Below are 143,790 nucleotides of genomic sequence, written 5' to 3'. Positions count from 1 at the left end.
ACAGCCTCCTGTGCTTAGGAATGCTAGACAGCATTTCAGCACTACACCTGGGGGACATTTAAAATGGTGAAATCACAAATAAAAAGCACAAAAATGAAGAAAGCATGTCACCAAATACAACATGCTAAAGAGACTTGTTTACAGTAGGAGAGCTCAAACAAGAAGGCAGAGTGTTGCCTTGTTCAACCTCAGCTGGGAACATGTAGTTTGGACAGCTCAATTTTTTTGCCACACTGCATATATCTGCAAATGTTCTAGAAAGTGCCACGAGTATTGATTTTCGGGTTACAAATAAATTTTAGCAGGTAGGTACATTTGCAAGTATGGAATCTGCTAATAATGAGAATCGACTGTCCCAGGTTGTCAGTTGTTGCATTGACAGGTTGGCTGCACCCTGGCAGAGAGGGAGGGCTGTACTCTGTTTAACACTGTAGAGGGGGCAGGGTTGATGGAGAGCCAGTCTCATCAGTGCTCTCTCATCTTCATCCTGCATGAGGGTCAGTGGGAAAGGTTGCCTGGACCACAACAGATCCAGTGGTAGAGCCTAACAGAAGTCTACTTTGCCTGCTTCTAAGCCACTGTCCCCAGCCCATTTCCTTGAAGATGCTGGTAGCTTTTGAGCATAGCAACACTGTGTTAATTGGGCCTGGAAGGAAAGCATGGAGTAGAGTGCAAGGGACTTGGGTTCTTGTCCCAGCTCTGCCATTGAGACAGTGTTCCCTTGGATAAGTCACTGTGCTAGGTTTGAATCTGTTATGTACCCAATAAAAGACCATGTTCTTTTAATACAATCCTGTGGGGACAGACCTATTGTGGAGGGGAACTTTTGATTAGATTTTTTCCATGGAGATGTGACCCTGCCCTTTCAAGGTGGGTCTTAATTAGTTTACTGGAGTCCTTAAGAGAGTTCAGAACCAACACAGACCCAGACGCTTGAAGATGCAGACAGAAGGATGTTTGGAGGTGCTAAGCTAAGGAGATGAAGCCCAGAGTTTGCCCTGGAGAAGCTAAGTAAGAACCCACAGATGCTTAGAGAGAAAGCCACTGGAATCAGAAGCTGAGAGCAATGCAACCCAGGAGCAAAGGACCAGCAGATGCCAGCCACATGTCTTCCCTGCTGACAGAGGTGTTCCAGATGCCATCGGCCTTTCTTCAGTGAAGGTATCATCCTGTTGATGCCTTAATTGGGACATTTTCATGGCTTTAGAACTGTAACTTTGTGAACTAATAACCCCCCATTGTAAAAGCTAATCCATTTCTGGTACATTGCATTTCGGCAGCTTTAGTCAACCGGACTAATCACTTTGTTGCCATGTCTCTGGGCCTTAGTTTCCTAAGCTGTCAAATAGGGATACTAATACCTGTCTTTCCTCATGGATTGCAAGGGTAAACGAAAAAATTTATTTGAAGTACTTTGAAGTATGAAGGGCTGCAAGACATTGGAAGCAAGGGTAGATCCCTGCCTCGCGGTGGGGGTGGGGGGCAGGTGGAGGGGGTAAGGAAAGCTTATTCTCCAAGCCTTGCATCTTGGAAGCATCATTACAGAATTGAAGGAAATTAGGATTTTGTCTTGTTACCTGGGGAGTAAACAACAGCCCCATGGGGCTGTCCTAAACCCACCTAGTAGATTCATGGCACCACAGAAAACACCCACAAACCCTCCAAGTTCCACCCGCAAACCACTAGCTGGTCACTGGTCCAGCCGTTCGTTCAGACTGGTCTGACATACCTTGCTTATTGTTTTTGTTTGCTACTCATGAAACAACTAAGACTGTAATAATAACTCTGCCCTTTATATTTTTATTTCAGTCCAACTGAGGTTCAATATACACTTAACCTAAGGCATCCATGGACAGTGATAAACAGCAGAGTAAGCAAGACATATTGAGTTCTTTTTCTTTCCTTTCCTTCTCTTACCATGCCAGCTTCCCAATAAAATGAATTGTTTATTTACCCCAGCTTCTCTGTTAATAATCAGTGATATCAGTATATCTTCTACCGTGGTGGTTCTCCATCCCTCAGGAACACCCTGGCCAGAAGTCTAAAAGCAGGCACCGCAGTCTGTGGAATTCTTACTCCGCTGTTAAGTGTGGACCTCTCGGAAGCAGTGTGCTCGGAGGGCTGACAGTGTCGGAATGGGAACCACCTGCTTCAGAAGGGGCCAGCCAAGCAATCTAGTTTGGGTTTATTGCTGCCACATCCAAGAATCAGGTGCTTGGAAAAAAATATGCTGACAGGCTCAGACTGGGGAAGCTGTGATGCCATCTGGGGTCAGGAAAAGGTTTTTGTCCAACTGCCAACTGTGGGGGCTGAGGCAGTGTGGTGCTCCCCTGCCGTGGAGTCTGAAATAACCCAGGTGGTACCAGGGAGAGTAAGGAGGGAAGCTGCCCAGAATGCCACCAGGAGAGAATCGGGGACTTTGGTGAGGGTAGAAGGACATGCTGAGACTTGAATCTTCTGCGCTGGGCATTTTAGAAAATGTTTTGATTTGGAAATTTTTAAACATATCCAAAAGTAGAGATTGGTAGTATAATGAATCCCCATGTACCCATCATTCAACTTCAACAATTATCAACTCAAAGCCAATTTTGTTTTATCCATGCCCCTGTTCATTTCTCATTGGGTTATATTGAAGCAAATCCCAGTCATCATATCTCTGCATCCATAAATCTTTCTGTAGGTATCTCTAAAATAAGACCTCTTTCAAAAACTTAACCATGGTACCATTATCATACCTAAAAATTCAAAATTGATCTATAATACCAATAAATAAAGAGTATTCAAATTTCTCTAATTCTGTGGCAATAGCACTGGATATTTTGATCAAGAAGTGATGGAACTAAAGGAAAATAAAAAGGGCAGATGGGAGAAAGAAGAAAAAAATAATAAGGGAAAGAAAGAGGAAAAATTAACCAACAAATTTATTGAATGTCTATGATATGCCATATGCCCTGTGCTGGGCTTTAGGGCACTGTGACCTCATTCTAGGAAATGAGAAACAAAAGGTCAGAGAAGTTAAGTCACCCTCCAAGCCAGTCCTCTAGTAAGACTTGAAGCAGTAATTTCAATTCAGGGCTGTGTGGTTTCAAAGCCTGTCTGTTTCTTCTATACCATGTTGCACCTTAAGTAACTAAATTATTCTACCTGGGACCTTTGGAAAGAAGGAAGAGAGAAGAGGTGGAAGGGAATAAAATTCTACTGTCATCAAAAAGCAGTAAAGCTTAATTGCTCTGGAGCCAGGCATTTCTGGGTTTGAATCTCAGCTCAGCAGTTATGTGACTAAGGAAGTTTTTAATTTCCCTGAATCTTGGTTTCTTCATCAGTAAAATGGGATGTGATGAGGAGTAAAAGAAATAATTGCAGCACTTAATAGTTACTATAGTTATTATTGTGATATGTGAGAAATGGGGTTGGGGAAAGAGTAGGCTAGAGGTGGTAATTACTTACTCCACTTGGTCTGGTTTTGCTAAAGCTGCTGTTATGCAAAATACCAGAAATGGACTGGCTGTTATAAAGGAGGTTTATCTGGTTACAGATTTACAGTTTGAAGGCCATGAAAATGTCCAAATTAAGACATCAACACTAGGGGACCATCACTAAAGGATGGCCAATGGCATCTGGAAAACCTCTGTTAGCTGGGAAGGCAAGTGACTGACGTCCAGGTTGTGTTCCAGCTCCACTCTCAGCTCCTGTGAGTTCTTGGTTCTTTTTCCCAGGATGTTTCTCTCTAAGGGACTGGAGGTCCTGTCTTAGCATATCCTGGGGCAAACTCTGGGCTTCATCTCTCTTAACTTCTCTGGAGCAAACTCTAGGCTAGCAAACATCTGCTTCCAACGGCTGTCTCCAAAATGTGTCTCTCAGCTGCTCTTAGGTCCTTCTGTTTTTGAGCTCTTTTATAGGACTCCAGTGATTAAATCAAGACCCTCCTTGAATGGGTGGGGTCCATATATCCACGGAAATAATTTAATCAAACATTTCACCAACAGTTGATTGAGTTACGCCTCAAATAATCAAAAGATTCCAACCTAATCAACACTAATACTCTGACCCCACAAGATTGCATTAAAGAACATGGCGTTTTGGGGGACGTAATACATCCAAACTGGCACACCACTCTTCCGCAGATCAGAGTGATAATTAAGACTCAGAGAGGGCAATTCTGGTAGAGCTGATGAAGACAACAACAGGGGTGAGTGTAGGAGGTAGAGCACGGAGGTGGGGAGTCTGAGAGGAAGGGGGGAGGAAGGAAGTGCTGGATCTGTGCCTTTGCCTATCTAAACACAGGAGCAAAGTGGGAGTGAGAGAGTGGGGAGGCCAATCTGAGGAGAGTGACTGGTGGAAGACTGTGCAGCAGAAGTGGGGAGTAAGGTTGGATGGGCAGAACCTCAAAAAGTTGGAGATGACTGAGAGTTACTCTTAAGCAAGAAAAAGATTTGCTCAGAACTTCTTTAGGGGCATTAATCTGACTATGGCATGCAGGACAGATTGGCTAAGGGAGAGAGTGGTGACCGGGGCACCTATGTGGTAGATGTTACAAATCCTAAAGAAGGTCTCAAGGTCTTAGAATGAACATGGATTTTACAGGTTTGTGCAAAGTTTCTCAAACCCAAAGATTTTTGAAGGCTATGCTTAACATTGAGGTTCTAATGTGCTGGTAGTAAAGTTTTCTGGTTTCCAGAGAAATATGTTCCAGATGTCCAGATGTCTGAAAACACCTGACTAATCACAGTCCTTTTGCCAGAAAGAACCCATTGATCAACACCCAAACTCCTTCCACAAGCAACTGAAGACCCAACAGTGATGGATGAAGAAGATGTTGCCAAAAGGAAATGACTGCAAAAACATGCAAAAAGGAAACAATAATGTATTATAATAAATACAGAGGCCCAGAACACCCAGAGAATCTCAGAATTAAGCTGATTTTGGCTACTTGTTCAAATAGGCATTTATTTTCGGACTCTTAAAATGCCATTTTGGAGAGCAGCAGCCTTAGTGACAATGAATTTGAGCTGACGACAATTATCAGAGGTTTCCCCCGCCTATTAAAACACCCGTAGCCTCTTAGGGTGATTCCTTTTGACCCAAATTGAAGTTCAGCCATTGATTTCCGAAGAGTTAGACTACTAAAGTCACCAGGTTAGAAGGAAGCTCCAGGGGCATCTGACCCATTCCCATTTTTCCTACAGGAACACACTGATTTTTTTTTTTTTTCCTGCATATAGAATCATGGAATCATGGAATAGTTTAAATACTGTCTTGAAGAAGAGTCACCAAATGTTTTTGTTTCCTGGTTTAACAATATTCATTTCCAGGAAATTCTTCTATCTTGCTTGCAATCCACTGATGTAATTTAAGTCAATATTCTAGATTTGCAAGCCTATTTAATAAACATTCCATAAGCACTTTACCAACATTTAGTCAGAGTACCAGAAAAGAATTGTGATGTGATATGGTCCATTTACTGAGACATGGAGATTCACATTCAGCACTAAATGATGGCTTAAGGCCACTGGTAACTTTTGTTTTCTTATTTGCAATCTCTAGCGGATTCTAAGTGGGAGATGAATGCATTTCATTTTACCTATTTTCCATCCGTCCTTCTTTCCTTCTTTCTTTCCTCTTTATCCTTCCATTGATACCTATTAAACATGAAGATGAAAAAGACAGACTCAAACCAGAGACTTTCTAATGTCTTCTATCCCTTTGCCTTAATTCCTCTTTTGAGAGAGATCTTCTTTACAGAACTGATTTCCAGAAGCAATAACTTTGCTCAAGGGACATCTAAGAATGCATTTATTCCATTCTTTGGGCAGTTGTGGGAAAAGAGGGTGATGGTCCAATTCCTAAGGCTAGCTAGGTTATTCAAACCAACTCTTCATGAGTAAAATTTAAAAATTTGGATACAATATGTTTTAAAATCATCTTTAGAAGGTAGAGGTTGTGCTGACGGGATAGTAATAAACTCCAGGGAAAATCTAAGGGAATCAGAATCAGTGAGATAAGCAGAGTTCCAGTATCACTTTGAGAGCATTCTGGATCTTAGCACACCTGGGCTTGGTGTTGGCAGACTCGAAGGGGAGTAAGTAAAGGGAAAAGAAGTCAAGGACTCAGTCTCTCCCTAGGTTGGGAAATGTAAAAGAAAAACCTCCTTCCATTAAGCTGGGACCAAAGAGATACATGATTAGAGTAAGAAGAACCAGAAGTAAACTTAACCCCCTGTAGGAGGCAGAGGGAGAAAGGAAAGAAAAACAAACATTTCTGAGATGTTGTGGATGCAAGCTATCAGGAGTTTGCAACTATCATGAGTTTTTGGCTGGTGTCCAGGGAGCCTGCAGCAGTGAACTGGTTGAGAAGTTGTCCTAAAATGAGAGTTTTCTTGAGCCTGGAAAAGCAAACAAACAAAACTTCTTTCTGGATGAATAGACCCTTTATCCTATGTCTCAAAGAATCCCCACAAATATCTTTTCCAAAGACAGTGAACAATACACAGGAGAAATTTAGAAGACAATTTAAGACACTCTTTTTCCTTGACTTGTGTAGGAAAGGATTTCTCAAACAATTCAGAAGAAATGCAAACTGTAAAGGAAAACAATCATTAAATTGAGTATTTTAAATAAGAACTTCTGTTTCAAAAAATACAGTATAAAGAAAGTGAACTCAAGACACAAGCTGTGAGAAGAAATTTATAGCAATAGAACTGGTAAAGGATTAATATCTGGCATATATGAAAACTCTACAGATTAGTATGTAAAAGACAACTCAAAAATGGGCAAAGACTTGAAAATAATAACTAAGAGATAGTGAATATGAAAAGATACTTGTGCCAGTTTGTATACATTATGTCCCCCAGAAAAAGCCATGTTCTTTGATGCAGTCTTGTGGGGGCAGGCATATTAGTGTTGATTGAGTTGGAATCATTGGATTAAGTCATTTCCATGGAGATGTGACCCACCCAACTGTAGGTGATAACTCTGATTAGATAATTTCCAAGGAGGTATGGCCCCGCCCATTCAGTGTGGGCTTTGATTAGTCTACTAGAGCACTATATAAGAGCTCAGACAGAAGGAGCCTACTGCTGTAGCTGAGACAGACATTTTGAAAACAGCCGTTGAAGCTGACACTGACATTTTGGAGAATGCCATTTTGAAATGCGACTCGGGAGTAAGCAGACGCCAGCCACGTGCCTTCCCAGCTGGCAGGTTTTCCAGATGTCAATGGCCATTCTCCAGTGAAGGTACCCTTTGTTGATGCCTTACCTTGGACGTGTTATGGTCTTAAGACTGTAACTTTGTAACCAAATAAAACCCCTTTATGAAAGCCGATCCATTTCTGGTGTTTTGCATAATGGCAGCATTAGCAAACTGGAACAATACTCAACTTCATTAATAATCAGGAGAAATGAACATTAAAATACAATGAAATGTCATTTCATATCCATCAGAGTGGCAGAAATTTAAAAGTTTGGACAATAGCAAATGGTGACAGGTATGTGGAACAACCATAAATCTTATAAACTGCATGTGGGAGAATAAATTTATGCAACATCAAGAAAATAACTTGGCATTATGAAACTGAAGATCTGTACACCTGATGATCCAGCTTTTCCATTCCTAGGCACAGTACTTAAAGAAACTCTTGTACATGTACACTAGGACATACCAGCACTGTTAGAATGGAAAAACAAACAAGCTAAAAATAACCTACATATGCTTCAACAGTGGAATGAAAACATAAATTGTATATATTCATAAAATGAACTACTACACAGCAAGAAGACATGGTTGAATTCCAGGAATATTCTGTTGACTAAGAAACAAAGCAAGTGACAAAGCAATACAAATGCTGTGGGGTGATTCTGTTGTATAAATTCAAAAGCCCATAAAAGTACACAATATACTGTATAAGAACAAAACGAATATAGCAAGGCTCTACCGAAAAGCATTGGAATTAAATAATAAACTCAAAGTTCTGCAGAGCATTTTCCTCTGGGCAGGGGTCAGGGAAGGAGCTGAGATTGAGAGAAGCCCCCAGGGTTTTCAAAGGTAGTAGCAAAGTTTTATTTGGTAAACCTGGCTGTGGGTACATGGCTGTTTACTGAAAATTTTTTATTCCTTAAGCTCATTTCATAAATATTAATTTGTATCTTTTCAATATTTAATAAAAAAATAAATATTTTACTAATAAAATATTTAATAAACTTTGGGCAGTTTTTCTCAGCAGCAGCCCACAGTTGTAGTGGGAGGTATATGAGGAGGTAACCATGGACAAATGCCTGTGTACATAACCCACAGCTGTGTATGCATTTGTATAAATATAGAGACCTCTTCTTTCTTTGCCGAGGCTGGCATTTCTACAAAAGGGATTGAGGGAAAACCTTCCGGAAGGATCCATTTAAGAGGGGATTTGAAATACAAGGGAGGGAAGGCGTAATCCATGGTGAAGTTTCCTGAGAAAGTGAGGGAGCAGAGGATCCAAAGCCCAGATGGAGGGATTGGCTGGAGATAAGAGAGAGGGAGGAGAGGAGGGGCAGAAGTGCAGCTGGGTGCAGCAGTTTGCCAGACATCAGTAGGGTGCAGGGATTTCCCCTCCCATGGACCCTCTTTTTCTCTGTAAAGTAGAAGGCCAGGGTGACTTCGGAGCATGAGGGATTGGATATGAGGCCATGTCAGAAATGATTAAAAATTCGGACGCAAGGAAATGGTAATTGGGCAAGAATGGGGAGAGGGAGAGTCTGGGAAGGAAAGAAAACAGGAATCATGGCTTGAGGGTTTGAGGTCAAGGTTGTCAGACTGAACTCCTTGGCAGTTCCTGGTCTCTGAGACACTTCCGACATCCGAGATCTGAAAGTCCCATGGGTCAAAGTCTGCAGCGAGGGCTGGAAAATGGGCTCCACAGGGGTAAGAGTTGGCCTGGGTCAGAGGGAGAGTGTGGATGCGGTCACCTTTAGAACTGGGTCATAGTGGGTAAAAGAAGCATTGGACAGAGGGCAAAGGCACAAGGAAGGCTCAACAGCTCAGGAGAAACAAACACATACAATTCAATTATTTAATTGCTGAAATAGATGAGTTGTATAATCTATCAGGTTGCCCAGGGAAAAGATTTCTTCCTAAGAACAGTAGGTAAGGCTTCTCTCAAGAGTGCTAAAAAGATGCTAAGATTCTGGAGAAATGCAGTATTATTTGGGAGCCATGATGTGTTCAGCTATTTGCAAAATTATTGTGCCCAATACATAAGAATCTTTGCAGTGGCTTTGAAGATGGAATTCATTTGTCCAAGCAGAAGTATTTAATTCTGTTGTGCTGCAGTCTATAAAATATTTACATTGTTATTCTGCAATATACACATTGCTTACATCCAGTTGCATTTCTCTCTGATGCACTTTAAATAAGAGATTTGGACTCCTGACAAGGTCAGGACAAGAATCACAGCATCACTGCCACTCAGAAAGCCCACAGGATGCCAAACCGTCCACCCTTTTGTCCTCAGGCAGAATGGGACCTGAACCAGCCCAAATAAAAAGGCATGTCTCCTAAACTTGAAAAATCCAGGGAAACAGAATGACCAGTCCTTCTTAATTATTACATATCCCTCAAAATCAGAAAGTTCAGAATAACCCACTTTCCTCCTGCTGTAATTAGTGTGTTTCTTGGGATGTGGTATTGAAAGAAGAAATCCCAGTGTCAGTGACAGTGGACTCAGCTCCACGTGTGTGAAAGTGAAGTCGGAGCAAGGTTAAGGCTGTGTGTAAAGGGAAAATAGTTGGAGTAAGAGCCTGGGTTTGTGTTCTTGGTCCACCGTTGTCTGTGTGATGTTAAATGAGTCAAAAGTACAGGAATCCTTCATATACTTAGCATCCTTATCATTATTAGGATAATAAATGCTTGATACTAAAAAAGCCTGCAAGGTTTTATCTGAGAATAAACCACTCTGCATAAGAAAGAGCTTTGATGAGCATAAAGTATGGCACAAAGATAAAAAAAAACCAAATAATTCATTAACATGTGTTGGGTGCTAATCTATCATGAACCGATCTTCTTTCATGATAACACTGAAAACTGGATGCAAGTTGGCTCTTGTTTTTCCTTCTGAGGCTGAAAGCTGCGGGACACTGATTACGTGCTTCAACTTGGCGGGCCTGGGCCAGGGGACCGGATCCGCCCCTGGGGAGGGTGGTGGGCACGGGCGACAGCGCCCTCCACAGCCCCCCAGGCCTGGGAAAGTGAGGCCGGAGGCAGGCCCCATTTCCTCACCCAAAATACCACCGTTAGGGGAGGCTTGCCGGAGGGAACCGCCTTTTCCCCACCCCCTTATCTTGCCCGGACACTCCCCGTTGCCAGTGCAACTCCCATCACCACCAGTGCACATACATTGTTGCCAGACACCGTTGCCAGAGCAACTCCCGCCCCTTTTCAAACAACCTCTGTGCTCTCTTAGAACCAATCCTAACCTCCGCACCCTTTCAGAACCAATCCTAGCCTTTATCCCCTCAGCATTGACTTGTAACAACCCCCGCCCTCTATGCCAGCCTATATAACCTGTGCTCACCCCTAATAAACTCTCTTGGCTTCTTCACCCTCAAAGAACCGTGTCCTGCCTGTTCCTTCTCGCCGCCCTCCACACCTTGCACGCCTCCGCCGGGGACCGGGCCCAGTCCCCCGCCTCGCCCTCGCCTCCGGGAAAGAGCCCCCGCCGCCGGTACCCTCCGAGCAACGCCGAGAGCCGAGGGTTCAGCAACCGGCCGCCCCCCCCCCAGATAAATCAACTGCGACCGCAGAAAGCAATTGGTATAATATTGAAAATGCCTGGTTGCTCAAGGGTGGATTACTGCGTGTGCAGGGTTTCAAAGTTGCCTCATTGGCCTTCCATCTCTCCCCTGCCTGGCTCTTTCATCTCGTTGCTCATTAGCATCTCCACTTGAGCGTAGTGCCACCAGAATGACCTATTCATTGTCCCCTGAAAGGTCTTAGCATCCCCATGTGTGTGTCTTTGCTCTCACTTTCCCTCCTTCCTCCTCTTCCCCTCTGCAGATCCTTCGAAGATCACTTCTTCTGTAAAGCTGCCTGCCCTGGGCCACCGCAATTGGCACTTCTCTTTCCCTGCCCTAAATGCCTTTGAGAACATATGGGATTGTGCTGCTCACTTGTCTGTCGTTGGGTGTTGTTATTTTACGTTCATATAAGTCTTCTCTCTTTAATGAGGAATAAAACACATGTATTGAGGGTATAACCAGTGCACTTTTTTGCCTTGTGAATACCCAGTTGTAAATATTGTAGGTAGTACTATGAAGAGTTAACTGATATGGGGAATAAAAAAAAGCAAAGTGAAGGACAATAAGAATGGTTATTTTTGAGATGTGAAGAGAAAGAAGGAGTAAAACTTTGCATTCAAATTTTCTGTGTTAGCCCTCTCACTAGTTATACTGCATAGTGAAGCATAGTATTTATTTGTGGCTTAATGTACTGTGTGAGTTAAATGTGTACTGTGTAATTATTGAGAGAGTTGAGAGAAGCATGCTAGAAGGTTCCATGAATGAGAAGTCAGAGCAATAGCATTTTGCTTCTAAATGACTTGAGTTTAAAAAAAAGTGTAGTACTAATTAAACACACACACACACACACACACACACACACACACACTGCAAGCCATTAAAATTGCCGCAATACAGACCTGGACTTTGTGCTGCCTATTATCTGCCAGTAACAGTTAAATGTGGAGAGAACAAGTTTTTGGAAGCCTAAAACATTAATATAGGTTTGAATATTTGTCACATGACACTGACACCTTGATTATGACTAATCTATTATGTACACAAAGAAACGGTTTAGGGTACCACCCTGGGGTGGCTGAGAAGGATATAGAAAGAATGAATTAGAGTATTAAGTTTCTGTGTTTAGGGGATTAAGATTTTACTAATGTTCTAATCCTGAGGACACACACCTGGGTTGTGAAGGAAAGGTAATTGTATGTTTTCAAGTACACATGTATGTATGTAAGGCTGCTATCAATTCATTTACTTACATTTTACTTTGATGTCGGGAAGAATTTAAGACAGCTTACAAAAATACCTGCAACCTCAATGTATAAAATAAATTGTGAACTGGAATGAGGGAAGGAATCACACACATACACACATACACCACACGGAAATGCTTACGATGGGATCCTATTTGCTTGAGGAGGGCTGCAAATGGGGCTCTAGGTGTGCCTGAAGCCAATGAGGCAAATGCAATCAGCTTCAAGAATCACATTAACTGTAAAATGAAAACATTCCAATTACTTAAGGGAACCATAGCTTGCCCTTGTGTCTATAGGCTTCCTGTGACCCTTATAAAAGACACGTAGTGGATGACGTTCTCTACAGAGTTCTGACAATAGTTACCACATGAATTCTTTAGGGTTTTTCTTATAATGCTCCTCATTGCAAGTGGAAGGCATAAAAGCAATTCTCCAAGAGGCCAAAATCATGTTGCCTTTGTATGGACCTCATTGAGGGTCTGGCTTGACCCATAGATAGCATCTCCAAAGCAGCACTGGCCCTTGATGGGAAAGTTCTGTATCTGTATCTGTGCTGTCCAATAGAGTAGCCACTAGCCATATGTGGCTATAGAGCACTTGAAGTGTGGCCAGTGGACAGAGGAAATGCAGTTTAACTTTTATTTTAATTAATTTAAATGCAATAGCCACCTGTGGCTAGTCATTCTGTTGAACAGTGAAGCCCTAGAGAAATGGCTAGATTGTGTGTCTTTCCAGCAATAAATCACAAATATTATTTCTTGCAATGGGGATTTGGTAAGTTACATCGCTGTGGAAATAGTTAAAATGGAGCAAAAATTTACCTCTGAAAACATTTCTGGGTCTTCTGCAACCTGGAGAAAATTAGGCAACAGAGGTTAAGAGCTCATGCTGTAGGGCAGATGGGGCTCTACGTGTGCCTGAAGCCAATGAGGCAAATGCAATCAGCTGCAAGAATCACAGTAACCGTAAGATGAAAACATTCCAATTGCTTAAGGGAACCATAGCTTGCCTTCATGCCTGTAAGCTTCCCGCGACCCTTATAAAAGACACATAGCGGATGATGTTACTACAGAATGTTTTGAGATGCTAACACTCCCAGTACATGTGTTTTTAGTTAGAAATTATGATTTGTGCTCTGGTGCTCTAATCTATTTCGTACCTTATAGGCATACACATCATTTTAACAACTTTTTTTTTTTACCAATACTGCCAACCTCCTTTTCTATTCAAACCATGAGCTGCTGAAACTTTTTGGGAGAAAAATCACACAAACACACACATTGGCACTTCTTCACATTCCTGGTTTCTGATCTTAACTGGGCTTTTGGTACTTTCTTGTGGTCCTTCTATACATGCCTCTTTTCACTTCATTCTTCTCAATCTCACCTCCATGGAGAGGAGGTTTTTCCCCAAACAATACATCTGGGTTTCTGTGAGAGGTAATCAACATTAGCAGGAGAGAAGTTGGCTTTTCTTTAGGGAATGCTTTTTGAAAGCTTCACCATTGCCCACTGGGATAGCTACAAGTATAGGGCTCTCCAGTCTCCCACTCAAGGGAGAAAAAGGTTTCTCCAGTCTGCTGCTGGAGAAAGGGCAGGATGGAGCTGAAACTGTGGGAGGGCAAAGGAGTAGATAAACAAAGAAAGGGGTGACCAAGGGAGAAATGACCTCTGGGTTTCCATCTGAGGTAGAGTCTTGGTGGATTGGAAGATGATCTTATAGGAAACAGTTAAGAAATATATTATCCCAGTCATTGAACTCTGATTGAGGTTTATGGTAATGGACCACACATCGAATCAATGATGAGAACAAAACAGTAGAGCTTCACATGTTTGCCTAATCCACTGTCTTTTCTACTCTCCAAGGCTATCTTTGGCCTTTAACAGTCTTCTTTTCTATCTCCATTGGTAGATAATATTTTCTACTTCACTGAGAAACTAGAAATCTTTGGATGGACTCCCTTGATTTCCTGAATTCCCTTCCTATCACAGACATAAAGCATCCCCATCAGTCTTTGCCTCTTTCTGTTCTGTCACAGTGGAAAAGTTCTTCCTCTTCTTGAAGATTAATTACCTTAACTACACTCTCAATCTCTCCACTTATTATTCCTAGGGAACCTTCTCCATTAATTATCCCATTTCTCCCTTATATCATCAGACTTGCTCTTTCTGTTACTTTTTACTTATCTTTAGCATTTAAGCATGCTCAAATCTCTCCCATATTAAAAAGAAAATGCTCCCTCAACCACATGAGCCCTTTTAGCTACTACCTGATCTTTCTCTTGTCCTCTAGCCCCAAGCTTCTTGAGAGAATGCCTACTTGTCCTAACATCTCTTCCATACTCCATTCATTCCTTGGTTACTGCCATCCAGTATCTGCCCCCACAGCTTCACTGAACCTGCTTTTCTACACTTCATTATATTTCTTAGTCCTCATCTTAATTACACTTCCTGAAATGCTCTCTTCTTTTTGTGCATTTCTCTTCAAGATGCCCAAGCCAGAGACCTAGGAACCACCCATAACTCTCTCCATCACCCCCAGTTCTGAGTATTTGGTGATCACCTCCCTAGCATCCAGTCCTCTGTTATCTTTTTGAACAGTGCTCTGTGATTTCCATCTATGTAGTTTGGATAGATTGACCCCATCCCATCTCCAGGGAAGGGCCCTGATTCCTTCGATCCAATCAGCACATCCCGTCTTCATGGGTATAGTCATTGGCTCAAGTATGGATGAATTACCCAAGCCAGGCCAGTCATGGTCACTGAGAATCTACTGCAAAACTCTTATTTGAGCCATCAGAGAAGTGGACCTGTTTCCTACTAGACATGAGGTGGACAGCTCTAGGAATTACGAATAGCCATCTCAGGAACCCAAAAAAGGAAGCCTGCCTGAAAATAGAGTCAGCACTGAGGAAGAGGAATGAAGAAAAGAAGAAGGGATAAAGAGGTCTTGGTCATAACCTGTGAGTGCTGGATAAAGGCTTTCCAGAAGCCAGGCTCAGTTTTCTTAGCCAACAGGTCCCTTTTTTCGGTATATGCCATTTTAGACCAGGTTTTCTTTTTCTAGAATTAGAAAGAGTACTCACCGACACCAGCTCCTACACTGAAATCATTTCATCTAATACTATCCATCATATTTTGGAAGTCTGCTTAAAATCCTGAATGAGAAATTCTTTAATGAGATTTAATGAGAAAACTCAACCCAAATGGACATAACTAATGAGGAAAGTTATTGAATTTCATAATAGGTAGCTCCATCGTAGGGAGGCTTTTTGGCTGGTTGATTCAGCATCTCAGTGATGTCATCAGGATCCAAGTCGTTTTTCTCTCTGGGCTATGACATCTTCAGAGTTGGCTTCGTCATCTGGGCTGGTAACAGGATGGATGCAGCATTGACTCATCCAGACACAACACCCAGAGGATGAAGATGGTTTTTCTATGGCATTTTCTTATCACTGAGGAAACCTCTTCCTAAAGACTGCCAACAAATGTCCCCTTGCACTTCCTTGGCTAGAACTGGGTCCCAAGCCAATCCCTGAATGAACGGTCCTGGAGAAATCTGCTTCTCTTCAGGCACATGGCCATGTGTGAAGGAATTATGTTAGGGAGAAAGGAGAATGGATGCTCAGGAGGAAACCAGCAGTGTCTACTCTGGTGACTATAAGGTGCTTTATGACTTAGCTATTGCTAACTTCTCTAGCCTCATCTTTTGCTACTTAGCTCCTTGTACTCAACCCTCCAGCTCTAGTCACCTAAGTTCTGTTTCCCTGAATGTGCTATTTACTCACATCACCCTGGGGCTTTAGGGTGTGCTGCTGCCTTGGTTCTAGAAAGCACCCCATGGCCATACCTTTTACTTATCTTTTAGGGTCCATCTTACTTGTTACTTCATGACTTGCCAGGGAGAATTCATCCCTCACCCCCAAGGCTTGGTTTGGGTCACTCCTCTAACCCCGCAAAGCACCTTTGCCTGTTTCCTTACAGCATTGCCATATTGCATTGTAATTACCTATTTACTTCCTTGTCTCCCCAACTGGAATATAGCTTTCTTGAAGTCCAGGATTCTGTCTTGGCCTCTGATGTGTTATACAATGACTGGTGCACAGAAATTACAGTAAATCTTTTTCAGTGAATGACTAAATGCCATGTTTTTCTTCTCCAAACTCTGAATATGCCCAACTAATCCTGGCCATGCAGAATATTCCTCTAGTCCTTCATGCTTCACAGATTCCTCCTCCCTCCAAGGACAACTGTCTTAGTTAGCCAGAGCTGCTGCAATGAAGGACCACCCACTGATTGGCTTAAACAACAGGGATTTACTGCCTCGCAGTTTTGGAGACTAGAAGTCCAAAATGATGGCATTGCAAGGCTGTGCTTTCTCTGAAGTCTGTAGCACTCTGATGGTGGCCTGGCAGCAATCCATAGCTCAGACTCTGCCTCTGTCACACAGCTGTCTCTCTCCCCATCTGTCTCCTCCCACCAAGTCCAAATTTCCTCTGCTTATAAGGACCCCAGTCATCCTGGATTAAGACCCATCCTGATTCTGTTTGCTCTCTCCTCAACTAACAATATTTTCAAAGATCCTGTTTACAAATGGGTTCACATTCATAGAACCGGGAGTTAGGACTTGAATATGTCTCTATTGGGAACATGATTCAATCTATAACAACTCATAATGATTTCTTTAAGAAAGAGTCTAGGCTAAACCCTTAAAAAAATATCTAAAATGTCTAAACTTCTTCTGTTAGTTCAATGTATATCAGTATTGTTTCTTTGACCACAAGTTTTTTTTTAAAAATTAATTTCATTGCAGTATGATTTATATACAGTAAAATGTACCCATTTTAAGTGTGCAGTTCTATGAGTTTTGACTAATTTATACACCCATGTCACCACCACCACAATTAAGATGGGGCATTTCCTATGAAAGACATAAAATTATAAGTCCAAGAAACACCGCATACCCCAAACAGAATTGATCCAAATAGACCTACTCCAAGACATTTACTAATCAGATTGTCAAATGTCAAAGACAAAGAGAAAATTCCAAAAGCACCAAGAGAAATGCAATCCATGACATAAAAGAGAAGCGCGATAAGACTAAGTGCAGATCTCTCAGCAGAAACCATGGAGGCGAGAAGACAGTGGTATGACATATTCAAGATACTGAAAGAGAAAAACTGCCAACCAAGAATCCTATATCTGGCAAAACTGTCCTTAAAAAATGAGGGAGAGTTTTAAATATTTACAGACAAACGGACACTGAGAAAGGTCGTGAACAGGAAATCTTTTCTACAAGAAATACTAAAGGGAATGCTACAGAGAGATGGGAGAAGACGGGAGAGAGAGGTTTGGAAAAGAGTGTAGAAATGAAGATACCAGGAGACAGAAAGTGGGTAGAGATAGGGCATTTGACGCTGAAGGAGTTAGAATGTTCAAGAGGACTAATTGGTATAGATCCAGAAATGGATAGCACAATACTGTGTGATGGTAGCACAATATTGTAAGTACACTGAATAAAGATGACTGTGAGTATGATTGAAATAAGAAGGTTAGAGGTAGGTATGACACCAGAAGGAAAGACAGGATATAAAGACTGGAACTGTATAACTCAGTGAAACCTAGAGTGGTCAATGAGTGTGATTAAATGTACAAATATAAGAATGTTTTTACATGAGGGAGAACAAATGAATGTCAACTTTGCAAGGTGTTGAAAATGGGATGGTATTGGGGAAAAATATAGTCAATGCAAACTAGAGTCTATGGTTAGCAGCAACATTGTAATATGCTTCCATTAATTGTAACAAAGGCAACATACCAAAGCTAAATGTCTGTAAGAGGGAGACATAAGGGAGAGGTATGGGACTCTTGGCATTGGTGGTGCTGTCTGAACTTTTTATTGTATTGCATTTTATTTTTATTTTATTTATTTATTTTTTTAGTCATCATTTTTTTTCCTGTTTTCTCCTCTTCCTCTTTTTTCTCCTCTTCCTCTAGGAATTATGAATAGATGGCTATTCGTAATTCCTAGATATTTATTCTAGTGGTAATGCATAACTGTGATTTTACTGGAAATAGTGTTTTCAAACTTCAACTTCTGTGTGAGACCAAAGGAAGAGATGTTTATTTGGTGCAAAATCTATATGTTCTGTAGCACACTATATAATTAAATGTGTAAGGTCAGTTCATTCAAACACCATAATCACATGGAACTTGGAATAGGTTGTCTTGTATAGGTTAGTGTGAAGCCCCGACACATCCCAGAGTAATTTGGGCAGAGAATAAGAATGAATTTGCAAAACCCCCTTGAGGGACTGTGGGAAAATATGGAAATATTAAACAAACTTCCCCACCTGGAAATTACCAATATTCTCGAGAACAAGCAGTGGGGACTACCAGTTTAGAAGGTCAAGCCCTCGATCTTGGGGCTTGCCCTTATGAAGCTTGTTACTGCAAAGGAGAGGCTAAGCCTACTTATAATTGTGCCTTAGAGTCTCCCCCAGAAATCTCTCAGATGTGACCTCTCTCTCTAAGCCAGCTCTTCAGGTAAACTCACTGCCTTCCCCACTATGTGGACCATGACTCCCAGGGGTGTACATCTCCCTGGCAACGTGGGACATGACTCTCAGGGATGAACCTGGACCCTGCATTGAGGGATTGAGAAAGCCATCTTGACAAAAGGGGGAGGAGAAATGAACCAAAATACAGTTTCATTGACTGAGAGATTTCAATTGGAATCGAGAGGACATTCTGGAGGTTATTCTTATGTGTTATATAGATATCCGTTTTTTAGTTTTTAGTGTATTGGCATAGCTAGAAGGAAATACCTGAAACTGTCTAACTGTAACCCAGTAGCCTTGATTTCTGAAGATGATTGTATAACTATATAGCTTACACTGTGTGACTGTGTGATTGTGAAAACCTTGTGGCTCACTCTCCCTTTATCCAGTGTATGGACAGATGAGTAGGAAAATGCGGACAAAAAGTAAATGAATAATAGGGAGGGATGGTGGGAATGGGATGTTTTAGGTCTTCTTTTTTTTACTTTAATTTTTCTTCTTTTTTTTTTGCAGTAATGAAAATGTTTGAAAACTGATTGTGGTGATGAATGCACAACTACATATAATGGTACTGTGAACAAATGATGTACACTTTGGATGATTGTATGGTATGTGAATATATCTCAACAAAATTGAATTAAAAATGGTATCTGGGGAGACAGTAGAATGTTGGAGTTCTCTGTATGAGGTGTGTATTATTTTTGTAATTGTTTTATAAATTTGAAAGTATTTCAAAATTAAAAAGTTTTTAAAAAGTGAGACAATAAAAAAAAAAAAAGATGGGACATTTCCGTCACCCCCCGCAAGTGCCCGGGTGCCCCTTTGTAGTCCATCTTCTCATCCTTGACACTGGGAAACCACTGATCTGTGTTTGCTTGTTCTCAATTTCATATAAGTGGAATCAGACAGTGGGTTCTCTTTTGTGAAGTGTCTATTCCATTCCTTTCCCTGTTTTCATTGTGTTGTTTGTCTTCTTCTCGAGTTGTAAGAGTTTTGTACTTGTCTGAGCATGAGTCCTCTGTCAGATACATGTGTTGTGAATATCTTCTCCCAGTCTTTAGCATGCACTGCCTTTGCATTTTCTTAACAGTGTTCTTTGAGGATAAACTAAAGAGACAATGACAATTAGAGGCAATACATGATCCTGGCTGAGACCTAACCAGGGAGGAGAGAATGCTGAAAAGACATTATTGGGACAAATGAAAAAAAAGGATTATAGATCGAAAGTTTTTTTATCAATGTTAATTTTCTTGAACTTGATAACTGCACTTAAGGTGGATACGTAAGTGAATATCCTTGGTCTTATGACATGTACATGGAAGTATTATGTGTTCCAGGAGCATGATGTATACAACCCACAGTCCAATGTTCAGAAAGTGGATTGATAAATTGACAGACAGACAGACATATAGATAGATAGGTAGAGAGATAGATGGATTGCTAAAATGATGAATAGTTAGCTAGAATAAGACAAATGTGGCGAAATGTTAAAATTGGTGGGTCTGGGTATCTGGGGGCATAGGAATATGTTGGAGTTCTCTGTATGGAGTTTGTATTATTTTTGTAACAGTTTGAAACTGTTTAAAAATAGAGTTAAACAACAACAATAACAACAACACTGCTTTCCTCTGGCTTCGCAGACCCCATTGTCTCCTGGTTTGCTTAGCCCTTTCTTCATCTCCTTTGCTGGCTCTTCTTTCTTTTACCAGCCTCCTAAGCACTGGAGTATCCCAAGGCACAATCAGGTCATTTCTTCTTCTCTTTCCACCCTTATGTCCAAGTGCTCTCTTCCAGGATTCTGGCTTTAACCACTATCTACCTCAGTGGTTCTCAACTGGGGGTGATTTTGGCTCCCAGGGCACATTTGGCAATATCTGGCAACATTTTTGGTTGTCACAACTGAGGGCAGGTGCTACTTGTATCTAGTGGATAGAGGTGAAAGATGTTGCTGAAAGATCCTCAAATGCAGAGTACTGCTCCCACCGGGAATGGTGCCGTCCAAATTCAACCCTGCTGAGTCTGAGAGACCCAAATCATCTCAGACCTCTTCTCTGAACTCCAGACTCGTCATCCACTCTGGATATTTAACAGATAGAACAGACATATCATGTTGCAACCTAATGTTCTGATCCCCGCTGCATCAGCTCAGGTTAACTAGGAAAGAGCACCTGGGGTAGGATTTATCTGCTAATATTTCAAAGGACGGTGCAATTTGGGGGCAGCCAGAATGTGGGGAAAAAGGAAGTGAGACCGGGAAGGATGGGGCCCGATGGCAAGGTGCAGAGTTCCCTAACTGGCCACTGCTTCATGAGCCACAAAGATACACAGCCCCAAACACAGGACATGTGGGTGCTGGTTCATGAGAGGGACAAAAAGAAATGGAAATTATCTTCCAGTTCCATCCATCTCCTGAACACCTAAGCTCCTAAGCTGGCAGAGCGTCATCTCACAAAGAGCTAATGCCTCCATATTTCCCCGTTGCTCATCTCGATCTTTCTGCAGCCTTGGGGAAGTGAGATTCTACTCATGGCAGCACAACCGACCTCAGGAGGTGAACGGTGCTGCCCACACAGAGTCGGCTGCCCTAGCAGCAGCCAAGGCAAGGGTAATTGATGAGGTGGGGGTGAGGGATTCTGAGGAGAGGCCTAAACTGTCCAGTACAGCAACAGCTGAGACACACAAGGTTCCAGACCACAAAGAGCCCACATTCTGCCCAATCCGTGCCTCCGTGACTACACCGTTCACTTAGTTACTCAGACTACAAAGCTGGGAGACATTCTTGAAACTTGTCTTTCCCTCGCATCCAAAGTTCTGCCATCTGGACCTTCAACATGTAATCCTATTCCAACCACTTCTGACAGCCCCATCACCATCTCACTAGTCTAAGCCATAGTAGCCTATACTACTTAATAGCCTCCAACTTGGTGCCTTGCTGCCAGCAGCCAAAGTCACCTTCAAAAAATGCAGCCCATTTTATATTACTACATTGATCTCAGTTCTCCAGTGTCTTTCCCTCATACTCAGAATAAAAAAGCAACATTCTGACCATGGCCTAAGAGGGCTTCAGAATCTGTTTCCTGCGAACCTTTCTGAGCTCACCTTTTGCAACACTCTCCTTGGTCATACCTTTCCAGCCGTTCTGACCCTCTTTGGTTTCCTGAATTTGCTGAGCTTGTCTTTGTACCTGCTTTTACCTCTGTCCTTCTGATCAACACATTCCTTGCTCTCTCCACTCAAAGGTGGAGGCTCTCTGCTCAGATGTTTCCTTTGCACAGAAGCCCTTCCTACCCAGGCAAATCTGTACTTGCTACTCTCTATCTCCTTTTCTTAATTTCGTTTAAGCTAATGTTGTAACACTCAGTTTATTTGTTTATTGCTGGTCTCTGCCACAGGCATGTGTGTGTTGTTATTACTGCATCTCCTGTGCTAGAACAATGTCTGGTGCATGGCTGGGGCTGAGCAAAAATTTGTTGGATGAACAAATATCTTCAGTCCCTCAACAATGTGGACTTGCATCAAAAATGCTGGATTCCTAGCTCAACAACCTTTTTTCTAATCCTTGGAGGTCCAGTTTTGCTCTAAACACGTTTGTCAGGGATGTTAAAACCCCTGATCTTATTAAGCCTCCTAATAAAACCCTGAATTTAGGAACCTGGGATCCCATGTAGTCTGTGAGACTCTTCTAGTAAGGTAATCGTCAAATGCTGAATCAGGGCAAGTACATCTGCACCGAGGCCAGGAAGATGGCAGTCCGACCCGCGTTTAAGGCAAGGAAGGTGGCTGCAGGCAGCGGCAGGTAGAGCAGGGCAGGGAAAGCTAACAGGGAAACCCAGTGTTGTTAGGACGCAGTGGGAAAACATTTCTCACGCCTACCAGGGGTACCTCCAATAGGGTTCTAACTGCAGCAGCAGCAGCAGCAACAAACAACACTTTAGGGACTTGACAGTATTTCCGCATGGAGCTTCCGGTTTTATTCCTTTGTATTTGGCAATAAAGCAGCAGTGCAGAAAGGTAGGGAAACGTGGAGTCATCGGAATAGAGGGATTTGTGAGTGTTAGGAGGGGAAAAGGCAGTGTCAAATATGAGAGCTCACTGTTCATAAAAGAAAAGCTGCGGTATGGAAACGGAGGAGGGTAGGGAACAAATACTTTTATTTTTCTGAAAGGAATGCTGGGGTATGCATCTGCAGGAGGAACTTCACTAGTTCCCTGCCCGGGGTTGTTGCACTGCCTGAGCACCCCCGCAGAGGCCCCTGCCTTCCACTAGCCACAATGCAGCGGGAAGAATGCAATCTTTGGCTTTGATTAAAGAAGTGGGTGGTGTAGGCGCGAGGCAACGCGAACCTTGGTTGTGCGAAGGGGCGGTCCCAATGCAGAGGGGGAACCAATCACTTGCGGCCCCGGGTTCTTACCCTGCGTGGCGATTCCGCAGCAGCTAAAGATCCGGAGCCGCTGGCTGCCTTCTTTCGCGCTGCAGGCGCGGAGGCGCAATGCTTCTGGGGGCGGACGCCCCCGGCTCGTGCTGCTCTGCGCCTTTGTGCGAATCCTGTCTTGAAGAAGAAGTTGCAAGCCTTGCGGGTGGTTCTCGGAGACATTAGGCCGGGGAAAGAGGATGGGAGAGGAGGCACGCGGGATGGGAGGTGGACTGGAGGCATGCTTCTCAGTATTCGTTCCAATTAGCACCAAGTTGGCAGACAACCCCACAGACCCATGGAGCCTTCGGTTCACCACAAAGCACATTCTCTGCATTTCAGAATAATCTGATCGTAAGAAAACTTTTAATTCCGGTCGGGAATTAAAAGTTTTAATTTTTCCGCCTCCCGGGAATACTACACAGCACATACCCAGGTGATTCTCAACTGCAGGACTCTACCAAACTCTGCATCTCTTTCAGTCCCCCGGGGAGCCGCTAGCTCCGCCCTGCCGAGAGCCCCTGCGGGAGGGGCGGGATGACGCGCAGAGCGTTGCGATCGAAGCGGATTATTGTGGGGCTGTATGAACGCAAACCCATCAAAGGAGTTTTGTCAGGAACACCACCGCCTATATTGCGTCGGACCTGACCATTTCCAATGTGAAATCCCCGGGCCAGGGGACCGGGCGTGTGCGGGGCTGTACACCGCGAGGGAAGTAGAGCTGGTGGTCGGCTTCTTTGATAGGAGAAGGAAAAAGCTGTGTTGGCAAGGGTGGGAACTGAATGACAACCCCCCTCTGCCAAACCACCCCCTCATATTTTCCATCTACCTCCTCGCTTCTGCCCTCCCCCGCCCTCCCCAACCCACGCCCGGGTGGGCCAATCGCTGCTCCGCAAGAAAAGCGCTTTCTCAGGTTTCTGCTGATCTTGCAGCGCCCAGAAATGGACCGAGCCGACCCGCCGCGGCACGCACCCGGCTCCACTCTGAGCTCCTAAAGACCCTGGGCGCGCCGCGTAGCCGCCGCGAGGTTCATGCTGGGGTGCGGGGAGTGGAACGGCCCGGACAGCCATGTAGATCCATGCTGTCGCCCGCCCGCCCGCTGCCTGCCTCCTTCGGGATCGAATCTAGGGCTCCCACAGCGTTAGGAGGGGGCGAAAGCGCTGTTTATCGTCATTTGCTTCAGAGCTTCGGGAGAAGGTGGCAGTTTGCTTTTCCGCCCCGCATCCTCCGGGACCCCCTGCATCCGAGAGAGGACGGCGTCTCCAGATTGCTGACAACGGGTGAGAATGGGGGCACATTTCCGCCACGGCGGCTCAGTAAAGCGATTGTCCTACTGAGAGGGGCGTAGGAAGAGGGGCGAGGGCAGCGAGCGTGCCCCCGCGCCTCTCCGATGCTGCTGCTGCGGCGGCCGCTGCTCCCTCCCGGGTACTGCAAAGGCGACCTACCGCATTCCGACTCGGGCTCTCCGCCGACTCAGCACCGCCCCTGCGCCAAGCCGGCCGGCCAGGTAGGGGGTTCCCCAGTTCGGGACTGCAGAAGCGGGGATTGGGGCGCCGGGGTGGGGGAAAGCTGGGGTGGGGGGGATGCTGCCCGGAATCCGGAGCTCCCTCACCGTCTCTCCGCGCGTTTCCGATCTCTAATTGAACGAAGTTGTCAAGAGATCGGCTGCGGGGCGTTGGGGAAAGTGGGATAAAGCGCCCCAAACTCGGATTTCCGGGTGTCTGCGTGTGTGTCCGTTTGTGTGCATGCGACGACCCTAGCAAAAGTCCAGTGCTGTGTAAAAAAGCTAGAGGTCTGTGCTCTTCGGTGTCTGTAGGTTCGTCCCATCTGAATGCTTCTGATTTTCTGCCCCCGTATCACTTTCTATTTCTCTGCAGCGTCCATCGATCGCCCTGGTGGGAGCTTAGAAGGCGGCAGGAGAAGAGGGGTTGGCGGGGGGAGAGCCGAGGAGAAGCAGAGGGGGTGGCAGGCGTGGGGAATCTGCTGAGCTGGCACTGCACCCGGTCCTAGGAGGGCTCTCGGAGGGAGGGTCTGCCAGGGTGATCCCCGAAAAGATGGCCCGGTCCGCTAGAACAGCGCTGCGTTAAGGCGCCTCGGAGAAGGAAAAAATAAAAAACATAAAACCAAAAAAACAAACAAAAAACAACCCCTGGCAAAGAACTGCACCCCGGGCCGCAAGCGAGGGGGATTCCAAATTGAGTGAAAGGCGGGGTGGAGGGCCAGCGGCAGCTAAGACCCCGATCTCTTAACCCCCTCGCTTTGGAGTCCTTCCCCCCGGCTGAGCGTGGGGGAGACACGCACTCCGGTGGGGGGGGCGCCTCGGTCCCCCCCACCCCTCTTCCCTGGCGCTTTCCCACCCCGAGACGTCTCCTGGCCTCCCACCTCTTCACCCGGCTTCAACCATGACGGTGGTGTCCGGGGAGAACGTGGACGAGGCTTCGGCCGCTCCGGGCCACCCCCAAGATGGCAACTACCCCCGGCCGGCAGACCACGACGACCACGAATGCTGCGAACGCGTGGTGATCAACATCTCCGGGCTGCGCTTCGAAACGCAGCTCAAAACCCTGGCTCAGTTCCCCAACACGCTGCTGGGGAACCCCAAGAAACGCATGCGCTACTTCGACCCCCTGAGGAACGAGTACTTCTTCGACCGCAACCGGCCCAGCTTCGACGCCATCCTCTACTACTACCAGTCGGGGGGCCGGCTGCGGAGGCCCGTCAACGTGCCGCTGGACATGTTCTCGGAGGAGATCAAATTTTACGAGTTGGGTGAGGAGGCCATGGAGAAGTTCCGGGAGGACGAGGGCTTCATTAAGGAGGAGGAGCGCCCCCTGCCCGAGAAGGAATACCAGCGCCAGGTGTGGCTGCTCTTTGAGTACCCCGAGAGCTCGGGGCCCGCGCGGGTCATCGCCATCGTTTCCGTCATGGTCATCCTCATCTCCATCGTCATCTTTTGCCTGGAGACTCTCCCCGAGCTGAAGGATGACAAGGACTTCACGGGCACCATCCACGGCCTCGACAACACCACGGTCATCTACGCCTCCAACATCTTCACGGACCCCTTCTTCATAGTGGAGACCCTGTGCATCATCTGGTTCTCCTTTGAGCTGGTGGTGCGCTTCTTCGCCTGCCCCAGCAAGACGGACTTCTTCAAAAACATCATGAACTTCATTGACATTGTGGCCATCATCCCTTATTTCATCACGCTGGGCACCGAGATAGCGGAGCAGGAGGGAAACCAGAAGGGCGAGCAGGCCACCTCGTTGGCCATCCTCCGGGTCATCCGGTTGGTAAGGGTTTTTAGAATCTTCAAACTCTCCCGCCACTCTAAGGGCCTCCAGATCCTGGGCCAGACCCTCAAGGCTAGTATGAGAGAGCTAGGGCTGCTCATCTTTTTCCTCTTCATCGGGGTCATACTGTTTTCTAGCGCAGTGTACTTTGCCGAGGCGGAAGAAGCTGAGTCTCACTTCTCCAGCATCCCCGATGCTTTCTGGTGGGCGGTGGTGTCCATGACCACTGTGGGATACGGTGACATGTACCCTGTGACAATTGGAGGCAAGATCGTGGGCTCCTTGTGTGCCATAGCTGGTGTGCTGACAATTGCCCTGCCCGTACCTGTCATTGTGTCCAATTTCAACTATTTCTACCACCGAGAAACTGAGGGGGAAGAGCAGGCTCAGCTGCTCCATGTTAGCTCCCCTAATTTAGCCTCTGACAGCGACCTCAGTCGCCGCAGTTCCTCTACTATCAGCAAGTCTGAGTACATGGAGATCGAAGAGGACATGAATAATAGCATAACCCATTACAGACAGGCCAATATCAGAACTGGCAATTGCACTACAGCTAACCAAAACTGCGTTAATAAGAGCAAACTGCTGACGGATGTTTAAAATGCAAGCGAGCAGACAAAAAAGCCCCTCTTAGCAGCTTGAAGGACTTAAAAAACAGAATAAAAACCGAAGTGACGCATGTCACACTTTGTAGATACTTTACTAGTCTTTGAATGCTTTGTTTAACTGTCAATGCATTGTTGCATTGTGAATTTTGGGCGTGGTGAAATGGAAGCTTTCAAGATCCATGAAAAAAGAAACTCTTTTTATTTAAAAAAAAAAAGAGGGAAAAGAAAGAGTATTTTCTAAAACTGGTTAAAATAATTCAGACCATGAACTAGTCTAGGTAAAATAGGATTCATGTGCTTCCCCATATTGAAACATTTTTAATCCTTTGGCTTCTTTAACTTATTGTTGTTTTTAGCCTAAAAAACCAGGTGATCACTTATAAATATACAACTAAAATTTGCATGAGACTCCAATATAAAATATTTGCAAACTGCGCAGTGCATCAGATGTATTATATGTAACATGATATACCAGCCAAAATGGGCGATGAACAAATGATTTTGTTTTGGTCGGTGGAACTGCATATTACAAGGTAAAAATAACTGAAATTACTTAAGACTGGTTCACAAAACACCTTATAATTCTGATACTGGTCCTGATCCACAGGGCTTTGCCCTCTGCCCTGCTCCCTTCCTAGTCCAAACTATTCTCTTAAGAAAAAGGAAAAATGAATTAATTGATTCATCTGCAGTGCTGCTAAGTTTTCTCAACTGCAGTTGACCCAAACACAGGTCTTTTCTCACCAGTCCTGCACCCCAACCCTGCCTCCAGAACTGGACATAGAACCTTAGCCTTCTTATTGCAAGAGAGCACAAATGGAGTTAAATGTAAGCATGTTTGAATCTGATAATATTTATTTTTAAATCGCATGCTGAGAACGTCAACTCAGACAATAGGGGATAAGCTTACGTTGGAATTGACTCTTTGAAAAATAGATCATTTTTCATTTGCATTCACCAAAAGTGCACTCCTTCATTTATTGACTATTTTATTAGTAAATAAGGTACTGTATTTAAGTGCATATGTTAGTCAGATGGGAACAATAACTTTTTGGAGCTCAAAGCATGTTCTCTTATTCAGCATTATGGCCTATTTGACTAAGGTGTACCTTGAATTAATGCATGATTTCAGTAAAAAAAATAAAAATAAATTAAAAAATCACAAGTTTGTGGGATGGTGGGCCCCAAAGAAATAATGGGGGGTGGGGGTGGGGGTTACTCAGTCAACTTTCCTGCCTTTGCTCAGGGATTAGGTTTCTGTGCAGGTGTAGGCAGAGAGAGAACCAATATGCCCATCCCTTAAAGGGAGACTCCACGGACAAAATAAATAAGTCACCAAGGTATGTATAGCAACACCTAAGAACAAGTATTCTTTCTAGCGGAAGATAAACACAAGCGAAACAAACGAAAAAAGGGTGCAATACTGCATGTTTTCTTGGTGCATTCTTAGGATGTAAATGAAAATGTTTATCTGTTACATGCATCCAGAGCAGAGCTGATTTCTTTTTGCAGTCTTGATCTGAAGTCTGTAGAGACTTCGGCCCTCCCGTTGAGGCTCCCTGAAGAAACTCAACCAATTGATTTAATAGTTGCTTAGTGCCTTTATCCTGTACCCACAATGAACTGCAGAAAGTGCCTCCATTAACATAGCTGAGAAGTTAAGGAACAAAAGGGGGAAGGGTTAGGGCACAGATATTTTTGCTTTTGCTTTTTCCATCCTTGCTTTCTCACTTCACCGCTGTGAGAAGACCACGCCATCCTAAACCCCTGGAGAGGAAAGAGAGATCCAGAAAGGTGCTGTCTCTCTGACCATCTAACGGACTTGGTCCCTTTGGCGGGCTGATGCTGAACGCGACGGGGGGCCGGAGACCCTGCTTCGAACCGGATGTGAACCGTGAAGTTTTGTTTGATCCTCTTCTCCACCAGAAGCCAAAAGTAAACTTTTTGGGAATCTGTTTCCTGCGGAGGGCCACAAAGGACGTGCAGAGCTTCCTGAGGCCCAGTGTCGTGTTCTTTGCACATGTGCTTATTCCTCTCCCGTTGGCACTCTGCCTCCTCTCCACTCTCAAAACCCTGAATCTCTGGAAGTCGGGTCTTTCCAGGACTCACCGGGGCTGTGGGAACACTCAGTTCATCAGTAACTTTTCCCAGGCCTCCCTCCTGGTCCACCACCTTCAGATATTTCACACGATGCTGTTCCCATCTTCCCACCTGGCAGTCACCTCCCAGGCTGACCTTCTGCTGCCCCGGTCACCCACCCAAAGAATGGCGGGTACCCCATGCCTGGCTGAAAGCGAGCCTTTGCGACACAGGCTTCCGGAGCCCAGCAGCTGCCCACCCGTGGGGAGGCACTCACGGCCCTTTGAAGGACACCAAGGTGGGGCATCTTCCTTCTCCACTTAGCATGTGGCCGCCCACTACTGACCCCTGACACCCCTGCCCTGCTTCTTCTGGAACTCTTCCCTCTTACGTCCATCCCTTTGCCCCACTTTTTATCCTCGACTTAGCAGTGAGGCAATAAACCAAGCAACCTGAGTCACACCCAGGCTGGCTGACTGTTGAAAGAAAGAATGTGGATATTTTGTTTTCCTGTGCGCCTTCTGTGGATCTGTCAGACGAACATAATGTACGCATCAGGGAACAAGAGGGGCCAAGAACTGCACAGCCTCCGATTACAGGGCATTATCCCCTCCCCCTGTGGGATGTTTCCTTCTTATCTGAACCTTAACTCTTCCTGCCTGTGCCTCTCCTACCTGCTTAGAAGTCCCCAGTTGGGAAAAAAAAAATGCCAATTTCCCCCAAATCTCCGAGGATGTCTTGATCTTTCAGTTCTTCTTTGAGGTCTAGGACACAGAACTTGAAACACTGCACTCTGTCAACAGCAATAATCCTCTCAGTCCTGTGGGATGGATGGGTCAGAGGATGAGATAATGGGACCAAGACTGATGAGACTGACTTTGGCCACTTGGTACCTCTCAGAGTTTAATCCCAGGACTGGTTGATTCTTCTGTTTGTGTTACATGAAAAAGTGCTGCATGCAGGGAACGGGTCGGCCTGGGATTGGGAATGTACTGTTGTGAAGTTTGGGGTGGTATGGGGAAAACGGTTGCTGCTTATCCATCTGTAGCTCACTGTAATGAAGTCAGTAAGAACCGAATGAAGTACAGGGATTATTGGTGTAGTATAGGCATGCGAAGTTTGACAAAGCTCTTATCCCTTGCACTGTAATGTGCTGAAATGTCTTTGTAGACCTGAAGGTGCACTTAACAAAACTGCCTATTAAGGAATCACTGTCTTTTGGTTTACTTACTTATATTTATTTTACTGGGCTTTTTGTTCCCTTCCTGGGTAGTGAGCCTTAATGGCTCACTGAATACTTGTTTTCTCCAGAAGGAGGAGACTTCTTATGTGCCGATAGCCATAGCTCAGCTCTTCCGGGGCATTGGGATCCTAATTCAATATGGCGGCTGTGGAAGAGGTGAACCTTACCAAGGCCGTTGGCAATCCCGGGATCTCTGGAGTGGTTAACTCACCTCAAGTGATCTGAATTAGAGAGACCAAAGACATTAATTTCCTCTGTCTTCAGATTTATAGAAGACAGACTGAAGCCAGGAAAGGTTTTTGTTTTTGCATTCCCTCTTTCCCATCTGTGCACAAGTATCCCCTCCATTCTCCCCCCCCACCCCCGAGAGTTGAGTTCTGAGTATCAATTAAGTCAGTACATTGGGAGTGCCGTAGTGGGTTAGCCCAGCAAAATCCAGTAGCAAATTTTTCTGGAATTATGGAATTATGACTTATGGATAGTCATTTCTCTAAAATGGAATTGTAGGGTAGGTTTAGATTCCACTCTGTTGGAGCCAAAGCACAGGGACAGCACCATCTTGACTTGCTTGAGAATGAAAGAGAAACATGTCAACAATGAGGAAGGGATAGATTTCTTTAAGTGGAAATTTGGTTTAGCTTATGAAGGGCCTTCTTCATGTTGCATATAGTTAAAGTTTTTTCAAATTGTTAACATCTGAAGAAGTCAGTAAAAATACTTTCCTAACCCTCCCATTTAGTATAGGAGACCTCAAAACATATGCTTTTAGAACACTTTAAATTTTAATTCTTTGTTTGGTAGATTGGAAAAAACAGAAAGGAGAAAGAGAACATCAGCAGAAGGCAATTCCCCATTTTCTTCCAGGAATGGCTTATTCCTGGGAGTGGTGAGAATTGGTGGGTGGTAACCATCCATAGAATAAAATTGTTAGAAAGAATATAAACTGCTGAGCAACCGTTTTATCTTGTCACTTTTTCAAGCAACGATGAAGTCTTTCGATGTTTGTGCTTGTTCAAATAAACTAAACATTTAAAACCAGATACAACCCAAGCTGAATTCTTATCTCAGGAGGGGCCTCTTATTTACCCTGCGGGGTGTCAGTACTTGTATTTATCTCATGGATTTCAGGGTATATGCTAACAAGTCCAGTATGACTCAGGTAAACCTTCCGAGAATGTACATTACTTATCATTTTTGTCAAGAAGCAAACAGGAACTGAGTTATTAACCAAACTGGTTCCATTGCCTTGGGTGACTGTGTGAACTCATTCAGGGAAGAGATGTCAGGTTGAGAAGCCTTGGAATCAAGTGCTGTGTCTCTTTGCTCAGGCAAAATGACCAGGGGCTTTTTGGGGAAGGCCAGTGTGCATGGAAGTGATGAGGCCTCAGGACTTGCAGCTTTAAGGAGACGAGCCCTAGTTACGGTGATTTTCATTTGGGAGCTAACTAGGTGTTTACTTTTTATGACACGAGACTTTGAAGAATATAGAAAAGTTCCATACCGCAAGCCAGAGAAGAAATGGTGTCAGGACAGAAAAGAAAACCAAAACACAAAATCCCTTGCAAAAGATTCCAGGCCAAATGTATCTCCTTTCCAGATCTCGTAGAAGTACCTTTCTTCTCTTCAGTGCACTTTTTGGGACTGTTTATGCAGCAGCTATAAGACGATGACTTGGACTTGATACAATATACCTCTAATACCAAGTGTTACCAAGATTAAAATAAAAATTGAGTAGTATTCATTTAAAGTGCACCATCAGGACAACAAACCATTTTAGCTGACAAAGCACTGTTTTCTTTCCTGAATCTGCCAGTTGCTTACATCTTGAGCTAGGGGTGTGTCTCATCTTCACCTCCTGTGCATTTCTGCACCCTAACTGTTTAATATGTCAGGTAGAGGACGTTGAATGTTATGCTTTGAGAACCTAACTGAAGCGCATAGTTTTCATCTATGCAATTTTACTTGCTTCTGTCACTTTATGATCTGTTCATATTTGGCATCGATTAAAGATAATTTTTAAGGATCCTATTGAGGAATATCTTGACTGGTTATTTGTTTTGTGTCCAGATGATCTTTGGGGAACCCTTTCATCACACCCCATGCTGGAGAGTCTTGTTAAATAACAAGATGTATCCAAGATAAAATCATGAAGCAGCCTTTTTTTCATTGAAACTCTTGGACTCTTTCTGCCGTACAAGGAAATACATTGGAGTTGAATTTTGACAATAATTTCACAATTTGGTCTCAGTAGCTTCCCGGTTAGAGGCTGTTGGAATTTGGCCTGGGGAAGCAGTGGGAAATTAAGCTTTGAAAAGAAAAAAAGAAAGGAGGTCCATGGGATTAAAGTAATTGGTTATAGTCACATACATTGTTTTTGATTTTAAACTGTACTTTTCATTCACAGTCTAAGCAGTTTTTCAGGAAGGATAATTGTGTGTGTGTGTGTGTGTGTGTGTATGTGAGTTAGTGTGTGTAACAGTGCTGTGGTCTGGCATCAGATAACTTGATATTTAGAATATGATGTTGGAGGTAATTTTGATGTGGAAAACAAAGTGGTTCCTACCTGTTTTTTTACACAGACTTTTTCTGTATCTTTCTAAGTAGTTCTACGTGTGGTTAACATTTCTCTTTTACTATATTTATTTTTGGGGTGGGGGTGGGGGGATGACTCCTTGGTTCCATTTCTTTTGATTCTTCTGAGATTTAGATATTCTCTTTTCTTCCTTGTGAATATCTTTATTGTATATAAACTCTTTTATGTCAGAACAAAGAGAGTTAGGTGCTTTTTGACAAGTGTCTGTTATATCCAACTGCTTTGGGTGCCTGCTGCATAATCATAGAATCGTATGCAATGTGGTAGGTTCAAATCACAAGATTCTGAGATGAATCTTGATTTTGCTGTAGAAGTTGCTACTGAAAGTAGATCATGAGGCTGGGCAAGCTGCCCGTAGTTCTTCTTTTGTGGTTGGAAAACACTCCTGGCTGGGCTGTGATGGGGAAGGGTAAGAGAGAGCTAGAACCACGCCATAGCAATGTGCCATGGGACCAGGACTTTCACTCTCCCTGAGCGTGTGTGTTTCTCAAAGTTCAGGTGCAGGTTGGTCTTGAAGCAGAGGCGGACAGAACCAGGTAGCTTTCAAGGTAAGCCTACGACTAGAAGCTTGGTTGTCTACAGAGCTTTTTAATGAAGTCAAACCCGTTGCAAGGAAGGCCAACCCAAGGAGTCAAGAACAGAGAGTGGATGCTATCTTCTCTTGGGGAGGTGCCTGCTGCCTCCTGCAGTTCTGCCATACTTCTAGAACCTAACCAGGATGAGTGTGGGGCAAGGCCCACCCCAAGGCTGGGCAGAGTGTGTGCCGTTGTAAAGTCAATGCAGATAAGACCCAGCACGGACAGGCTGCACAACTGGAAAGCAACCCTGTAAACTGTCTTGAAAATAGATAATTGAAAATACCCTGTTTAATTAACTGAATCTGCAATACTATCAATTGTAAGGTGAACCATTATTTCACATATCTGTAAGAAAGAATATTGATAATTATAACCCACCATTGCATTAACTCATCCCAACTTTAGAGACTTTTTTTTTAAAGAAAAAGAATCTTAGAGCTGATGAACTACAGCGGTTCTAATGTGTTTTCTTGAGCGTATTGGTGTGATGATAGGTATGAATTCTAAACTCATCAAATGGGGCAGTGTGTCTCAGACCTGAAGGAAACCTTGGCTGGAACCTCGAGGTCTTCTGACAACAGTCCTTTATCCTATGGTGATTTTTCTCAGCTCTGCCTCTTAACTCACAAGTACTTCCTCCCAGACTGTCTTCGTTATGTAGATATTTATTAAGCATGTCCTCTATGGCAGCCGTGGTGGTTGGATCCTGAGATCCTTCATTAGACTTACGATGTGTGGGATAAGGCTTGGCCTTGCTGTCCTTCCATCCTTTTCCCCTTAATAACACTCCCTTTGCCATCAGACACCCAGAATCCCAGGCAGCCCTTTGCTTTTGCCAAGTTAAAAGGCAATCTGACACTCTCGTTCCCAGTAAGGTGCCAATAGCACCAGCTTCAGTTTGTATAGCTCCCTTTGCAGTTTTCAAATCACTTCCACCTTAATTATATTGCTTAATTCTACTTGGTGAACTAAACAGAGCCGATACTGGTGTCTTTGTTTTATACGTGATAGAGAGCTGCCCAAAAGTTGCTGTATGAAGGGACTGGGTTTGGGTTTACTTATGTTTTCATGGCTTGGTGTCTGGTGCAGGCTAGGGACTCTGTGAATGTTTACTGAGCTGAACAAATGCCACAAGGTGTAAAGGCAGGTGTTAAAGAAAGAACAGGGGACTCTGCATAGGCACTTAGCCTCTTTGAGCCTCTACATTGCTCATTTACAAAATGGACATATTTTGTACCTTACAGGGCTGTGTGGACAAGATGAGATAATATACATCAACATGTTTAGTAAATTCTAAAGTATTGTATAAATGTGAGATATTAATAGATAGATTATTGATTCTAATAATGAAGGAGAGGAGGCCGCTGGGTTAGTCCTCCCCAGAGGAGGAGCTGCACTTTAAAGGAAGACTCCAGGGAGATCAGATGCTTAATCCAAAGGATTGACTTTATAATGGTGGAATTTGAAGGCCTGGGGGCAGAGATGCAGGAGCCCCACGGAATGCTGGGCCATATTTTTCATCTTCAGACCCCAAATATCAAGGTCAAACTCTGATGTGCAATACCCTGAGGAACGAGAAGATGTCTTTAATAATCAACATCACTTCTGATTGCCTCATTTCCCCTATATGCAAAATATTTGGGATTCGATTTTTTCCCTCCACCTGTGACTATTGAGAAATAAAGCAAGCTGTTGTTTGCAAAGTTTTCTCAGATGCCTGTCTGCGAGACATTTTATAAATATAAAACACTATTATTAATCTTCTTTGCTAAAAATAACATCACAAGCATATATAAGTAAACCTAGTCTTTCCTTGAGTAGCGCACATTAACAAGGAAGCATATAAAAATTAAAAAATTTATAAGTTATAATATCTCTACAGTGCTCCAGCCCTTTCTTAAAACCAATTGGATAAAATAACTGTGTAAACCAGTTTTTCTAAAGGTTGCCATTCAGGGTCTAGTTTGAGTTCTCCGACCCATTGGTGATTTTTTAAAATACATTTTATGTGATAGGCTTATGCTTGCATAGTAGATAACTTGTTCATATATCAGTGTTGTTTCAAGTGCTGACATTAAATGCATTTTTAGGAACATTTCCAGAGAAACTATGTATGTTAAAATTTGGTTTTTAAGAATTGAAATCAGAGGATGTTCAATGAGGAGGGGCTTAACCTTAGGATAATTATGTTGTAAATTCAGGGCCAAATCCGACTCTTACTAAAAATTCTTGTTTTTCAATATGTTCTCTTAAGAGTGTTGGAAACCTCAGATACTTTAATTATCTCTTCAGTTATCCTCATATTTTTTTTCCCTCCACACATTACTGTTATTTCATTGTTTCAAGAAGGAAATAACTTGTGTGTTTGTGTGTGTGTGTGTATGAATTTCAAAGGGAATCTCGCAGAGACTTAAAATTCCCATCACAGTATTTTCTCCCTTCATTAAAGGGCAAACCATTGAATCTTAGAAAACTTGTGCCTATGCCAGCTCTAAAAAAATGGGACCCCAAACTCAGCTTTTGGAAAGATGGCAGGATTTTAGCTTATTGTTAATGGACATTTCTAGTTGACATACAATGGCTTTCCTTTAAGTTCCCAGAGGATGAAGAGCACTGTTGTTGGCATTTTAAAAAGAATACTTACCCTTAATGGATAAAGATGGTTACTCTAAACATCAGTTAATCATGATGTTGGTAATTCAAAAAACAAAATAAGTTAACTTTAGAACATACACAATGATTAGCGTATCTTTAATGTTGGAAGAAAAATGTTTGTCTACTGCAAGAATTTCCAAGTAGTGTGTTAGAGCAGTGTTTAAAGCCAGCCACATCTATTGGTTATATAAACCAGGGTGAAAATACATTGTTTAACATGAAAGAGTCAAATATTTGACTTTAATTATAATTCTCAATAGTTTGCAGCAAGATTATGATTAGCAAAATGAAGACGATAATGCGTTACCTTCTTGAAGGGAGAAAATTTGGCCAGGACAGCTGTCAAATCTCAAGTTTTAAGATGGATGATTACAAAATGGGTTGACATTGCTGAGAGCTTGGAGACCACGATTCCAAAATAGCTCACCTGTTTAGAAACAAGAAGTATATCAAATTACTCATTAATTGCCCTTGGTTGTTATGGTGATTAAAATAATGGCTCATCAGTTAATGCTATTTAATTTTAAGCAGTAGACTCTTATTGGTCAATTTAGTGTGCCCAGTAGTCAGCCAGATTGTGATGGAAATGGTTGATGGACTCTGGAATTAAATTATCCAGAAAGTTTGCTGGTATTCAGTAAGATAGAATCTTAGTTTTTGCAGATTATGCAGTGAGTCTTGCAGAGAGGAAGAGGAATTAATCAGGTGATTTTAAGGTATGATCTTGGGAAACCTTAGAATTATAGTGTTCAAAACTGAAGACCAACATGTCAGTAGGTCCCAAATCTACATACTGATCTAAAAGGAAGATGATTAAAAATGACTTTTAAAAGTCAAAGTCTTGTAAAGACTGCCAGAATGAGTAGAACTGTGTTTTTAAATTAAATGCATTTTGTTTATACCTGATGATTATATTAGGTGCAATTTCCACTGTTCACCTAAGTTATACAGTTATGCTGTAAATGAAACTTCTGAACTTCTCAGCCTGTTAGAGCAATTCCCAGCTTCTCTGGCTGGGCTGACACTTAACCTTGGTTGTACTGAGCTTAACTCCCAGATTTAGAAAGCAGAGTATAGTTTGAGATTCCCAACAAAAGCTGTTGTTTTTGCTGTCTTCTCCTTTTAGGAGGGGTCTTTGCTGTGGTTCGCTTTGACAGGGGTTGTAATTTTAATTAAAATAGTTCATTGATAATTGAGCTCTCTCCCAAGACCTGCACCCTGAACATTTCCGAAGAATATATATCTTCGTCTTCATCCATCCTGCTTAAGAGTGGGTTATTTCATCTTTCACGTCCCCGCTTCTTTCCAAGGGTCAGAGGTTGGCAGCTAATCTTCCTAGAAAATTGTTGTCCTTCTCAGACCATCTGGGGATTGATTTGTTAGAACATCCTCTTTTGGAATGATGGCCATAGACAATCTAAGGTTTCTTGAAAGTCTTAAAAGTTGTTTTACTTGCATTTTACTATGTGTACCTATTAAAAGTGAGAATGGGAAAGGACTGGGCATTTAGGATAATGAGAAAATGGAGAAATAGGACTTTATAAAACTAGAGGGTGATGGGGAATTCTCTAGAATTGAGAATTATGCAGCAGGTGTATTTAATCCTTTGTTTATGTTATTAAATGGCCATATAACAACTATTCTGGGGTCCTGATATCCACATCCTAGGGAAAATGCCTGTCCCCACGTACTCACATGCGCACACCTTCCTACTTGCATACAGCTCTGTGCTCTGATCTCTATCATTGACCTGTCCATGGACCTATAGGTATCCCCTATGCCATAGGGCAGGTGTGTATTAGTCCCAATGGACCAACTTTAAGTCGATGTTACAGATTGGTCAACAGTCCCTTTTATTTAAGCAAGACAAATTCATAAAAGAGCCACATCTATCCTGATAAGACTATCCGTTTTGCCACTAGAGAAGCTCCCATTCAAATGAAAAGAAAGAGCAAAACCAAATAGCAGCAGTTGAGGATCCCAGGGAAGTTTCCTTTGGTCTCTGAGTGCATGCACACTGAGCATGGTGAGGGTTGCCTCTGATTCCTTCCTGTCTAGGTCTGTACTCCTTCTGCATCTTGAACAGCTCACACACATGGTGATGGACAGCGAGCCTGGGGTGGATAATCCAAATGTGGATCCCTGAGAGGGCCAGCGATGTGGCCGTCTCTGAACATTTGTCTATTCCTGCTTGGGCCATTTTTTTTGTTTTGCTGAATTCAGAAAGTGTGAATTTTCTGTTGTGTGGTCTGCTGACGAAGAGACATTCTAGGTGGAATGCTGAGCTGAAAGCTTTATGTTATCACCTTGGATCTGCAGAATTTGGGTCTGCGAGTCTGTGATCGTTTCCTAGGGCTGCCAATAACAAACTGTCACAATCTGGGTGGCTAAAGCAACATAATTTTTTGCTCTCATAGTTCAGGAGGCTAGAAGTCTGAAATTAAGATGTGATGGAGAATCTGTTCCCTGCCTCTCTCCTGGTTTTGGAGTTTGCTGCAATCCTTGGTGTTCCTTGGCTTGTAGCTGCTTCACTCCCACCTCTGCTTCTGTCCTCACGTACACTTCTTCCCTGTATGTCCTTGTGTGTCCTCACCTCTTCCTCTAAGGACAGCAGTCATTGGATTTAGAGCCCACCCTTCTCCTGTAGGACCTCATCTTAACTATTCCATCTGCAGAGACCCTCTTTCCAAGTAAGATCACATTCTGAGATTCCGGGTAAATGTGAATTTGGGGGACCACCATTCAGTCCGCTACAGGGCCAATTCCATGTCTCTCTACTGCTCCAAGACTTTGTTTGCTGGTTATAAAATATAGAGGATGATAAGAATATCTGTAGCTTGTCAGTGCTATTTGGCTGAATTGCTCAGGCAGAGCTATTTTCATACGTTTTGAAGAATGGCGCTTTGCCACCACAAAGCTCAGCAACGCTCTGCAAATTCAGATGAACAGAAGACCTGTCATAAATGAATGGAAATGTAAGGGATAGGATAGTCTAAAGACAGCCAGTTTTACTGCTTTTAAACTTATTCCACAAGAAACCTGGACCTCTAGCTTTATTTAAACTCTAAATTTTCATTCTTTAGGAAAGGTGCATTTTTGCTTGTTCCAATGTAGTACCATGTAATTTGAAGATGTCTTAGTTAAAGAGGAAGTATAATATGTGTTCCTTTTATATCCCTTACTTACAAAGAACTTTCAAATGCACTGTCTTATTTGACTCATTCAATGGCCTGTTGAGTGGCAGGTAAGGAATACATACTTCTTTCGGTTGCAGGTTGAGTTCCCTAGGAAACAGACTCTGAAGATGGGCATTATATATTTAGGAAGGTATTTAGGGAGTACTGTGGCATCACACCTGAGAGGGGGGAAGAAAGCAGGACTGGACAGAGGGACAGGTTGGGCTGCAGTGCTGTCACGACAAAGGCCCTGGCTGTCCCTGCAGGGAGCTCTGAAACTGGGTGGTCCTCCAGAGCTGTCCTGAGTTGAGGCAATGGGGATCAAGCCTTTAGGTTCCTGCATGGATCAGTTGTTGGATGTGCCTACCCTGGGAAGGGAATGTGACCTTAGAAGTAAGTCACCTAGGATGAGGTGACATCAGAGGCAATACCCGGAGAGGGCTGGTGGCCGAGGGCATTCCCAGTAGCTGGGGGAGTAAGTCCTGCAGTCCCGAAGGAGGCCCATGTGGTACATCAGAGCATCATCTACAGAAGAAGTAGTGAGCTTGCACATGGCCAGGCGGAAGGCCCCAAGAGGGAGGAAGATGAGCAGTGAGGCAGAATGAACGTTCAAAAATGGGATCATCAGCGTCTCATAATCAAGAGTTGACTGTAGCCTATAGATTGACTTGTTAAATGGACAAAGTGCTCTGCAGCCCCTGGAGGTGCTCCTTTCTAATGCACACTAGCAGGCATCCTCCAGCCTAGCCAGAGCTCTCCTGTATGGATCGTGTTCAATTATTAATCAGAGGCGACGGGCGAGGCTGGCTAATGCTGTCTAATGGTACCGGCTAGGTAATTGAGCTTCTCTGTAGTGCATGTTCAGAGCACAGATTCAGATGGTATTGACATGGCCTGTTCCACACTTCGTCTGGACTCCTTGTAGTATAATGCTCTGAGGTCCCAGGGAAATGCATCGAACCAGTTGTGTGACTTAATGCATCTTTTTAACATTTACGCTTCCTTGTAATATGTCACCATGGATGATAAAGAAGTGCCTGGAAGGGAGCTGGTGGGAAGGGGGCTATTAAAAGCAAACTCTCAGCCCTTGTGGCACTATCATTGTGCCCATAAGTGTTTTTGTGGTTGATTTAGAACTACTCAGCATGAAGTTTATCCAGCTGCATCCTCACTGAGAGAGTCACCTTGGCATTTGGTCCAGAAATGGCAGAATTATCTCTATTTTTTCATCTGAAAACACCTCAGGGGAACTAACAGGGCAGTTTTGTACTTGGATCTGAAAAACCAGATTGATTAATGGTTATTCCTATAATTTTACATCTTTAACCTGCCAGCATGAAATTTGCATTTTGCTTAAAAGTCCAGCTTGTTTCACCAGAAACAGATCTGGTCTGGAATAGATTTGTTAGTTTTCGGAGAACAAATTGGAGGCCCTAGACATCTGCTTTTCTGTAGTATTGAATTCTAGTTGTGTTGGAAATCTAGATTTTATAATTTAAATTCTGAACCTTGACATTTTGAAACGTGAAGTTTAGAATAAAATGCCAACTTCTTTTGGTTTTGATAGTAAATCATATAAGCCCACAGATCAGTGAAGTTTATACGCTAACCATTTAAGGAGTAAACTTGGATCAACTGTATTTAAGGCAAATCTGATTCAGAGATGTCCAAGATTCTATGGTATTTAAACACTGCCAGAATCACTGGGACCATACTATTACCAGAAGCCTATAGGTCTCTGAACAGAAGGAGAGAGAAACCAGGGCAGCTTGTCACTTCAAAGATTTGGTTCTTTTACTTCCATGCTGGAAAGGAGTGTGTGTGTGTGTGTGTGTGTGTGTGTGTGTGTGTGTGTGACTTTGCAATGCTTGTGTTTTGTTACTTACTATGGGCTTTTAATGAGATTTGTTAGCCACCATTTAAAACACAGCTAATTATGAGCTTATTTCAGATTCAGACTTTTCTGGAAAAGGAACCTCTTGGGAAGAGCTGAGTAGGGACAGGTGAGTCCATTTCTTCACCACACTCTAGAAACATCAGTCTGTTTGTTCCTAGAAAAATAAGCAAGCCTTCCAAAATGGATTCCCTTCTCCCCTCAGAGCTGGAAAACTAAACAGAACGGTCTCTTAACAAATGATCATTAGCATCTCTAAGTATCTTCTGGTGAAGGCATGAGATATTTCTGTGGAGTAAATTGAAAAGACTGGAGAAAATGTAGGGATCAGAATTTGCAAATAAAAAATTTACTCCTACCTAAGGCTCTGCAGATCCACTATGAGAAAGATATTTGCATTGATGTGCGATTCTGAGTTTCTTGTCCTCTTGCTGGGTTCCCTTGTGAGTAATGCCATTTATACATTCCATGATCATTCTCCATCATGCAAAGTGTACAGATCACTGCAGAGAGCAACTTCTATTCCAGATTTTGTCAATACCGAGCCCTAATGATCTGAGACAGCTATCTCAAATGGCATAGCTTTCATTTAGACAGAATTTCTATTCATCCACATTTAAGGACAAACCAACAGGGAGCTATTATATCCATGATGGCTCAGGTCACAAAAAAACTAGAATCTGGAACACCAGCTACCAAGTGAGATCCCAAACATGCCCGGGTACCCAGATCTGTATCAGCTGGAATTATGTTACATTTTGTTGAGAAATCGTGTGCAATAGTAGGGTTGATGTTACAGGTTAAACTTAGAACTGAGACCATATCAGCAAGGCAGCGTGGCTAGCATAAGCTCTAGTCCAGAGCCGTAACAGAGTTCAAAAAATCTAGAAAAAAATCTAGAAAAAATCTAGAAAACCTGGATTTTTAAAGATATTATGAAGTGAACATTTCTCGGGTGCTAGCTACTTAAGGAAGAAAGATGAGGAAGTTCATCCCTGCTGTGAGCATTTTCTCTTCTAGTCTTTGAGGCCACGGGGCAGAGGCAGCCCCTGGGCTCCCAGTAGCCTTTGGGCAGTGTTTCAGTGAGAGGATTCTTAATTCAGTGACAACATCATAGAGTTGGTATGTTAGCACGCCCCATCGCCTTCCCAGCTGGTATTTCTTTGCTAAGTGTTGAGAGACAACTCTTCATTTCCATTGCAGCACTGTGATCTTTATGTCAAGAGAAGCTAAAATGGTTATTTGGACCTTGCCTGTAACCAGTGATAACAAGATCTAATACTACTAATGCCTGGGATACGTGGCGTGTAATCATGGAATCCAGGGTTGACCTGAACCTAGAAAGTCATCTATTTCTTTCTCCTGTCTCGTATTCAAATCACCTCTACAGCCAGATGTCCATCCTTTCTGCACTGTTGTTACTGAAGAGCTCGGCCATCGTTGTTTTGCAGATCCCGTTCTTTATCATGTTATCAGTGTATCATAGACTTGCTTTTACCGATGAGGCAGGGCAGAGCAAAGGAAAATGTCTAACTACTCAAGGTCACAAAGCTAGGTCATAGAAGACATAGAAGTCAGGCACGTTTAGAATATAGTTCTCATGGTCTCAGACGAATATGAAGATAAGTGATCTGATGCACGCTAAGAAAGATGGTGAAAATTGTGTTTTTTATTCTTGTGCCCATTTTAAGTCAGCCTATCTTGACACAGTGATTGCTTAGTGTGATTGTAGGAAGATTCATTTAAGCTAAATCCAAAATACATTTACTTTTACAAACAGAATTGTGTGTAATTTGTAAAAACCCATCCTTTTACAAATGTGTTCAAGTTTTCCTAGTACAAGATTGTACATGATTGTACATTATACTAGGGCTGTGTATTGTAATTTTAAATATTGATTTTTTTTTATCAGCCCCAGCATTTAGGCATAAAGTAAATAGACTGTGACTTTGGTTAAGTAAGAATTTTGACAAGAATAGAAGATTGGTCCACTTCTTTAGTTGCTTGGTATTGTTTTTCTTTCTGCTTTAAAAATATTAACTCTTCCTTATTGTGTAGAAAATAAAATTCAAGCTCCTTAACATGGTAGAGAGGGGCCTTAAAGATCCAACTCAGCAAAACTCCCACAGCTGGGATGAACTTCCTTATCCCTTCTCTTAAGGAGCCAGCACCCAAGAAGTCCTCATTGCACAGTATCTTCTGCCACTTCATTCCATACACCCTGTAAGCCAACCTCACAGAACTACTCACCATTTCTAGAATTATGTTAATGATGTGTTTATTTTCAAGTTTTTATACCTTTGCATGCATTAACCCTTTGCTTGATATGACCTTGCCCCACCAGTTTTATTTTTACTAGATGACTATTCAATCCTCAAAGTTCCAGCTCAAACATGACTACAACTGTATTCCCATAACACTTTGAAAAATATATCTTAACTAATTCTTATTTGTATCTGTCATCCTCATTACAATAAGGTCCTCAGGGGTAAGAATCATGGTTGGGATTTAGGAGGTGTTCAATATGTGTTGAATTAATGAGGAAAGAAATAATATTTTGCTATGTTGAATGCTGTCGGAAGAACTCAAGAAAATTTTGCAAGCAGGTAAGATTTTTAAGTGCTTATAAATACATTATTTATACAGCAGCTTTCTTCGAGTAGCTTATTGTTCTTGAGCTTTAGCCTTATTTTATCCTTCCACATTTACCGCTTGACTTTTGAAAATAGCGAAATAGTTCTCCGTTTATTATTCCTGGGCATAGGAAACAGACTTCTCTCCTTCACACGGACCTGTAGAGGTCTTCCTTACAAATTTTATGATTCAATACATTAAATTAAAAATTACATAATGGGGTTGATAATCACACTCGTGAAAACACCTCTGGGAGAGGAGAAGGAGTCCTTTCTGAAAAGATAGTGAAACAAGCCCAGAAAAGGAAGAGAACCTTCTAAAACTGACACTAAATTAATGGCAGACGTGAGACTAGAAACCAGAAGGCCCAACAGGGTTGAAATATTCTCTCTCTTAGAAGGCAGACGATTACTATTCATAGTGCAGTGGAGGACTGCTTTTTGTCTTTCTGTTCTCAGTCAAGTCCAAGGCTTTGTGTGGGGCTTTCCATTTAGGTCTTCTGATTTTCATGGCTCATGAAAGCAGATTAACTCTTTGAATGCTTCTGGGGTGAAACCAACCCCAGCAAAACAACAATACCAAAACAAAAACCCAAACATAATATTACAGAAATTTGCTTTTCAAAACAAATTGCTGTCTCTTCCTGAATGATCTGGGGTGGAAGCTGGGTTCTGTGTTTTTCCTGTTGATGATCCAATGGTTTCTCCCAAGTGAATTGGGTCCCTTGCACCCCATCCTCCTCTTCTTCAGTGAGCTTGCCTCTGCCATCCCCCGGTCTTGTGCTGTTTCTTTGTCCTTTGTGGTGTTTGCAGCACCTCCTAATTTAGCATCCTCCTGCCTTTAATGAACGTGCTGTTAGTGTTTTCTCCCTCCTACCTCATCATTAATAAAGATGTTAAGTGAAACTGGGCCTATCACTTATCCATGGAACACCCCACTAAACACCTCCCACCCACTTGCAACAGAACTGTTTATCATTACCCTCTGTTTACAATCCTTTCAACTGTTTTGAATCCATGTGGCAGTGCTTATAGGAGCCAACTTGCATTTGTTTTGCAAGGGGGACAGAGAATCCCTCACTTTCCAGCTCTATTGTAATCAGTGGAGAGTCTTTGTTCAGTGCAAGTGTAATATGGTGAAAAGCAAGAACTTTGGTGAAGAAGGAACACAGATGATTTTTTTTTTCATGTTCATTTCCAGGGAAGGTTTAGACAGTACACAGAGAATTGATGTAGGAGCCAGATGCCAAGAAAGTGGCAAATGTAAGCCAGTTAATCTGCCAAAATGATGTCAGCAGTAGTTGTCAACCCCAGAATGCATATGAAGAGACATCTAGAAAAGCAGACACACTCACTCATTTTCTTGTGGCTTGAAAATAGGCTCGCAGTCACCCTTGGCCCTCAAATATTGGACAAGGACAAATGCTCTTGGGACCAGATTGTATTTTTTAAAAATTATTTATTTATTATTATTATTTTTACAAATAATGTCTAACCACCAAGCAAAACACTGCTTCCCCTCCCTCCCCCCATCTTCTGGTAACCTCCAATCTACTTTCTGTCTCTGTGACTTTGCTATTTTTAGATATCTTACATAAGTGACATCATACATCTAGTTGTTCTTATATGCCTTGCTTATTTCACTCAGCATGAAGTTTTCAAGGTTTATTCATGTTGTAGCATGTCTCATGACTTCATTTCTTCTTACAGCCAAATAATATCCCATTTAAGCATAATTGGCTTTGTATTATCAGGGGCCAACTCTTCAGTTTGTGATTATTCAGAGCCCCTGCTTCTCATCTCCCCTCTCCCCATCCCCACCCACAGCTTATCCTGTGATGGGCGTGAGAGAGGAAAATAGGGAGATTGAATTAAATGTTGTTATTTTGTAGGCACTTCTTGCAATGTTTGGGGGAGTAGGATTGAAATTCATTTTTAAACTGAACCTTTTGATCCTTTTTGGATTTTGTTTTAAGTCTTTATACTCATCTTGCCAGTAGTCTGAAGAAGCAGAAATTGACAGTTTCTTTTAATGGTAGTGATGTGGGCATTTAGTGGTGCTTAATAGGATGACTTTTACTGGTACTTACAAAGACCTGGTGATGATGCCAGTACCGAGCTGACTAAGCCAAACCTACTGAGCCACATTTGTTCAGTTATCAATTATTCATATGTGGACTTCTGCCAAAAGAATATGGAGGGATATACACTATAAACTACTTGTACAGTAGGACTACTGTAAAAGCAAAGATGAAAGAGATAGAGCTAAGGAATGAAGGAAGGAGAGACAGTTTAGTCAGAGTGACAGGTCCTTCTTTCCACTGTGCACCAACTTTACCTTTGAGATTCCTGGCAGCCAGGGAGAGAAAGGAAACTCACTGAGTATATGGCTCTCCTCACCTAACAAAACAAGCATGCTACACTTTCAGGTGAGATAATCGAATTTTTTCTCTTAGACCAAACTCTAAAAGCAATTTAATATGCAGAGTTTTATGCAAATAGGCATTATTTTCTTGGTTAAAAGTGCTTTTACAGCAGATGTAGAATTTTTATTTCATAAAACTATTTTATATGTTGACTTTCAAATAAAGCTGAAGGCATGTGGAATTATAGTTGTGTGAAAGTGTTTCTACTGGGGTAAGAACAGTATTGTCCAAGCATATAGGTTTTTGTTTTCTGATTTAGTGTTTTGAAAGTTTAACTGGATATGGGGATAGAGCTTAGAGAATCTGAAGGTTTGGATGGTTATCCTATTCCTTATGTAATCTCTCTGAAAGACTCACGGTCTCCTTTTCACAGGATCTAGATAGTTTACTACCAAGTGCCAAACATATAGGAAGTCCAACTGTTCATAGAAAAGGTAACCATGTGCTTTAGCTAGAGGGCAGGTTGGCAATGTCGACATTTGTTGTGCAATTAAGAAGTTTCACTTGCAGTCTTATCTTGCAGTCCATTCTGTGTGTGGGAGGGTGATGGCTGCTGGATGTTTAAGACAGGGTTAAATTTTGACCTTTAAGGTAAGGACAGCTTTAAAGGTAGATAAACCCTCTACATGGCCTAATTTTCCCATTTTGGCATATAGCCTTGAGTAGAAAAGTTCATTCTCGAAGTCCACGGAGGTGACAATGATGTAGCATTTCCCAAAGACATCAAACCATGAAACCCTTTTTGACTTACAGCATATTGATGGAACTCCAATAGGAGTTTACAAAATATAATGTGAGCTGAAAAATGTGATATCAGAGATGAATTAATCATTGCAAGAAATGATCAAAACTTGAGTCATATGCTTAACATACAATAAACATTGACTAATATAAAGATATATTAGAATTGACTAATATAAAGATATATTAGAATAGTAAGACATGATGCATAACATAACCAAGCAGTCTTCAAAGGATGACATACTCTGTGCTGGTAGTTTGTAATTGTTAGGGCCAAGGTTTCAGTTTCAAAACCCTTTGCCTCTCCAGAGTGCTTTTGGTAGGTAAGTTATAAATCCCAAACTCTGAGACACATGGGATCATAATATTGGCTTATTACCCAAGGTCCTGCAAAATTGTATTATAGGATGCTGTTCTGGTTTGCTAATCCTGCCTTATGCAAAATATCAGAAATGGATTGGCTTTTATAAAGGGGGTTTATTTGGTTACAAAGTTACAGTCTTAAGGCCATAAAATGTCCAAGGTAACACATCAACAATTGGGTACCTTCATTGGAGGATGGCCAATGGTGTCCGGAAAACCTCTGTTAGCTGGAAAGGCACATGACTGGTGTCCTCTTTCAATGGCCATCTTCAAAATGTTTTTCTAAGTTGCAGCTCCTCTCTCAGCTCCTGTGCATTCTTCAAATGTCCCTCTTGGCCGTAGCAAGCTCGCTTCTTCTGTCTGAGCTTATATAGTGCTCCAGTAAACTAATCAAGGCTCATGCTGAATGGGCGGGGCCACACCTCCATGGAAATTATCTAATCAGAGTTATCACCTACAGTTGGGTGGGTCACATCTCCATGGAAGCACTCAATCAAAGAATTACAATCTAATCAACACTAATATGTCTGCCCACACAAGACTGCATCAGAGATAATGGCGTTTTGGGGGACGTAATACATTCAAACTGGCACAGACCCTTTTAGACCAAAAACCCAAATGGAGCACCCTCCCTTCTTCCCCATCCCAGGCTGATCCCACCCACCCAGGCACAAGCTGAGAAGCAGAGTGGGTGTGAGCTGTGCCTGCATCTTCTCCACACCCACCCTCTCCCATGGTCTGTTGAGCCCTCCTGGGCTGATGCTCGAGAGCTGAGTCTTAAATTTTCAGGAATTTTGCAAGCCTGTTGTAAAACATAGCCACTGTAAAGTATTTAATTTTATAGGCTTGAAATTAAGGAAATTATATGGAAAACAAAGGCAATATTCACAACTCATTGCTTCCTAGTTACTTATTACATTTTATTATTATCTGTGCTTTTGAAGTTATTGGCATCTTTTGTATCTGTGTGAGGGGAAAGCTTCATGATTTGTGATGTCAGGTCAGTAAAGCTTGAAATTGGTTGTGTTAAGGGCATTTACATCAGGGAGACTGGCTAATGCCACAGGCCCTTTTTTATTTCTTGAGGAGCCGGTTGTTAAACATTTTTCGGCACACTCCTGCATCCCCTCCAGCTGGGACACTGCGATTATCTCTATTTTGCTTAAGAGGAAACTGGCCCAAGGCAACATAATGAATTAGCCAGGATTTTGAACCCAGGCCAGAGCCTCCTATCTGATAGTTGGCTATATTGTCTCTTTCTGTGGTGAGAACAAGGTTTCCAGTCATGGAACACCAGCTACTTGTGTAAATAAGGTGGCAGGCAGTGTAGACTATGGTAATTGGTTAATGGAGACATCAAAATAATTTACTGGTTTATATACGGAGTCTTGTACTGTGACGGGCCCTGAGCTTGGAGCTCCCTGCTCCTGAGGAGCTTTGAGACTGGAGGAAGGCACGGACAAGTTAACAGGGAGTTTCAATAGAACATGGTAAGTGCTGTGGTCGGGGAAATACAAGGTCTAAGACGGTACATAGCAGAGACCCTGAGCTCAGACTCAAGATCCAGGAGGCCTTCCTGGAAGAAGTGACTCCTAAACTGAGATCTGAAGGATAAAGAAGCCTTAGCCAGGCAAAGACCAAGGAAGGGCAAGGAAGGGCATTGTAAGCAGCAAGGACAGCTTGTGCAGAGGCCCCGTGGTCAAGGGGAGTGCTGAGGGGTTCAGGCACCCCAAGAAGTTCAGTGTAGATGGGGTACAGAGATGCGGAGAGGGGAGCGGGAGGCAGGCTGTGGCAGGATTGTGGTGAGCTCAGCCAGCCAAGCCCCTGACACCCTGAAGGCAATGGGGAAGGAAGGTTTTAAGCAGGGGAGGGAGAGGGGAGTACTCCGCTTTGCATTTTACAGTTCCTCTGATTGCTATTTGGAGAGCAGACTGGAGGGGACCAAGACTAATGGCAGAGAAACCACTTAGGTGGATTCAAGGTAGAAATCTGGGTAAGATGGTGGTTTGTAAGACAAAGACTCAGATTCTCCCAATGGATTCTTTCACCTGAGAGGTGGGTAGTGACATAGTTGAGCGTAGTCTCCGCAGAGCCGTTGGGCGGTCTGATAGCAGCAGGGTGAAGAGTGCATGGCAGGTGAAGTAAGTATTGATAACATTTACCAGAATCTGGGCGGAGGGGTGGGTAGAGAAATCGCGGAGATCACACAAGGATCAGAGGAGGGGTTTGATGTCACCACCAACCTGCAGGTGCCTCCATTCTCTCTCTTGTCCCTTGTGCTGTCCCTGCTGTCCTCCTGCTGACCACTCGATGTCCACAACCCAGGCTGTGACGTGGAAATTCCCTAGAGCAGCCAACCACAGTATTCTCCCTTGTAGACCAGACCTGGGCTCCAGAACGTCCTCTCCTTTCTCTGGCCTCCTGCAACGACATGTTGATACCCTCGGCACTCAGTTTTATCCAGTCCTGCTCTCTGAGGACAGAGTGCATGTCCCCGGCCTCAATATATCCCAAGGCCTGGCCCATACTAGATAATAAATCTTTGTGTATTGATCAAACCATTGATTATATCATAATTAGATGAAACTGATTTTTAGACTTCAAGGTCTAGAGAGTGCTTTCGAATTAAAAGAGACATTTCTTAATTCAATAAATCTCTAATTTGAGAAGGTGAAGAGCAGTTATTTGGAGAGTGGGGATGCTTATGACTTCTTCGTATTCACTTTTGCCAGCTCAGCTCTGTCCCTCTAGTTTTCCCAGAGCTAGATATTTCAAAATCGAAGAATCTAGCATGTAACTTTTTATCTTGCTCCTAAAACCTGCTTTTATTTCATTCCTGAAATAGTGTACTGTTTGCTGATCCCCTAAACTAAAACTTCACTGTTTCTGCTTCTTCTGCTGTCACCCTGGATTCTTGCCACACTGAGAGTCTCTCCGTACCCCACATGCTCCCCGTTCTTGCACGAGCCCTTCTACACGTGCTGTTGCCTGTGCTTGGGATGCACTTCTTTCCCTGGAAAATTCTTAGTTGTCTTTCTAGTCCTTGCTCCAGTGTTACTTTCTCGATGAAAGCTTTTTGACTCACCCAGGCAGAGTTTGTTACACTTAACCACATTATAGGGTGATTTACTTGTTTCCAAGCCCATCTCCTCTCCTAAATTGTGCGCTCTTTCTGTATAGACTCATCGCAATGTCCAGCACATAAAAGATGTTAAATAACATCTACAGAATGAATAAATGAATGGATGAATGAGGACCCACTTCCTGGTGAGTCCCTGGAAAATGTTTCTGTATTTGGAGAAGATGTTCCCCACCCCCTCCTCTTGACCAAAATAGTTTGGTTCCCTTCTCACTGCAACTTCCTGATGCTCAGTTGAAACCCAGCTGTCTCTTGCAAATCCTTTAATATCCCTGGTCTGCCATATAAGTTTGAAAACCTCTCTGGAGGGCACATGTGAATGCTTTTTAAACATGAAACTGCTTTTGTTACACCTCCCTATAATTAGACTCTCTATATAATGGGACTTTCTAAATCAGGAAGAGTTAGAGCATGTGTGGGGGCAGGAAATAAGGCTGATAGATTATATTCAGCTCAAACTTTCAATCATTTGGGAGATCTGTTGCAGACATGGCAGATGGTGAAATATTCTACAAAGACTCACAGAAAGGATCCAGAGGATGTTCTGGGACCGAGGTGAAACCCAAACAAATGCGACCTGCAGTGGTCAGCTATGAACATGAGAGGAGTTTCATTCATTTCATCGATATTTATTGAAATGTTGGGGGTATTGTAGTGAGCAATATGGGAAAAATATCTCTGCTCTTTAGGGGGCTTATAGTCTAGTGGGAGGAGGCAGACCACTAAAGGTAAATAGTAAAATATATAAAGTGACAGGGTTATGTAACAACAGATCAAGGAAAAGTGATAAGGAATGTCAGGGCATTCTAATTTTAAATAGAGAAATCAGGAAAGGCAGCACTGAGATAGTGACATTTAGATGAAGACCTGATGATAGTGAGATGGTGAGCCATGCCGATGGCTGGAGGGTGAGTGTTCCAGGTAGAGGGGACAGTAAGTGCAAAGAGCCTGGCGTGGAAATGTATCTGGCCTGTTCAGCAAGAAGGCCAACCTCGTGGGAGCAGGCCAGATTATGTTGGGTCTCCAGATCATTTTAAGGACATTGGCTTTTACTTTGAGTAAGGTAGGAGACCACTGGAAGTTTCTAAGCCAAGGAGTAACATATGACTTTGTTTTACAAAGAGAACAGAACTACTCTGTTTGCAATATAGTGCAATGAACTGGATTTCTTAGATGAAGACAAGGTTGAGCAAGACATGGTAGCCCAGATGTTAGTCTATATGTTTGAGCCTCTCAACTTAGCCCTTTGTATTCATTCAACAAATCTATATTGAGGGCCTTCATTGTGCCAGGCATGGGGAATATGGCAACATTCAAGGCAGATGGAGTCCTTGTTTTCAGGGAACTTGCAATGTCATGGAGAAGACTGATGTGAAAAACTTAAAAATAAGGGCATTGGGAGGTGTGTAGGAGAATACAAAAGGAGCACATAGTATGTGCACCTAACGTGGTCTGGGAGCACAAGGACATCTCCCCAGATGAAGGGGCATCTGAGCTGAAATCTGATGACCAAGTTGAGGCAGCCAGGTGGGCGGTGGAGGAGAGCATTTTGGGATGAAGAAGTTGCATGTGTGAAGGTTCTGAGGTCAGGGCAAGCCCTGCACCTTCTCAACCCTGGACGTGCTGTGGGCTAGTGCAGCTAGAGTTTAGAGAGTAAGAGGAATGGGGGGTGGCATGAGTGGCACAAAATGAAGTTGGGGAGGTCGGCTGCGCCAGATCATGGAGAGCTCTATAGGAATTTCCTCTAGGTGCAGTGGGAAGCCATTGACTACTATCATGATAGAATTTGTATTTTGAAAAGCTCATCTCTCCTGGCTTGAGTGTGATGAGTGGATTAGTTGGGTGGCCACAGTGGATGAAGGAGACCAGTAAGGAAATTGTTGCAGCATCCAGGCTATGGATGTGATGGAGCTTTTGGGCTGCGTCACATGGCTGGGCTGTGAAGAGAAGTGGATAGATTTGGGATGTGTTAGGAAGTGAAGTGAGCAGACTATGGTAACTGAATATGGTGGTTTGGGGGTAGGGAGATGGGAAGTATCAAGGATGATTCCCAGGTTTTTGCCTTGAGGAGCTGGAAGATAATATTGTTGAATTCTGACATATAGAACATAGGAAGATGAGTGGGTTTGGTGAAGAGAAGCAAATGATTTTTGATAATGCAGAATAAGCCATTGAGTATATGGGTACATATGAAGTGTATGGGCTGGAGACACAGATTTGGAAGACCTTACAACACAGATAGTAATTGAGGCTTTGTATGTGCATTCCTAAATGACCACTGTTCTGGTTTGCTAATACTGCCATTATGCAAAACACCAGAAATGGATTGGCTTTTATAAAGGGGATTTATTTGGGTACACAGTTACATTCTTAAGGCCATGAAGTGTCTAAGGTAAGGCATCAATAATCAGATACCTTCACTGGAGGATGGCCAGTAGTGCCTGGAAAACCTCTGTTAGCTGGGAAGGCACGGGGCTGGCGTCTGCTTGCTCCCAGGTTGTGTTTCAAAATGGTGTTCTCCAAAATGTCTCTGTATCAGCCTCTTGGGGCAAACTCTGGGCTAGTACCTCCAAAGCGTCAGCAAAACTCTGCTTTCAACGGCCGTCTTCAAAATGTCTCTGTAAGTTGCAGCAGCTCTCCATCTGGACCTGTGTAGCTCTTTTTAAAGTACTCCAGTGATCCAATAAAGACCCACCCTGAATGGGTGGAGCAACACCTCCATAGAAATAATCCAATTAAAGGCCTCGCCCAACGTTGATTGAGTCACATCTCCATGGAAACATTGAACCAATTGGTTCCAACCTAATCAACACTATTACATCGGCCCCCACAAGATTGCATCAAAGAACATGGCATTTGGGGGGACATAATAAATCCAAACTGGCACAACCACTGAGGTGAGAGACCTGGAATGACAAGCAAAGAGGGTCCAGGCGGGAGACTTGGGGGCTCCAAGAGAGCAGTCCGAAGAAAGCAGGAGAGTGCCATGTCTTTGAAATCTAGGGAAGAAGGGGTTGGCTTTGTTATGGTGCTGTTGTTCCCAGCTCTGGGTCCTTCCATCCCCTACCTTAGTGAAGTTGTTCAGATTGGTACATCAACTGGATTTGACCCTTCTCCTCTTCAGGTCCAGAAAAATTATAGCAGATTCTTGTTATTGGAGGATTCCATATTTGTGAATTTGCCTACTTGCTAAAATTTATCTGTAACCCCCAAACCCCTTGCAGCACTTTAAACTGTCATTCATAGACATGTGCAGACTGGAGAAAAACTTGAGCCACCTGACACTCGTGTTTCCAGCTGAGGTCAAACAAGGAGGTGTTCTGTCTTCTTGTTTCAGCTCTCATCTCGTAAACAGGTGTCCTTTCTGCTGTATATTTAGTGCTGTGTTTTTCACCTTTTGTGCTTTTTGTGGGTGATTTCATTGTTTAAAATGGTCCCCAAGCTGTCTGGTGTCCCCAAGTGCAGGAAGGCTCTGTGATATGTTAGATAAACTTTGTTTAGGCATTAGTTATTGTGCTGTTGGCTGAGAGTTCAATATTAATAATCAACACTGTAAATTAAATAAGGTGTCTTTAAACAGAAACACACATAAAACAAGGTCATATATTGATTGATGAAAATGTTGTGCCCAGAGGCTCCCAGGAACCTAATTCTGTGTTTCCTGTAGGAGCAGTGGTTCAGTACTCACTAATTCAGTGTTTGCGTCGACTTTATAGAACATAACTACTGTGAATTATGCAAATCAGCTTATTTGCAGCCTCATTACTGTCGAAGCTGGAAGACAAGTTTCCTAGTCTGCTTTCTCCCTGTCTTGCCTCACCAAAATCAGATGACCTTCAGCCCTGTCTTTCCAGATGCATGTAACTTAGAGAAAGTTTCTGACCCTCTTAAGATACCACATAGAATAAAATGGAGAATTAGCAGTTTTTTTTTTAAATGGATTAAATAACATGTTCAGATTCTGAGAGTGTTTCCTGGATCTGTGTTCTGGTCTGGCCACCTACATTGGAGTTTCATTTTACAGATGTGAAACTGTGGCTGGGAGATGGCCTTCTCAAGGACAGTGAACATTGTCTGAGTCGGGACGTGAACTTGAACTGCTGGGTGCTTGCATAGATCTCCTTTGCCCACACTCACCCAAACAGAGCACACCCATAGACATGCCCACTTACACGGTTTGGGGAACCTACCTATTGAGCCACCACAATTGTATTATCTCCGAAGAATGTTAGTGCAAGAGATTGGGAGAAACACTTACAAACTTTTCCAAGGATGATTTTGGAGAGAACTTTAGATGCTGTTTATTTGCCCTCCTTTAGGTTTCAGAAACCTAAAGGCAAATAGGATATTGCACTGACTTGCTGAAGTCAACTGGAAAACCTCAACAAAGACAGTAAGTCAACACTTAGCTAATATTATGCTTTATTCTCAGAATCCAAAGGGGAGAAACTGGCTTCTATACCTTTATTGCTTTCATTTATGATATGAGTAATTACAGGCAGCTTTAGTTATGGGGAAAGTATAAGATCAAAATTAAGGATTTCTGTCAATGGAAGACACCATGGACTTGTTAACTGACTGCTGACAGTCATAGAGATGATATTTTCAGTATCTAAAATCAATGAAGTGATTGATTTAGAAAAAATTAAGAAGCCAATTAAAAGATGCAGAAAGTGCATAAATAGGTGAATAGCTCAGAAATACTTGCAGAGAGGCTCTATCTCATGAGTAGTCAAATAAATGCTAATTTTAAAATATGAGATGTTGCTTTACATCCATCAGATTGGGAAGAATTTTAAAATGGGTTCAATTCTGGTGTTTGGGAGGATGTAGGCAAAAGGGGGCCCTCATGCACTATTGATGGGAGTGAAAATTGACACAGGACATTGGCAACAATAATTTGCATACCCTGAATGATCCAGCAGTCTCACTCCTATGCATTTGCCTCAGAAAAACTTGTGCGCAGGTCTGGACGCATGTATGAAGATGTTCATCACAATGTTGTTTATGACCCTTGCAGTTGGATGCAGACTGGGTGAAATTGCTATGGGAATAGAAATTGTGGGTGGGTCCCAGCCAGTGTGGCAAAATGTATACAGTTAGAAGCGATGTGCTCAATGGATGGATTTTAAAAACGCCAGGTGTGGTAAATAGGAGCTCTGTAACACGTTTCTTGATGTAAAGTGAAAACACGTTCACAATGAACAGAATACAATCTATGCCCCAGGACTCCTAAGTACCAAGGACTCAGATCCATTACATTAGAGTGGGCACTGTCACAGGACTGAGAAGAAGGGAGTGAGAGCATCAGGGTCAAGGATGAAGGGGAAACCATGTAAGATAACAGCATAGAAGTGCCTTATGATGACTTTGAAGGTATCAGGCCATGAACGAGGTAGGTGTTATACTCTACTCTCAGGGCCCAAGATCCAAAAACAAAGAAAAGAAAAGATAAAGCATAAGATGTAGAGTCAGAAGGTTCAGAGTTTACACTTGAGCCTGGTCCCTAACCTTAGGTTCAGTATTTACCCTTCAAGTCTCAGCTTTTCACCTGTAAAATGAGAGTCAGAAATAACTTCCATGAAGGGATGTGGTTAGCAGTCATTGAGAGAATGAAAGTGCCTTGCTTGGCAGGTAGTAGATGATCAATAAATGCTAATTTCCTTCCTCCTGTCCATCAGCACCACCTGGGGAGTTGCAAGGACTTTTGTCCCTGAAATCACACTCTTGGTCGGGTCCTTAGATTTTACCAGTAGCTGCACTGCGAGCATTGCCCAGCCCAGCACAGGTTGTGGAAATGACACAGGCTGTCCTGGGGCCCAGGCACACAAAAGAGGCACAGCGCCAGGTCAGTCTCCCATAACCTTTGGCTCAGGGTGGGCAAAGCAAAGCAGTGCAGGTTTTCCCAGGGTGCTCCTGGGAAATGACCTAGTTTCCCTGCACCCTGATGTTGTGGGTTTCCAGTCCTGTTCCTGCCCTTCTTTGCCTCTAGTGGAAGGCTGGAGCTCTCCTCTCAGCCCCTCTCCTCTCAGCCCCCTCTCAAACCCATATGTACTTTCAAAAGAGGCTTTGTTTTTCCTTCTTTGATTATATCTAAGTCGTACAGAAAGCTCCTACTTCTTTTTCCAGAATGGGTAGCCAAAAGCCTCCAATGGTTCCCTATAGTCCTTTGGATAGAGTCCAAACTTCTTAAAATGTGGCTTACCAGGCCCAGTGTGCTCGGACCTCAGTTTACCCGGATTGCTTCATCTTTCCCCACTCACCTGCATCCTTAAACTTTTAACTTTGGTCATAGAGACTTTATTTTTGTGTTTTTTCTCACTTTAGGGTTTGCCCAGCCTGTTCATTCATTCAGGTGACACATTTTGTTGTGCACCTACTACATGCCAAGCACCAGGGAAGGTGGCATCCCTTCTGCATGGAATATTTTCCTGCCCATCTTTGCCTCATTGCCTCCTCCCACTCCTCCAGGTCAGGGGTGAAACGTCCCTCCCTCCCACAGCCTCCCTGAGCTCCTTCCCTATGAGGGCTAGGTACTTTTGCCCTGCACTCTCAGAACACCTTGCCTGTCTCTTATCATTGCACTGTTCTTTGGTTCCTTTTGCCCTTTTCCTCCAGACTGTAAGTGCTGACTGCACTGGGACCACAGCTGTTTTGATCCCCTCCACATGCCCACTCCTGGCTTGGCACGTAGCAGACATTCAATGAATAATATTGGATAAGAGAAGGGTCACTCTTTTTTATTGCCCCTGGCAGCCACTAATCTGCTTTCCATCTCTATGGATTTGCCTCCACTGGACATTTCAATAAAAGGGATCCCACAATAGGTGGCTCATTTAATATAATGATTTCAAAGTTCATCCAAATTGTAACATGTATCATACTTCCTTTTCATGGCTGAATAACATTCCATTGTATGGACATACCATATTTTGTTTATCCATTCATCTACTGATGGACATTTGTTTCCCTATTTGACCACTATGGACAGTGCTGCTATAAACATTCATGTACAAGTTTTTGCATCTACATGTATGAATGTTTTCATTTCTCTTGGTTGTATCCGTAGGAGTGGAATTGCTGGGCCCTATGGTAACTCCATGTTTAACTTTTTGAGGAACTGCCAAACTATTTTCCAAGGTAGCTGGACCATCTTACATTCCCAACAGCAACATAAAAAGGTTCCAGTTCTCCACATCCTTGCCAATACTTGTTATTTTCTGTTTTGGTTTTGGTTTTTTATTTATTATAACCATTTAGTGGGCCAAGCCTTTTTTTCTCACTAAGGTCCACTGCTCCTTTTGGGAAAAGGAGCTTGTGTTTCTTTTTTGGGGGGGGATTTGACCTTGGACAGATTATTTAATCCTTAGTGAGCCTCTGTTTCTTCATCTGCAAAACAGCGCCAATGATTTCTCCTTCATAGGGCTGTTTAGAAACTGAAGGAGGCCATGGATGTAAAGCATTTTACATGTTGCTGGCCTATTGTAAATGTTCAGTGGATGTGGTCTGTTACAGTGGTTTTGGATAACCTCTCCTGGGTCTCTAGGGATCCCCATAGAAAGTGTAAGAAGCTAAAAATTGTTCAGCTCAGGCTTGAGGCTGGGCGGTGGCCCTTCCACGGAGGCAGTTGTCTAGCAGGGGAATGAGGTGGCTGGAAAAAGCCAAGAAGCCCAATGTTCAGAGTGACCCCTGGCATTTTGCCTTCCCACCACTAGTATAGGATTTAATGTGCCCTGTCCAACTGCAGGGAGGGTTTTGAAGGTGAGGGAGATCCTACCCACTGCTAGGCAGGTTAATATAGATGTGAAACCCCCCAAAAATGGGGCTAGACCTGAAAATGAGAGCTTTTGGTCAGAGGTGGATATTCGTGAGGTTCAAGAGCAGGGAACCAGGCACTTTGGCTGCCTCTCCTGTCCCTGTCAGATGCTTTGTTGCTCTGGGAGCACTCTGCAAGGTGAGCCACAGTTTTACTGGCTGGTTGATTTTTTTTTTGTACCTCTCCACCTTGTTGAGTTACTCGGCTCATAGTTTTTCGTTGTCACTTCGTTGTAAGAGCTGCTCGTTTTCCTCATTCCCACCTATCAGGTCTCTGGGAAAAGCATGTTTGCCATGTTTAATACAAAGGCAGCAGAAAGCAGTGTGGAATCATGGCCTTCTGCAGCTCTGCAGACTTTACTTTGGACTGTGGAGTTGCCTTTTTTATTAGGGATCAATAGCCCGGCTTCCAAAGCGAGAGGCCTGACTAGTAGATGACAGTCCCCTACCCAGGACCCTGGGTTTCTCTGGTCTCTGAGTGGCAGGACACCTTACTGCCTGGGATACATATCTTCCCCAACCTGCAGATTCAGATTCCTGATAAAAGCACTAGCGTGCCCACTAGGAGGCTTTCAAGGTAGATTAACGCTGGCTTACTATTTACTGCGAGTCCTGTGCACAAATGAGAAGTCTGGAAAATGTGCCCAATTCCATGTATTGGGCCCTTGTCAGCTGAGGCCTGTTCTAGAAGGCTTTAGGCCAGAGAAGCCTCCTTTCTAATGCCCCTTGGGACTTGCTACAAGTATAGTTTAAGCAGTTTCAGCACTTCTGCCCTTGGGTTTGGGTTAATTCACCAATGACACTGGGAAGAATGGGAATTAGGAAGCTGAGGCAGAAAGAATCCTGGAGTCTGGAAATGAGCACAAGTTGATGGTGACAGAGGGCGGTCATGGCACTGTTCTGTAAAATGTATCCTCATTTGGAGAGGGGGAGGGGAGTTGGGTAGAACTGGCGGAGTCTTTCTAGATTTATGCTCGCTGCCCCTAGAGCCGCAAGACTGAAAGGACTGAAAAGGAAAGGTGGAATAAAACTCAAGAAGTACTTTCCTCCCTCCTTTCCTTCTTCCTTCCTTCCTTCCTTCCTTCCTTCCTTTCTTCCTTCCTTCCTTTCTTCTTTCCTATGTGGAAAATATTGTGACTGAATGACTCATCAGGAATCCGCAGAGAGAACTGATAGGAGTCTCAAAGAGTACACGTATTTTCAGAAGAGGAACATACAGATAGAAGGGTTTGGGAACTATACTCAAGATGCCAACTGGAAACAAGGGAGGATATTTGATAGCAATTTCTGAAGAAATAAAACCATGAAAATCTCAATCAAATATGAGATTTTTTTTTTTTTATCTCTAGAAGGCTGAATTTTTGTATTTTGTTTCTCGGGCCCTTATCAGGTTACATGCTTCTTTTTAAATTTAATTCTGTGATTATTTACGGGCACATGTTATACTTAAATATTGGTATTCCCACCCTGTTTTCAGAGTAAAAAGTCAGGTGGTACTTTGTTTAAAAAAAGAGAGAAAATTAAAACATAGTTGCTTCACTTAGGCAACCAGCCTGAAACAGTCATTCAGAACACACTTGGGGATCTTGACTTGGCGCCGGCAGTGGCTGGAGTGCTGGGGCATTGCCTGTGTCCCCAACAACATGCCTGTGTGTCCAGAGCACATCGGAGGTAGGTCCTACCACCCTACATTTCTCTTATTATGGGTCATCCTTTTGCCTTTGTGGCATGAGCATGGTGGACAGAGGGCTCTGGAATGAAAGAGGGCAGAAAAGGAAAGAAAGTGTGCACGTGTGAGTGGGGGCTTCTGCTAAGCCAAGGATGGAGGCCTGGGTGGAGCTGGGTTACTTCCCTTCCTCCATTTCTCTAAGCTCAACTCAGCCTGTTCAAACCTGCATCAGGACTGAAAAACAGGCTTGGGAAACACCAGTCTTGATCCCATGGAAAGGGAAGTTTTGGGGTGAAAGCATAGGATTTGGTTGTCTCAGTGGAATTAATGTATTACAGAAACTTTCAATTCCCCACTATCCTTTGTGCTCTGACTATGGGTGATTTGGTTATTATGAATTGTTCATAATAATGACCTAAATAGCCAAATGGTGGTCTAGTCTCCATTTTGTGCTGCATGGAAGAGACTTCTGCAAGGGATTATTTTGCAGCCTGCCTGCAAGAAGGCTAAGCCCTCAGTCAGCAGGGCTGTGCTGCAAAGTGGCTGCGGGGTTCTGGGGTCCACCCACTGTGGTTTGTGCTTTTTCAGCAGCAGCAGTGGGCAGAGTGAAAGGCCCAGGCTTGGGTGTGACCAGTTGCCTCCCCTGGGTGCTGTGGCAGCGTCCAGCCTTAAACGGACAGGGTGAGAAGGAGGAGGAAACTGTCGGATCAGAGGACACAGGAGGGAAGCTAGAGTCTGTAAGCAGGGGTGGGAGAACACTCTTACTAGGCTACAGGCTAAACAGATGGGATGACTAAGAGTTTTTCCCAAACTACCTCAAAATGCATCTACCAAATTGGGCTATAACGTGCCTCGATTTTCTCAGGTGACCTGAGCTTCCAGCCCTTCTCCTAAAATAGGGATATTCTGATTGGATTAATGACCTTTAGCTGCTGAGCACTTCTCCTTGAAAATGCTTTTATTCACCATGGGAAGGAAATTGATTTCTTAGGGTGGTGAAATTATGGGTGTGTTTTCTCTCTTTTCCAAACCTTTATGTAATGTTGGTGTATTACTTTAAAATAGAAATTATTATGGGAAAAAAAAAAAACACTGAAATTTTCCCAAAGCTCATTAAAGCTAAACAGGCTCATCATCCTCAAATGATAATTTAAAAACACTGTTTGGTGATTAAATTGTAAATGAAGGAAAAGCACATGGACTAATTCTTCCTACCAGAGAAGTGATTGGCAAATTTATTTTATAATTTGTTGAAAATAATCTATTTGTAAAAAATACTTTATATATATATATATATATTTTAAAAAAAGCTTCTTCAAATCAATGCCGAAGCATCTGAGACTGGAAAGGATTTCACACAAAATTGGGGTTTCACTTGGACTTGCCATTTGTTTAGACTTGGCAATTGTTTTCCACTAGAAAAGGGGGGAGGGTGATAATTTACATAGCTTTGATGTGTACATCCAATGATAGGACCTCGATTAGGTGGCAGAGTCTTTGGTCTAAGAAACAAAATGAGTGACATCTAGACCATGACTCGCTGTGCTGCTGCCCAGGTAACAGGGCTTCCTTCCTGATCGTCTCCAACTGCAAAATGGTCACTTTCTCAGCTCTTGCTCCAACCCCACCCCCACCGCCATTTGTATGTGAGACCTTGGTGTGAAATTCTTAAAGGTCATTTAGAGGAAAAAAGCCCCTTAAGAATCAGAATTAATAATAATTAAGAACCACAGTAAAATGTTTGTTATCCACTGATGGGGAAGGGTGGGACTGGGCATCATTTGAATTTTGAGGCTTTGGTTTCTGCTGAGGTGAGGTGTTTTTAACCGCCGTCTCTTTGGCCACCGAGTGGATGAAAGCAGGAGTCCAGGAGGCTTTCCTCTGGTCACCCCATCCATGGAGAGCGTGGGGACTCCAGCTGTGGTCTAGGTTTTGCACAGCACATGATTGGCTTGGATTTGTTGTCGCCACCCCCGCATGCCATCTCCCAAGACTGAGCAGGCAGGGACCTGATCCTCCTTTTGATTGCTCTACAAAAACACCAGCACAGAGGCTTTTGCCCAGCAATTACTCCTGTGCAGCCTGTGGAGACTGACTGAAGCTAATTCATAGCACTGAAAATGCTCACGAATACTATTTTCAACAATATAATTGTAGTAAAGGCTGGACGCTTAGCGCCTTTAGAGCTAGGAGCTGTGCCAAAGCAGCGCTGCCTTCCCACCTTTTTCTACACTGACGTGATGGCACTAGCGCTCCAGGGAGCAGGTGGGATTTGCAGGCAAAGCCACTGACTGGTGTGGGAAGAGCTTCACTCGTGACTTTGACATGCACACACTCCAAGGCGAGCTTGTGCTCCTTGTCTCCTGTTTCTGGAGAACATGAGCCTCCTGAAGTGGAATGATTAATCAGGACCGTCGCTGCTGCTGAGGAAGGAAAAAGAAAAGCTGTGTTTGGTTCTCTTCTTAGGACTCAGTGCAGTGCTGACCTGTCAGGCTAGTTGGCAGGTGGGGTTGCTGGAGAAAGGAGAAGAACCCAAGTGTGGTCAACGTATACTGTGCTGGAACTGAAGGGTAATTCCTGGGTGGTTCTGACCCTGGGGTATACCTCATGACTCCACAAACAGAAGAAAGAAATGGATTGTACCAGATACCATCACAACTGGAGCAACTGTGCACTTCCAGGGGGCATTTGGCAGTGTCTTGAGGCATTTTTGGTTATCACAATTGGGGTGGGAGGTGGTTAGGATGCTACTGGCATCTAGTGGTTAGAGACCAGGGATACTGCTAAATATCCTATGGTGCAGCGGACAGACCCCACAGCAATGAATTCTTTGGTCCAAAATGTCAAGAGTGGCCAAGGCTGAGAAACTCTGCTCTAGGAGGATGTGGTCTGGGTTGTGTTGGATGTGAGTGCTAGTCCCTAGTGGCAGAGCTGTGAGCTAGATTATTTCTGAGCTCTTTCTGGGCCCAAAATATAATTTTAAAAGAAACAAAAATGGGTAGGGTGTTGGAAAACAGGAGGTCTGAAAGAACGTTGGGAGAATTAAGATTGGTAAGTTTGAAACAGTGAAAACTGAAGGGTCACTTACTGGTCTTCAAGCATGGAATTGTTCTTTACATGTAGAGTGCTAAGAAATTATTATTTTCTTTGGGAGGCAGTAGATAAAGTAGTGGTTTAAGTTGAGGAGGAAGGATTTGGGTTAACTCCAGAAAGACATTTCTCTGTGTAACAGTGATAAGAAATTAACCTAATTTCCTGAGGAAAGATGTGAAATCATATTTGTGGGAAATCTTCAAAGAAGCAAGGCCATAGTCATCTGGGATGATGTGGGTGCAGTCATGAATCCAGAGTGGGGAGTGAGCTGCATGGCATCTCGAGGCCCCTTCAAGCCTTGGCGACCTGTGGCTCTCAGAAAATTCTTGCCCAATACTTTGAGTGTTCCATAAGACAAACAGTTTCACTATTGCTATTTTTTTTTCCCTTAACATTCAGCCTCCGTTTTTCATCTGCTTGCCTCACCCACCATCTGTCCATCGCCCATCGCCAGTCCCATCTCTTTGTTTCCTGGGATCATTGACTGTTAGTTGACAGCTTCCTAAGACCAAGGCTCTGGGACCCACAGGGTTAGAAACAAGGAGCTCATCACTCTTCTAACCTACAGTGTGATGGATGCCTCAACTCGGGAAACTTTGCAAGTCATATTAAAGTTGAATTTTGCTGCCTTATTGGATTGCAGTGCTGCATCAATTTGCTGACCAATATCATTAGCCTTAGATCTTTCTTGATGTTCCTCCAAATCTCTCCTGCTTGCCAAAGTTCTGTGATTGGACTGATTATTTCCCTTGGAAAGTATTTTCCGGATGAATTTGGTTTTTGTGATCTCAATCCCATGTTTGCTATAGAGGAGGAAGGATAGAATTTGATACCATTTCTCTGCAAATTTTTAATGAAAAAGGGAAGGAGATATAGGCTCTTTTTCCCTTTCCTCCCCTCCCTCTCCCCAACCTTATGTCTTCTACTTCCAGCCAAGAGTTTATTTCTAAACATCCTGGGTACAGTACTTATGTCCTTATGTGGGCCAGTTATCTTCATTTAGAGAAATATTCTGTTTCACGACCACAGACTGTACCCTTCCCCAGGCCAACCATCTTGCAAATGTTTTTGGTTGACAAAAGTTAAGAGAATTTGGATGATCTGGGATACACTTGCCCCCTTAGAGTACATGTCTCATATACTCTAAGGGCTCATTCGTCATGTCTTTCCTGATGGACTTGTTATTTTTTCTAACTTTCTTGGTTAAGAGTGCAGGTTTTGAAGTTAGTCCGACTTGTATTCTAGTCCTTGCTCTAACACTCTGTGATCTCAGTGAGTTACTTAACCTTTCTAAGGATTTGCTTCCTCATCTGTAAAATGAAGTTAATAAAAATACTGGCCTCAGAGAGTTCTTATGAGGATCAAATGAGATAAATTACTTAACACAGTGTCTGGACTCTGTGTAATGGTTACAAAGGAGGCCTGAAGCAAGGAGCAACACATTGGAAGTTGAGATGTCATGAAATCTCCAGAATTCCCACATAACATTACTGTGCTATAGTTGAGCTCTCAACTTTCCACCCATCTCTCCATCCTGAAAGGTGGTAAGCTGTGATCCCCGATGGATGCCCATTTCTGGGCCCTGGAGGAGACCGCAGATACCAGGATGAGGTCCCGGTACTGGAGGCGTCTGAGCCCTTCCTGCCTTTGCTGCAGAACTCTCCTTGCCATGGTCCTTTGCCCTCCATTGTCACCTCCTGCTAGGGATCTCGGCCAGTTTTCTGCCAGCTTGTTATCCTTCCCTCCAAGTCACAATTGATTTTGGTGAGCTCTGGTTTCAGATGTGGTCTAGAAACTTTCTACTCATCTCTTTTTATAGTAGTGCCGTTGGTTTTGTCTGGTTTCTTGTACTTTAGGAGAAACCCACTTGTCTGGATATCAGTCTTCCTGAGCAGGGAAACAGATACTTTTGTTCCCTGCCTTTAGGATGCTGCAGTGGTTTAACATTTGCTAGCTTGGGAGCTGATACCAGAAGCAACATCAGCAGTTTCTTAGAATTTAGTTGTGGAGGTGATCTGTTCCTTTAGCTCCTTTCTTACTTCCCAAGCCCTTTTCTTGTCTAGATGATTTATGGGATGGGGCTTTCTAAATAGTGTATCTAAGAAAATTTGCATGAATTGGGAACATTTGCCTTTTTAAAAAAATTTGGCTTGGGTGCATATGTGTGCCTGGCTGTGCCTGTATGAGGCCAGGTTCTTTTGGCTGACAGCCCATGCTGGATTTGTTGCTTTTTAATCTTAATAGGGGGCTTCTGTAGTATCAGGGACCCAAAGAAATAACTAGGACACAGGAGAAGAGGTAGGGGATTCCATAACCCAAGCGATTGGGTCAGGCTCTAGGAAGCAAAGAATAAAGATGGAGAGGGGAGGGACAAAGAGCCATGGGAAAGGGGAGAGCTAACAGAATCAGCAAGACTCCTATAGACCCGCTCTACTGCATAGCATCTTAAACCTCTGATTTTAACCCAAGCTTGCAGATAAGCCCAGAACTTCTACTAGCCCACAAAAGCTTTGGACTAGACTATCTCTTGGATATGTCAAAGGAATTAAAACTGACATTTCATTTTTTCCTTAACCATATTTATTTGTGCTTATCTATAAGCAGGTAACTCCTAGCAAAGTTGAGCACTGTTCAATCTCTCAGCATCTGTAGCTTCACAGGCCCCCAGGGAGCAAAGAAGATGAACCACTAGGCTGAGAGTCAGGTGTTACATGTCCTGTCAGGACCTGCTGACTCCCATTTCCTTGAAGCTTGCTTTCCCTGGGGTGTTTTTGTGTCAGTTCTTAGGCCAGCAGAAAAATCCAGTGCTGTTTACTTCTATTCAGCTCAGTTCCATTTTAACTCAAGCAAGTACGTTCTTCATGGGCTATCGGTCACTCTGGGGGATCCTGGGACTTTAGAGATGGAAGAGATGCTCTCCACCCTCAGACAGCTCTAAGTCGAGTAGAGAATGCAAGTTAAACAACTCAAATTTAGTGAGAGATGGGCCAGAACTAAGGGAAGACAGAGGAGAGCCCCCTGCCAGGGCTGGGGTGGGCTTCCTGGAGGAGGTGAGAAGCCGAAACACAAGTAGGAGCTACTCTGGCAGACAGCCTAGGAGCGGGAAGAGCATGTGTAGAGGCAGGAAGTGTGAGCTGGCCTGGTACTTTTGCAGAGCTGTGGATAATTCTGATGATTCCATCTGGGTGAAGGCTAGGGCTGGGGAGGGAGTCTGTTAGGAGAGGAGGGAAACGGCAGAGGGTGTGGTGGGAAAGGCAGTCCTGGGCCAGAGGGGTTTTAACATGCAGGTGAGAGGGGGCTGTTGATGATGTTACAAAGCTCCTCTGGCCACTGTGTGGAGAAGGTACTGGAAAATCCAGATCCTTCGAGAGCCTTCAACCTAAGGTGGTCAAAGTTGCTTAGCAAGAGGAACCAAGGGCACTTTGCTGCAGCATATGGGGCAGTTGATGATGGCCTGGGACAGCAAGCCCAAGCCTGCTCATTCTCCACGGTTGGAAGCTAGCTGTTCCTGTACTGTTTCTCTTGGATGGATACTTGGAAGGGTTAACAAAATATAAAAGGAAACAGAGCTCCAGCTACGTGGTATGTGAAAAGATCTTGTGAAAGAAAGCAGCTAGAACATCTCAGGCAGAGAGCAGAGGGAGGAAAAATCTGCAGAGTAACAATGGATTATAGCAAAAATGTGAGTCGTTGTCAGAGAGGATCTATGTGACTCACTCTTCAACAGGGAACTGAGCAGAGAGAAGCAGGTTTGCTGCCCACCGACAAGGGAGGTACAGGGAATTTTAATACTCTGCATTTAATGCATTTCAGCTTGTTTAGGGATCGAGGTTGAATTTTAGGGATTTGATTCCAGAAAAGAGTAGATGCTGTTGTATCAGTTGTCATCATGAGGGGTGACTCAAGTGGAAGCTTGACTTGTCATCCAAAAGCTACGTTGGAAATAATCTTTGACGGTGTTGTCTTGGGTTACAAAGGGTGTTAGAATTTAGTACTGAGTGCTGACATCTGTTAAGCCCTGAGCGTGGGACAGGCGCAGCTCTTAGTGTTGTACATGTGATGCCTTTAATCTTCACGGCAGCCCCAGGAGGTAGGCCTTTTTTTATTAACATCCCCATTCTACAGAACGAAAAATCCAAGACACAGAGATCATGTAACTTGTCCAAGGTTGCACAACTGGTGAAGTGAAGGGCAAGGATTTGAATACAGGAAGTCTTCTCTCGGTGCTCTGGTCAAACGAAATAAGCCAGTTAGCTGACAGAGAAATGGGTGTGCATACTGGTCAGAACCATTCATAGCAATGTTTGTAAATTCTGAGCGCATGGCAGAGTAGTAGGAAAAAGTCACAAAGCAAAACCAACCAACCAAACGGAAGAGCTCAGTCTTGTGGAGGCAGGGAGACTGAGCCTCTTGGTGAGGAAGCATGGGCCGGAGAGGCTGGGAACAGAATTCTCCAAGGAGAACATGTGCCAGCACAGAGCAAGGTGTACCCCAGGAGCTGTCAGAGCCTGGCTGCCCCAAACCCTCTCCTCCTCAGGTCTGCTGGTGGTTGAAGTGTGACTGGGCTCAGGTCTGGCCCAGGAGAGCCTTTGCACACCTGGGGGACTCAGTGCACCCCCCCGAGGTCACCTGTTCCACTCCTGCCCAGGTTTGACTACACGTACCCATCACAGAACTGTGATGTTTCAATTCTTATAAACCCCTGGCACATCTTGAAGAAGATGCTGAGGCTTCTTTTTCTAGGACCAGGATTTTGTGATATGATCCCTGGTTTTCTTGAAGTGCTTGAGTTTTAAGTGACTGCTGGTTTTGTTTGTTCAGCTTCACAGCGGCAGTGAGAATTGGAAAGGACTTTCACCCTCAGCTGACCCAACTCCCTTACCTGACAGATAAGGACTCCCTTACCTGATAGGCTCAGGATGAGAGGACCTTGCAGGGCCACCCAGCCAGGTGGAAGCAGAGCCAGAAGTGGGTCCCAGTTTTCCTGAATCCTGCCTGGTACCCTTTAATGAGCTAGTTTTACTGATGGTCTCCTTTTGTGAAGTTCTCTATTCAGAAGACCAATTAATTGGTTAGGTATCAGTTCAGAATCATGAGTTCCAGGATTAATGATTTCCATTTTTTGTTGGATTGTGTTTTGCTTCACTCCATGGCTTGCTTTCTTCACCTTTCCTTGCCCCATCCATTCCGTGTCTGTTTAATCCTTTGGCCTCCTTGTCCTCATATTTCTTGTGTTGCCTTCTGGGTTTGACCCATTACTTTCTCTCCCTTTCACTGTTCTCCTTCTTTTCTCCTCCTCTCCCTCCACCCTTATCCTCCTTCCTCTCCTTCCTGCAGACACACACACACACACACACACACACACACACACACACTCACACACACGCGTACCCGCACACACTCAGGCTGGCTCACGTTTTCCCTCTCTCTCTCTCTTGATTTAGAGAGAGACAGAGACAGACTGGCTCCATCCTCTCCCCCTCAGGAGTGTTAAAAACCAGTCCATCTGCTGTGGATCTGCTTATTACTTGAAATCGTGTCTTACGGAGAAAGAGGGAGGCTAGGATCCCTGCATTTTCTTGCTCCTCTCTTTAAATACAGACAAGTAGATATTTCTCACCTAATAAGCAAATTAATAAAAACTTGGCGGGGAATAAGGAAGCCTTATTGACATTCCCCTTTCAAGGGAATTTGTAGAGTGCCTTTTGCAGATGGGCAGTTAATGAATTTTTGATGACTGAAACAATGATGCGTGCTAGTCCAGGCTTAATCCGCTAGCTCACTGAATCTCCGTAGGTCTCAGGTTTTCTTCTTTGAGCTATTTGGCCTGAGTGGAATTGTAGAGATTTCGTTGGTAGGAAGACTGAGTCTAGACCAAGTTAGTCGGTGCCCTCTCGGCTAAAGTTTGGGTCTGAGGCAGGTTCAGGCCTTGAACCCCCAACCTGCAGACCAGGATGGCTGTAGATACCAAGGCCTGGGATGAAGGACATGCAGTGGTGCTCAAAGCCTTGAGAAGAGTGGGTCCATCTACGAGCTCCTCCTACGAATCCATTCTTCATGAATGGCCCCCGAACGGACTCCCGCAAGCAAGGACTGCTCGGTGTGCCCTGCTCTTCCTACCTCACACACCCGGGATGAATAAATGCAATTCAAGTCCTGTCCTTCTTCCTGTCTCGCTTCCTTCCCAGTCCCACCTCGTGCAGATCCAGAGCTCGCTCAGGATCCTCTGCCCCTTTGGGAAGCCTCCTTAAACAGGTTCAGTTACCTTTGCTGCCCCATCCCCATTTCTTTCATGTCTCACTTCCCTGAGCCACTGATCCTCTTTCTCTAGGCACTGTCCAAGGCTGGTCCTCTGCAGCCCAGTTTTCTCCCTGGGCCCCCTAGCATAGCCCCATGGAGAACAGAGATAAGAGGAATTCCATTCTAGCCCAGTTTAAGTGTCAAGACCCCCTCCCACCTTCCTCCTGACATGCCCCTTACTTCTCTCCTCTTTCTGAAACATGGAAGAGCCTCCAACCAGCATGCTGAAGAATGAGGTTCTGGTTGGACCTTGGACAGGTGCCTTCAGGTCAAATGGAAAATGAAGCTGTTAAGACCAATCCTTCTTACTTTACTGCAAGGCTCTATTACGAAAATGCATATAAAGTTATTTTGAAAAGGATAGATAATGCAGAGGAAAAGAAATGTCTTATGAGTACTAGTCTTTTAGGTCTTCAAGTTAATGTTTTTACAGTTGGATTGGTGGGTAGTGTTTTACATCCACTTTCCTTGGGAACTGCTGCCCACATTTTGTTGACTAGTATTAGCCATGTCATCAGATGCAGTGGAATCAAATTCTTCTTTCTGCAGAATCCAAAACATACTGCTCATTGTCCCACTCGCTCTTACTTCCTGAGATAACCTGCCGGCACAGGACTAAACTATCTGGGCATTTTCTTGGAGATATGTGGAGACATCTTACTTTTCTTCAAGGGGGTTGTAGAGGAAAGTGAAGCTCTCTCTGGAATCTCTTCACCCTTTCTGGATGAAATCTTTACCTAGGCAGAACCACCCTTCCAAGCAGTGTTTGGAAATGTGTGCACGGGGTTGGGGCTGTCATCATGACATTTAGTGCCAGGACAAGACTGCTAACCATTCTACCATGCAGCATACAGTCTGCACTGTGCAAAAATGCCCCACCAAAAGAGCTGAGAACCACTGCTAGGAAGTCACAAAACCATATAGAAATAGAGATATAAGTCGCCTCAAGGGCTGAGATTCCAATACTCTCTTTTGGCAGAGGAGAAACCCATGGTCCAGAAAGGGAAAGTGGCTTGCTTAAGGTCGTGCAGCCAGCAAGTGGCAGAGCTGGCACTGGAGTCCTGCAGCTCTCAGCCTAGCATGCCTTCCACAGAATTGGTGCAGCAGGGTGGCAGGCATGCATTGCTGCTGCAGGAGCAGGTCCGCTGAGCATGGGCTATAGGCCCTGGTGCCAGGGCCACTTGGCCTGCTGGCATTTCTGTGATTCTGGAGTTGGGCAGCCACATGAGCTCCTGGGCTCACTGCTGCCCAGTCTGGTTTGGGGACGCTGCTTCCTTTGGAGGAGTAGGTCTGCATAGCTTAATATTTTTCAGATTTTCCTCCTCTCTCTAAGAAACACACTCAGACAACCCCTGTGTGCAGAAACAATGATATGTAGGGACATTCCATGGGCTAGAGGTGGGGGCTCTCTTAGCAAATGCCCCATGTTGTGTAGAGGAAAGAGGCCTCAGATGGGTGAACAGCAAGAGGCTGGAGGTCTATCGCTTGCCCTGTTTCTTCGTGAGGCTGGGCAGGCCATCAAGTCTTCTTGCTCTTGGAATGACCAGCTCTCGGTATTCTGCTTCCCATACCATGCCTTGGGCAATTATGCCTCTTTGAAGGGAAGTGCCTCAACTGGGGCAGGAGGAGAAGGGAATGCCGCAGTACCCAGATGTATCAGTCAGTGTCCAGAGAGGAAAGAAATAGCACACTCAAGCAAGGCTGTTGAGGAGAGTTTAATCAAAGGAGCATTTTCAATGGAGGAGATCAGGTTTAAAGTGCCTACTGATCCCCTCTTGTAGACCCACCTATCCCTTTCACAGGGAAATCTCTAGGAAGCTGGGTGTCTTCTTTTGCCTCCTCTAGATTCATTCTCCATTCCTCTACCTGCTCTATAACCTTCAGGAGGTCAGGAATGCATCACCTGGACTGCCTGGCGTCAAGGGAGGGCAGGAGGGGAGTGGGGGTGGGTGCTCATTCTCTGTGTTCTCCTTGTGGGTCCGTCTCTGTTGGCTGTGTCCTCCACCAAGGCCGCGGCACCTCTCCACATAGCTGTCCCTCTGCTTTCTGGTAACTCTTCCTTGCCTCTCATCCTTTCAGTCCTAAGGATATGGGGGACAGAACCCTGACTCCCTGGGGGCACCTGGGCTAGTGAGTGAGCCACCTGCACCCTCCAGGCGCCATTGCCATGACTTGGAGAGCAGGGGCTGTTCCCCCTGGCTGTCCGTGGGGATGGCGGGGAAGGCTCTTTGGAAGCACCGACACCTGACTGAGTCTTGACGAGGCCCCGCTGGACAAGGTCAGTCTCGAGACTGCAGGCAGAAGGAACAGCCCTTGCAGAGGCACTCCTGAAAATTAAAATGACAAGGCACATTTAAGAACTGCAAGTACTTGATATGGTAGTCACAACCATTTTGATTGCAAATAGAAGAAACCAAACTTAAAGAGAAAGAGATAAGAAATGTATTGGTTCCAGTAACTGGAAGGTCCTGGGGCTTCAAGTGTGACTGGCTTCAGGTATTCAAGTCTAATGGTCAGGCTACTTGTCTCTTTCCTTGCCCTTCTCAGCTCTGCTGTCCCCGGGAAAGCCTCATTCCTAGGCAGGCTCCGTGGTGGAGGATGGGCAGCGGGAGAAAGGAAGAGTTCCTGTAGCAGGAGGCTCACGTGCTTGAGAATCCAGAGAGGGAGAGAGACTTCTCACCCAGCATCCATATGGCAAGTGTCATGAAAAGAGAGCCCTGCTAGGGTCATGGGCCCTCCCAGCTGTGACCAGAAGGGATGCTTTGTTGAGGTCTGGAATCAGGCCTGTCCTTGGGCAGGAAGCAGGGAGCAGGTATGGGATAAGTGCACCTGACCACACAGAGGAGGCTCCCACAGGTATGAGGGTTTGGTTACCCAAAGAGGAGGGGAAGGCAAAGCATTCTGGGAAAGACCAAAGAAATAGCTAACATGGCCTGTATTACTGGGCATAGCTGGAGAGCTGGGGGTGTGGGCCATGGGGCCAGGAGATGAGGCTAAAGAGAGAGCAGGGCCCAGGGGGTGACAGCTGCCCCCTAAGGGCAACGGGGAACCACTGAGGGATTGCAGAGCATGCCTATTTCTGAGGCATACCCTGAAAAGTAAAGCTACTCTCCATTAAAAAAAAAAAAAGAATCATAGAAAAAACCATCAAATACTTCCTAAAGCCCCCCAAAAAATGCCTTTGGGATTATCTGCTCTTTGAATCTGCCCACCCTGCTCCCTTCCCAAACATCAGTCACAGGAGGCTGGGGGCAGCCTCTAAGGACAGAGCCCCCACCTGCCCCCTGGCTTGTACCATCAGTTGGCCTAAGAATTCTTTCTTTCAAGGCGCAGGTACCTGAGCCTTTTAAGTTTAGGACGGAGGGGCAGGGCTAAAGTATCTGACTGCTGGGCCCGGCTCAAACTCATCTCTTCCGAGCCAGAAGCGTTGCAAGCTGCTCCAGATGAGGACCCCAAGAGGCAGCCTTCCCGCACACTGCTTTAGTGCCTGCCTTGGGCCCGTGAGTCACACCACGGCCTGTCACACTTCGAGCAGGTGCCGAGCCACACGTTCTGCTTTCGCTACTGACACTGCCTAATTGCACAGTCATTTATCGTTTGTCAAGACCCACCTGTCTCCGTGTAAAATAGAGACTGACAGTTGGGTGGGGGTGGACATTCATCGGCGCGGAGGAAGCAGAGACATTCTGCAAAGAGTGACGGCTGGATCACCGGTGGCAGAGGCTTCTAGAAGGGCGTGAGGGGAGTGAGGGTAGAGAAGGGACTGGCCTGTAGAGTCCGGCTGGCTGCCCCTCCCTCACCACGCAGCCCCAGGCAGGCTGCTTAACATTTCTGAGTTTTTTCTGACCTGTGAGATGTGAGATCAAAAGCACCTTCCTTATAGCATGTGCTGATGGAATGAGATGTTGATCATAAAACACTCAGCACAGTGGCTGGTCGATACATGTTGACCGTTATCAGTGCTAATTTTTCCGGCCTTTTGATTACGTGGGTCCCTCTTTCTGAATAGATCTTTCCATGTTGCCTGATGCTGTCCTTTTCTGCTGCTGGGCTGTGAGTGGGAGGTCGGTTAGGTGGGGCCAAGTCTGGAGGGAGGAGGGGAGAAGGCTCCATTTCTTTGCCCCAGGAAGCTCGTCCTTGAGACCTTCTCAGAGAGGGCTTCCTTCCCACTGCGAATTCCCTGTCCCTCTGGACAGGCAGAAAGACGAGAGATAATTCAGACCTGGAAGGTGCATGGAGGAAATACTTGAGGTGCATACATTTTCATCGGTTCCTTGCTTATTAACTTCTGCTACAGGTTGGGAACCTCAACATTTAATCTATCACCCCTCCTGGGGTCCTGTGCATTTAAAATGAACGGCTTATTTACCTCATGTTGGTTTCTAGGATGGTGATTTTGGATACAAGTGTTTGGCTTTAGGGAGCTTAGAAATAATCTTTCCCTCCTGGTTTGGACCAGTTGAAAAATAGGACCTAGCAATTGGAGAGGTGGGGCTCAAACTATTTAGTTTTTTTTTTTTTTTTTTTTTAACTTTCAGTGATAAAGCAGAACTGGAGCACATGACGTGACCTGTGGTCACAGCAGGGCTCCCTGATATTTTCGCCCCCTGAATTGAACTTGCCTTCCTGATCACAGGCAGAACTGGATCCACCCAGCCCTCTCCACAGGGTCAAGTCTCTCGCTCTCTGGAGGACGAGGAGATGCAGCTGTGCCCTCAGCTCACATTGACACTCCAGACCTTCCTTCCCGGGGTCCCCAGGTCTCCTAGACCCCTCTCTTTGCCTTGTACCCTACCTCTGCCTCGACATTAAGTTCTGCTGGCTTTTCCTTGAAGCACATTCTGCTTCCAACCATACCTTGCCCCTCTGCCACTTTCACCAGACTCAGGCTGCCTTCGATTCTTGCTTAGACAACCCGAATGTCTTCCCAGCTGCTCTCCTTGCTTCCCGCCTCACTACCATCATCTCTCCACACAGCAGTCAAAGGGGTGGTTTAAAACATAAATCAGATAATGTCACTCCTCTGTCCAAGTGCTTCTGGTTTCCCATTAGAAGGAAAATTGAAGCTCCTTCCCTTTGCCTCTAAGGCTCTTCACGTCGGGGCCCTGCCTGCTTCTCTGACCATCCCCCTCCTCCCTGCCCTTGCTGCTCTCCCTGCTTTGACCACTGAGCCCTTGGGGTTGCTTGAGCACCCTGAGCCCACTCTTGCTTCAGGACTTGGCACAGGCTCTTCTTCATACTCGGGTACATTCTCCCCTGTGATCTTGGCTTTATCACGTCATTCAGGTCACGGCTCAGATGTCCCCTCCTCACACAGGCCTCCGCTGACCACTCCTCTCTATTATCTTGCTTTCTTCTGAATATCACAATACTATTTGACATTATGTTGTACATCTTAAGGTGCTTATTTCTTTAGAACTTTGTTGCGTTTACTGCTGTATTCCTAGCATCTAGCATGGGCCCTGATATAGAGTGGGAACTCGGTAGACTGGCACTGATTAAATCAAACCTGCAGCCAAGCGATCCCAGAAGACAAAACCCAGAAGGGGCTGGTTCACACCTACTCAGGTTCACCTCCCAGATTCCCTCCGCAGGCCAGCTCCTCCTCTCTTGTGGTGCAAAGCCGGGACGAAGCTCCCCATCCTGATGTTTCAGAGAGGAAGTTTGGCATTGTGGGTATTGCCATTGGCCCCATTTTATGGATGAGAAAACTGAGGCTTGGATTAAATACTTGGCTCAAAGTCATATGGCCAGTAAATGTCAAAGCCCCAGTTCCAACTTATGCCCCTGCGCTCGAGCAATTCTTGTAGCTTCTCTCGTTCAGTCCTCACTACAACACTAAAAGGTGGGTAGCATTTGAGCCCAGTTTTTCCTGATGAGATTGCTGGTGTTCAGAAGGTTTGAGTGACTTCCCCAGTATCACACAGCCTGAAGTAGTAGAGTGGAATTTGGCTCCAAGTGGTTTGACCCAAAGCCTCCACCCCTGCTCCACATGCCACAGCCTCGGCTTGAGAAGCTAAGGCCATCAAGGAGGCCCATGGCTCGATGCCATCCCTATGGGCATCGGTGGCATCAACACCTGTTTAGCTCCTTTGCCACCCAGTTGGCATTCACCGGGCACCTGCTGTGGGCTGGCTCTGTGCCTGTTCCTGGGAAGACTAAATTGAACATGCAAAGTCTCTGTCCTCAAGGTTGTCAGTCTAACGGAGGAAACAGAAGAGTGAAGGCCAGCAATTTCACTGCCGAGTCATGGAGCTGACGTGGGCAAGCACAGGTGCAGTAGCCCATGGGAGGGACCTGGGAGGGTGGTTAAGGAGGAGAATCTGCCCAGAGACCTGAAAGATGTGTGGACATTGGTTAGTTGAAGGGCAGAAGGGAGAGCCCACATGGCAGGGCCGTCCTGAGGACCAGGTGCAGTTCAACATCTTTGGACAGGGCGGTCGGATGCAGGAGTGGGGATGGATGAGGCCACAGAGAAAGACAAGAGGAGTCTGGTTCTTGAAGGGCCTTGAATAACAAGTTACAGAACTGAGACAACATCCTGCGGGTGCTGGGAAGTCTGTGAAGGACTCCAAGAAGGCAGCCCATCTGATCTGATTTGCCGGTTAGAAAGGTCCCTCTAGTTGAACTGGAAAGTAAAGTGGGAGACAAGACTTAAAGAAAGGAGACAAGACCACCAACAAATTGGGGGACCAGTCTGCCCCGCTTGAGGCCTGAAATCAGTCAGTGGCTGTGGGGCAGGAGAGAAGAGGAGAGATTGAAGAAATGTGAGGGAGATAGAGCTAGGCACTTTCACATTCCATAAATTCAGGCAAGAGGCACTAGGCACAGTATCAAGAAAATATGAACACACACCTTACACAAGCCGTGCTGCTCCGTAGAGGTGTGGTGTGAAGCCCTCGGAGGTGCTTCAGAGGCGTGATGGCTTTCCTTCTTCTCGCTCCCTGAGTCGGCCCTCTGAGGAGGAGGAGGTTTCCAGCTGCTGTGATGCACTATTGCTGCAGTGCTGCTCCAGCCACGGCCGCCTGCTGCAGCTCAGCTGGTCTGCAGCGGCGGTTTCTCCCCTGATCCGTCTCGACCCGTGACTCGGCAGAACTCGGGGTGCCGGTCCTTTCCCCAGACCCACACTCCAGCATTTCCCTTCCACTCCCATGCCAGGGCGTTTGAAAGCCGTCCGCCCTGTCGAAGCTCTGGTTATTGCCTGCCCCACATTCCCTGCCGGCGTCTACAGATGATTCCGGGAAGCCCAGGAAATTCAGGCTTCTGAACTTAGACAGGTGGGGAGGATCTTCAGGGACACTGGAAATCTAATAAAGGAGAAGCAGAAAAGGAAAAACGGATTGCAAAGGTATTTCAGGTATTTTCCTTGGCCACAGATGACTATCGTGGTAAGTCCTGAACAAGATGCGTTGCCTCGTCAGACTGTTTTATTTACTTGGCAAAGTAACCTGGATGAACTAATTTAATGATTGCCAAGTCCTTAAAAGTGCAGGTCTTAAGTATTCACAGGTGTGACAAGCTGGTGTTTGTTTTGCCTAACTGAATAGAACCACCCAAAAGATTTCTTTTTTTAGGGATATGGAACAAAATATAATAATCAAGAATAAAACAACCGGTGTGTATTTACTGCCTCAACTGAATAAGAGTGGACTTTTCTCAAAACCCTTGTATAAAGCATCCGTTGGGAAAGCAGTGCAGGTGAAAGGACAGCCCGTGCCCCTCCTTTGTCCCAACCCAAGGCTGACTGCAGGGAGGTCACCTTCCCCTTTCCCACTGTTTCCCCACTGCTCAAGGAAAAGCTAGAGTAAGCTCTTGTATGGAAGCACATATGGTCACTCACTTCTTCTGAGAGTGAAAGCTCATTGTCCACATTGTAAAACCAACCTTGACTTCATAGCACTCCCTGCAGGAGAGATGATAAATGTGTCGTAGTTAAAGACACAAGTTTGATTCCCAGCTCTGCCACATACCATCTACCAGCTGCTTACTCTTTCTGAGCCTCAGTTATCCATTTATAGTAAGGGAATTACAAGAGTATCCATCTCAAAGTGTTTTTATAATGTGTACAAAACTATACTGCCTGGCACACGGTAAAGGCTTCAGATGCTATTCATAATAATAAAGATAAATGAGGTAGTAGTAGTGATGATGATAATAGATTAAAGACCTCGAAACATTTTTGCTTTGCTTTTAAGTTGTAAGTGGTTGGTTCCGTTTTGTAACTGGGAAAATCAAGACTTATGGCCACAGGTCAGAGATGACTCAAGGCATGAGAAACAGGATCAGATACTCTGGCTGGGAAACGCCTTCCCTTTCAGCTCCATGTGCTCCTGTCCTCAAGGCCACCTGGGCTCACTCACACGGCCAGGACTTTGAGGAAGTCTCTGTGGATTTGTCCCTGGTGAAGGGAGGTGGAGTGCTCAGCCCCGCTGCAAATTGCAATCCGAGGAGAACGCTAAGAGGTTGTCATACATTGAGAAGGTATTGATTTCTCCAACCAGATAGATGATCTGGAATCGAGAGAGCACAAGTTTGCAGGTCCTTTCCCAGAGTCTCAGAGTCTGACCTGGGTTGGGTAGAGTTACAAGGAACTTTCTTCAGCCCTTTTCACCTCTGACCCTAGTGCCTCCTGCTGCCACAGTCACCCGAGGGCACATTTTCCATCACTATCCTATTGCCAGTGGCTCCTTCTTCAGTTCGTCAGTGCCTTTCTGACTGGAGAGAAAAAACAAATCTGGAGACAAAATTCTAAAGTTTCTAAGGGATGTGATAGATCTCCCCCACTCCTTTTAGCTAAAAAGCCCCTAAGAATAGGCTCAGGAAAATATGACTCGAAAAGAAACACTGTTTTCACATAACACAAATCCAGAATTGTTTCCATCTAATTAAAGAGCAAACTTGACAAATGTAGCATGAATGGAAAGCCTATGGAATTGCATTTATCAGTGAATTAAAAAAAGAAAAATCAAGAGAATTTATTGATTACAAGGTGATTTAATATTTGTTTTCCTATGTGACCTTTATAATGATTCAATAAGTTGAGCAAGGTGTTATTATGGCAGATTTTCAGATGAGAAAGAGGAAAACTCCAACTGCTGAAGGATTGAGTCAGAATTTTACATTTTATAAATAGAAAAACTCGGATTCAAATCCCAGCCTTTTGACTCCGTGTTCAGTGTTCTTTCCGTGACATCATGCTGCCTGTGTGTGGAAAAGTTTACTTCCCGAGATCATGAGTGGCTGAATTCCCAGTGCTTAAGGTTTCTCACATCACACTACAGCTCAACTTCCATATTCAAAGGATTTTGAGCCATTTTCTGAATCAATTGTTATTGAAACTGGGTCCCTGTTTAAAGATGTATTTCCTAAGTCTTAGAGGAGAAAGGCACTGACAGAACTCTATCACCCTGTCTCCACATGACCTTCAGAAGACCTTCACGGACCTTCAGATGGAAGTCTGTAGCTCTTAGGGTTTCAGAGACCAGCTCTTCCATTTAATAACCCTGGAACACCAACCCAGTCTGCTTGTGCTACACTTTTCCCCCAGATTTTTTTTTATTAGAGCAGTTGCAGGTTTACAGAAAAATCATACAGAAAGTACAAAGTACCTATAACCCCATCCACCCACCCCCCTATACAGAGTTTTCTGTTATTAACATTTTGCATTAGTGTAGTAGCTTTGTTACATTTGATCAAACAAAATTGTTACAATTAAACTATTAACTATAGTTCATAGTTTACATTAGGGTTCACTGTGTTGCACAGTTCTATGTTTTTTTTTTAAATTTTTATTTTGGTAACATATATATAACATAAATGTCCCATTTTAACCACTTTCAAATAGACAATTCAGTGGTGTTAATTACATACACAATGTGTGCTAGTGTCACCAGATTCCATTATCACCACTTTTCCATTCCCCTACCCTGGCTGCTGGTAAGCTGTAGTCTATAGTTTCTGACACCATGAATTGGTGCATTCTAATTAATCCATATAAGTGGCATCATACAATATCTCTCCTTTTGTGTCTGGTCTACTTCACTGAACATGATGTCCTCAAGGTTCATCCGTGCTGTAGCGTATTCCAGAACTTTACCTCCTTCCAAGGCTGAATAAGATTCTGTTGTAGGTATACACCTCACTTCCTTTGTCCATTCATCCGTTAACGGACACCTGAGTTGCTTCCGTCCCCTGGCAACTAGAACAAAACAGCCATGAACACAGGTATGCAGATTTCTGTTTGAGTCCCAGCTTTTAGTTATTTTGAGTATGTTCTGTTTTATCAGCCTCTTCCTCCCCTTCTTTGCTGGATGCTGTACAGTGTTGGTCTGGCCTCTGGAGTTTCAAAATAGTTGTTTCAGGTAGTCCCTGCCTGTTTAATAGTTGTGCTGGTGGGAGGGCTGAGTTCTGGAGCTCCCTACTCCACCATCTTCCCACAAACCTCCTTCCTGTGCTAACTTTTAAGTCCATAGCCCCCTGGAAGGCCCTCCTCCGAGAGGAGAACTGTGACTATCGTATTCCTGAAGAAACACCTCAGACCATGAGAATGTTCAATGGGGACCACCATAGCCATCTCTTTTCCAGGCAAAATAATCCTGGTTCTTTCAATTCATCCTCATAGACATCCCTTTGTAGCCTCTTGCTCATTTCCTTTCTCTCCTCCAGACATTGGGCGAGTGGTCTCCTCAGTTATGTGAGATGGCACTTTCATTTTTAGAGTGAGATGGCCACTGTAAACTCTCTGGTCTGTGGCCCTGGATCTTCAGCTCCACCATACTTGAGACCCATGAAGGGAGCAGGTCACAATGCAGGTTAAGGCCTGGAGACTCTGCTTCGCAGGTTCTGGAGTGGAAACCAGGAGGCTGCTTCCAGGACAAGCTTCCTTGGTGCTTCCGATGCAGATGTAGCTTGGAAACCAGCTCATTGTCTGAGCATAATTTTAAATGACTACAGAGGGAGGCATGGATTCTACCATACAGCAGGACTCACATACTTGTTGAATAAGTGAATATATTGTTCACTTCAGAGTCAATTGATGTTGAGTGATTTTATAAGAAGTGATTTTTCTACTACTACCAGGCACAGATGAGATTCATTTTTACATGCTTCGGAAAGACAGTGGGCAGAGGGATTTTTCCACAGATCTACTGCTGGGGAAACAGATTGGTTCATTCAGAGCATGTGAAGTTCTATAAAGAATGAGATAAGACATGGTCTCACACTTATGAAATACAAGGCTATGCAACTCACTCCACAATGGAGTACCAACATGTATAAAAACCAATTGCCACTCTCAAGGAATTTCACCATGTGCAGTGGAAAGATCACTAGCAATGTCACTCTGGCATTTCAGGAAAAGGAGCAGTCACGTTCAGCTGGGAGGTCTTAGAGGGCTTGGGAAAGATGGGGGATGTGATCTGGGCCTTCTAGGATGAGTCTAATTTGGGTAGATTGGCAAGAGGGGTGGGTATTCCAGGCAACGGGGTGCACTGGAGCAAAGCATGAGTGTGAGAAAGCCCTTGTTCCAACAAAAGCGAGTTGACTGGCATGACCAGAGCTTAGAGAGGAGGGGGAGGGAAAAATAGCTAATGTATAGATGTTACATATATATGATTTTATGTAATTCTCACAACAGCACTAAAGGGAAGGTATTATGACACCATTGTATAGATGAGGATGAAGTTTAAGAAGAGTAAATTAAACAGTTCAAGATCATGCAGTTGGCACAAGGCAGACCTGGAGTTTGAACCCAACTCATCTCAGTGTGAAGCTGGTGGCGTTCACCTGCCATTCACCTCCCCAGTAAAACTGCTGGAGAGCCTGGAGGGTTTTGAGGATCGACCTCCAGGCAATGGGTACCTTGCAAAGAAGAGTCTGGGGTCCAGGTTCCATTCTCGGATTCTGTCCAGGTCTTTCTGCATCTCCAATATTTCTTCTGTAATTGTACCCTGGAGAAAACTGCAACCATCCACCATTTTGACCTGTCAGACCCTGTTAGCTGTTTGTTGTCTGCAAACAGAGTAACATGGGAAAGCAGGTGGAGAGTTTTACAGATTTCTTTTTCAGCAGCAATTGTCTAATTAATATTGTCACCACATGGCCCAGTTATCTTGTCAGGAGCAGGCAAGTGTCAACAGTGCATGCTTGGGTATGTGTGTGTGTATAAAAGTTGTTGATACAGCAGCAGCTTTTCCATGTGAACAAAGCTTGTATCTCCAGCTGACATCTTAATTCTAGGGCTTGGAAAACTCAGGGTATGGATAATGAACTTCCTGTTTAAACGTAGCAGACTGAGACGACACTCCTGGGCTTCCTGTGGCAAGAATGGCCATGCAGACAGTTCCGATTATCGCTTTTCCTCAGGAATTTTGTTACTGCTCTCCTCCATAGGAGTTAGTGGTGATGGCATACTTGCTCATGGAAAGGGATCTGATGGGACAGTTCACAGACGGGCAAACAGGACAGTGGGGGCATGAGGGTGGCTCCCTGGTTTCTCAATAACATGTATTCCCTCACTGTAGAAATGAGATCCCAGTTTAGAAGGAATGTTTTTTAGTGCTTTCCAGTTTGCAAAGTATTTCCCCATGTCATTGAATCCTCACAAGTGTCCTGGGAGGTCTCTATAGTTACCTCCATTTTGCAGAGGAGGAAACTAGGGCTCAGAGACATTAAGTATCTGGACCAAACATTAAGTAAGTATTATGAATGTAGGTGGGACCACTAGAACATGAATTGTATGAACTTATATTTCTTTATCCCCTCATTTATTCATTTATTCATTCATTCAACATTTATTGAGCTCCTACTATGTTCCTGACAGCGAGCTGGGTTGTGGAGATCTAAAGATTAAAATGTGAAATACTTTGAGCTCCTTGAATAGAGCACTATTAAAGGAGGGAGAAGGTCAATTATTGACGACTCCTTTCGAGATTTAATTGTTATTTCCAATCTAATTTAAATACAAATCAACAATATTGGGAATCCATGATTCTTTTGGCCAATTCCCCATTCCTTAAAAAGATTTTACTCTCACTTGTTCATCTGCACACTTTTGGGTGTTCTCTTACCTGGCCTGGGTCAATATTTGCCTCTGTTCAATATTAATTACTTCCTGGATGAACTCATTTCCTTTCTCATGATTGCTGAAAAGAAAATTAAAAAATGTATCTGTGCATTTAATCTACATCAGATCATTTTTCAGCATGAGTCGTCTCCACAGAGGCTGTCCCCTATTTCCTTTTTCTTAGCCTTCTTGGAAAAAATGATCTAATTCCAAATTGCCATAATCTCAACCTTGTTGAATAAAACCTGCTTCTCCCTCCTTTGTTCCCCCATGGTAATTGCTTTGAACCTCTCATATCACACACTGTACCATGCCTTGGATTCCAGGCATATGCCTACATGTTGTATCTTCTTCATTGAATGGTAATGTGTCGGTTTGGATGTATTATGTCCCCCAAAATGCCATGTTCTTTAATAAAATCTTGTGGGGGCAGACAAATTAGTGTTGATTAGGCTGGGATCTTTGGATTAGGTTGTTTCCATGGAGATGTGACCCACCCAACTGTGGGTAATACCTTTAATTAGATTATTTCCATGGAGGTGTGGCCCCGCCCATTCAGCATGGGTTTTGATAAGTTTACTGGAGCCCTATAAAAGCTTAGACAGAAGGAGCTCAGTGCAGCTGCAGCTTAGAGAGAGACATTTTGAAGAATGCTATTTTGAAATGCAACCTAGGAGCAAGCAGATGACAGCCACGTGCCTTCCCAGCAAACAGAGGTTTTCCAGACGTCGTTGGTGTTCGTCAGTGAAGGTACTGTATTGTTGATGCCTTTGTTTGGACATGTGCATGGCCATAGCACTGTAACCGTGTAACCAAATAAACCCCCTTTATAAAAGCCAGTCCATTTCTGGTGTTTTGCAGAACAGCAGCATTAGCAAACTGTAACAGGTAAGTTCTCTGAAAAAGAGGATCACAGTGTGTTCATCCTCCAGAAAGTCTAGAACATTGCAAGGTATGTTAGTGGTGCTTACTGAATATTTATGAATTGAGGTCACAGAGTGCCAAAGCTCATCTCTTCCAAGCACTCCTTCTCAGGGTCACTGCGAGTGTCCTGCACTCCAAGGGGTGCCATCTTCACAGTGACTCCACCAACCACCACCTGATCTGAAGAGTTTCTTTTCAGCAATGCACAATCTCTCTCTGTTGCCAAGGGTTTACTTCTCTGGCTCCCATTTTACTTAACTATTCTTGGTTCCCCAAACCCTTTGGTGAACTGAATTTCTCTTACTTGGAATCTAGTTGGAATCTGAGCAGAGCATCAGGATAACTGATCAGGCCACACCTGAGGGTTTATGCTGGCCCTGCTGTGATTTTCTCTATCTCCCAGAGGCAATTTGAGTGGGCATTGCCTGGTTCCTAAAGTTGGCCAGTGTAAGGAAGGACACTGCTGCCCCACAGAAGGGAAAGAGAATCAAGGAGTAAGTGGAATGTGAGCTTCTCTGTTCAGGTCACAGACGTGGGTGGTGGGGGGTCAGGGTGGGTGCTGCCTGGGAATGGGGTGTGGAAAAAAATTTGATTCAGTTTGGCAGGGTCCGAGTTTTTAGTATCAAAGGCTTGGGCTGTTCCGAAGGCAAAAACACGAAGTTACTTGGATCTCTTAAAATGGTTTGCTTTGATGTATGGGCATGTCAAGTCAGCCCCTGGTCCTGGAGTGTGTGCCAAAGCAGACGGTAGGGGCCCATTTGGGGAAGTTGCCATTTGTTCTGCAAGGACTTCTCCTTTTTGGGAATAGCTATCACCGAGGTTACTGGAGTTCACCAGGTACCAAGAATCTACATGCAGCCTAGGCTGTGTGAGGGGAAACTGGCCTGAGGAAGCCAAGTTCGTTTGCAAAACAGTGGCTGGTAGCAGGATCCCACAGAGCAGTTTTGCAGTCCTAAAGGAAAGGACACCTGGATGGGGCCTTCCTATCGAGGGACAAGCCACTTAAACCCTCATCTTTCTGTTTCCCCATCTACAAAGAGGAGATGCTGGTTTCCAAACACTGGTATACCTTCAGGGACCTGGTGGGTGTGATGGAATTGAGAGGAGTGAGCCAGCTAGAGGCCAATAGGGAGTGATGGGAACTGGAAGGTTAAGGACCTGCACAAGCCTCTCAAATGCAAAAGGCTACGTGCCACCACCTTGTAACCTCTGTTCTAAAGTGTTTGAGCATCTCCTTGGAAAAAAGGTCATATACAAATCCAAATAATCATTATCATCAACTGCATACCTGGTCAATAGCATTATTTAAATGTTTCCTGTGGATAGGGTCCCATATCATGTACTGAAGAAGAATACAGAAGAATTTTAGGATGTGTTAGAGTTTTTGGTCTATTGTATAGACAGATATTCACCTATTCATTAATTTATTTAAGAAATATTTATCAAGCACACACTATGTACCTGCACCTACTGTAAACCCAGTGTGGTAAGCAAAACACACAGGGACTCTGCCCTTATGGAGATTACATTTATTGAATATATGTTAAACCCTAGGTGAGGTCCTGGGGGTCACAGTGAAGGCTAAGGTGTGGGCCCTGCCCTTGGGTTGCTCGTGTGTTGTGAGTTATATGAGCCCTGCACCAGGCATACTGCAGTGGCAGGTAGGAGAAGGAGAGATTGTCCCCCTGGGGGGGATCAGTGGACTTTGTAGAAGAGACAACATTGCCACGAGTCTTTGGATTTTGATAAGAAGGGGTTTGGGGGCTGCTGGATAAGGGTGAGTTTTAAGAGAGGAGAAAACCAGAGGACACCAGAGATGGAAGAGGCAGGGAATGAAGGATGATATATGGAAAATAGAGCTGGGAAAAGAGGGCAGGTCATGGAAAATCGTATATAAGGAGATTGGATTTTATTCCCTTGCCATCCAGTAGTCACGGAAGATTTGGGGCAGGGGAGTGGCAGGGCCTGACCACAGCTTTCTTCCTCTCCATCCTCCCCGTCTTCTTCTCTCCTGCCTCAAGGAACAGGTGTCTCTCCTTGTCCACAAAACCGACTCCTTCATGGGAATCCATCACCTTCTTCCTTTAGGATTCGGCTATGATGTTCCTTCATCAGATTCCCTCTTGCCTGCATTTTCCAATTTTCCTTCTTGATTGGACTTTCTTCCCTTCCACTACATGTGCCTAGTTCCCCTCCTAACATCAAAATAGAAAACCTTCTCTTAGCTGGGCACGTCGTAGGTACTTAGTTAATGAGAACAGTTATAAGTATTACTGTTCTTTCAAGCTATTATCTTGTCTTTTTCCTTTTGCCACGGAAGTTGTTGGTTTCCTTTATGGCCACCTGTGTCCACCTGCTGTCTGCACTGACTCCATAGCTCCTTGCAGCCCGGCTTTGCCTCACTCTTGAGTGGACACAGCCATGCTGGTTCTCAGCACGCGTCTCCCCTAGCTTGTCTGATCTTCTGACCTGCTTGATCTGGGAGCTTTCCTGAGCCCCCAAATGTCCCTGTGTGTTTTTCTTATCACACTGCGTTTACAGTAGGTACAGGTACATAGTGCGTGCTTGATAAATATTTCTTGAATGAATGAATGAATTAATTAATTAAAAATTTTTAATTACATATGTGGCTTCCATTCTATTTCTGTTGGACAAGGCCAACCTGGAACATTGCTGGGAAGAGTAGGACCAAATAAGTTGCCACTCATGGGTGCCCCAGAGTCCCCTGGGGGCCTCAGTCTTACTCTTCTTGCTGCATTTGGTTGGAATTGTCTGGGTAGCTATATCTACTCTTCAAAGGCCAGGACCTCACTCCTTTTGCATCCTCAATTCCAGGAAGCTGGCTGCCCAGTAGGTTAGCCACTAGCCACATGTGGCTGTTGACCCCTTGAAATGTGGCCTGTCTGAATCAAGATGTGCTGGAAATATAAAATGCATATCTGATTTTGAAGACTGTGTGTGAAAAAATGATAATGTAATATAACTTACTAATATTTCCATCTTGACTACATTTTGAAATGAGTATATTTTGGGTACATTGGGTTGACTTAAGTATTTTATTGCAATTAATTTTAGTTGTTTCCTTTTTACTTTTTTAATGTGGCCATTAAAAAATTTTAATTACATATGTGGCTCCTGTTCTATTTCTGTTGGACAAGGCCAACCTAGAACATTGCTGGGAAGCGTGGGACCAAAAGCTGTGGTTGTTGAGCTGAACCGAATTGAGTTGGGCAGTGTCCTTTCTTTTGAACCTCCTTCCTAATTTTGGTGATGAGCCCACTCCTGGTTCTCCTCTGCCCTGACTGACCTTCCCACTCTGTAAGCTAGTCCCCCCCAGGTCTTTGCCTTTATACAGCCTCTCTGTATCCATTGGGTTGAGAAAGAGCTAAGAGGACGAATAAAAAGCAACTGAAAGAAATAAAATGAGAGCGTCTGTAGGAAATGATGAATGTTAACCACTCAAGGCTCTGTGGGGCACCAACCTTCAGAATGAGGATTTTTCAGGCAAGAGATGTGGACTGGCAGGTTGGCAGGCTCAGCCCTCCTCTGCCCACATACGTAAAGGCCCCAGGAAACAGAGGGCATTATTTTAAGTGCATTGAAGGTTGTGGACTTAAAATTGAGGGACCTTGAAATCTAGATGTGTTTGCTTTCATAACGCGTTTGCCTCTCAGGGATGGGGAGAGCCGCGTCGCGGGGGCTGGCACGGAGAAACGGGGCCCGGCAGTTCCAGGCCCAGGGAGCGCGGCTGCGAGAGCATTCCAAGGCTCTTCAGTCCTGTTCCGGGAAGCAGGAACAGCTGCCAGGAGTTTCAGCCCAGGGCTGGCGGCCGCCCTTCTCTTTGTCCTGAGCACTGTCTCTCTGTGGTGTGTGATGAGGTTTAGGAGACTCAGATTCCGTTACTGTTGCCTCGGCTTGTTCTGGGACCTCTCTGAACCATGCCTTCAAAAGCCCTTTCTTCTTCCTTCTCAGAGCTTGGGAGGATGAGTGATAATATAACGATGTGGAGTCCAAGTTGCTCTGGCCAGCATTAGGTAAATGCAAGGTCCCAGAGAGAGATTTAGGCAAGTTGGAAAATATTTAATGAATGTGTGATCATCTCCAGCTGTATTTGCCCCATTCAGCACAGGGACTTGGATGAGTTAAATAATAATGTTAATGACTATTGTTTATTGGGTGCCCCTCTGTCCTGCTCACCGTGCTGTTCAGACATCCCCGTGTGCTGGCCGTCAATGTCAGCATCCCACAGATGAGGAGCCTGGTGCTATCACGGTCCCCAGACAAGGAGCAGAGCTGGAATTTGAACCCTTATGTGTGTCATGCTCTTTTACCTGTAATACACACACAGGCCTCAGAGAAGCCAGGAGCACTCAGCCTGCGTCATGTGTGCCATTTGCATTCAACAGTTTTCTTTTCCAGGATGATTTTATTGGGCTCAAGAGCTATTATGATTTCATAGGTAAATGGTAAATGGTAACAAATGTTTAACTGCTAAGTATATACTCATGAATTTCTGGAAAAAAGAATTGGTTGGAAATTTTTCTGCCCATTTCACAAATGGCTAACAGGAGATTCAGCACTGTTAAGTGTTGCGTTCAAGGTCAACAAGGAGCGACTGCCTGGGCTGAGTGTCTGGATTCTGAGCAGTGAGCAGGGAGCGGAGCTGACCCTTCCCTCTGCAGAGAGTTGAAGTTCAGTGGGGACCAGGCGGAGGTTTCCAGGACAGAGGATTGGCTCTTCCCAGGCTGCCCTTGAGGCGGCAGGGGATGTGGGTGAGGGTGGGGTGGGCTGCTGCCTGTGCCTTGGCAGGGCCTCCCTCTCTAATGGGCGCCATCTGTGCCTGCAAGCTTCTTGGGGTGGCTCAGGCATCCTGTTCTCCCCTGGCTTCCTCCCTCCACACGGGCCTCTCCGTGGACCGAGGACCCATCGCTCGGGATCGTGGTGATTTAGAAGAAAATACACAAGAGCTTTCAGGGTGGCAGCAATGGCATCTCAGTTAACCTTGAGAATTGCCTGGAACAGATGACTCACGGGGCCCTCTGCCTCCAGGCAGGATCACACCTACAGGTTCCCAGAGAGTGTGTGGGGAGGGATATTGTGTTCCTGCTCTTAGTGGTCTCTGTGTGAGGATGACTTGCTCCAGTGCCTTCGTTACACCAAGTTTAAAACCACCTGGAAGACAGAGAAAAAACAAGACTCCGTCCTCAAGCATCTTCTGGAGAATGATGGACAGTGCCCCCCACCCCCCGCCCCCACGCCCAGGTGCAGGTCAGGCAGGTTAGCTCTATGTACTGAGTGAGCACCAAGGGAAGGTGGCCAAGGCCAGAGGGGCAGGAGACATGTCCCCTGGGCTGCCAGAATGTATGTGGTGGTCAAGGTCAAGGGTTGGTCTGGAGACGTCTTTTGGAAGTCCTTTCCTTTTGCAGATGGAGAAACTGGGGACCCAAGGCACTAATTCACCCTCATCAACACCAGGCCAGATGCCAGGCTGGGATACTCAGTAATTCTCTGTCTCTCTCCTAGGAAGGGGCACGAGCACCCAGAATCAGGGGTTCTCCACTCAGGCTGCACATTGAAACTCTCTTGGGAGTTTGGGAATACACCCCTGCCCGGAGATTCTGAGTCAGCTGGTCTGTGGCAGAGCCTGAGATTTTGTTATCAGCCTCAGTGAGTGAAGGTGATGTGGGACCAGTGTTGAGAACCCCTGACCTGGATGGATGCTGAAAGGCCACAGAGTGAAATCAAATCAATTGCACAAAAATTTAGTGACTGTCTGCTGTCAGCACACCAAGATCTTTGGCACTGCTGGGGATGCATGGAAGTATAAGACATAGTTTCTGCCCCCAGGGAGCTTACTGTTTATCTGGGGAGATAAGACAATCCTGTGAAAAACAAGTGCAGTTAAACCACTAATGGTTTTGCCTGACTTAAGGAAAGGGAGTCCCTGCCCCCATGCACCCCCAAGTGCCAGGTGGTCTAGAGGCTGAGTTGGAGTCCTCTGCTTGGGAGCTGTGTTTCCCCTGCCCGTGGTGTCAGTTGTTGCACAAAAGAGGAGTGCCCGCAAGGGAGGGGGGGCAGGCGGCCGGGTGGAGGGGCTGGCACCCAGCCCTCGCTGCTGTCACAGAGTGACTCAGATCCCCTCTTGGCACCAGCCTGCTCAGGCAGTGCAAGCTGTTCCTTTGGCTCCTGGAGCCTGGGCTGGTTTTTCACTTCTCCCCCAGACTGAGGCCAGGAGGAGGGGGGTGGTATCCTGGTTCTCACCCTCTCCCCTATTCCCAGTCCAGGGTGGGAGAGAAGCAAGTGGAAGTTGGAGTGCTGGGCTCTGGGTGCAGCCCCTGCATACCTCGGGCAGTCCCGAGCCCTGCTTGGCACCAGCATAGCAGGAGACCCACATGCTGGACAGATGACCAGGTGATGTGGTCCTTGAAGGGAGGCTTTTCTGAAAAGTTACCATTCCAAACTGGGTCAGGTGGATAGATACGGCTGGAACATTGGCCGTGACTGCTTATGAGCGTCGACGTGACCTAAGATTCCTCAGCACAGAGAAGACTTATGATGCAGAAAGTCTGTAGAGCGCTTTGTAGCTTGCAAGGTCCTTTCACATCCTCAGTGGCAATTGTTCCTCACGGGCCATCCTGGGGGCAAAGTGAGGTTCCTATTTTTTCATGTTTGAAGCTCAGAGAGGCTAAGTCACTTGCTAAAGATCACACAGATGTTGAAAGGCTTCTGTTGAAAATCCTAACCTAGGTCTTCATGTTAAAAGAGGTTTAATAAACCACACACTTGGGCTGGTTTTCCTGGATTCATAGACTTTAGCATTTGCTTTATTTTAACCCTTCCTGGGAACGTTGCATGTTCACAGGGAGTGTGCTAGTGAACATTGGTGCCCCAGGAGCCATCAGAACCTTCGAAGGGATAATTCACCAGTGGGTAAACCTTGGGGTGTCCGCAGTGGTGAATTTGCTGCACTCAAGGAATGCACCGTCTCTGGGGAAGACAGACGTGTAAATAACCAACCAAGCAACAGAGTGACTGATGCTGTTGGGGGATAAAAATTAATTCTTCTGCAGGGAGTGATGACCAGGGGGAGGGTCCCAGAGGAGGGGATGTTTCCAGTGGACCTTGAACGAACCCCAGAGCGTGAAGTTATTCCAGGCAAAGGTAGCCTCACAGACAAGAGGAAGCAGGTGGGAGAAGACATGGTGTGTTCATCAAGGATACAGAAGGGGCACGGCTGCCACTCTCAGCTGCACCAGCTGGGCCCTGCACAGCTTCATGGGAGGCTGTTATCCCCACTGTGATAGGAACAGTGCACCCGGGTGTTGTGCAGTTGGCAGCCCTGATGGGGGTCCACGGGAGGGGGGAAAGGATAGGGAAGAATTGCGGGAGATTTCACTCTTACTGCATCCACTGCCTCAGCCATCAATGAGTAATTGCTCAGCAAACATTTGTTGACCCACTATTGAGTATTTGCGGTTTTACTACATCTCTGCTATTCTTTTCAGAAGCAGGGACTATGGAGGACGTCCCTAATAATTCGCCATCTAGTCCTAGCAGATCCGGAACACATCATTAATTCACGTTTCAGTGATAGGTAGATGTAGCGAATGGGATTGAGCCCCCGTTGCCTGTGTCACAGATTCTTTGGAGCAGGAGGCGATGGTAGTGGTGACGTGGTTCAATACCCTCGTCCTATAAATGAGGAACTGAGGGCCAGAAAGAGGAAATGACTTCCTTGAAATCATGTGGCCTGATAGTTTTAGAGTCTGGACAGGAAACCGCGGTTCCTACCGTTTAGCTGAGTACTGTATCCACCGGATAGCTAAAGAATCGCAATTCAGTATCATTCGCTTAGACTTCTTGGAATGGAAGATTGTGCTTATTCCAGCCAGGGCAGGTGATCCCAGTTGCTGTGTTCGGTAAACCTTGAAATCCCAGTGACTGAGCCCAATAGAAGTTTATGTCTTGTTCTCATCATAACCCCAGTTGGGTCTGGCAGCTCTCCTCCAAACCGCAATTCAGGGATGTAGGAGGGTTCCACCCTGTGGCAAAATCAGTGGAAAAGCCACACACCCCCACCTGCCTCTCCGTAGGCGTTGCAGGCCATTTCTGCTCCCATCCCATTGGTGAGAACAGCCCCAGACCGCATCACCTAGTGGCCACGGGCTGGGAGGGGCAGCTTGACTGCGTGCCCAGGTGGGTGAGAGGGGTTAGTGGGCATCCCAGCAGACATGCCACCACCATCATGGCATTCTCCCCAGAGGTAGCTCTCTACCTCCGTGGAATGGGGCATGGAAGGGGGCACTAAGGAAGGAGGGTTAGCTCCAGGTACAGGCTGGATAACCACTCAATCGCCTGCAGCTCCCCTTCCTCAGGCACCTCCTCTCAGGGGACTGGGTTCAAAATGGCACAACTCTGAACTGTCATTTGTGGCGGCCGGTGGAGCCCCTGGGATGGGGGTGGAGAGAGGAGAGGAACAGGGGTCTTCTCTCAGAACTGTTGTCCCTGCGTCTGCCAGCCACTCTTTCCTCTTATTCCAGCATGAAATCGTTTCTTTTTATTGACAGTGAGCACTGCTGCTCAGGCTGTTTTTCTGCGAGGAGAGAATAGTGGGGACAGATTCCCAAGGGGGCTGCGTGTGGGCAGGGCATGCTTCTGCTGCGTGTTAGCTTAGCTTTCCCCAGGGTGAGGAGCAGGAACTAACACTGCTTTCACCTCCAGGTGCCAGAGGTCTGACTCCTGGGGAAGGTCATTGATTTAGAAAGAGACAGAGCAGTCAGTTTCTCCACCATGCCTGGAATCTTGAGGTCCCTGAGGTAGCGGGAGGTCCCCAGACCCCGGAAAGCCCATTGGCCCTGAGTCAGACTGATTCTTCCTGCCTTCCTCAGTTCGCGTGTGACTTCTGAAGCCCTCTCTGTGGCTGCCATTTCTCCAGCCCAGCGTTCTCTCCTCCACATGAAACTCATCCTTTATCCCCCTTTTTCCTCCCTGCAGGCCAGGGAAGGCCAGGACATGGAAGATTTGATTTGAACCCATTCCGAGAATATACAACCAATATTAAAAGCAACTCGTTTACTGCTCCAAAGTTATGTTCCCTTTTGAAATCATTTTTTGGTTCAGGGATTCCCAGCTCCCACTGTTTACTAGGTCCTATTTACTGGGAGCCTTAATTCAGGCAGTTAAAGCTTTCAATACAACAATCATTTTCTTGAGAAAAGGGATCCTAAGGCTTCTTGAGGTCCTTTGTGCCTGGAACTGTGCTAGTTGCTAGTTGCTTTCATTTACATTACATTATCATCTCATTTAATCCCCTAAGCAAGATGTGGGCAGTTACTGTTGTGAAAGCACCAGATTAGACGCTGAAAGGGTCAAAGGTGATTTTTAAATGGATCTTTCCACTCGGGAGCTCCCAGTCCAGGGAGTATGTCACATAAGCATTGTCCTGTGCAAACTGCAGCACGGTTCTGGTTATGGCGGGAGTTCTCTCTTGTGCCCAGAGGTGAACAAAGTACCTGCCTGCTCATTCCTGACACCCCTCCTAGGAGGCAGGCATGATTCTTGTTATACCCATTTTACAATCAAGTGACCTGAGCCTCAGACGGGTTAAGTCACTGCCCAGGCACTGAGCTGGTCTGTAATGGAGCTGGTATTTAAGCTGTGTCTGGCTGACCCCAGAGTCATGATGCTGCCTCTGTCACAAATAATGCAAATGGAAGCCAGAGCCACAGAAGGGGCTACACTGGACCTACAAACAAAGTGCAGAGGGCATGGGAGTGGGTGATTCTCAAGGGGGAGCCTGGGAAGGTGCCTGGGATATATATGAATTTGAGCTGGTCCTTAAAACATTGGCAGAGGTAAGTGGGAGGCACCTGTCAGAGGGAGCATCACTTCCCAAAGGTGGAAGCTCTGCTAGACACCTGGCCGGAGAAGCCCACCTGAGCAGTGGAGGACTGTGGTTCATATTTTTCCTCCTTTATTTTTCTGGCTCTCTAAGGAAGGCAAGAGCAGAGCTTTTCTTTCCATTTTGCAGATGGGTATCACTAAGTTCTTCTCAGTATTGCACAGGCCCAGGGAGGGTGGGGACAGCTTCCAGACCCCCAGGAGCCCTTTGCAGCACTGGTTTAGAGCTCTGGCCTGAGGTGACCTGGAAAAGCCTGGAGCAGCCTGTGGCCCACCCAGTCCCAGGGCAAGGCGAGCAAGGCACAAAGCCAGGAGCAGGTTGCAGAGCCTCCCCCGGCCGGCCCCCCACCCCTCCCATCTTCCCCGCGCTCTTGGTTTCCCACCACAACAAAACAGAGTCTGTGTGTTATCTGTGTATTATAATCACAGGTGCCATTTGATCCAGGGGTCCTGGAGATTTCCAGGCCTTTTTTTGGATGAGAGAGGCTGCAGGACCTAATGAGGGGAGGCTGGGCCCCGAGTCTTTTTGCTCCTCAGCTCAGCCGCTGTCCGTCGCCGGCTCGCTCAGAGCTTGGTGCTGAACCTGGGGACCGGTGCGTGCCGCTGCCTCTCCAGCTAGGGGCTTTGGGTTTCTCTTCCAGAAACAACCAGAAATGAGCCATAAAACATCCAGACACTCACTGTCATGAAGCAAATGAAGTGGTATTGAAATAGTGATGTGCTGAGGACAGAGCAAGCATAATTCAGCCGCAATTCTGGTAGGAGAGAAAGGTCTTCTTGGCTATTGTCTTGTGAGACTGTTGGGACTGGCTGACAAGGGCAGCTGTGGTGTCTTCTTGGGGAGACCCTTGCTGTTGGGGTACATCTAACTGCCTACCCTGTGCCTGATTACAGGGGCGAGGGCACTGACCCCTGAGGGTACAGTCACCTAGGTCGGGAGCTCTCGAGAGGGCCCTCTGCTTCCAGAGGAACACAGCACCTCCCGTATCTCAGTGTGCACCAGATCACCTGGGGATCCCTTTAAAATTCGGGCTTTTAAGGTTTGGGTGGGGCCTGAGGGTCTACATTTCCAATAAGTGCCCAGACACTGCAGCTGCTGCTGGGCCGAAGAGCACACGTAGAGAGCAAGGAGGTGCAGGATGGGGCAACGGGGTTTTCTCTGAATTTAGACTCAGATGTGACTTGGCCTTTAAAAAAATTCCTAAGGTATCTGGAGGTGGGGGAGGTGAGGACTAGGCCTCAGAGGCGGGTTGAGCCTGCTGGCTGTGGAGATGTCAGCCCCCAGCAGACCCTGCCTGCCTCTAGGAGTCAGATCAGGAGGGCAGAGGCCATGGCCTCTCTGGAGTGCAGGGAGGACACCACCTGATTCTAGCTTCTCTCCTCATTTTATACGGCTAACCCAGGCCGGGGAGAGCACAGCTTTCTGAATTTGTGAGGGATCCAGAATAGAGAGTTTGTCAGGAACCATCCTTTGGTGATGTCTGTAACACATGCACCCAGAAGTCCTGGGGGTCTGCTCTGGTGATGAGATAATGCTCCTTTGCAGCCAGCCTCACAAGTACATCTGGGAAATGGCTGCCACTCAGGGGCTTCCAGCTGGCTCCGTGGAGGAGAAGGAACTCACCCCTTTGCCGTCTTGTTTGCACAGGCAAGCTTAGCCAGCCTAGCCAGCCCTCCCTTCAGTTGAGGGAAAAGTTAAACTTCAGCCCAGGTTGGCCTGTTCATCACAAATTCCAAGTCACGTGGCCCAAACTATCAAATGCCGAGAAAACTGAAAGGGTACGTACCATTTTTCTATCCCGTTTCTCCAGCCTCAGAGCAGGGGAGCCTGGGGGCTTATCCCAGTGGGATGGTGCTCAGGCTGGGGGGCCAGGAGCTGGTCGATGGAAAGGCTTCTAGAAACCTCCTTTCTGTTTGGGGGCTTCTCTTTGCCCAATTACTTTGACAACTGCAGTAGTCTAGCAACCTCAATCTGCTATTTTACAGCCTCTGCTTATTGCAACTGCTCTGTAGCAGTTCCCTCAGAGGCCCTGGACCAGTGCTTCTCCACCAGGAGTGATTTCTTCTCCCAGGGGACATTTGGCAATGTCCAGGAGACATTTTTGGTTGTGACAACTGGAGGCAAGTGCTACTGGCATCTAGTGGGTAGAGACCAGCAATGCTACTAAACACCATACAATGCACGGGACTGTTCCACTCAACAAAGAGTGATCTGGGCCCAAATGTCAGTATTGCTGACGTCAAGAATCCCTGCCTGGACAACAGGCAGGGGTCCTGGCTGACCTGGGAGAGCTGGGTACACAGGTAACCTATCTGGGACTTTGCCAGAATTCTCACCTTAGGGTGAAGTGTTAGGGCTTACAGCCTCCTCTCAAAATGAGGAACTCCCCTAACTCACTTTTGCATCCACCTGCTTTTGTCACCTGCCTTTCATACTGCATTTAGGCCTTGTCGTGTGCCCAATAACCAAGTGGTCTCAATAAGTGGACATGCTGTAGCTCGCAAAGGGTTGGAAGTGAGGTTCATCCCTGGGCTCTCCCTGAGAGTTATTTCCATACTGGTCATCATCAGCATCTCCCCAAACAGGGCCATGGAGGGGAAAAGCACAGGCTGTGGAAATCAGACAGGCTAGTCTTGGCTGTGTGACCTTCAGAAATGATTAACCTCTCTGTGCCTCAGGGTCCCCACTTGCAAGGTCATGTAAAGATTAGAACATAGTGGATGTTCACAAAATGCTAGTCAGCTGAGTTGTAAGCATCTGAAGCTTTTATGAAATACTTGTTTGCTTTTCCCACTCAACACCAGCTGGCTGGGAAGAGAAATGAAGTCCCAGAGTCTAGGAGTAAACACATCAAGAAGTCAGTAATCACAGGCTGAGAGAGATTCAGGATTCCTGCAAAGCCAAAACGTTTACATCTTGATTTTATGCTCATCCGTCTGTCTGCACTGTCTTGGATTTTGCCAAACCTCAGGTCTGAGCTGGAGCGTGTTGGGGATGGGCTAACGTGCAGTTCATGAATTTGTGCTGGTGCCTCCATGGTCACCTGCAGGTTCCAGGATGGCTCAGCTGTGTACATATTTGTGGTGGGGTGTGCAAACCTGTGTGTAGCCTAGTAAGTTTGATTCCCAACCCAAAATGTAAGTGCTTTGGGGATTAGTTTTGTTTTATGGTTTTTTTTTTGTTTTTTTTTTTTGGTGGTGGTCTTTTTGGTCTAGAGGTAAACATGCACACATTGCATAAATACTATGCTTTAATTCAGTTATTTCTTCTTATCTACAGCCTCTTTCCAAAAAAAAAAGGGTCTGATATAGTTCACAACTTAGGATATAGTTGTGAACTAAGGATATATAGATGATAGACAAATTGTGCGTATAGATACAGGTATAGTAAGCTTACTAAAGTAGAAACAAATCTATGGATCAGGATTAAAATTATGCTAATTCTGAAAGCCATTATTGTCACTATGTCTGATCATCATATATGTCTTGAACCTCCCTCCCTCCCGTCCTAACTCCATCCATCCATCCATCCATCCCTCCATGCCTCCATTCATTTGTCTGTCCATCTCTCCATCCCTCTGTCCCTCCATCCCAACCATCCACCCATCCATCCTTCCATCCAAACCATCCACCCATCCACCCATCCATCTGTCTGCCCAGACTTCCCTGATTTGGGGAAAATGGGTTGAGGGAACATGTTTCTTTAGCTGCACTTAGAAGACTGTGAGGTGGGGGCTTCCATCCTCCATCCCCCATAAATGAGTTTATCCTCACCTGGAGTTGTGCAGGCCTGTGGGCAGACAGAGATGAACAGGCCTGGTTGTTTAGCAGGGAAGCAGTTGCTGATACGTGGAGAGGTGAAGCTGTGGGAGAGAAATCTGAAAGGCCATCCAAGAAGTGTCTGTCTAATTAAATTGGCTCACCAATGGAGAACCATGTTGCACTAAAAGGCTTTATGGTGTCCCTTTTCAGAAAAGGAAAACAGCTCATTGCTAATTCCATTCTTAGTCATACACTTGTAATTGAGACCATGCCTGTTTGCACAACCAATTCTATGCGTACAAGTCAATTTATTTCTGTTTCAGCACCATGCTATTCAGTTGCCAGGAAACACACCAATCGTTCAATAGTTTTTCTAATCCATCCTGTTTATCCTTTGCAATATGATTTATTTCTTTGTTCTTGGGTAAACTATCATGTGTGTAGATAATGCCTGAGATTTTGTTCTTATTGTTACATACTCCAGCCCCTGTGCAGGTGCACACACACTAACATGCATCCGCACACAAATAGACCGTTGAGGACTCAAAACCTAAGAAAGATAGAAGACAGCTTTGAGCAGGTATAAGCATCCTCTAACGCTCCGAAACCCCCCTTGTGACAAATCACAGAGCTGTCACATCTTGAGGAAATGAATCTGAATTTTCAGGAGTGGGGCTATTCCTGGTTGTCTGAAAGTTAATCAGAACTTCTCTGTTTTGGGTTGCCTCATGCTACTGAAAATGTTTCTAAAATATGTTAGTCCCTTCTCCTGCCTTGGCGAATATCATGAATAATTGTCTCTACCTTTGAACAATTAAGACTTGTAGTTGAGGGCAAAGCTCATTAAGCCATAAAGGGCCTGGATTTCACAATCAGACAAATTTGGCATTGATTTTTGACTTTGAAAGACCCCTTACAGGCCGTATGGTTTTAGACACCTGACACTCTCCGTTCCATAGAATCACAGCTTCTATGAATCTTTTATTTACTGGTCTGCAGAAATAGAGATGATCACATCTGCCTTGTAGGGTAGCTATTGTTTTGGATTTTATTATTCCAGAGAATCACCAGCACATATAGTTATAAAAGGTACAGGACATCGAAAGTGAGTCAGATCAGTCCTTCTTAAAAACTGAACTCCGAAGTCAAAACTGATGCTCTCCTTGTGAATGAAATTGGAGTATAGTGGAAAGCTATCCACATCTGAAGTGTCTCCTCAAAGCTTCCCTCTGGAGAGCTGCTGGGATGATAGGCCCCATGCAGTTGCAGCTCTGTAGAGCCAGCCTGGGGGAAGGGCCCATTAGCTGTGGCCTGTCTTGGCTGCACCAAATTAAAAATGCAAGAGTGGATGGACTGGGGACTTTAGCCCCAGCCTATCTAGCCCAGGGTCAGACTCCCTGCCCCTGATCTTGCAACTGGCTGCCTGGACCCCAGCCCACATGGGTTCCATTCTCTCCTCTGTGTATGGAGAATGTCCATTAGGTCTGGAGAACAAATAGCCTTTTGTTGAGCAGAGAGAAACTTGGAGAAACAATCATTAAAATGCTCCTTGGACATCTTAGACTTCTATTGGCTTTTAAGGCATGGAACATTTTGATGAATTATCAGCTAGTCATACACATTTGGATTGCAGTTCTTGGCCTTAGAGATATCTCGGTGCAAACGTAAGGAGGAAACGCCTGGCAGAACATGTTGGGAAGCTACCTCCTCAACCCCAGGCAGTAGAAAACTCAGGAGGAGAACAGGCAGATGATGGCAGCAGCAACTCTGCAGTAAGAGGGACTGTAGCTCCCAAGAATCCCAGCCCTACCGCGTTTCTAAGAACAGGATTGCACGCAGTTGGCTCTGTGTTTGTCAAGCCGCAAGGGGCAGCCCCAAACCTCAAAGACTCCACTTGCTAGAAAAGACCTGAGGCCGTTTAAATTCCTTTCCTTTCTTTTCTCTTATTCAAAATATCATAAAAGTGGGCCCAGCTCCTGTATATGAGGGACAACACCTAGACAAGACAGAAAACCAGGAAATCTCTAGTTCCTGTGCCTATTCTGCTTTCCAAGGCTGGATTTTCAAGCATTAATTAATCACAAATTAGTAAATAATAAACTATAAATGATGGGAAAGTGTCGCAACATCTTTCAGTGTTAAATGGCAATCCCCATGATAGACTCTCAATAACTAGAATTAAACGTCTACTGCATGTCGAGGGCTCTGCTGGGCACATTGGAAATTGCAGGGAAACACTGTCCCCACCTCCTCCAGGGCAACCCTGAGTCTGGTGGGGCAGGCAGGGGGCACCATGGAGAGGCCCCTGGTCACACCAGGCAGGGACTGCCAAGGGTCAGGTCATCCAGGAGGCCTCTTGACTGGGTGACAAATTAGATGGGAACCTGTTCTCTCCTTGTGTGTTCCATGACATCGATTTTAGTGGGAGAAATCCTGACTGGATATGCTAGGTCTTCCAGACAGTAGCCCCTTTTAAACCCTGAGTAGGGAATTTACTATTATTATTATTATTATTCAGTTTTGTTGAGATACATCCACATACCATACAATCATCCATGGTGTACAATCAGTTGTTCACAGTACCATCATATAGTTGTGCATTCATCACCACAAATCAATTTTTGAACATTTTCATTACTCCAGAAAGAATGAAAATAAGAATAAAAAATAAAAGTAAAAAAGAACTCCCAAATCATTCTATCCCCCCCATCCCGCCCTATTTGTCATTTAGTTTTTGTCCCCATCTTTTTACTCATCCATCCATACACTGGATAAAGGGAGTGTGAGCCACAAGGTTTTCATAGTCACACAGTCACACCATGTAAGCTACAATTGTCTTCAAGAATCAAGGCTACTGGTTGTAGTTTGACAGTTACAGGTATTTCCTTCTAGCTATTCCAATACACTAAAAACTAAAAAGGGATATCTATATAGCACATAAGAATGCCCTCCAGAGTGACCTCTCAACTCCATTTGAAATCTCTCAGCCACTGAAACTTTGCTTTGTTTCATTTCTCTTCCCCCTTTTGGTCCAGAAGGCTTTCTCGATCCCATGATGCCAGGTCCAGGCTCATCCCTGGGGGTCATGTCCCACATAGTGGGGAGGGCACCGAGTTCACTTCCTGAGTTGGCTTAGAGAGAGAGGGGGCCACATCTGAGCAACAAAGAGATTCTCTGGGGGTGACTCTTAGGCAAAATTATAAGTAGGCTTATCTTCTCCTTTGCAGTAACAAGTTTCATCAGGGCAAGCCCCAAGATTGGGGGCTCATCCTACAAAATTGTTAGTCCTCAATGTTTGTGAGAATATCAGTAATAACCCAGGTAGGGACATCCAATATTTCTGAATTTCCCCCCAGTTCCTCAGGGGGGCCCTACAAATATATTTTTATTCTCTGCCCATATTACTCTTGGATATATCAGGGTTTCACACTAACCTGTACAAACCTACGAGATCTCACTTCCTATTCAAAGTTCCATGTAATTATGGTGTTTGAATAAATCGACCATACAAGTTAAATTAGTTAGTGTGCTGCAGAAAAGATATATCCTGCACCAAATAAACATCTCTTCCCTTGGTCGCACACAGAAGCTGAATTTTTAAAGCACAGTCAATAGCTTCCTTTACTCTTTGGCCTGGTTTGCCTTAGTCCTAACCAGATCTGCTTCATTCATATCTCTAATTGAAGTCTGGACTCTTCTTCAGCTTTTTTTTAACAGTTGCTGTATGAGGTAATACTGACTTTCATAGCTGCTGAGCTCTAGCTCTGAGTTTCGGGTGTCACACAGATACCCAAAGTTCCAGAGACTGACCAGTTTATACACAAAGAGCTCGGCATCTCAGAATTTGGAGATAGCTATTACAATTCAGTAATAGATGTGACTGCTGTAAGAGCTTGTAATCTAGGAACCATTATAATAAGCGTTCCCCTGATAAGCTGTGCTCTTAAGATTCAATTCTCAGAGTTTACACATTGTAGTTAGTCCATATTGGTAAGGCATTATAATGTTTGTCTTTTCATTTCTGGCATACTTCACCGAAAATGCTGTCCACAAGATCCATTTACCTTGTTGTGTGTCTCACAGCTTCACTCCTTCTTGCAGTTGCTCAGTATTCCATTGTATGCATACACTACAGTTCACCATTCTGTTCCTCAGTCAGTGTACCCTTAGGCCACCTCCACCCATTGCAAATCCTGAATACTGCCTCCATAAACACCAGTGTGCAAATGTCCATTGATGTCCCTGCTCTCTGATCCTCCAAGTGTATACCCCATAATGAGGTTGCAGGACCCTATGGCCCCCATAAACTTAGCTTCTGATGCAACCACCACACTGTCCTCCAGATAGGCTACACCATTCTACCTCTCCACCAGCAGTCAATAGGTACATCCCTCTCTCCATGTTTTCTCCAGCTCTTGTATCCCTGCCTGTTTATATTTTTCCCTGCAAGGGAGGGAGTTTTTAAGGGAGCCAGGAGAGATGTGGGGGAGGAAGGAGTGTTTTTCCCAGGACTTTGATCTGAGGACCCAGTGTCTGTCAGAGGGAAGGGCATGGAGTCTTTTGTCCCCAGGACTTCATGTTTGGCTGCTAGAACTGGGGGTGCTCACCTCACATATGCACGGGCAGGAGGAGCTGGTCCACTGCTGGCCTCTGCTTCTGCCAGGCCCCCGTCCTGCCCAGTCTCCTGGCCAGTGGGGTCTTTGATTTCAAAGGTCTTCAAAGGGCCTTCTTGAGCACCACCCGTCCTTGTTACCTTCAGAGTCTTTTACTGATCACTGCCAGATACACTCAGCCTTGACATGGCCTCTGTTTTTCTCCATGATAATCATGCACTCCCCAGTCTGTTCTCTGGGGTGAAGCCACCCTTTCTTAATGGAGTGCCCCAAGGCTGCTTTCTAGCTCTCCTTCCCTCTTCTCCTCCCTCCCTCCCCACACTTCCCACAACCTTCTTCATAATTCTATTTGAAAAAATGTTATCTCCCCCAAACCTCCCCTAGCATTTGGAGTATGGTTGTTTAAAGGAATCAGCACCAACTTTGGAGACAGACAAGTGTCCCTTCAAAACAGGGCTCAGCCACTTGCTAGCTGTGTGTCCTTGGACAGATAACTTGACCTATCTGAGCCTCAGTTCCTTCATCTCTAAAACAGGGATACTGAGAGCATTACAGGGGTAACATGGACCAAGCAAGCAAACTAGGGTGTGGTGCCTGTCCAATAGTAGGTGGTTGTTATTTCAGTGCTCCATTTCCCAGCCACTGTCCCATTCTCCTTTTTCATGCATAGCTTTCACTACTTGCAGAATTAATTTAGTTAGTGAGCTGCCATTTTATGGATGTGTTCTATGAGCCAGCACCACCCTAGCCATTTTCATGTGGACTGTCTCATGTAATCCTTCCTGCTGTTTTGTGATGTAGATGGTGGTGTCACCATTTCCTAGGTAGAGTAACTCAGGCAGGAGTTCAGGAAGGTGAAACCTGGTTTCAAGGACTCCCTGTGCCTTCCCACTGCCAGGTGCATCTGTTTCATGATTATTTACTTTATTGCATTGCAACCTGTCAATCATGCATATGTACTCAGTGCCAGGAAGCCCACGCCATGGCCCTGTCTTCAAGGAGCTTGCAGAAGGTAAACTATTAAAATGGAGAGCAATGAGACAACTTGCACTTGCTTGAGGGCAGGGACTGGGCTTTTCAGTTTCCACTGGAGCATCTTGCCTGCAGCACCTAGCCCAGGGCTCTGGCCTGACAGGTTGCTCAACTGAGTCACCTCTGTGGAGAGAAGAAGGGTTGGAGGCAAGCCCAGGTCAGAGCTGGTCTTCTGCATCTCAGGGTGGGATGTGCAGGCCTGTGCTGGGCCGCTTCTGGAACCTTCCTTTCCATGGCCAATCTCCCCATCAACAAGGGCTGAGCATTCCCTAGGTGCGAGAGTTCTGAAGAAAAGAGACAATCCCAGTCCTCGGAGAGCCTGGAGTCCAGGAAATCCACGGGCGTCAGAAAGAACCCTTACCAGGCTCCCCAGAACCTACGTGGTGACAACTGGGTGGGGCTGTGCAGAGCTGGCTGCAAGGTAATGAGGGAAGGGGTGCGCCTGGGGGTTCATAGAGGTGAGTTTTACGTGGCCTTGGAAAAACCATCGTCACTAGAGTTGGAGGAAAGGGTTCAAGAATCAAGGGAGCAGAGTGCCACACTGAGAACCACAGGAACATCTTTAAAATTGGGGCCTCTCTGGGTAAAAGGGGAAGTCAGTATCCTGACTGAATTGGCAAGGACCTGGTAGGTCTGTAAGTGACCCGAGGGTCCCAGGGAGAAAGCAAAGGGGCCATCACAGCAGAATTAGGAACCTCCTGGGCTCTGGACCTCAATTCAGGGCGCTGAAGATCTACAGGTCCTGGTTTCCTTGCTTCACAGTGGGCATGGTGGAAGCTGCCTTGAGGGTCTCTGAGAACAACAAGGGACACAGCAGCCGCCCACACTTGGCAGGTGCCTTGTCTTCCTCCTCCCTCACAGTCTGCCCTGCCTTTTGCCACTGCCCCTGCTTTTGCTTCTCCAGGCCCTGGGGTGATCATCCCACGTGCCATGTTGGGGGTCTGGAGGAGCAAGTCTGACCCACCAGGAGGAGGTACTCGTCTCCCTTCATTGATAAAGTAGCCCTAACAAGCTGGGCTGTGTGGTGCCAGGGGTGGGGATGGGCAGGGGTGGGGGCTGCAGCTTGCAGGGGCGGGGGCCAAGGAGGCCTTGGCCCCACGTCCCAGACCAGTGACCTCAGCCATGGGGCACAGTCCCGTGGCAGGTGCTTGGGGACAATCTTTGCGTTTCTGGAGCTGTGGGATCCAGCCAGGTGTGCTTGTTCTCCCTTGCTGCCTGGCCCAGTTCTAGTTAAGAAGTATTTAGAATTCGCTAGGAGGAGAAACATGACAAAAAACTTCCTCTTCCTTTCTTGTGTTTTGTTTTTTTCTTTTTTTAAATATTAAAGCAATCCTTTGAGACAGGCTCCTCATTTTCAGAAGGGTAAACTGAGGCACAGAGGAGAGCACCAACTTGCCTACACCCCACCGTGGGTTGGAAGTAGGAATGAAGGCTTTGGGCTGAGCTGCGGCCCTTTTGCATGAGGGTCATCTGGGGCCCTGTTAAAAGCAGATTCTCTGGCCCTGCACAGAGGAAGGCAGATCTGGTGGGCCCAGGGGCCTGGGGTGGGCCCGGAGTCCTGGTTGGAGAGCCCGCAAGGGCCTTCTATCTTGGGGACCCTTACCTTAGTCTCAAATGCCTCCTCCCTTCTCTGGGCTTCTCTCCTACTGCAATGCAGGTGTCTCCCACCTGTGTTCTCCTTCTCTGTCCTGTCCCAGGTGTGGCCTGGTAGCATTCTCTGAAAACCCCTGCCCTAGCTGTCCATCACTGCCATGGCCAGCCCTCTGTCTGTCTGCCCATGCCAGCCTGCAGCTGGGCCCAGGCAGGGGGGGCTACCTATGTGGCAGCGAGGGGACCCCGTGGAAGGCTCCTGAGACAAGTGTCAGGCCAGGGTGTGGGTGATGGAAACAGGTGCCCCGGGCCTTCCCCTGCTCTTCGTCTCTCCTCTGCAGATGGGTGCTTGGGGCATGCCTGAGGCTGAGACCCTGCCACCCTGGACGTCTCTGCTGGGCAGCACGTGGGCGCCCTCTGACTCTGGCTTCTGCCTCTTGGCCCTGATCTCTCTCCTGTCTTTGTGTTCCGGTCCCTTAGCTCCCCGGAGCTCTCTTGCTCTTTCTCGCAATCTCCTGTCTGATCTCACCCAGCTGAGATCCCCAGCATCCAGCCTGCCAGGACGGAGCTGGGAGGCAGTGACTAATGTGCTTGAAGGTGAGTCATCTGCTAAATATAAAAACCCACTCACATCCCTGGATGCAAAAGATTCCAAGAGGCCCCGCGTCCTTCCCACCCCGATCCAACCTTCCTCGGGGAGCCCGAGAACTTTATTCATGAACAGAAAACAAAGAAGACCCAGTGGGCAGCAGCAGCAGCAGCCCGGCCTTGCCCTTCGGCTCTCTCCAGGTCTCCCAGGCAGGGACCGCCCTCTGGTCTCTGCAGGAGCAGGGTTAGAGCCTTCTATGGAATTAGGGAGGAGGCCAAATGTAACTTCAAGACCTCCCCTCTTCCCTTTTCTGCCCCCTTCCTTGTTCAGGTGACCCCAAAATGCCCATCCTCTTGCAAAGGTAAAAGTTAGCCTTGTAACTTGTTTACACCTTGCAGGGAAAAGGCAATGCTTACCATGCCCCACTGACTTGCTAAGGGGGGGATTTCAGCTAGGGGCCCTTACTTTTGGAGGGGCCCTCTCTCAGTTTCCTCCACATAGACTGCTTCCTGCTGGTCTCAACTGCGGGAGATTTTTGTTTCTGTTGGTTCGTGGATCCTTATATCATACATATCATATATTTAACAGTTAACACACTGTGTGAGGTACTAGTCGCCAAATCTTATGTGGATTATTTCACTTAATTTTCTCAATCTTATGAGATAGGATCTACTATTATTCCCAGTTGTCAGATGAGAAAAGTAAAGTTCAGAAAGATGAAGATGTTTGTCCAAACGGACAATGCTAGGAGGTAATAGAACTGTGAATTGAACCGGTACTTGATACTTAAATGCCTTTAAGCTAAATCAGTAACTTTCAAACTTTTTTTGATGGCAACCCGTGGTAAGAAAATCATTTGACATCATGATGCAGTGCATCCATACACACACACACACAAGTACACGTACATATGTGTAAATACTTCTGTGTGATATGTACATACATACACACACAACTACATATGGAAAATGAAAAAAAGTTTTAGGAAATAATGCTTACCCTTACTGCATCTATTCTATTCTATTCTATTCTAGTCTAGTCTATTCATTTTATTTTTAAAATTATATAGCCCCCTCAGTTGCTTTCTTGACCATCTATATTTGAAAAACACTGGTGTAAACCATGCTTAAACTATACCAGCTGTTATACTGGACAGAGCCTGGAAACCTGGGTTCTAGCCCTAGCACAAGAACTGACTTCCTCTGTGTCTTCCCCTCTCTGGGCTGCAATCTTCCTACAGCCTTTTGCACAGCTGAACTGCACTAGGTGATTGCCTTAGTTTGCCAGGGCTGCTATGACAAATTTAGCTTAAACAACAGGAGTTTCTTAGCTCACAGTTTCGGAGGCTAGAAGTCCAAAATCAAGATGTTGGCAAGGACATGCTTTGTCCAGTGTCTGTGGCATCCTGGCGATGGCTTTCCCACAATCCTCTGCCACGTGGCGGTCTCTCCCCCTCTGGCTTCTCTTACCTCTGCTTCCTGCGTCTGTGTCTAACTTCCTCTCCTCACAAGGACTGCAGACTTCTTGGATGAAGGCCCACCCGTGTTTGGTTTGGCCTCACCTTGTAAATAATAACATCTTCAAAGGTCCTGTTTGCTGAAGGGCTCACACCACAGGACGGGGATAGAACTTGAACACGTCTTCTGCGGGGGACAGGATTCAACCCCTAACTTCCTGACCAGTGATCCTGGAGGCCCCACTCATAACTTCTGAAATCATCACCAACCCTTTGCCTGCATCCCTCTCTGGGGAAGAAGAGCAGGTGACCTCTCTTGGCCATGTTCCTTGCATGTGACTACCTGTGCACACGCGATGTCAGGAGAGAAACTGACGGGCTGGCAAATCGGTGTGCACTCGTGCTTCAACGGTGTGCGCAGTCTTTGCAGCACAGATCAAAGGAAAAACTGCACTTTCTGCCTTTCAGGGATTTCTCATCTGCAATGAAATGGCACAGTTTCTGAGGCAAATGTTAATTTGATTCCCCTCCTCAGCCTTTTCTTTGTCTGCCTCTTCATATCTTTCCTTTCTCAGGCTTTTTGGAAGATGGATGTTAGGAGGTGTGAGTGCAATTGAGGGAGGCTCAACAGCCCGAGAAGCACTGGGATACGTCAGGATCGTGCGCCCTCACTGGACAGAGCTGGGCTCTGGGCTCCACTCGGCCACTGAGAGCTGTGTGACTTGTGTCCAGCACCTGCCCTCTCTGGGCATGTATTGGAAATGAGGGACTTGGACAAGGTCTCATCCAGTTGAATCATTACTTTATATAATCGAGGCAGGGAGGAGAGAGAACCAGTCTTTAGATAAAGGCTTACCATGGATGGCCAGTCTAAGAAATCTCTGAGAATGAGAATTGCTTTATTTTTAATACTTAAAGTAACATGTTATCTCTTGGCCCCACTCAAAGTGTGTTATCTAGTTCCAATAGGTTTCAAACTTCCAAAGTGGCTGTGTGTCGTGGGTGTGGTCCTTGCTGGGTGGATTGCATACTGGGCTGAATCTCACAGAATTATGAGCAGATCAACTCCACCAGCGTTTCCCGATCCCATGGATGAGGTGATGGGCTTCCGAGAGGTGATTTGCTCAGGTCCCCCAGCTAACTGGTGGCCCAGCCCTGTCGGTGGCTGTCATTTCCATCCATCTGTGAGCCTTTGCTGGGCTGGACTCTGGGGCATGGTGGGGTTTCCTCCGTGAGCCCTCCTCCTCTCCGACTTTGGCGTGAATACAGTGTGGAACCAGAATGCCTTCCCAAGCCTCTGTGGATCCCTGGCAGACCCGTGGCCAGACCAAATGCACTTGGGCCCTGGAGCCTGGTGCTCTAGAGGGCAGCTCCTGGGGTGGGGGGCATGGGCAAAGGGGAGCCCTGCAGTTCTCTGTGCCTGGGCTGCCTCCAGGTGTGGCTCCAGGGGGTTTATATGGCCTGATCTGCACTCACTGTTTCTCCTTTCTGATAAAGATGCCCAAGGTAATCATACCTTGTGCCTGGGATGGTTAATTTTATGTGTCAGCTTGAGAGGCTATGGTGCTCGGTTTATGGTCAAAACTGGCCTAGAGGTTGCTGTGAAGGTATTTCATAGATGGGATTAGCATCTACAATCTGTCGATTTTAGGTAAAGGGGATTATCCTCCACCATGTAGGTGGGCCTATTCCAATCAGTTGAAGGCCTTATGAGCTAACCACTGAGATTTCCAGACAAGAGATTCTGCCTCAAGACTCCAACATTAACTCCTTATTAATTTCTGGCTCGCTGGCCTCCCTTAAGGATTTCAGACTCAAGACTGCAGTATCACGCATACCAGAATTTCCAGCCTGTCCTACAAATTTCGGACTTGCCAGCCCCCACAATTGCACCAGCCAACTCCTTAAAATAAATCTCTTAACATTTTATGCACACACAATATACACACACACATGCATCCTGCTGGTTCTCTCTCTGGAGAACACTGACTGCTACAGTGCCCTTTGCCCCCATCACAGTTCTGGCATGAAGGAATTGTCTGGGCAGAGGTCTGGAGGTCAAAGTCACGGAGAAACAAGAATTCTGTCCACCTGCCTCTCAGACTCCCCATCCTCTCCTCTGGCAGCCCCATCTGAAGCTACCTGGAGCTTTGCTCTCTAACCGGCCATAGAATTCATAGATGGGAAGTCCTCAAAGGGGTCATCTTGATTGCCCTACCCAGGGAGAAGACCCAGGCCCCTCTGAGGGGCTCTGCGGGCAGAGGAGCAGGAGCTGCTGCCCTTGGGTGGCCCTGCCCTCCACCCCGAGGCTGCCTGCCACTGCTGCGGGGCCTCTGCAGTGCTTTCCCCATTTGCATTCTCTTCCCCTTTGCTGGTGCAGGAGCTGCTGCCGTCTCTCTCAGAGTCACAGTCCTCTGGCTCCTCTGGAAGAAGCAAGGACAGCAGTGCCTGGCTCTGGAGCAAGAACGGCCCTGCATTTCTAGAGGCTCCTGGCAGCCACTTTGTTGTGTCACCTTCATCCAGCCAATACTTGCCAAGCGCCTACTACGTGCTATGCATCTCCCCCATCCTTGAAATGAATTTGCTCACAGCAGCGCGCGTCTGTTTATTGCCAACTCGCGAAGGAGACCGAGTACCTGCGAGTTCCTGCCAATGCTGATTGATAACTGTGTGGCAAGACAACAATGGGGACTTTGTTCTACCTGCCCCTCTGCCCCAGATAATTAGGGAGCATAGTGCTGTGATTTGCTAGCAGCTGGGATGAGCAGAACAGTTGGGGAGTTTTGAGCGCCGTGGAAAAAGGAGCATCCATCTGCAAGGTGTTTTCTGGCAGTTGCAGCAGAAGCAGTGACGTCGGCTTCAGTCTGTGCAGAGCAGGCTTTGCAGGTGAAGAAAATAGGGTGTTTTCTTCTCATGGAGTCAGCGTGAGCCCTCTAGGAAGTGGGGTGAGGCTGGGTTGTGGAGCCTTTCACCACCATGTCTCCTGAGAACACCCGGCTCCCAGCATCAGAGGCAGCGGCAGAGAAGTGAGAACTCTGTGGCCAGATTGCCGTGTCCCTCTGCCCTGTGAGGAGCCCTAGTGTAGAGGCATCTCAGAGGCGCGTCGAGCTGAAGGGCTGTACCCCAAACCAAGAGGTGTCTGCACTTAGTCACAGATAGATGCCCCTTTGCTGCTTCCCCACGATACCTGCCCCGGTGCCAGTGCCATGCTGAGTGGAGTCAGGGCCAAGCAGGGAGGAAACAGTAAAAGACCTGGTTCTTGTCCCCTAGAAACTTACATTCATCCTTACAAAACTTTTTCAAAAGGAGAAACAGAGTTTACACGTTTTTGTTTGGCCCGCAGCCTTATTTCTTTACCTCTCCACCTCTTAACTTTCCACCTGAGCTGGAGCAGATGAATCTGCATCTCAATTGTTGGGTGAAGGATAGAGGACGTCACTGCCACATACTTTATAGATGAGGAAACAGAGACCACTAGAAGTACCTGAACCCTTGTTGATCCTGGGGAAGGGGGAGCGAGCTCCTTAGCTAAGGGTGTTGAAGTCCAGCGGCTGCACCTCTGTCCACCTGCCTCAGGGGTGAGAGCCTATGTGTCCAGCACTGGGCAGAGGGCTTCACCTCATCCAGGCCTGTTCCCTCATCCTAAAGTGGAGATTAAGCCTTTGCCTTTTCAGATTTGTTGCAAGGGTTAAATGAGATGATAAATGTTTTACAGTCAGTAAAGTTCTTTTTGTGTGTTTATCTACCCTGGAGTCCCACTACCTTCTCCACTCAGCCCAAGTTTGCTCGTTCTTCAAAGCCCTGGTCTCACCGTTGAGCCCTGATCGCCTCCCAGTTGTTGGCCTTGTGTAGCAATAAGCAGCAAGTCTGAAGCCAGGCTACCCTGCGTTTGAGGCCTGGCTCTGCCACTTACCAGCTATGTGACTTTGGGCTGGTTAACCACTCTGACCCTCAGTCTCTTCATCTATAAACCTGGAATAATAATACTGACTTCCAGAAGTGTCTTGAGGATCAACTGAGGTGTTGCATATATACAAACACCCTGGACAGTCTGCCTTGTTCGGCTTTTACCCGGAACATAGACATGGGCACAAGTGGAGATCCTCCTCTTCTGCTTTAACGCCCCACACCAGTTTCTACCAATTAGCAGTTTTCTGGTCTGGGACATTTGCTTTCTTCATTTTGGGGAGCAGGGTGCAAGAAGGGGGAATGTGACCCCATCTCCCCCAAAGGATATATGGCCTGGGAGAAGCTAGAGAGCGCTCAGTGCCCTTAGTCTGCAGCCCCAGCAGGCGTCCATGAGGAAGGCTTGCAGACTCGTTTTGCCCCTTGCACCCAAGATGAGGCCACACAACTGGTGTTTTATGCCTTTCTCCGCTTGGTGCCTCTGTGGTGACCTCTGAAATAGACAAATCTTGACAGAGCCTTTAGTATTCTGTTCAGCTGGAAAGCCCAAGGTGCCTTTGATGCCTGGGTGCAGAGGACTGGCGTTGGCCGAATCCGCAGGACGCATCTGCCCTCTAGTGGCGAGAGAGGGAAAGGCACTGGCAGCCCCGGGACCAAGCAGGACAGCCAAGGCGACTCCGAAACCTGAGCTACTGCAGGTCCATTGCTCTCCCCGGACTCAGCAGCACCACACCTCACAGACCCAAACTGGGTCAACATTCAGGGGTTATCCTCTGGACATGCTCCAGGACCCGGATGTAGGCCTTCACTGTCCCACTCCTCCTCGTTCATTCATTCAGCAAATATTTATTGAGTGTCTGCTATGTGCTAGGCATGGTTCCAGGCAGCAAGAACACAAAAGTGATGAAGACAGACAGGTCCGTCCGCTCAGGGAGTTTCATGCTAGTGTGTGTGGAGTCTGTGGGGCCCAGGCAGGGGTCTCCCCTGATCTCAGAGAGTCAAGAAGTCAATGGACTCTAACCAGGGACCCAGTTATGCCAGGATCTCTCGTATCTGTTATTTTTTTAAATTGTCCCAACAATTGAATGCCATAGTATAGTAGAAGAAGCACTGAACAGACCGTGGGTTACACGGGGTTTGAATTTTAATTCCTCCGCCTACTTGCTGCGTTGACCTTGGGCATGTCATTTAAGCCCTGAGCTTGGCTGTTTTCCAGCCATGTGCCAGGAGCTCGGGGGTCAGTGGTGGGCTCGACAGCGTGGTCCCTCAGGCTCTCCACTTGTCATGTGGGGATGGTTCCATCCAACTGAGCTGTGGTGCAGGCTTGGAGTGCCTTTCGTCTGCTGTTTGGAAGGATCAAAGACTCTTTGCTTCATCACTAATAGAAGGAAATAAATCATCAGACATGAATTTTGTAGAGCTTATTCAGCACCTACTACATGCTGGCATCTCAGTTGTTGGCGGCTGCATAACAAAGCACCCCCAGAACTTGGTGGCTTAAAATGATGATGTCTTATTCTCTCTTGTGATTTCCGTGGGTCGCCCAGGCTTGACTGGGCAGGTGCTCTGCTTTTGTGGTTTCTGCTGGGGTTGGGATGTCCAAAATTCCCTCTGCCTTTGCACATCTGGCTCCTCTGCTGGGATGACTGGATGGGGGGTGTGGCTGAAGGCCCCTCTGACTCTATGTGGTCTCTCCAGCAGGGTAATGGGATCTCTTACATGAGGGCTTAGGGCTCTAAGGGCTCCACGTAGGGGAGTAAAATAAAGAGGGAGGAGAAGATACTAAAAGAACTATTTCTCAACAGTGAGAAACCAGTGATGGAATAACTTATCCCTTAAGAATACTAGGCCAGTGAGTGTTTCCCCTATTTACCAGTTGGGGAAATAGAATCAAAGAGTCAGGAAGGGGTGACTGAAGAAACATGACCAATTATTTAACAAATATGTCAAAAGCCACACATACAGATATGTGTTATCCTATTTACGAGAATCACCAAAGTAGCTTTTATTCCTTTTAAAATTTCTCCTCCTTGTAGCTCAAAACAGCAATTCTTAACATCCTCATATTATGACTTTATTCTTTTAGCCAACATCCTGTGAGCATAATAATAGTAGTAGTAGTTTTGGATATAACATTTATATAACAGTGTGAAATGTATAAAGTTGGGTATGTGAATCCCCACTTGAGAAGATCTTGGTTCTGGGTGAATGATTGCACAGGTGGGTCAGCGGGATCAGAAGGTAAGGGGGTGAGTCCTGGCAATAAATGACAAATATCTCAGTCCAACATGCTTGAGCTTCTGCTCGTGGGGGAAAGCCTGCCACTCAGAGTTGGAACATCCTGGAATGCTCCAAAGCCTTCCTCAGTGAACAGGCTGGGGGGAGAAAGGCCATCCAGAAGTTTGATTATCCCCATCAATAGGAGAAATGTCAGAAAGAATGAACACTTTCTTTGCAATCCTAGCTTGTACCAAGAATGAGTCTTGTGCACGGGGAGGCCCAGAGAACGCTTGAACATGACAAATAGAGGAGGCGTTTCATGAGTCTGTAGTTCTACTTCCAGAACTGTGCCAGCAAGTCTGGAGTGGATGAACAGACCACACCCCCGGCACCGGATGCCCCTCCTCACCCCCCACCCTACCCAATGCCTTAGAGGAGCTTTTTTGTTGTTGTTCAGATATAATTTACATGCCATAAAATTCACCCTTTTAAAGTACATAATTCAGTGCTTTTTAGTATATTCTCAAGGTTGTGCAACCATCACCACTATTTAATTCAAGAACATTTTCATCACCCAAAAATGAAATCCCATTCCCATTAGCAGTCACCTCCCATGCTCCCCTCCCTCCAGCCCCTGGCAACCCTGAATCTACTTCCTGTCTGTATGGATGTGCATAATCTGGACATTTCACATCAATGGAATACGTGACCCTCTGTGTCTGGTTTCTTTCATTTGGCAAATGGGGTTTCAAGTTTCGTCAGTATTTCATTCCTTTCTACTACTGAACCCTATTGCATTGTATGGACATCCCCTCTTTTTGGATCTTTCCATCTGTTGATAGGATCAGAGAGGATTTTAGTACTAGCTTGAACTGAACTTGACACCGGTAGACAATGAATAACTTTTTCCACTTTCTGATCAGGAGGTTGGTGTGACAAAACGCCTCAAGTTTTAGGGACATTACTGTAGAAGGTCTGTAGAGACCAGGCCTGCAGTGAGGCAGCGAGGGGGGTGCTGGAATTTGAAGCTTCATTCTACAAAAGGCGAGAGAAAATTCAAGGTCACCTGGGAATCTTGGTGATGACAAGCAAACTTGATCTCTCTGTCTCCAGAGCTGACTGCAAAGCTGTAAAGCCCAAAGAGCAGCTCATCACTGGGCGGAGGGCCCCACGGGGATTTCACGGTGTCTCCTATTTCTCCTGGCAGCTCTGCTCAAAACCAGCAGACGCATTCCTTCCTGGAGCGTGCATGCCTGATAATTGCCTCTTGCACAATTATCTGCCAAACCCTGTTGTTAATGAAATGAATGATTTAGTTAGCCTTGTTAGTACTGGCCCTTGTTGCACAAAGGCCATCATTGCATCTACCAGGCTGGCAGGGAAGCCCGGCAGAGGCACCTGTGAGCCAGTCTTATAATTAGCTCCCTCGTCCCTTCTTGAACAGGAAGTCTGCCAGAGGCCAGAGTAGTGCCGCCTGTCCCCCACATGCCGCCCACAATGCGGCAAGAGCTGGGAGCATCTAGAGGGTAAACAAGAAATGAGGTCAGGGCTCAGCTGCCTGCTTGCCAATTTCAACCTGCAAAGCTTGGGGCTGCTTCCTCTTGGCACGTGGGGAAGGGACACGCCGAAGGGCTGTGGTGAAGCCACACATGCCAGGTTCACTTAGGTCTGGGGAGAAGCGTGGCCGGCTTGCAGACAGTGGCATCTCGGGCTACATCGAGGCATCGTCGCCCCTCTCTCCGTCAGGCCCATTGCACAGCCCCTTCTCTTCCCTTCCCTCCATTCCACAGCCAAAGAGAATATCTTTGCTATGCCTGTCGGGTCAGGTTTTTCCTCCCTTCCCTCCTCTCTTCTTGACTGTGGCTTTCAGGTGTTAGTCCCTCATTCCCTGGTCTTCCACTGCTGCTCAATCTTGTGATTTTCTAGAAAAGAAAAGACAAGCAGGAGCAAGAGAGGTAGACAGAGGTGGGTGTGGGTGGGGCAAGCAGGAACGACAAAAATAAATAGACATGAATATAGGAAGTTATTTAGAGGACATGATGTTAAGCACACACACGTGCACACACATACGTTTTCTCCTCATCTGCTCTTCAGGAAGATTCTGCTAAGGAGTGAGGTCCTCAGGCTTGGAACTAGTTGGTCAGAGCTGTGATGGGTAAATGTGCCTCTGCTTAAAGGGACTGGACGTCTGTGTCATTTGGGCTCGTGTGAGATCAGCAGATCCGAGTGCTCACCCCACTTTGCCAGGTGATAGGGTGCAGGCAGGTAAGAGGGTGCTCTGTACAGACCTGGCTTCACTCCTTGTACTGCTTGTGACTCTGGCAAGTCAGTTGCCCTCGGTAATGACAGGTGCTCAAAAAACGTTGGGTATGTATTTGTTTATTTGGCAGCCTCCTTTGTGTCTCTCTACAAAAGATTGGAGGAAACTTAACTACAACAATGATGAAACAAAAGGATAAACTAAATTATGTGAGACGAACATAATGTGATAAGAATCTCTTGCAGACAAAGGATAGGATCAGCATCTGAAAGTCTCTGCTGTGGCTGGGAGGTTACAGATTTGACCCTGAGTTTCCTCATGACCAAAGCAAAGAGAGAAACACAGCCAGATATGAGATCACAGAATGAGAACCATGCCAGCTTTTCAGGAAAGGCGCAGCTCTTCCTAATTCTGGTCATGAGAAATGTACCAACTGGGGTTTGATAAGAGGACCCGTGGAGGCCGAGGGGTTGCCCGTGAGAGCCTCCCTACAGAGGAGAAAGGAAAAGACCCACCGTGGCTGTTTCCAGGGCCATCCTCAGAGGAGGGGGAGGGACACTGGTCAGTACAGCCGAGACGAAATACAGTGGCCCCACTTACCCAGCTTGATCTGAGGGTAAAACGTTCACTCTCTTTAACAGTCACTCTCAACTTAAAACAAAATAGTGGTTCCTTTCTATTCCAAAAAACCCCTCCCCCAGAGAAAGGGAGAGAGGAGAAAGAGGAAAAGAGAGTGGGAGAGGGAGAGAGAGAGAGAGAGAGAGGGAGAACCTTCTTTGGTTCAAATGGGTTGGGGGGGCCTGACCATTTTCCCAGATACCACTGAGGCAGCTCTGCTCTGAATCCTAAGAGTCTGAAAACCCTTGATCTGATCTAGGTGAATGGGAAGAGGGAGGAAGGGAGAAAGGAAGGTTGGCTTTTGTTGCTACTTGCACAGGATTAATGTGAGAACCAATAGAACAACATATATTTTGAGTCTGATAAATTTGGGCTTCCTATTTTCGTTGGGCAAGACCATATTTTGATTCTTTCTGATATCAACAAAACAAACCATGAGACAGCGAGAGACTGCAGAGGTGGTTCACTGTGCTTGTTAAGTGTATGGGCTCTGGCACCAGACTGCCTGGGTTTGAATCCTGGCCCTGCTACTTCCTAGCTGTGCCATGTTGGATGAGTTACCTAACCTCTCTGTGTCTCAGTCTCTTCACCTGTAAAAGGGGCTGACAATAGTGCCTCCCCCATGGCGTTGTTGTCAGGATTGAATGTGTTTATACACCATGTTTACAACAGTACTTGGCACATGGTAATGAGTTAATACATGTTAACTCATTAACATACGTGTGTACCATTCCTTGCAATTCCAGGTTTTGCCCATAAAACTTCCAGCCATTTGCATCCTTTCTCACCTCAGGGCCCCAAAAAGGGCTTGGCTCACTCAGCAGTGGGGGCAGGTGCCGAGGGTCTCCCCGCAGAGAGGGTTCAAGGAGCCTGGAGGGCTAACTGGTTGAGTTAACAAGGGGAAACTGTTTGCCAGAGCTTCTACGACACAGACCACACACTGGTTGGCTTAACAGCAGGAAGGTATTGTCTCATGGTTTCAGAGGCTAGATGTCCAAAAGCAAGGCCTTGGCAAGGCCGTGCTTTCTCCCCGAGGTCTGTCACGTTCTGTTGCTGGCTCCCCGTGGTCCCTTGGGGTTCCTTAGCTTGTGCCTCTGCCTCGTCTCACGGGGCCCCTTCTCTCCTTGTCACTGCTCTTCCAGTTTCTGCTGACTTCTGGTCTCCTCCTGTGGCTTTCTCTGACTTCTGGTGTCTCTTACTGTGTCCGAATTTCCTCTTTATAAGGCCTCCAGTCTTCTGGATTTAGACCCACCCTGCTTGGGTTGGCCACACCTTAACCAAAATAACGTCTTCCAGATGTCCTATTTGCAAATGGGTTCATACCCACTAGAACTCAGATTAAGATTAAGAGCATGTTTTTTGTTGGGGTACATGATTCAGTCTGCCACAGAGGAGTGGGAATTTTATGTCTTTCCTTGTTTTACTTGGAGCAGAAGGAATCTATGGTGCCATCCCATCATGGTCTTATTTCACAGCTGCAGGGCTTCACTAGACAAGCTTTGCCCTAATTTACATGAGCTCTAAACCCAAAGGACGTTCAGTGGGGATTGGGGGCACGGCAGGGGCCCAGCAAGCTCCCCGCTGCAGATGTGTGGTTGATACTATGGTATGTCTTGCCTAAAACTCACACCCCCGTTCTTTGGATCCCACCTGTTTCCTGGGTATGAGGCAGCATGGTAGGGTCTCAGGTCCTCTGTAGAGGATTCTCCAAGGGTCCCCATAAGAACTATAAGGGGCTGTCTGCAGGGAAGGGTTGGTGTTATTAGACTCCAGGCATGAGCGGCCAGCAGAGTGATGACCAAAATCCTTAGCACCTGGGCGGGTGTTTGCATCTTTATATCTTCCTGATGTGTCACCTCTAGGGTTTCCCGATGTCCCCACCGGTCTGTTGCATGCAGCGGACCATTATTTCCTGCTGGGTTGACAATTTACTCTGGAAGACCAAATGCACAAACTAAACTCCGTGGCTCAGGTGGTCCCATCATGGGGATAAGGAAGGGAAGAGGATGGTGGCTGTGGCAGAGGAGGGTCTCAAGTTAAGAGAGGAAGATGGTTGGGCTTGACCAGGAGGAGAAGGAAGCAGAAGGTCCGAGAAGAGCCTGTGGTGTGGCTCCGCCAGGAGAAGTGAGGGGACCAGGTGGACGGACGCAGTAGAAGGACACCCTGAGCTGTGGATGGGGAAATCCAGCCAGATTTCAAGGGCAACCTTGAAATCCCAGCAGAACAACTTTGACCTGATTCCATCGGAAACCCTGTGTGACACACCTGGGAGACTGTGAGGACTTGTCTCCTAATTGGAACCTGCTGGGAACTTGCCCAGATAGAGTCAGGGGTGGGGGTACAGGGGGTGACTGGCCAGCCGCCTTTCTGAATAAATTCTCGTGGTGGGGATGGTCCGTTGCTTTTCTAGCATCTCCAGCCTTAATCTGGTTGGCCCGACACATGCTTTCTCACAAGCCTTCCTAAGACCACATTTGCCATATTGTCAGAACAGAAACTGAGACACAAGGATCCAACAGAGGCTGTTTCTAGGACCAACCTGGAATGACTGTGGAGGATGACTGAGACCAGGGCTGCCAGACCCCTCCATTCAGTGACCCAGCCTCTAAACTTGGTCTCTTTCCCACTGTCTTACAAACAGGAGAAAAGGATCTACCAGGAGAGGTCATTCGGGCACACTGCCATTTTAAACACCTCGTTAGCGCAGTTGATGGAGGTGGGGCCGCAGGAAGGCAGGCGCTCAGGGCCGGGATTTCCAGTGAACCCAGTACTCCCCTAGCCTACTGGCCAGAGGAGGGGCTAGAGGGAGTGTGAGAATTTAGCACCTCAAGAAAGTGATGCACTTAATCCCTAACCGAGTGGGAAAGAGGGAAGGGGGGAGGCCGAAGACCCAAGCATGGGAGGGGCGGGGGGGCGGGGTGCCCCAGCCTCAGGGAGCCAGGAGAGGAATGGGATGTCTGCTGCTCTGATAGGATCTCCTTCGAGAAGCTGAGAATGCAGAGGGAAGGTGGGGCCAGGGGGAGAGGGAGTGGCTTGTCCACCTTCCTGTGGAAATCATGCCCCTCCACAAAGCTACTGCTAACGCGGAGCACCCTCCCTCCTTCCACCTGGTGGCTGTGAGGATGGCGGGTCACCTGGCTGGACGGGACTGTAGCCTCGGCCCCCGGTTCTCAGTAACTGTGTGTGCGTGTGTGTGTGTGTGCAACATAGGGGGCTGGGGCTCAGCACATCTGTGCACGGAGTAGACGGCTTCTAGGAGGGTGGGGCTGCTGCTGTCACCCCCCTGCACCCTGGAGCCCAGAGGACACCAGCCTGCGACACCCTAGCAGCTGGGGCAGCTTCAGTCACTGACCAGAGGAGCCTAGGAGAAACTGCGAGAGTAAGTTTACGCTCTGGAGGGACCGGGCGAAGCTGCATGCGGTCAGAGGAAGGCAGGGCCGCTCGGGAGGAGTGGGCATCGCAGGGCAGGAGTTGAGAGGGTAGAGGGGTGGAAGACCTTTGTGCTGGGGAAATTGATCTTGCCTCTCTGCCCCCCACCCCCTGCCTGCTGCACAGTATCCCTTTCCCTTGGGCCCTGCAATCTGGGAGCCCAGTCAGAGGCTGGGAACTCTGGGGGGGCAAAAAAAGGCATAGGGATTGAAAAAGGTGCAGGGAAAGGAGACTGCCCTAGACTGCTTGTTGGGTGGCCATTCGGTGCAGGAGGAAGGGACAGCGGGGTGGCTCAAAGCCCTGGCACGTGGAGGAGAGGGGCCCAGCTCCCATGACCCTCCCCTCTGCTGGCCACGTTGGGAGGGAGGGAGAGAGTAAGGGGAGGGGGCTTCTGGTTTGGACAAGACAGGAACCCTGGATTAACTTACAGGTGTACGCCATGGCCAGCACCCTGGAAGAGCTCTGGAATAAACACACCTGGGCTTTAGCAAACGGAGGTAGGAGATGATGTCACCTAAAGGGGGCGTCTGCCTGTTTGTTCACCCTTCACGGCAGATGTTTACAAGAACAGGAGAGGGTGGCTGGCAAGGCCTGGGGAGGAGGCTGCGGAGGTGGGCTGGGTGGTGGGTGGGTGTGGCGGCTGGCTTGGCTGTCTCCCTTCCCCTTCGCTGTTCTAGACTCAACAACAGATTCCTGGTTCCTGGTAAACTCGCCACCGCCTGTTGCCCTCCTCATTGCCATCTAGCTCCTCCTGGTCCTCGCTTCGTGTCCCGACAGGAGCCTCTGAGGCCAGTGGCCAGCGAGAAGGGAATTCAGTATCCCTTTCACCTTAAAGAACCCATTCTGCCCTCTGTTTTCACCTGGGATCAGTTAAAGGATCATCACCTCTGCCCAGTTTTCCGAGCCCCACACCTGGCATTCCTTCCTTCGTGACAGGTGGAGCTGGGATCTGCAGCATCGCTGCTGGATTGGGCCCACTTGCCTTCCGGGGCCTCCTGGTCTAGGAGGGGAGACAGATGGAGGAAACAGGCAATGACTGTGCAGTGTGAGCAGGACCACAGAGAGGCTGCCCCTGGGACGCGCAGGAGCTGCAGAAACCCAACCTCGGGGCCGGGGGTGGGTATCGGAAAAATTTTTGCAGAGAAAGTGGCAATTAGATAGTCACTGATGTTTCAAAACCAGGTGAGAGGCACAGCTCTAAGCCTGTGATGGGGCAGGGGCATCTAGTCCCCAAGTTGACACCGTCTGGAGGTGTCTGATGCACGGAGGGGTGACATGACTTAGCCTGAGGCGAGGGGCAGAATTCAAACCCAGGCCCGGCTGCCTCTCCTGCCTTCTGGGAGGCATCAGGGGAAGAGAGGGGTGGGCTGGCCTGAAGAAGCAGGTCCCAACAGCTCTCCCCTTCACCCTCTCATCCCCCTTCACTATGGCTCATATTCAGTCCATCCTTCCCACTGCTGACGGAGTGATCAACCAAAGCACTGAATGACTTGTACCCTTGCCGGGTGTGGATCCCCTTGGGGCTCCCCGTCCAGCAGAGCCCAAGGCCAAGCTTTGATGGACCCACAGACCCTCCTTTCCAGCCTCACCTCTCTCTGCTCCCCCTTGGCAGCCATGCATGCCCCCCAACCGCTCCCTGACCCACACAGCCCCAGGCCATGCCACATAACTATTCGTCTGACAGAATTGCTCTTCTCCCCTAATCCCCTGAGAAATCTCTGCACATCCTCCAGACTGGGGTCCCTCATCACCTCTCCCAAAGCCCTCCCTGGCTTCTTGGAGACCAGGTCCTTTGTTTTCTACCCTAGGCTTTCACAGTTCTTGGTAGAGATCTCACTCTCAGTGACATCCTGTCAGTAGCTTGAAATCGGCCATGGTGGGAGTATTTACACCACCGAAATTGGCAAAGGCTACACGTCAGCCTCCCTCTCCCCACTTGCCAGCCGGTACACTGCTGACTGTTTCCTGATTTGCATATTTGTCTGACACCCCCTCTAAAGAATGAGTGCTTCAAAGGTGTTCTGTCTCACCCATCTTTTTAAAGACAGGCCCAGCCTCATGTCTGGCACCACGTGGGAGATAGAGACAACTTCTAAGACAGAGATGTGCCACTGAGCGGTGGAGACAAGTCCCTCTGCTGCCATCCTCATCCTCTGAGGACCTGCCGTGCCCTGCTGGCTTCCTGCTCAGGAGCCCTCAGGAGCTCCCTCTGCCCACCTGGCCAGGTTGCCAAGTCCTGCCGGGCAGGTGTTCTCATCTGTCTTGTTCTATGGAGGAACTCAGTGCTCCAAACAGTGCTTGGCAGGTAGAAGTGCCTAGTACCTTCCACACACCACTGCCAAATGAATGGATAAGTGATTAAATTAATGCTCTGTCACACAGCTGACCAGACCCTTTATGAGCTGATTCCACATTCTCTCTGCCTCTGTGGCTGCTTCTCCCCTGAAGGAGGCTTCCTTACAACCTCACGGAGCTCCCTGGTGGCTTAGGAACCTTCTGGCATGGGCTGCTTCTTCCTCCCCATTGGCTGCCCACGTCCTCCTCATTCTTCAGTCTTCCCCACGCCCTTCCCCATTTCTGGAACACTCCCTCTTCCCTACTGTGCATCTGGCACCCTTCTTAATGGTTTGGATTGTTTCCCACATCCTCAGCAAGGCTTTGAGCTCCTTGAGGGCAGGGCTGGTGCATGTACAACTTCGTGCCCTGCCCAACCCCTCAGCACCACACTTACGGTTTCCCACAGTAGGTGCCCAGTGGGGGTTTGTGGTCTATGAGGTTTGCTCCTATTAAGACATATTAAAGACCTCATGGTGTGCACAAGTCCCAGCCTCTGATCAAGCTGCCCCATAGGGTTTATTTTATCAGCAAACATTCGCCTAGTGTAAGGGGGTGGTGATGGTGGTGTCCAGAACAGAACCAGTGGTTATTCTTGGGTCCCACCCTGAGCCCCAGGTCTAACCCAGTGAGAGCAGCCTTCATGACTTGTTCCTTTCCTTTTTCCTTTCCTCCCAGTTCTCGGCCACCTCACTCCTGGCTAAGGACAGCTACTTCTGCCGGCCAGTGGACTACACCTGGAGGGAGCTTGGGATAAGGGTATGACCAGGAGTGGGAGTGTTAAGCCTGCAAAGAGAGGGTTGACAGGAAGCACATCACAACAGCAGAGCTTGATCGGGGTGGCATCCCCGGGGCTTCTAATGGGAGACGGTGCATGGATAGGTTAAGTATACCTGTTACAGCCAGACAGCTTTAGTGTGAATCTCAGCTCTGCCAGTTATTTGCTGTGTGACCGTGGGCAATTTACTTAACCTTTCTGGACCTCAGTTTTCTGAACTATAAAATGGGGCTAATGATACTTACTTTATAAAAGGAAACCACTGGAAGAAGATCAAATTGGATAATGTACAAAAGTATGTTGCTCTGGGCCTGCACACACTGAGACCTTGCTAAACGGTGGCTATTTCATTACTGTTAGCTGTTCTGTGTTTTAACTGGAGGCAGAATGAAAGGCTTCTTGGCAGCAAGGAGATCTAGCTGAGGTTGGGTGAATTATCAGGTAGCATGTGGCCTGGATGTTGAGGGCAGGGCTAAGGTCTTGAGATAAATTGTGGTCCTGGGACCAACAGCATCAACATCACTGGGAACTTGTTAGAAATGCAGAATCTCGGGCCCCACCCAGACCCCTGATTAAGAATCTGTTTTTCAACAATCTCCAGGTGACACCTGCACATTAGGTTGCAATGCCCCTGGCTGGGGTACATCTGGAGAGTCCTCCTGGGATCATCCCAGGGGCGTCTCATGCTCCTTCCTGTGCCAATAGGCATCTACCTGTAGACAGGTGAGGCTGAAGCCAGCCCTGCCTGGGGAAGTGGTGCCACCAGCAGGGCAGCAGTCTGACTGAACTTCCCCATTCTGCCCAGCAGATGGCGAGCGTGAGCTGCTGCTGCTGCTTCTCAAAGGCCATGGAATTGCTAGACATGGTAAGCGCCCTTGGGCTCTTGTCGGGAGTTATCTCTGTCAGCAGGGTCACCCTCAGCCCCTGTCGTATGTTTCCTGGGTTTGCCCAACCAGGTGGCTGAGCCTGAGGCTGATGTCAGAAGGAAACCTTGGTCCCCGTACCTGGTGGAGGAAGGAAGCTTGCGTGCTGACGTAACCTCTTGTGCCGCAGACTCACCTGCCCACCCCACCACTCCCTTCAGCCATGCACCTGCACCAGAATAGGCATTTATCCCCATTAGCAAACAGGTTCCTGGCTAGATTAAAATAGAAAGTTAAAACAATAAAAAAAAACCCTTGATATTATGTGGCAAGAGTTAACAGACTGCAAAAGCAGTCTTAAAGCATTTAAGAGGAGAAACCCTGCTCTTGACTCCAGAGAGCTTTGCAGGACTGAATGGAGTGATGACAGGGAGGGGTTTATGCTTTTCCATCCCTTGCCTGACTGGAGTCTGGACAGAGAGCATTTGTGACTCTGTTTTGAGGTTGTCTGGGTCCTGGGCTGAGGGCTCAATGCCTGATTTCTCTCCCTAGTCCCCTGGGAGGCAGGAGAGGATATTGGTAAGAGCCTGAAGCCACACTGTGTGCAGATCTCGGTGGGCCTTCCATTAGTTGTGTGACCTGGGGTATTTTACATACTCTCTCCAGGCCTCTGTTTCCCCATCTGTAAAATGGGATAATACCATTATGTGGTATTTATATGGGTTTATTTATATAAAGTACTTGGTACGCATTACGTTCTATGCAGGTGTCCCACTGTTGTTATTTCCCTTTAATTTTCATGTTTCTGTCAGTACAATAGGTAGGCTCACCCTGCCCAGCTCTAGAAAATAGTTGAGCTCCAGGAGAAGTATCTGGAGAAAGCAGTCTCCAGAGTTGACACCATTTCTTCTTCCTCTCCAGGTCTTCTTTATATTCTGGAAGAAGCCAGAGCAGATCACCTTCCTGCATATTTCCCACCATGGCACCAGGCTCTTCAGCTGGTGGGCTGGGGTCAAAGATGTGCCAGGTGGACAGGGTAAGTGACACAGCCCTGTCCCCAAACCCTTGCGGTCAGGTGTCCCCCGCTCAGGGGACATGCCTCCTCTGTAATAGCTCAGCCTGGCTCTAAGGTTCCCTTTCCCTGTGGCCATGGGACCAGCTGCTGCCTCCCATATGTCTCTGTTGTCCCCCAAAGAGCCCCCCAGTGACCCCTCCCTTGTCCGAGGAGGTGATTGTTAGGAGAGGCTCGTGGCCATCAGCCCAGTGAGTGTGGAGGGCATTATAAACACGCTCACTTAGCATCCTCTTGATTCCAGCCACCATCATGACCTCAGACAGCACATGCCTGACCTCTTCCATCCTAGGACCTTTCCAAAGATTTTCTCTGGAGGGTTTACAGAGGTGCTTTCTGCAGCCTGGAGGACTGAAAGGTGAATGAGAAAACCCAAACTGCAACCAGGCCTAACTGTACTTATTTTCCTTTTTGTCCCCCTACTCCACTCTGCAGCCTTCTTTACAGGGATGACTAATTCTTTGGACCATGTTGTCATGGATTGGCCAGTCTGGGCCCCACATGTAGCCCCACCTACAGTGGAAGTGTCATCTAACCATCCTACAAATGGTGAGAAGACTCCATTAGTTCCAGGGGCCAAGGCTGAGCCCTCAGTTCTGGCTCATCTGCACCAAGGCTTTGTATCTGATCCTGTGCAAGCCCTTCTCATCTCTGGGTCTTCCCCAGCTTCTCAAATTGCAAGAGTCTCAGGAGAAATCTCATCAGTTCCTAGAACCACCCCTAACTCACAGGCATGATGGGGGTCCTTGAGAAAGTCACTTCCAACTTCAGTTTCAGTTCCATCATATCCTACAAGTCTGTGAACACTGTTTATGCTGGCTGGGTGCCTGTTGGCCTTGCGGTTTGGGGAGTACCATTTCCAGATGGTGCTGACAACCCAAGGTGTCCCCCTTGGGGGCTCAGCATGGATTCATCATCAGCATTAATGTGACATGGCTGGAGCAGAGGCAAACGGGACCAGATCTGGGACAAGTGGCAAGAAGATTCTTAGGATCGTGGGGTTGGGAAAGAAAAGGAACGTTGCTTCACCAGGCTTCATCATCATTCCTTTTCCTGAGCTGGGGAGGCCCTCTCTCTGCTGGTAAACTGCATTTGCTCTAGTACTGCCTTGGACTGCCTTTCCAGCTCTTTCCTCCCTTGCTTTCTTTCACCAGTGTTAGTTTGTGGCCATTGCTGTCCACTGCTCCCACAATCTCTTCCCCGAGTACCCTTTCCTGATGGATTCACAGTGACCATGCTTCTGTAAACCCTTGGCCTCACTGCTTGTTTACTTAATTGCTGCCACCAGGCATACCTGAAGAGCAAGCGAGAGAAGCTGACCCAGGGAGTGGCCCCGAGGACTGAATCCAGTAGAGCTGTCCCCACAGAGTGTTGGACAGAAGACATCTTGGAGCACAGCCTCCCAGTTGCATTTCATCCTGCCAAGGAAGGAGGGGCTTTGCCTTCTTTCCAGAGTTCAAAAGTACAGCTTCCTGTGCTCACTTCCGTTAGAGCACTTCCCACCCAGGTCTGTAACAGTTTGTACATCTGCTTCCCCTACTAGACGTGCGCTCCTCACCGGAGGGAGTTTGGGCTCTTCTCAGGTTCTCCACAGCCGGCACAGTGCCTGGCACAGAGGAGGTGTGCAATAAATGTGTGTTGTTGAATAATTCGGATCTGTTTATTCTGTGACTGGCAAGCTTGGCCTCTGCGGAAGAACAGGGCTGAGAATACGGAAGAAGTTAAGGCTGGTTTGATAGCAGTCTTGCAGTGGGAAACACTGTGACTGAGGATATCCGAGAGTGAGTGTGAATCTGTTTGATTAATGATGTGGCTGTGTAAATAATCACTCCTTGCCTAAGTTTTTGTCAGTTCCTAATTCTGTGCTTGTGAAGGGGGCGCAAAGGAGGGGGTCCGTGGGGGCATGTTTTCAAATATATGTGCATGCTTCCGTTTGTGTTTCTCTCTGCTTGGGTGACTTGCTCATCTCTTCTGTAAATCTCTGAAAGAGCTGTACAGGCAAACAAAAGCTACTGATTGGGACCTATCAAGTGAAAACCAAATCTGGACTTTGCAAAGAGAGATTTTATTTGAAAGGATTATTGCAAGGGAGGAAGGGGACTCTTGCAATAAGGAGAAGGCTTTGACCCTAAGATCTGCAGGTGTTTTCAAGGATTAGGCAAAAAGGGTTTTTCTTTTCTAGGGAGGAGTAAACAAGACTAGAAAGAACTGGGTTTAGGGAAGTGGGGTGAAAGGGTGGCGTGATCAGATGGTAGATCAGCGAATGTTTTACAGTGAAGCAGCCTGTGCTCCAGGAGGGTCCCCTCAGGAGGGGCTGGATGCCGAGGGTGGGCTAAAGTTCCAGGGTCTGGGGAAAGGAGGGAAGCGTAACCAAAGTTTGGTTAATCAGCATTTTGTTCCAGTTGATCAGTGGGGACAGGCAGGTCAGCTAGTCATTTATGAGGTGAAGAATGGGAATTTGGAGGGTCTGCGTCTGGCCTTATAAAGGTAAACAGGGGTGTCCATGTGTCTGAAGCCATATGGGGAAGGGGTGATACTTTGCAGTGAGTCATTTCCTAGAACACAAAGAATGGGGGGTGGGGGTTTATCTTAACCTGAACCCAGGATCATGAGGCTCAATTAATAACTCTCAACTCAAATGAGAGATATGGAAACCCACTGAGAAAACTTTGAGTACATGTTTCCCTGAGGGCCACCAAAGAGGAATGGGGGCAAGGGGAAATGGGGTAACACTAATACAGCCATCCACTTAACAGAAGGGGAAACTGAGGACTAGCAAAGGGGAGCATATGCTCAAGATCACATAATTTGGCAGACACAAGCAGCTGCTGAGACATTTAAATCAGAGCTGGACAGGTCCCTGGAAAACAATTGCTGGGCTCTGTCTCTTTGCCTCTAGCTTGCTTATTTTTCTTTTTACTCTCTTCCCCTAGCCCCTCCCCCTTACATAAATAAATTCTTATTTTGAGATGTCTCAACAGTCACGAAAATTAAAGAACTGTTGAAGGTTCTGAAATGCTCTTTGGGGACTATTTGTCCATCAGGCACTCCAGTTAATTAACTCAAGGCCAGGCGGGGCTGCATCCTGTGGACGGAATGCGCAGAGAAAATTTCCTCAGTTATGCAGGATATGAACACATCTCACACATTTTCCATCTGCAGGTTGAGTGCCTTAGGAGGTGGGTGCCTATTTTAAGGCAAACTTTAAAAAGAAACACATACACACATAGGAGTAAGGTCTGTTCATTTGCTTAGCAGCCAGGATAAGGGAAAAATTAATCACTCCACAATTCAGAGCTAATATTTGTCCAGTCCTTTGGGGGCTGCCTCTTTGCTCCATTAAGCAGCACAAAGGAGACTGATGTCTCTGGTCACATCTGAATGAAATAAGACTTTGGCTGGGGAGAGCCTGGGTCTGAGGCGGTTTGGTAGAGGGGGGGTTGGGGAAAAGTTCTCAAGGGGCTGAAGGTCACCACTTCTTTTTTTATGAACCCATAATATGTTGAGATGACTCTACCCCTGATTGAAGAGTTACGTCTAAGTATTGTTTATCAGTATGGAAAGGTATGAATATTGTAAAACAGAAGATTATTTGTATTTGTCAAAACATAGCCAAATTTGTAACTATTATTGTAGAAAACCACCTTTATGAATGGTTCAAGATAATAAAGAAGGGAACTAGTTAGACTTTTTAAAACATACTAGGTCTGAGATATTGCCCAGAGAGTGTCCATTGGCCAAGCTAGGGGGTCCCCGAGTACTGGGCGGGAAGGCCCCCTGGAGGGAAGTGAGGGGTAGCTCATCCCCTCCCCTCCTCCCCTCTCCCCACAGCCTCGGGTGAGGGCCCAGCAGCTCATGTCGGGGTTCTCAGCTATCACCCTATATAGGTGAGCGCCTCTAATTGAGGGAATTAAAGCCTTAAGCAAATCACCCAAAACAGAGCAGCTTCTAGGACTTCTTCTACTTCAGATGCCTCTCCCCACCCCATACATACTCCTCTGTCCACTCAGCTGACCACACATCCCAAAGAGATGCCCCAGCCTGGCCAGGCACCGTGGAGCCAGGGTTCAGAAGGAAAGGTTGTTTGTCCCTTTCCACATCCTGGCTCTGTCTTTCTGGCAGTTTTCTGCATACATGGAGGAAACCCTGTATAAGGAAGCTAGCCTCTGCCTTTTGCCCTTGGTCCCTGGATAGTCTTAGGACAAAATGTCGGTTACAAAGGAAATGGAGAACTTCAATGGAGAATTTTTGAAATTCAAACTCTCACAGTCAGGATCTAGGATCTCAGTGTTACATGAGCTTCCAGTAGTCAGCAAGCCCCTGTGGTGCAAGGGTGGGGAGAGGGGTAAGAAGGTAGGGGAATCAAATACCAAAGAAATGAAAGACCAGGATTTCCAGGATCTTGCCTTCTAGTGGGGGGAAGGGAGGATGAGGACTCATGAGTAAAATAAGGGAGGATTTATTTAAAACAGACCATACAGAGTCATTATCAATTTAGGGAACTGGGTTGGACAGAACTCCCTGGGGACGCAGCCCCAGATTCTCAGAATTAAGACCTGAGATCAGAATCTGCCTTTGGAAGTGCCAGGAAGTGTGCACTTCATTTGGGTTGCTCACTGCATCTCTTAGTGCCTTTTTCATCTATAGAATTCAAGATTTAAGGTGCTTTTCAGTGCTAAAAATATACTCTGATGGAGCTCAAGTATGTGGTCATTAAAAACCCTTCTTTTAGGGTAAGGGACCTCGAATAGCTGGAAATTTCTTGAAAAAGAAGAATGAAGTCAGAGGTACCACAACTTCCTGACTTTAAAGCATATTATAAAGCCATAGTGGTCAAAACAGCATGGTATTGGCATAAAGATAGACATAGTGACCAATGGAATCAAATTGAGAGTTCAGAAATAGATCCTCAGATCTGTATTCAACTTATTTTTGACAAGTCTCCCAAACCCACTGAACTGGGACAAAACAGTCTCTTCAATAAACAGTGTTGGGAGAACTGTACATCCATAACCAAAAGAATGAAAGAGGACCCCTACCTCAAACCCTATACAAAAATTAACTCAAAATGGATCAAAGACCTAAATATATGAACAAGTACCATAAAACTCTTACAGAGAAAATGTAGGGAAACATCTCCAAGCTCTAGTGATAGGTGTTAGTTGGTTAGACTTTACATCCAAAGCACAAGCACTTAAATTAAAAATAGATAAATGGAACTCCTCAAAACTGAACTCTTCAGGGCTTCAAAGGACTTGGTCAACAGGGTGAAAAAGAAACTGAATGGGAGAAAATATTTGGAAACCACATTATCTGTCAAGGGTTTGAAATTCAGAATTTATAAAGAAATCCTACAACCCAACAATAAAAAGACAACCCAATTAAAAAATGGACAAAAGACACGAATAGACATTTTTCCAAAGAGGAAATACAGATGGCTAAAAATCACGTGAAGAAGATGCTCAGCTTTATGAGCTATTAGGGAAATGCAAATCAAAACTACAATAAGATACCATCTTAAATCTACTAGAAGGGCCGCTATTAAACAAACAGGAAACCGCAAGTGTTGGAGAGGATATGGAGAAATTGGGACACTTACTCACTGCTGGTGGGTATGTAAAATGGTAGCAGCCACTGTGGAGGATGGCTTGGCGGTTCCTCAGGAAGCTGAGTTGAAAGTTGCGGTACAACCCGGCAATACCGCTGCTTGGTATATACACAGAAGATATGAAAGCAGGGACGTGAACACACCTTTGCACACCAGTCTTCACAGCAGCATTATTCACAATTGCCAAAAGATGGAAACAACCAAGTGTCCATCAACAGATGAATGAATAAACAAAACGTGGTATATACATACGATGGAATATTATTCAGCAGTAAGAAGGGACGAAGTCCTGATGCATGTGACAACATGGATGAACCTTGAGAACATTATGTTAAGTGAAATGTCAGACACAAAAGAATAAATATTGTATGATCTCACTAATACGAACAAATTATAGTATGTAAACTCATAGACATAAAATGTGGAATGCAGGTTCCCAAGATAAAGAATGAGGCTAAAGAATGGGGAGCGGTTGTTTTAATACGTGCAGAATGTTTAACTAGGTTGAACTTAAATATTTGGAAATGAACAGAAGTCATGGAAGCATGTTATTGTGGGAATAATTAATAGTGCTGAATTGTTTGTGAATGTGCTGGAAAGGGGAAGTTTAGAGTCATATATGTCACCAGAAGAAAAGTTGGATGTTAAAACATGGGAATGTATAAAAAACAGTGAATATTGTGGTGGACAATGTTCATGTGTTCATGGTTATCTGTATAAATATAAAAAAGTTATTTCATGAACTAGAACAAATTCATGACACTATTACAAGGAATTAATAATAGAGGAGAATATAGGGGAAAATGTACCTATTGCAAACTATGAACTATAGCTAACAGTGATGTTTTAATACTCTTTCATCAACAGTAACAAATTTCTGCACAAATACTATGAGTCAATAATGGGGGGTGGATATAAGAGGTATGGGAGGATTTGAGTTTTCTTTTTTATTTTTATTTCTTTTCTGGAGTAGCGAAAATGTTCAAAAATTGATCATGGGGTTGTATGCACAACTGTGTGATGATACTGTGAGCCACTGATAATATACTTCAGGTGGTTTGTATGGTGTGTGTATATATATCAATGAAACTACAAAAAAAAGTTCTTTTAAAAGATATTTAATAATTTAGCAATGTAATAGTAAATAAAAATGTAGAAGAATTCCAGTTTTGGAAAGAATTATGTGTAAAGTGTAAACCTAAAAATGTTAACAATGGTCACCTCTAGATGGTGAGATTACAGATGTTTTTATTTTCTTCACATTTTACTGTTCTCTACAATGCCTTTTCTTTCTCTAATCAGAAAAAAGTAATCAATATTATAATGTAATTAATTCAGAACACCTGGGCTGTTCTTTTTTCCTGAGAATTATTAAAAGTGTTGCTTTGATTTTCTCCTCAAGTTTTCATTATTGATATGTCTATGAACTTGACCCCACTGTGACCTCTCATTCATTCATCAGCATGTAAATCTCTGCATCCCTTCCTCCTAGGCACTGAGCTCCGTGTGCGGGACCCCGGCATGAGCCAAGCTGATTCCAGTTGTAAGAACCAGGAAAATGCTTAAAAAATGCAAACATTTAGCCACCTCCACTACTCCAGGAAAAGTTAGCAAGAGAGCCAATCTTGCCCCAGAGTGGGCATGAAAAAAGGATGTTGAACAGACTTAGTGTCAGAATGAAAATGGGGCTGGTGACTATTTGGCCTAAATCTAGTCTGTGTTGGCTCCATTCCTTGGTTTGAACTGAGCTCCCGCAACAGCAGAAACATGGCACCCAAATGTTAGTCTCAACCCCGTTTTTAAAAACCAATGCAAATGTTATACGTTTTAAAAATGCATATCTAAGACTCACTGTTGCACAGATCATGGGCTCACTTTGGGTTAATAGGGAAGGTTTCCCAGAGTAAGAATCTAATGGGGAGACTTGAAAATAGACTTCAAGTCCATAACCACAGTTGTTTGCTAGTAGCGAATAGTAGTGATCTATCATGTTTCAAGTGACCTTAGATCTAAAAACGTTTCTATCTGAGAAGTGAAGAAAGTCCCTTCTGTTGGGGATTGAACCACATCCCCCACAAAAGACATGGACAAATCTGAATCTGTGTTTGCGGGACTATGACCCTTTTGTAAATAAGAACTTTTGAAGATATTACTAGTTAAGGTGTGGTCAAAAGAAATCAGGGAGGTCTTAATCCATATGACTGGAGGGTTATAAAGAGGGGAGATTCAGAAGAAGCCAGAGAGGAGAAAAATCATCACGTAACAGAGGACCTCCAGCACCAGAACGCTACCAACCTTGGAGAGAGTATGCTCTTATCGACATCTTGATTTTGGACTTCTAGCCTCAAAACTATGAAACAATAAACTCTTGTTGTTTTAAGCCAACCCTTGGTGTGGTATTCGTCATAGCAGCTCTGGCAAACTGACACCCTCCACAGATGGAAAGAGACTTGCCCAGAATCCATCTAGCGGCAGAGCTGGATTAGGACTCGGTTTCTTGTGTCTTCTAAGACTGGGCAAGGAAGTCCTAGGGCACTTCAGGCATACCTGATCCTGAATCCTAGCTTGTAGTTTATCCCACTGAGTAAAAACCTATATTGGGCTTCTGTTTGCCACCATCTGCCACCATCTACCACCGTTCCCCTGAGCCTTTTTCCTTCTCCCCCTCTTTTATTTAGAAGGTATTTCAGTAGTGATTAAATTTACCATTTAGCTGACTGATTGCAAAATATCAATATAGGGTCAGGATAAAAAGAGGGAGAAAGAATAAGATAGAAAAAAATAAGAACGAGCCTACTTTTTTTTTTTTTTTTTTTAGCTTCTCATCATTTCCTTTTATTGTCACATACAACCTCACTGGGAGACATTTTTAATCCCATTTTACTGATAAGAGCCCAACATTTTAAGAAGTCAGACAGTTTCAAGAGTTGCAAAAACAGGATGCAAATCTAGATCTGTGTGACCTTTGGAAAGCCCACTGGTATCTATTCTTGCCCACTGGTGCGCAATTCTTGAGGAGTTTAAAGAGTGCTTGTCCAAAAAGGGAAGCCTATTTTTAAAGGAAGAGGGAAAAATGCTACCTATCAGTCTTCAGAGTCTAGACTAGGAGCAGAAAAGGAAACACAGGTGGGCCGGAGTCCTCATTTCTTCAATGATCCCAAGGTCATAGAAGGTGTTTATGACTTCCTTCTCCACCACCCACTGAGAATTCATTGTGCCTTTAAACCACACCTCGCTTAGCAAGGATTCTTAGCCCAGTGTAGAAACTCATGTCCCACAGATTTCCTAAAAAATAATTGCTCTTACACTTTAATTAACACCTAAATATGTGTGAGTAGTACCTTACCAAGCAGCTATTGCCTTCCAGTACCCATTGCATCAAAATTGTGGCAGAAAGGAACATTTAGTTACAAAGAAAAAAAATTTATTTTTGCATATTCACATTTGCAAACTTGTGGTTTGTGAAAACATGAACTCACTGTAAGTGTTCATCTAGAGTTTCAAACAATTGTAGCAGCTTTGCAGTGTGTTCACTTTGGTTTTGTTGAGCTACCTTCCCCAAATTCCTTTCCCTGCATGTTTCCGGTTAGGGTTGGGAGTAAGAGACATTTTTGCATGAGATTTGGAGGATAGATGTGAAGTAGCATCCATGCTATTTTTTGTGCTCAGCAGGTTGGGCAGTTGCTATTGTAACTCCTGCACATTGTCACTTACCTGCTGGCGCACATCCTTGACATGGGCAGCAGGTGGGCCTGCAACTGCTCCATTTCCCCTGGATCCTTCTTCAGCTTCTCTGACTCCTGGGCCAGGAATGTGTTTAGCAACATATCAAAAGGCACAAGCTTCTCCTCCTGCAGAACTGGCATCATCAAGTTTGGGGATAATGAGAACTGATAGGATTTTTAGTCTCTCCTCATGGGTTCCGGCATAGATTTCAGCTTGTCTTTGTTCCTCACCATTTCACATCCATCTTCCCTTCCCAGCTGCCTGCCCTGGGACAGGGCAGATAGGAAGACAACAGCCTCACAAAGACTGTTTAACCTTGGGTAAGGGCAGGTCCCTGGGACTAATTCCTTAGTGCATAGACCTTTAGTGACTCTGCTTTTGTCTCCTTGTAATGTATCTGGCCCCACAAAGTAAGGGAAAACCTTGGAATGAAGATGGAGAGGCATGTCCATCAACAGATGACTGGATAAGCAAAATGTGGTATATATATATAACATAATATGATTCAGCCATAAAAAGGAATCAACTACTGATACTGCAACATGGATGAACCTTGAAGACATCCTGTTGAGTGAAATAAGCCAGACATAAATAGACAAATATTATATGATTCCACCTATGTGAAATATCTAGAATAAGCAAATTCATAGTAATAGAAAGTATATTAGAGGTTACCAGGGGCTGAGGAAGAGGGGAATGGGGAGTTATTGCTTAAGGGGTTCAGAGTTTCTATTTGATTTGATGATAAAGTTTTGGAAATAGTGGTGAAGGTTGCACAATATTGTGAATGTAATTAATGCCACCAGATTTTGCCATTAAAAATGGTTAAAATGGCAAAATTTATGTTATATATGTGTTACCACAACTAAAAAAAAAAATAAGAAAAACTAGAGGGAAGTCCTCCTATAAGCCGGTGTGATAATTGGGGTGTGTGGGGAGGAGACAGGGACTTCCAGAAGCCATCGCTGCTGGGTGACGGCTTCCTGGATGAACAAAGGGCAGCCTCCACTGGAGGGAGGTGTAAATGTCACCAGTGTCCGGGTTTGCTTTGGACCATGGACAACCTTGGGTGTCATTAGGAAGATCTAAAATCTGATTATTTTCCCTCATGGGGGCAGCTAGACAGGAGGACATAATAATTTAAGAATCAGAGAACTCAGATTCTTGGCTTTTAAGGTGCAAAGTCTCAATTCATATGTAAGGAAAGATTGGAAAATATACATGATCAGGCAGGGCTTTTTTCCATCGTCTCTTTCTGCCTTCAATAAAAGTATGGGAGGAGAGAAGAGCTAGAGATTATGCAACTGAGTTAGACATGAATGTGGGGACCCTGTGCCACGTCATTTAGTTTGGATATCTGAGACTGGACAGTCCTTGGTGAAGTCCAGGGAGATGACGACTCTTTTAGAGACGTTTCCTGTGCCGGGACATTGCAGCAGCCACAGGTCAAACGGTATGGACTACTCGAGCTGGGGGGTGGGGGTGGGGGGCTGGAGATGCCATGGATCTTTGAACCAAGAGCACAGGTGGAACCCCCACCTTTGACCTTGGCCCAGGAGGTAGGGTTGTCAGATACAATACAGGGTGCCTAGTTAAATTTGAATTTCTGATGAATCACAAATAATTTTTTAGCATAAGTATGTCCTAAATATTTGCTGTTTATCAGAAATAAAGTTTAACTGGGCGCACTGTATTTTTCTTTACTAAATCTGACAACCCTATAAGGAAGGCAACTAAAAGTTCACATGCCCCACCCACAAGTGGCAACAAAAGAGAAAGAGCAAGAGTGTGTGCCGATGGGATGACAGAAGAGGAAAGAACATCACAGATGGCATGGATAAATCCTCGCGGGGATTAGATGAGGATGTAGCTCAATGGATTTCTAGGGTGGAGGAGATATGTCCAAGGACAGGAAGTGAAATGTTTATTCTGGTTGCAGGAGTTTAAGACCAAGAAATCTCTAGCTCTAGAAGCGGACGCCTGCTTCTCTCACCAAGGCTGCTACTGCAGTTGTGTAAACACCACTCCCCCGCCTCTCCAAGCTTAACATCAACCCCAGGAGGAAGGGAAGGGCATGGGAGAAATACCTGAATGTCACTGAGTGACCAATCTGAAATGCCACCAGGACTTCAGGGGGAGCTTGTCGGCACAGCTGAATTTGACTGGTTTACCCAGAAATGAGTAGATTTATTTTTTTTCCATCCATCTGTATGGAGCCTTGATATTAAGAAGTATATTCAGTCATCAGAAAATTTTCAGAAATTAACATCTTTGCACAGATGGGGTCATTGTCTTGTGAGGCTTTCAAAGAGCTATACCTACCACATATTTGCAGGCCATTCCATTTGATCTGTGGCCCTGCAATGTGCCAGCACAGGAAACATCTCTAAAAGAGTCGTCATGTCCCTGGACTTCACCAACGTTTCAGCTACAGAGAGACTTGACACCTCTTGTAAAACAAAAATCTCCCTCCCTGCATTCTCACTCTCTTTGGTCTGTATTATGGAAACAATAGTGTTATTTTTCATTTTCCAAATATCAAGTTACATCGATATGTTGAATAGGCTTTTCAACCTCCATATTTACCCCTCACCCCTTTGACGTGGCCGTGCTTCCCTGGAAGTCCTGCCCTCACTTAGCATCACTGACCCACAGGCTACTTTGTTTTCCTGATTTTTCCTATGCAGCAGATTGATGATGATGATGACAATTGATCCAGATTGATGGCCGGCAGGATCTGTTACTTTCCACATATCTCTGATTCATGTGACAACACTGTGAGTTAGGTATCATCATTCCCATTTTTCAAATCAGAAGAGTGAGGCTCAGAGAGGTTAAGTGACTTGCTCAAGGTAGCACAAGAGAGATTTGTCTAATTCCAAATCCTGTGATGTTTTCACTCTGCTTTGCAACTTGGCCACCACAGTTCCCTAATTCACGTCAGATTCCTGCATCCTTGGTTGGCTCTAAATACAGTCTTTCTAAAGAGGAATGTGCCAGGCTTTCTTCCTGGCATCGACTGTACCTTATTGGGAATGCTGGGCATTTTAAAAATGTCATTTATTAACGAACACTCATGTAGTGCCTGCACTGTGCCAGACATTGGTCCAAGCAGTTCACAAACATTAACTTATTTAATCTTTATAACAACTTCAGGAGGTTAAGAACCATTATTATTATCTCCATTTTACCAATAAGGAAACTGTGGCACAGAGAAGTTAAAGGACTTGCCTAAGTAACTTTTGCAGAGCCAACTGTCATGGCCATTTCCATGTGGCACAGTCCCCTTTCTTTAGAGATTTGGGCTTCTTATCCTACACCTGTCCCCTAACTATTTCCTGAGAGTGCTAAAAGGATAATGGGATCAGGGGCTTGGAGTTCCTCAAAAGAAAGGTCCTAGATAAGCCAGTCTTTAAAAATATCCATCACGAGGTAAAAGTTGGTGTGGCCCAGCTGCAACTCCTGGCAACTATCAGTTCTGCTTCAAAAAACAGGTCCTTTTGTATTTCCAGTGTTTGCTAAATGCTAATGGCCTCCAAGAAGGCTTCTTTTATTGTGTGTGACTGAAAACCAAATCTCTGAAGCTCCACTCTGAGGCTCCATAAGAGTCTGATGGTCTCATGTTTAAAGGCGTTGGCCTTAGCTTTCCTTTCAATAGCGTCCTTCTCATTTCCACTCCTTCTGATCTCAGCCAATCTGATCTCACAGATCTGTCTGGTGCAGAAGCAGCAAGGAACTGAGCAGGTGAAGCTCTCTTGTCTGATCAAACAATCAGGTGGTTCCAACATCAAAAGTTGCAGAACACCAGATCTAAACTCTTTGCTCTTGGAGAACCTTAGTTTTGACAAGATGCTGCACATTCTGCCCTTTAGAGAACCTTGCGTCTAACAAGTGATAACCTGGCAACCCTTCAGGGCTATCAGGCATTCCCACCTTGAGGTGGTGTTCATTTCTTCACCAACTCTTCCCCAGTGAGTAGCAGAGGGCAGAACGAAGGCCTAATTGCCTCAAAAATGAGAAAGGGGGTCATGAGGAGGACAGAGAAACCAGTGCCTTGCTTTCCTAGGGCTGCTATAAAAATCGCCACGCATCAGGTGGCTTATAACAACAGAAATGTACTCTCTACCAGTTCTAGAGTCTACACGTCCAAATCAAGGTGCCTGCCAGGCCACGTTCACTCTGAGGCCTCCAGGGGAGAGTCCTTCTCGGCCTCTTCCAGCTTCTGGAGGCTGCCGGCCAGCCTGGGTGCTCCTTGGCTTGTATCTCCCTCATTCCACTTTCTACCTCTGCCTTCACATGGCTGTCTTTCCTCTGTGTGTCTGTCCCTGAGTCTCTGTGTCCGTATTTCCCTCTTCTTAGAAGGACACTAATCAGTGGATGAGGCCCACTCTAACCCAGTGTGACCTCATCTTAGCTTAGTTACATCTCCAAAGACCCTAATTGTAAATAAGGTCACATCCATAGGTACCGGGATTAGGACTGCAGCACATCTTTGGTGGTGGTGGTTGCGGGGGGCACAGTTCAACCACAACACTCAGAGAAAAAATTCCTGTTTTACACTTCTTAAGAAGCAATGCCCTAATAACAGCATAACAATAGCCAGCAGTTACCAGGGGCTCTACCCAAGAAAACTTTGGCAATTTAACTGCATTAAGCCTCAGTTTCCATATCTGTAAAATAAGATTAATGATACCATCTGCCTATTCAGGTTGCTTTGTGGATTAAATGAGATAGTGTATGGAAAATGCATAGATCACATAATAACAGCTCACGAAATGTTAACTGCTGTGATTCTACAGTAGACCCCAGTTTACAGTGCAGTTTGCTATTTACATGAGCCCCGCTATAATAATAATTGTTGTATTTCCCAGTTTTAGAGGTTTAAAAACACACACACACAAAACGAAAAACAAGCTTAGGCTAAATTCCTTGCTCAAACCACACAGTTAATAGTTGTCAGATCATGGAGCCAGGACCCAGCCTTGGTTTTCTGCTCCCCATCTCTTGCTCATTGCAGTCCCTAGAGACAGAGTGTTAGCAGCCGGCCCCCCTTACCTCGGCCCAACACACACACACACAAACTCACTGTAACTTTGCCTTGTTCTTAGGTTCTAGAAAACCTGCTCTCACCCCTTGGCAGTTGGTTTTCAGCATCACCCAGTCTACTAGTATAACACTGGGGAGCTGACAGTAGCCAAGAGGTTCACAAAATCAGCCATGCATTTGCCAGCCACCTCTTTGTTGTCAGAGACAAAAGCTCTGAAGCTTGGTAGAAAAATCCAATGGGTGGTGGCTGATCCCCGGCTGAATGTGTGAACGTCATTATGATCCTTAATATTGTGTTTCTGTGGCAGCACCAGCCCGCTAAAAATAAAGAAGTTGTTTCCCAAGATTAATAAAAAGAAAGAAAGGGGCTGAGTGGGTGGGGGTTTCAGCATCGGTTCTGGGAAGGGGGAAATAGAAGACAGCAGACATTAAAATAGCAGCAAATGAATACCGTGTAATTTCAAACAGTCGATAATGTCACGCCACAAGGTTGGTGATTCTGCTGTGATAATTGCCCTTCCCCAGATTACTGTCTTTACGAGAGAAAGAAATGATTGCTGTGTGTGAGAAATCATGCTGTCCTCGCTTCATGAGAAGTGGCAGTGATTAATGAGAGGCCAGGCTTTAACTTCACAAATACTTCATCCCTGCCTGGGGACTCTCAGGAGTCAGGAGAGGCAGCTCTGAGAGAAGAGGAGAATCTGATAACTCTTGCTCCAGAGACAGGGAGCCTGAGGGCCCTCATGGATTGTCCAGGAATTCCAGGTCTGAAATGCTACAACTTGACACTCTTGGCTGCTGGTTGGCTTTTCTTTGCTTTTCGGAGGTTGTCTGCTGGTGAAACCGCCAAACCTGGATGCCACAGAGCTGGGTTTGAGACTGGAGTCTTGGGGTGTTCGGCCTCTCTCCGTTCCTTCTGTAGGACAAGCTTCCAAATGCTTGTTGATTGTAAAATGAGCGGATTTGACTAATTTACTGCTTAGATCACCTTCAGCTCTCCAAGTCCCTCCCCAGGAGCCTCTCCATGTGGTTGGAAGGGGCAGAAACAGTAACGGCCCCCAAAAATGTCCATGTCTGACTCCCCAGAACTTGCGGCTACGTGACCTTATGTGGCAAAGGGGCTTGGCAGATGTGGTTCAATTAAGGATTTTAAAATAGGGAGATTATCTCAGATTGTCTGGGTGGGACTAATGTAAAAAGAGGCAGGCAGAAGAGTCAGAGATGGAGATATGAGGATGGAAGCAGAGGTTGGAGTGATGCGACTGCTGGATTTGAAGAGGAAAAAGGGGCCTTGAGCCGAGGAATGTGGGTGGCCTCTAGAAGCTGGAAAAGGGAAGCAAACAATGTTCCCCCTGAACCTCCAGAAAGAACCAGCCCTGCTGACACCTTGGTTTTAGCCCAGTAAGACCCATTTGGGACTTCTGATCTCCAGAACTGTAAGATAATAAATTTGCATTGGTTTAAGCCAATAAATTTGGGGTAATTTGTTACAGTAGCCATAGGAAACACATACAGGAAGGCTTGGGGCTTGACGGTGAGGGTCACTTACCTGCCACACCCTCCGTACAGGGCAGCTGTGATGCTGAGGCTAACACCCAAGGACCCAGTTTGCCTCACTTTCCACTAGACCGGGAGGCCATGGCTACATCACTGGGCAACAAAGAGAAAGGCTGCTAATAACCCCAATGATCGCTGTAGACACTGATGCAGATAATTTAGGGCCTGTGCATGCGCTTGTCAGCTGTGAAATTATGCAGACTAACTCTCATTAAGAATAGCAAGTGATATTTATTGAGTGCTTATAATTTGCCAGGCACTTAATACTTGGAGCGACTCCAGGAGGCAGGTACTATTAGCATCTTTATTTTAGAAATAAAGAAACTGAGGCCTGGAGAGATCAAGCACCCTAATTTAGTATAGATGTTGCTGGGACCCCAACAGCTCTACCTGAATGCAGATCCCAAGCCTGTATCCAGGAGAATTTGTTTCACAGCCTCTGAATTCCTCATGCACCAGCATCCAGGATGAGTGCTGGACTCCCAAGTGGGACAGGCCCTCAAGGGCAGCAGTTCTCAAGCTTTCATGGACTTCTGAGTCACCTGGAGATCTTGCTGAAACACAGGCTGCTAAGCCCTAGCCCCAGATATTCTGATTCAGTAAGTCTGGGGAGGAGCTTGTGAAATTGCAATTCTAAGAAGCCTTTAACGGATCTTGACCCTATTGGTCCGGGGACCACACTTGAAGGAGAATCTTCTAGAAGGCCTCCATCCCAGCCCTCGCCTCCAGGTACAGTCACGCTGAAACTGGGTGAGCACTAATCCTGTCCCATGACCACACTGTCTTTTTGCCGAGCCAGAATAAAGAGGATTTATCTTGATAGGGACATTGAGAAAAAGAAGGTGCAAGGACTAATACTACCCAGACCTTCTGTGTGCCTGGTGCAAGAAATATGTAGGGACCTCATGTTGGTTTTATTTTCCCCAGACTTAAAGGGATGCTGTTTACATAACAATACAACTGTTTTACTTTTGTTTAGTACTTTTTAAATAAGTCAGTAATTTTTTTTTTATTTATCTTGATATATGAACTAAACTCAAATACATTTTTATGCAATGTGTAATTATCTGGCTAGAAAAGCCATTGACTATAAAACACTCAACGAATGCCTTCCTTGGTCTGGGCAACTGAGTAAGAAAATAAGAGTTCTAGTTGTTACTCAGAAAGTTAAAAGCAATTCAAATCTCTCTCATCCTAACCACAAATGAAGCTATTGCTTCAAAGAAAGAAGGCTTTCGTGTTACACCAGTGACCATCGTACTGAGATGCATTTTTGGGGGGAAATATGGACAAGAGAAAGAGAGAGAGAGTCATAGTAAGACTCTCACCTACCAGTGTGTCATTGGAGGAGGGAGGGGAAGGTGAGAGGGGAAAGACTTTACTTGCTAGGGCAAACCATTCCTTGACCCTCCCAGCCCCTGAATATTTAGGTCGCCTTCCTTTCTATTTCTATTTCTATTTCTGAAAATGCGCTGGACCCATTACGGACTTTATTCCTGGATTATATCTAGGGAGGGAGGGAGGGAGAGAGAAAGCTGAGCTCCAGATGTGAGCCTGGATTTGTGAATGGCCTCCCACATTAATCCTTCCAGACAGGAACTCATGCAGACCAGCCCCGGGTCCCTGTCGGCATCTGGGTCAGTTTAAGCTTAATCTCCCCCTGCTCTCCTCTGACCCTCAGCCTCTTCTTCGGCCCTTCCTTTCTGCTCCTGCTTCTCTCTCTTAACACAGTAAATAATAGCTCCCTCCCCCACCTCCCACCCAAATGCATGCACGTTTGTTTTGTGGGTGTACTTTGCTTTACTCCATCAAACAGGAAAGGAAGGTCACTTCCAGGGCTTCCTTCCCAAGGTGTTGGATGAAGGGGCAAGTGAGAAGGGAAGGGGAGGGAAAGGAAGAACAGCTGCTCCCCTCATTAAAATGTTTTTCACTTCAGATCTCTGAGGAGAATACATCTGAGATAGAGGATTAGGTGAGACCCAGTTTCACTCCTTGGCTGATTAATACCCTGTTACCGATTATTGGTTGATAGCAGATTCCTGTGATGTGTTATTCAGTATTAATGTACCATAGAATTATATACTTTGTACTGTTCACCAGTAAGACCTACCGAGGACCCATCAATAAAGTCTCTCTCTCTCTCCATTTGGTTAATTTTGACAAACTTCCTTCTGTTTAGCTCTCCCTGGTCCAGTCTAAGAAGTCCTGAGTCCTTTCCTTCCACCCCAACACCTCCACGTTTCCTTCGAAAGATGCTGTACCAAGGAGTCGTGGAGAGGTTGGAGAAAGCAAATCTTTTCAATCTGGGCGGGACAGAGTCCCTGGGGGAGGAGATACAACGGTGGTTTTGTTCAATTTCCTTTTTAAGTGGAGAGGAGATTCAGGGATGTGGGATGGGGTTAATTTGGAATAACTGGTTTACCTGAGCATATAGGAAAGCGACTGGGAATACAGCTCAGAGTGCACTTCTCTTCCTCGAGAAATCCGAGATCTCTCTGCAGTGCCTGAAGTTTGGCTGGGTCAAGCCCTGCCCAAGCTGGTTGGAGATGATTTAGCAATGTGGGCCCCTCAGCAGCCCTGAGAATTAGGCCGACTGGCTCAGTACCTTTGCCTGGTTTGAAGGGTGTGTCCTCAGGCTGCTGCTAAGACCCTCCCAGTGCCTTTCTAACAAGGCCCCTCCCAGGTGGAAGAGCAAATCAATGTTTGACGGGGAAGACCAGAGACACAATCAGAACAGAATTTTACTTTTGTATCCCACTGTCCCCTTAACTTTTGTCCAATGGGGGCAGTTTTCCCTTGACCTAGATGAAAAGTCAGCAGGTCTGCATGTTTTTATGTTTATTCTTACATAATAAAGAGAGCTATAGGAATTTTAGGACTGAAATGTGGCTGAATCGACCAATTAAATTGCCCAGTCCAAAATTTTAATCAAAGCTCTGAATTTGATCTGACCACATCTTCTCCCTTCCCCACCTGGCCTGCTGTGCTTTAGCACGTGTGGTAGTGGGGTGTTCCAGTTTGCTAATGCTGCCAGAATGCAAAATACCAGAAATGGATTGGCTTTTAAAAAGGGGGTTTATTTGGTTATAAAGTTATAGTCTTAAGACCATGAGTGTCCGAGCTAAGGCGTCAACAATAGAATAGAGTACCTTCACAGAAGAATGCCCAGCGGCGTCTGGAACACCTCTGTTGCCCGGGAAGGAAGTGGCTGGCATCTTATCTGCTCCAGGATTCTGGTTTCAAAATGGCTTTTTCCTCTCTTAGCTGCAGCTCCAAGTATGTCTAAGCATCAATGTCAACCCGCAAGCGTCTGGGCCTGTGTGGCTCTTTTTAAAGTACTCCAGTAAAACTAATCAAGACCCAAGCTGAATGGGGGGGGGGGGGCATACTTCCATGGAAACAGTCAATAAGAGGTCACACCCTAATCAAAGGTGTCACTCACAGTTGGGTGGGCCACATCTCCATGGAAACAACCCAATCTCAATATCCCATGAGATTGGATTAAAAGATGTTGGCTTTTTTCTTGGGGGACATAATATATCCAAAATGGCACATGACGGGTGGTTTTTTTCTTTCTCCATCCATCATGTGATTCTACTCCTTATCAATCCTTCCACCCCGCTTGCTAAGTCCAGGACTGAAAATTGTCAGAGAGGACCAGGCGAGGAGAGGAAGTCCCTTGCTTGCCCTGGCGCTGCAGTAGGCATCTTTGCCTCCCTGGGCCTGAGTGATGTTGAAGGCTGACTTGTTCTCTCATGGGGCATTTTCATGGGCTTTTCAGGGGCTCCCTGCCCTTCTGCCTGCACTTCCTGAGACCAAGGCAGATGCTGCCCTATTCTGGGGGCTGCTCGCGAACTCCTTCCACTGCCCCCAGAAAGCCTGCATTCACCTTCTGCTTCTTGCAATGGGTCCCTCAGACCCTCTAAGTGACCTTGGACTGGATGCAGGTGACCTGATGCTGGCTCTCTGTCTCTGGTAAGGCCCACATTTGGTCTGTGGAAAATTATATCGCATCCTTTACCATGAGCAACAACTCCAAGCAAACTGATCCCAAAGAGGCAGCTCTTGCCCGGCTCTGCATCAAAGAATTTGACCAGTCTTGCTTTGCCCTCTAGATTTCTACAGCAGAAAGCAGGCCTCTGCTCACTTTGCCCCCAGCCCTAG

At 45.8% G+C, this 143,790-nt stretch overlaps 2 protein-coding genes across 17 annotated transcripts; both read left to right on the top strand.

Annotated features, from left to right (window-relative positions):
• Positions 1-24,957: 24,957 nt before the first annotated feature.
• Positions 24,958-32,233, top strand: KCNA1 (potassium voltage-gated channel subfamily A member 1). Its single transcript, XM_037846224.1, has one exon. The coding sequence runs from the start codon at positions 25,388-25,390 to the stop codon at positions 26,873-26,875; it is 1,488 nt and encodes a 495-aa protein (XP_037702152.1). The 5' UTR covers positions 24,958-25,387; the 3' UTR covers positions 26,876-32,233.
• A 27,432-nt stretch (positions 32,234-59,665) lies between these two features.
• LOC119541888 (elongation of very long chain fatty acids protein 1-like) lies at positions 59,666-131,637 on the top strand. 16 transcript variants are annotated; one of them, XR_005218376.1, is made up of 9 exons: positions 59,666-59,889; positions 119,073-119,139; positions 119,320-119,758; positions 120,687-120,947; positions 121,655-121,735; positions 122,356-122,477; positions 122,563-122,619; positions 123,539-123,653; positions 124,125-125,548. XR_005218376.1 is itself a non-coding variant. In XM_037846231.1 (8 exons), exons 3-8 carry the CDS (start codon positions 120,912-120,914, stop codon positions 130,861-130,863), a joined length of 477 nt encoding a protein of 158 aa, XP_037702159.1. In that variant the 5' UTR covers positions 118,150-119,139; positions 119,579-119,758; positions 120,687-120,911; the 3' UTR covers positions 130,864-131,637. The 16 variants fall into 16 exon arrangements, 11 of the variants coding, with proteins under 11 accessions (XP_037702159.1, XP_037702160.1, XP_037702163.1 ...); XR_005218375.1 differs by having other exon boundaries at positions 59,668-59,889; positions 119,579-119,758; XR_005218374.1 differs by lacking the exon at positions 59,666-59,889 and adding an exon at positions 118,150-118,592 and having other exon boundaries at positions 119,579-119,758.
• The last annotated feature ends 12,153 nt before the right edge of the window (positions 131,638-143,790 follow it).

This window comes from Choloepus didactylus, chromosome 8, assembly GCF_015220235.1.
Source record: "Choloepus didactylus isolate mChoDid1 chromosome 8, mChoDid1.pri, whole genome shotgun sequence".
Taxonomy (NCBI): Eukaryota; Metazoa; Chordata; class Mammalia; order Pilosa; family Megalonychidae; genus Choloepus; species Choloepus didactylus.
The sequence above is the reverse complement of the archived record's forward strand: the minus strand, read 5'-3'. Positions and strand labels throughout refer to the sequence as shown.

Bases quoted from the DNA above. Each gene is read 5' to 3' on its own strand.
- KCNA1 (XM_037846224.1), top strand. From the start codon at position 25,388: ATGACGGTGGTGTCCGGGGAGAACGTGGACGAGGCTTCGGCCGCTCCG.
- LOC119541888 (XM_037846230.1), top strand. From the start codon at position 120,912: ATGGAGGAACTCAGTGCTCCAAACAGTGCTTGGCAG. The intron at 120,948-121,654 runs GTAGAAGTGCCT...CTTTCCTCCCAG, and splicing joins CTCCAAACAGTGCTTGGCAG to TTCTCGGCCACCTCACTCCT. The intron at 123,654-124,124 runs GTAAGTGACACA...TCCACTCTGCAG, and splicing joins AGATGTGCCAGGTGGACAGG to CCTTCTTTACAGGGATGACT.